The sequence below is a fragment of the Crinia signifera genome, unplaced genomic scaffold, assembly GCF_055691185.1.
Source record: "Crinia signifera unplaced genomic scaffold, ASM5569118v1 HAP2_SCAFFOLD_81, whole genome shotgun sequence".
NCBI classification, from domain to species: Eukaryota; Metazoa; Chordata; class Amphibia; order Anura; family Myobatrachidae; genus Crinia; species Crinia signifera.
The window spans coordinates 630,575-774,753 of NW_028142719.1; the positions used below are offsets into that span (position 1 = coordinate 630,575).

General features: G+C 52.1%; 1 protein-coding gene across 2 annotated transcripts; it reads right to left on the bottom strand.

Annotated features, from left to right (window-relative positions):
• Positions 1-24,652: 24,652 nt before the first annotated feature.
• On the bottom strand, positions 24,653-109,836 carry LOC146056549 (amyloid beta precursor protein binding family B member 1-like). Of its 2 annotated transcripts, XM_083168398.1 has the most exons (14): positions 109,721-109,836; positions 108,006-108,051; positions 89,061-89,722; positions 68,851-69,050; positions 64,850-64,932; positions 59,061-59,115; positions 58,816-58,941; positions 44,596-44,726; positions 43,428-43,542; positions 41,060-41,144; positions 40,860-40,943; positions 34,418-34,530; positions 29,615-29,791; positions 24,653-29,341 (listed from the first exon to the last, which is right to left on the bottom strand). In XM_083168398.1, exons 3-14 carry the CDS (start codon positions 89,707-89,709, stop codon positions 29,180-29,182), a joined length of 1,980 nt encoding a protein of 659 aa, XP_083024524.1. In that variant the 5' UTR covers positions 89,710-89,722; positions 108,006-108,051; positions 109,721-109,836; the 3' UTR covers positions 24,653-29,179. The 2 variants fall into 2 exon arrangements, with proteins under 2 accessions (XP_083024524.1, XP_083024525.1); XM_083168399.1 differs by lacking the exons at positions 44,596-44,726; positions 58,816-58,941; positions 59,061-59,115; ... (3 more) ...; positions 108,006-108,051; positions 109,721-109,836 and adding an exon at positions 43,642-44,126.
• Between the last annotated feature and the right edge of the window lie 34,343 nt (positions 109,837-144,179).

The following is a 144,179-nucleotide window of genomic DNA, read 5'->3' on the forward strand; positions in this document are numbered from 1 at the left end:
CCAGTGTAATATTTTTTGACCAACGCTGTTTAACCCTTGCAGAACACCAGCTACTTATTCAAAATGATGATTCTGGGACCCATGCCCATTTTTATGCCCATTTTCTGACCAAATCATTGTTGGTCAAAAGAAATTGCAAGTGGGTCATATGTTAGTGACCCCCCTGTGCGGGTTTCCAGTGTAATATTTTTTGACAAACGCTGTTTAACCCTTGCAGAACACCAGCTACTTATTCAAAATGATGATTCTGGGACCCATGCCCATTTTTATGCCCATTTTCTGACCAAATCATTGTTGGTCAAAAGAAATTGCAAGTGGGTCATATGTTAGTGACCCCCCTGTGCGGGTTTCCAGTGTAATATTTTTTGACCAACGCTGTTTAACCCTTGCAGAACACCAGCTACTTATTCAAAATGATGACATCTGGGACCTATGCCCACTTTACTGCCCTATTTCTGCCCAAATCCTTGTTGGTCAAAAGAAATGGCAAGTGGGTCATATGTAAGTGACCCCCCTGTGCGGGTTACCAGTGTAATATTTTTTGACCAACGCTGTTTAACCCTTGCAGAACACCAGCTACTTATTCAAAATGATGATTCTGTGACCCATGCCCATTTTTGTGCCCATTTTCTGCCCAAATCATTGTTGGTCAAAAGAAATTGCAAGTGGGTCATATGTAGGCAACCCCCCTGTGTGGATTCCAAGTGTAACATTTTTTGACCAACGCTGTTTAACCCTTGCAGGACACCAGCTACTTATTCAAAATGATGACATCTGGGACCTATGCCCACTTTACTGCCCTATTTCTGCCCAAATCCTTGTTGGTCAAAAGAAATGGCAAGTGGGTCATATGTAAGTGACCCCCTAGTGCGGGTTTTCAGTGTAATATTTGTTGACCAACGCTGTTTAACCCTTGCAGAACACCAGCTACTTATTCAAAATGATGATTCTGGGACCCATGCCCATTTTTGTGCCCATTTTCTGCCCAAATCATTGTTGGTCAAAATAAATTGCAAGTGGGTCATATGTAGGCAACACCCCTGTGCGGGTTTTCAGTGTAATATTTTTTGACCAACGCTGTTTAACCCTTGCAGAACACCAGTTACTTATTCAAAATGATGATTCTGGGACCCATGCCCACTTTACTGCCCTATTTCTGCCCAAATCCTTGTTGGTCAAAAGAAATGGCAAGTGGGTCATATGTAAGTGACCCCCCTGTGCGGGTTACCAGTGTAATATTTTTTGACCAACGCTGTTTAACCCTTGCAGAACACCAGCTACTTATTCAAAATGATGATTCTGTGACCCATGCCCATTTTTGTGCCCATTTTCTGCCCAAATCATTGTTGGTCAAAAGAAATTGCAAGTGGGTCATATGTAGGTGACCCCCCTGTGTGGAATCCAAGTGTAACATTTTTTGACCAACGCTGTTTAACCCTTGCAGGACACCAGCTACTTATTCAAAATGATGACATTTGGGACCTATGCCCACTTACCTGCCCTATTTCTGCCCAAATCCTTGTTGGTCAAAAGAAATGGCAAGTGGGTCATATGTAAGTGACCCCCCTGTGCGGGTTACCAGTGTAATATTTGTTGACCAACGCTGTTTAACCCTTGCAGAACACCAGCTACTTATTCAAAATGATGATTCTGGGACCCATGCCCATTTTTGTGCCCATTTTCTGCCCAAATCATTGTTGGTCAAAATAAATTGCAAGTGGGTCATATGTAGGCAACACCCCTGTGCGGGTTTCCAGTGTAATATTTTTTGACCAACGCTGTTTAACCCTTGCAGAACACCAGCTACTTATTCAAAATGATGATTCTGGGACCCATGCCCACTTTTCTGCCCTATTTCTGCCCAAATCCTTGTTGGTCAAAAGAAATGGCAAGTGGGTCATATGTAAGTGACCCCCCTGTGCGGGTTACCAGTGTAATATTTTTTTGCCAACGCTGTTTAACCCTTGCAGAACACCAGCTACTTATTCAACATGATGATTCTGTGACCCATGCCCATTTTTGTGCCCATTTTCTGCCCAAATCATTGTTGGTCAAAAGAAATTGCAAGTGGGTCATATGTAGGCAACCCCCCTGTGTGGATTCCAAGTGTAACATTTTTTGACCAACGCTGTTTAACCCTTGCAGGACACCAGCTACTTATTCAAAATGATGACATCTGGCACCTATGCCCACTTTACTGCCCTATTTCTGCCCAAATCCTTGTTGGTCAAAAGAAATGGCAAGTGGGTCATATGTAAGTGACCCCCTAGTGCGGGTTTTCAGTGTAATATTTGTTGACCAACGCTGTTTAACCCTTGCAGAACACCAGCTACTTATTCAAAATGATGATTCTGGGACCCATGCCCATTTTTGTGCCCATTTTATGCCCAAATCATTGTTGGTCAAAATAAATTGCAAGTGGGTCATATGTAGGCAACACCCCTGTGCGGGTTTTCAGTGTAATATTTTTTGACCAACGCTGTTTAACCCTTGCAGAACACCAGTTACTTATTCAAAATGATGATTCTGGGACCCATGCCCACTTTACTGCCCTATTTCTGCCCAAATCCTTGTTAGTCAAAAGAAATGGCAAGTGGGTCATTTGTATCTGACCCCCCTGTGTGGATTCCAAGTGTAAGATTTTTTGACCAACGCTGTTTAACCCTTGCAGGACACCAGCTACTTATTCAAAATGATGACATCTGGGACCTATGCCCACTTTACTGCCCTATTTCTGCCCAAATCCTTGTTGGTCAAAAGAAATGGCAAGTGGGTCATATGTAAGTGACCTCCCTGTGCGGGTTACCAGTGTAATATTTTTTGACCAACGCTGTTTAACCCTTGCAGAACACCAGCTACTTATTCAAAATGATGATTCTGGGACCCATGCCCATTTTTATGCCCATTTTCTGACCAAATCATTGTTGGTCAAAAGAAATTGCAAGTGGGTCATATGTTAGTGACCCCCCTGTGCGGGTTTCCAGTGTAATATTTTTTGACCAACGCTGTTTAACCCTTGCAGAACACCAGCTACTTATTCAAAATGATGACATCTGGGACCTATGCCCACTTTACTGCCCTATTTCTGCCCAAATCCTTGTTGGTCAAAAGAAATGGAAAGTGGGTCATATGTAAGTGACCCCCCTGTGCGGGTTACCAGTGTAATATTTTTTGACCAACGCTGTTTAACCCTTGCAGAACACCAGCTACTTATTCAAAATGATGATTCTGTGACCCATGCCCATTTTTGTGCCCATTTTCTGCCCAAATCATTGTTGGTCAAAAGAAATTGCAATTGGGTCATATGTAGGCAACCCCCCTGTGTGGATTCCAAGTGTAACATTTTTTGACCAACGCTGTTTAACCCTTGCAGGACACCAGCTACTTATTCAAAATGATGACATCTGGGACCTATGCCCACTTTACTGCCCTATTTCTGCCCAAATCCTTGTTGGTCAAAAGAAATGGCAAGTGGGTCATATGTAAGTGACCCCCTACTGCGGGTTTTCAGTGTAATATTTGTTGACCAACGCTGTTTAACCCTTGCAGAACACCAGCTACTTATTCAAAATGATGATTCTGGGACCCATGCCCATTTTTGTGCCCATTTTCTGCCCAAATCATTGTTGGTCAAAATAAATTGCAAGTGGGTCATATGTAGGCAACACCCCTGTGCGGGTTTCCAGTGTAATATTTTTTGACCAACGCTGTTTAACCCTTGCAGAACACCAGCTACTTATTCAAAATGATGATTCTGGGACCCATGCCCACTTTACTGCCCTATTTCTGCCCAAATCCTTGTTGGTCAAAAGAAATGGCAAGTGGGTCATATGTATCTGACCCCCCTGTGTGTATTCCAAGTGTAAGATTTTTTGACCAACGCTGTTTAACCCTTGCAGAACACCAGCTACTTATTCAAAATGATGATTCTGGGACCCATGCCCATTTTTATGCCCATTTTCTGCCCAAATCATTGTTGGTCAAAAGAAATTGCAAGTGGGTCATATGTAGGCAACCCCCTGTGTGGATTCCAAGTGTAAGATTTTTTGACCAACGCTGTTTAACCCTTACAGGACACCAGCTACTTATTCAAAATGATGACATCTGGGACCCATACCCACTTTACTGCCCTATTTCTGCCCAAATCCTTATTGGTCAAAAGAAATGGCAAGTGGGTCATATGGGAATGGGATCATTCGTCAGACTGCATTTAGGTCTACAGTCATTAGGTCGACCCCACTAGGTCGACTGGCAGGAAGGTCGACCTGACTTAAGGTCGACATGGGCCAAGGTCGACATGACTTAAGGTCGAATTTGCATAAAGGTCGACATGAGGAAGGTCAACTGGTCATAAGGTCGACATGGGTTTTTCACTGTTTTTTTATCCGAATGTCGACACAGTCGACATGGACACAGTTTGCAATGATAATCGGACCCTCGCATCGCTCGCTTCGCTCGCAATGCTTCGGGCACGGTGCCTCGCTGCGCTCGGCACACTATTTTATTCTCCCACCACGCCCTAGTGGATGGTAGGGCATGAAATACCGCCTGTCGGCACATGTCGGCTCAAAAAACAGTGAAAAACCCATGTCGACCTTATGACCAGTCGACCTTCCTCATGTCGACCTTTATGCAAATTCGACCTTAAGTCATGTCGACCTTGGCCCATGTCGACCTTAAGTCAGGTCGACCTTCCTGCCAGTCGACCTAGTGGGGTCGACCTAATGACTGTAGACCTAAGTTCATTCTAATAGATGACCGCATCCCGTCATATGTATCTGACCCCCCTGTGTGGATTCCAAGTGTAACATTTTTTGACCAACGCTGTTTAACCCTTGCAGGACACCAGCTACTTATTCAAAATGATGACATCTGGGAACTATGCCCACTTTACTGCCCTATTTCTGCCCAAATCCTTGTTGGTCAAAAGAAATGGCAAGTGGGTCATATGTAAGTGACCCCCTAGTGCGGGTTTTCAGTGTAATATTTGTTGACCAACGCTGTTTAACCCTTGCAGAACACCAGCTACTTATTCAAAATGATGATTCTGGGACCCATGCCCATTTTTGTGCCCATTTTCTGCCCAAATCATTGTTGGTCAAAATAAATTGCAAGTGGGTCATATGTAGGCAACACCCCTGTGCGGGTTTTCAGTGTAATATTTTTTGACCAACGCTGTTTAACCCTTGCAGAACACCAGTTACTTATTCAAAATGATGATTCTGGGACCCATGCCCCCTTTACTGCCCTATTTCTGCCCAAATCCTTGTTTGTCAAAAGAAATGGCAAGTGGGTCATTTGTATCTGACCCCCCTGTGTGGATTCCAAGTGTAAGATTTTTTGACCAACGCTGTTTAACCCTTGCAGAACACCAGCTACTTATTCAAAATTATGATTCTGGGACCCATGCCCATTTTTATGCCCATTTTCTGCCCAAATCATTGTTGGTCAAAAGAAATTGCAAGTGGGTCATATGTAAGTTACCCCCCTGTGTGGATTCCAAGTGTAATATTTTTTGACCAACACTGTTTAACCCTTGCAGGACACCAGCTACTTATTCAAAATGATGATTCTGGGACCCATGCCCACTTTACTGCAATATTTCTGCCCAAATCCTTGTTGGTCAAAAGAAATGGCAAGTGGGTCATATATATCTGACCCCCCTGTGTGGATTCCATGTGTAAGATTTTTTGACCAACGCTGTTTAACCCTTGCAGAACACCAGCTACTTATTCAAAATGATGATTCTGGGACCCATGAACATTTTTGTGCCCATTTTCTGCCCAAATCATTGTTGGTCAAAAGAAATTGCAAGTGGGTCATATGTAGGCAACCCCCCTGTGCGGGTTTCCAGTGTAATATTTTTTGACCAACGCTGTTTAACCCTTGCAGGACACCAGCTACTTATTCAAAATGATGACATCTGGGACCTATGCCCACTTTACTGCCCTATTTCTGCCCAAATCCTTGTTGGTCAAAAGAAATGGCAAGTGGGTCATATGTAAGTGACCCCCCTGTGCGGGTTACCAGTGTAATATTTTTTGACCAACGCTGTTTAACCCTTGCAGAACACCAGCTACTTATTCAAAATGATGATTCTGGGACCCATGCCCATTTTTATGCCCATTTTCTGACCAAATCATTGTTGGTCAAAAGAAATTGCAAGTGGGTCATATGTTAGTGACCCCCCTGTGCGGGTTTCCAGTGTAATATTTTTTGACCAACGCTGTTTAACCCTTGCAGAACACCAGCTACTTATTCAAAATGATGATTCTGGGACCCATGCCCATTTTTATGCCCATTTTCTGACCAAATCATTGTTGGTCAAAAGAAATTGCAAGTGGGTCATATGTTAGTGACCCCCCTGTGCGGGTTTCCAGTGTAATATTTTTTGACCAACGCTGTTTAACCCTTGCAGAACACCAGCTACTTATTCAAAATGATGACATCTGGGACCTATGCCCACTTTACTGCCCTATTTCTGCCCAAATCCTTGTTGGTCAAAAGAAATGGAAAGTGGGTCATATGTAAGTGACCCCCCTGTGCGGGTTACCAGTGTAATATTTTTTGACCAACGCTGTTTAACCCTTGCAGAACACCAGCTACTTATTCAAAATGATGATTCTGTGACCCATGCCCATTTTTGTGCCCATTTTCTGCCCAAATCATTGTTGGTCAAAAGAAATTGCAAGTGGGTCATATGTAGGCAACCCCCCTGTGTGGATTCCAAGTGTAACATTTTTTGACCAACGCTGTTTAACCCTTGCAGGACACCAGCTACTTATTCAAAATGATGACATCTGGGACCTATGCCCACTTTACTGCCCTATTTCTGCCCAAATCCTTGTTGGTCAAAAGAAATGGCAAGTGGGTCATATGTAAGTGACCCCCTACTGTGGGTTTTCAGTGTAATATTTGTTGACCAACGCTGTTTAACCCTTGCAGAACACCAGCTACTTATTCAAAATGATGATTCTGGGACCCATGCCCATTTTTGTGCCCATTTTCTGCCCAAATCATTGTTGGTCAAAATAAATTGCAAGTGGGTCATATGTAGGCAACACCCCTGTGCGGGTTTCCAGTGTAATATTTGTTGACCAACGCTGTTTAACCCTTGCAGAACACCAGCTACTTATTCAAAATGATGATTCTGGGACCCATGCCCACTTTACTGCCCTATTTCTGCCCAAATCCTTGTTGGTCAAAAGAAATGGCAAGTGGGTCATATGTATCTGACCCCCCTGTGTGTATTCCAAGTGTAAGATTTTTTGACCAACGCTGTTTAACCCTTGCAGAACACCAGCTACTTATTCAAAATGATGATTCTGGGACCCATGCCCATTTTTATGCCCATTTTCTGCCCAAATCATTGTTGGTCAAAAGAAATTGCAAGTGGGTCATATGTAGGCAACCCCCTGTGTGGATTCCAAGTGTAAGATTTTTTGACCAACGCTGTTTAACCCTTACAGGACACCAGCTACTTATTCAAAATGATGACATCTGGGACCCATACCCACTTTACTGCCCTATTTCTGCCCAAATCCTTATTGGTCAAAAGAAATGGCAAGTGGGTCATATGTATCTGACCCCCCTGTGTGGATTCCAAGTGTAACATTTTTTGACCAACGCTATTTAACCCTTGCAGGACACCAGCTACTTATTCAAAATGATGACATCTGGGAACTATGCCCACTTTACTGCCCTAGTTCTGCCCAAATCCTTGTTGGTCAAAAGAAATGGCAAGTGGTTCATATGTAAGTGACCCCCCTGTGCGGGTTTCCAGTGTAATATTTTTTGACCAACGCTGTTTAACCCTTGCAGGACACCAGCTACTTATTCAAAATGATGATTCTGGGACCCATGCCCACTTTACTGCCCTATTTCTGCCCAAATCCTTGTTGGTCAAAAGAAATGGCAAGTGGGTCATATATAAGTGACCCCCCTGTGCGGGTTTCCAGTGTAACATTTTTTGACCAACGCTGTTTAACCCTTGCAGGACACCAGCTACTTATTCAAAATGATGACATCTGGGACCTATGCCCACTTTACTGCCCTATTTCTGCCCAAATCCTTGTTGGTCAAAAGAAATGGCAAGTGGGTGATAAGTAAATGACCCCCTAGTGCGGGTTTTCAGTGTAATATTTGTTGACCAACGCTGTTTAACCCTTGCAGAACACCAGCTCCTTATTCAAAATGATGATTCTGGGACCCATGCCCATTTTTGTGCCCATGTTCTGCCCAAATCATTGTTGGTCAAAAGAAATTGCAAGTGGGTCATATGTAGGCAACCCCCCTGTGTCGATTCCAAGTGTAACATTTTTTGACCAACGCTGTTTAACCCTTGCAGGACACCAGCTACTTATTCAAAATGATGACATCTGGGACCTATGCCCACTTTACTGCCCTATTTCTGCCCAAATCCTTGTTGGTCAAAAGAAATGGCAAGTGGGTCATATGTAAGTGACCCCCCTGTGCGGGTTTCCAGTGTAATATTTTTTGACCAACGCTGTTTAACCCTTGCAGGACACCGGCTACTTATTCAAAATGATGATTCTGGGACCCATGCCCATTTTTATGCCCATTTTCTGCCCAAATCATTGTTGGTCAAAAGAAATTGCAAGTGGGTCATATGTAAGTGACCCCCCTGTGCGGGTTTCCAGTGTAATATTTTTTGACCAACGCTGTTTAACCCTTGCAGAACACCAGCTACTTATTCAAAATGATGATTCTCGGACCCATGCCCATTTTTGTGCCCATTTTCTGCCCAAATCATTGTTGGTCAAAATAAATTGCAAGTGGGTCATATGTAGGTAACCCCCCTGTGCGGGTTTCCAGTGTAATATTTTTTGACCAACGCTGTTTAACCCTTGCAGAACACCAGCTACTTATTCAAAATGATGATTCTGGGACCCATGCCCACTTTACTGCCCTATTTCTGCCCAAATCCTTGTTGGTCAAAAGAAATGGCAAGTGGGTCATATGTATCTGACCCCCCTGTGTGGATTCCAAGTGTAAGATTTTTTGACCAACGCTGTTTAACCCTTGCAGAACACCAGCTACTTATTCAAAATGATGATTCTGGGTCCCATGCCCATTTTTCTGCCCATTTTCTGCCCAAATCATTGTTGGTCAAAAGAAATTGCAAGTGGGTCATATGTAAGTTACCCCCCTGTGTGGATTCCAAGTGTAATATTTTTTGACCAACACTGTTTAACCCTTGCAGGACACCAGCTACTTATTCAAAATGATGATTCTGGGACCCATGCCCACTTTACTGCCCTAGTTCTGCCCAAATCCTTGTTGGTCAAAAGAAATGGCAAGTGGGTCATATGTATCTGACCCCCCTGTGTGGATTCCAAGTGTAAGATTTTTTGACCAACGCTGTTTAACCCTTGCAGAACACCAGCTACTTATTCAAAATGATGATTCTGGGACCCATGCCCACTTTAGTGCCCTATTTCTGCCCAAATCCTTGTTGGTCAAAAGAAATGGCAAGTGGGTCATATGTAAGTGACCCCCCTGTGCGGGTTTCCAGTGTAATATTTTTTGACCAACGCTGTTTAACCCTTGCAGGACACCAGCTACTTATTCAAAATGATATCTGGGACCCATGCCCATTTTTGTGCCCATTTTCTGCCCAAATCATTGTTGGTCAAAAGAAATTGCAAGTGGGTCATATGTAGGCAACCCCCTTGTGTTGATTTCTGCAGTCAAATTTGTGGTCCAAGATTCATTAACCCTTGTAAAAGTGATTGTCCTGAATAAGAAGCTGGAGCTCGAATAAGAAGCTGGAGCTCGAATAAGAAGCTGGAGCTCGAATAAGAAGCTGGCCGAATAAGAAGCCAACTTCAGCCTCGTTCAGAGCCCTGTGTTACATTCATCACTGTCCCCGTGGCTCCCTGTGTGTTACATTCATCACTGTCCCCTCGGCTCCCTGTGTGTTACATTCATCACTGTCCCCTCAGAGCCCTGTGTTACATTCATCACTGTCCCCGTGGCTCCCTGTGTGTTACATTCATCACTGTCCCCTCACCTCCCTGTGTGTTACATTTATCACTGTCCCCTCGGCTCCCTCTGTGTTACATTCATCACTGTCCCCTCGGCTCCCTGTGTGTTACATTCATCACTGTCCCCTCGGCTCCCTGTGTGTTACATTCATCACTGTCCCCTCGGCTCCCTGTGTGTTACATTCATCACTGTCCCCTCGCCTCCCTGTGTGTTACATTCATCACTGTCCCCTCGCCTCCCTGTGTGTTACATTCATCACTGTCCCCTCATCTCCCTGTGTGTTACATTCATCACTGTCCCCTCGCCTCCCTGTGTGTTACATTCATCACTGTCCCCTCACCTCCCTGTGTGTTACATTCATCACTGTCCCCTCGGCTCCCTGTGTGTTACATTCATCACTGTCCCCTCAGAGCCCTGTGTTACATTCATCACTGTCCCCTCACCTCCCTGTGTGTTACATTCATCACTGTCCCCTCGGCTCCCTGTGTGTTACATTCATCACTGTCCCCTCAGAGCCCTGTGTTACATTCATCACTGTCCCCTCGGCTCCCTGTGTGTTACATTCATCACTGTCCCCTCGCCTCCCTGTGTGTTACATTCATCACTGTCCCCTCATCTCCCTGTGTGTTACATTCATCACTGTCCCCTCGGCTCCCTGTGTGTTACATTCATCACTGTCCCCTCACCTCCCTGTGTGTTACATTCATCACTGTCCCCGTGGCTCCCTGTGTGTTACATTCATCACTGTCCCCTCGCCTCCCTGTGTGTTACATTCATCACTGTCCCCTCGGCTCCCTGTGTGTTACATTCATCACTGTCCCCTCAGCTCCCTCTGTGTGAAGGCATACCTGGGTGGAGACTGGCAGGTGGCTATCCTGTGCTATCAGACCATCCTATGGGCGTATAATGGAAGTGTTTGCAGTCACAAGCGCCATACTCTGCTGTACAATATAAGTTTCGATGTTGCAGCCGATGGTGGCATCTAACGGTCACTTTTCCGTCATGTAACATTGCTTTATCCTCCAGCGGTGCCTCATCGATATACCGCTTGGACTGAGCCACCCACCACGGAGCCCAATATTATTGGCATTATCAGCAGGGTTGGGGCGGAGCTAGAAGCAGCAGGATTACACCAAATGCACCTTATTGTCCTCCTACAAGGGTCAATTGTATTTTAATCTTAATTCATCTGTTTATTAATAAACTAGGTGATTCATTGTGCCCTGTGCGCGCTTGTCATACCGTTGCCCTTTGTATTTGTGAAGCCTTTTTTGTGTGAAATATGGTTTGAATTTTGGCGACTGAGCACTGGAGGCTGGACAGAGCGCCATGCTGGGGGTGTGTGGGCATGAGGGGGACTACACTTGCAGCACTGGAGGCTGGACAGAGCGCCATGCTGGGGGTGTGTGGGCATGAGGGGGACTACACTTGCAGCACTGGAGGCTGGACAGAGCGCCATGCTAGGGGTGTGTGGGCATGAGGGGGACTACACTTGCAGCACTGGAGGCTGGACAGAGCGCCATGCTGGGGGTGTGTGGGCATGAGGGGGACTACACTTGCAGCACTGGAGGCTGGACAGAGCGCCATGCTGGGGGTGTGTGGGCATGAGGGGGACTACACTTGCAGCACTGGAGGCTGGACAGAGCGCCATGCTGGGGGTGTGTGGGCATGAGGGGGACTACACTTGCTGCGCTGGAGGCTGGACAGAGCGCCATGCTGGGGGTGTGTGGGCATGAGGGGGACTACACTTGCAGCACTGGAGGCTGGACAGAGCGCCATGCTAGGGGTGTGTGGGCATGAGGGGGACTACACTTGCAGCACTGGAGGCTGGACAGAGCGCCATGCTAGGGGTGTGTGGGCATGAGGGGGACTACACTTGCAGCACTGGAGGCTGGACAGAGCGCCATGCTAGGGGTGTGTGGGCATGAGGGGGACTACACTTGCAGCACTGGAGGCTGGACAGAGCGCCATGCTGGGGGTGTGTGGGCATAAGGGGGACTACACTTGCAGCACTGGAGGCTGGACAGAGCGCCATGCTGGGGGTGTGTGGGCATGAGGGGGACTACACTTGCAGCACTGGAGGCTGGACAGAGCGCCATGCTGGGGGTGTGTGGGCATGAGGGGGACTACACTTGCAGCACTGGAGGCTGGACAGAGCGCCATGCTGGGGGTGTGTGGGCATGAGGGGGACTACACTTGCTGCGCTGGAGGCTGGACAGAGCGCCATGCTGGGGGTGTGTGGGCATGAGGGGGACTACACTTGCAGCACTGGAGGCTGGACAGAGCGCCATGCTAGGGGTGTGTGGGCATGAGGGGGACTACACTTGCAGCACTGGAGGCTGGACAGAGCGCCATGCTAGGGGTGTGTGGGCATGAGGGGGACTACACTTGCAGCACTGGAGGCTGGACAGAGCGCCATGCTAGGGGTGTGTGGGCATGAGGGGGACTACACTTGCAGCACTGGAGGCTGGACAGAGCGCCATGCTGGGGGTGTGTGGGCATAAGGGGGACTACACTTGCAGCACTGGAGGCTGGACAGAGCGCCATGCTGGGGGTGTGTGGGCATGAGGGGGACTACACTTGCAGCACTGGAGGCTGGACAGAGCGCCATGCTGGGGGTGTGTGGGCATGAGGGGGACTACACTTGCAGCACTGGAGGCTGGACAGAGCGCCATGCTGGGGGTGTGTGGGCATGAGGGGGACTACACTTGCTGCGCTGGAGGCTGGACAGAGCGCCATGCTAGGGGTGTGTGGGCATAAGGGGGACTACACTTGCTGCGCTGGAGGCTGGACAGAGCGCCATGCTAGGGGTGTGTGGGCATGAGGGGGACTACACTTGCAGCACTGGAGGCTGGACAGAGCGCCATGCTGGGGGTGTGTGGGCATAAGGGGGACTACACTTGCAGCACTGGAGGCTGGACAGAGCGCCATGCTGGGGGTGTGTGGGCATGAGGGGGACTACACTTGCAGCACTGGAGGCTGGACAGAGCGCCATGCTGGGGGTGTGTGGGCATGAGGGGGACTACACTTGCAGCACTGGAGGCTGGACAGAGCGCCATGCTGGGGGTGTGTGGGCATGAGGGGGACTACACTTGCTGCGCTGGAGGCTGGACAGAGCGCCATGCTAGGGGTGTGTGGGCATAAGGGGGACTACACTTGCTGCGCTGGAGGCTGGACAGAGCGCCATGCTAGGGGTGTGTGGGCATGAGGGGGACTACACTTGCAGCACTGGAGGCTGGACAGAGCGCCATGCTAGGGGTGTGTGGGCATGAGGGGGACTACACTTGCAGTGCTGGAGGAGAAGAGGGTGGGGGACACTGCCAGTGGGGTGTACAGTAGCAGCGCTGGAAGAAAGGAGAGTGTGTGGCTCCTTACAGTGGGGTAATGACCAGCTTTGCAATTTAGGAGTACATGAGGGAGCCAATCCCAGGCCATTTGTTTAATCCCGGGATTGAAAAATGCCAAATCCCGGAAATACTGGGATTGATAAAAAAATGGCAGGCAGCACCTCCCCGCTTCTCTCCCCTTGTCCCTCAGTCCTTCTCTCAGTCCAGTCTCTCACCCCTATAGGCATCCCCCTCCCCCCCCGCTAGTCTTCCCCCGCTACAGACACCATCCCCCAAGTACCAGCCTCGTTGAGTTCCTCTGCGGGCGTCCACGGGCAGTCTCCGTTGACGACTGTGACTGGGCTACGTATGGTGACGTCAAAGGTCACCATGCACACATCCAAGCAGCATCGTATCCGTCTACTGCTGAGTGCTGCCCGGCGTGTTCACGGGCGGGCATTCCAGGACGGGCTGTGTTGTAAACAGCAAGTGGCTGGGCCACGCAGGGTGACATTTATATATCACGCTACGCACAGCCGAGGGTCGGGGAAGCCAGGCAGCATCTTAGCTGTCTGCTGGTGAGCGCTGGCTGGCATTTACAAAAACAAATCCCAGTGTTTTTAGGGAGATATCCCAGGATCCCGCTGATCCCAGGATTGGCCACCCTACACACAATGCCCCCAGTAGTGGCAATTTGACTCCAAAAGTGACACTTACTCTATGCAGGGTCGGTGCAAGCCCTGTCAGCGCCCCAGGCGACCACCCTCCCCCCGTGGGGGGGGGGGGGGGGCACTGGCTTACCAAGCTGCTGCAGGTTCTGCTGGACCATTGCCACACCACTGGCAGCAGCAGCTTTGTGATGGGGCGGAGCTTATGGCATAAGTCATGAGGCTACATTGTGGGAGGAAAGGATGGGAAGGTGAGCTGCCTAAAGGTCTGCTGTCTGCACCCAGCAGCCAGACAGTGATCAAACAGCCCCTCCCCCTACTCGCGGCCCGCTAAGCCCCACCCCTCATGGTGCCCCTATAAGCCCCGCCCCCTCAAGGAGCCCTGCTGATCTCTATTCAGCGGGACACAACAGTGAGACTGACACACTGACAGCGGAGGTAGGCAGAAGATCCTTCCCGGCTGCCAGACCTGTGCAGCACCGGCCCTAGTGCTGCTGCATAAATGTGGTGCCCTGGTCCAATGTCACTGTGAGTGAGTGTGTGACTCTGCCCAGCGTTATACACACACTGACTGACAGTTCTGGCTAAATATATAAGAGATGGTGCAGTCCCAGCTCAGTGCTGCTCATACAGTTTAAAACTGGGGTAGCCAACCCTAGTCCTCGAGAGCTACCAACAGTGCATGTTTTGCAGGTCTCCTCACAGAATCACAAGTGAGCTAATTAGCTCCATCTGTGGATCTTTTAAAATGTGTCCGTGATTAATGAGTGCAGCTGTGCAGCAGCTAGGTTGTCTGGAAAATGTGAACTGTTGGTAGCTCTCGAGGGCTAGGGTTGGCTACCACTGGTTTAAAACATGTCAAGTGCCCTTGTCAAAATGGATTAAACCCTTCAGTGCCGGGCAGGCATTACACGCATGTGTTGGGCTCTCCGGCCACACTTCTCCCCCCCCCCCCCATTCAAGCGGGAAACCAGAGCACCATGTTCCAACGATGATTTGGCTCCTGGTCCCGCAGGGTCAAAAGGGGGCTACCTGGGGGGGTTTTGGCTCCAGCTTAGACAGTTCCTCCAGACTGCAGTGGGCCATCTCCGGTTGGTGCTGAAAGTCCACACAGTCACCATAGTGTCAAAGTCCAAGGCCCCACCGCAACAGTCTGTTTCCCCCAAGTAGGTTGCAAACCTTCTTCAGGTGGGTGTTCCTTCACCCCAGTGGGGTGCCAGTGGCACCATCTGTGCCAAAGCTGGTCTGCTGCATACACAATTGCCACCCAGTGTGTCCAAATTGTGGCATACCCCACCTCCCACCATAGCAGTATCCTGCTCACACAAGCCACAGGGTGCTCCTGCCCACATGGCTCCTCCTGGCTCAGTACTGCTCCCAGTCCGTGCAGTGACGCAATAGTCCGTACCACAATGTCCTGGTAATAAATATGCGTCATCAGCACTGGAGCTGGTACCAGAGCCTCCTTCAGCAACTGAAATGCCAACTCACAAGCAGGTGTACAGTCCACTGTCTTGGGAAGACCCTTCCTAGCCACTACTGTGAGGGACGTCGCTACCAAACTAGAGTCAGGGACAACTGGTCTGTAGGGCCTTACAGTTTCTAAGGTCAGTACCTGTCTGGGGGTTGTGGGCCGGGGACAGCCTCTGGTCGCCTCTACCTTCACTGGTCTGGGCCTACCCTGGTCTCCTCCCACACTATCCCCCAGGCACTGCACCTCTGTCACTTCTCCTGGGCACCCGTCTGCACTAACTGTCAGACCTGCCCTCCTCAAAGGACCTATGTCTTGGGGAACCCACCCTCCCTGGTGTATCCCCTTCTACCTTCCTGACTACCCTGGGCCGGAACCCTTTCCGCCAGGGCACACTCCCTATCCCCACCACATCAAGGCCGCTGCGAGCTTGGCACCTGATGCCTGCCAGGGATGAGTCAGAGAGTGGAGCCTCCTTAACCCCCTGCCAGTGCCCCTCACTTTCTCATAAAGGGGGACACTCTACAGGGGTATCTAGGTTGGGATTTCTAGGTTGGGGTCAGTCATGAAAAGGTCAGGGTGGTTGCTCATACTCACCGCTGGAGTTGGCAAAACACTAGGAAAAGCATAATTGCTGGGTACCCCCACAGGATACAACAAGCTGGCACACACATCCTCTGCATTGCTAGGGGACGTAGGCACACCAGAGGCAAAAGGCATGATGGGGAGATGCGCTGATCTAACTGCTGTTGTCTCTTCCTCTGGGCTGGTTGATGCTGTGGTTGGCTGTGCTGGCAGTTGTCTGGCCACTGTGGTCTGTTCCTTTGGGCTGGGCTGGGCTGGTGTCGATGGTAAGGACGGTAGTCTGTCAGTTTGACTCCAGGCGATGGCGTTAGCAAACGTGGTAATGATTCCACCCCCAAGATCATTCCCCAGGACTACATCTGTTGGGAGGCCATCCATGATGCCAACGTCTCGCAACTCTTGTCCAGCTCCCCAATCCAGGTAGACTCTTGCCATGGGTACATCACGCTCCGCTCCATGTGCCATTGTAACTTTGGCAGTGCGACCCTGCAATATGGCAGCAGGATCAATCAGTCTGGGGCTCACTACAGTGATTGAGGCCCCAGAGTCTCTCAGGCCTTCTCCCTGCAGGGGCCCCACTTGGACCGGCTGCAGGTGCCGCCACATATTTTGTAGATGCCGCTTGGCCATGCAGGTGACTTTCTCCGCAGAGTCTGTCTGCTTCCCACCCCACTCCATCGGACTGACTGGAGGGGGTACAGTCTCTGTGGGCTTATCTCCATGGGTTAAGCAAGCAAGCCGGGCTCCATCACTCTGGGATGCCTTCAGTGTGGGACAGTTCATCCACAGATGTCCGATTTTCCCACAGCTGTAGCACTTCTTGACCAGTTGGGGCTCCGATTATCCTGATTACTTGCAGGGATGCTGCGGGGCGATTGCTGGCCAAAAGCACCCGGGTTAGAAGGTGCTTGCTTTGGGGGCGCGATGAGCTGAAGAGGGGTGTCCCCCTGGTGGTATAGTCCTTTGTATTGGGCTGCTACGTGGGCGTTTCAGCCCATGACCGAATTGCCACATACTTGTCTGCTAGCTGGGCAGCCATCTTTACCCTCAGTGGCTCCCAATCTAGCACCCACTCCTTCACTTCCTGGGCCACCTGCGGTAAAACTGCTCCCTGAAGATCAGGTCAATCAGGGTGTCCCATGTCACCCACTTTACCAAGTACTGCCGCAAACTGCTCGTGTGTGCTGCCAGGATTCTTAGGCAAGTCCCGGAACTTTTTCCTGTAGGACTCAGGAGTGATAAAGTGTTGGAGGAGGGCCTTGGCGACAACATCATAGTCCCCACAGTCCTCATTGGCCACTCCTCGATAGGCCTCCAAGGCCTCTCCATGCAGGGTGGGCACAAGGTGTCTTACCCACTCCTGTTTGGGCAAATCATGGAGTTTACAAGTCCTCTCAAAAACTTGCAAATGTCCATCAATGTCCCCATCATTGTCGGCAAACTTAATCCGTCCCGCTCGGCGGGTAGCAGCTGAAAATGGCCCTCGGGGTACCATGGCCTGTGGTGCCCGTTCATCGCACCACATCCGAATGATGATCAAGCGCTCTAGTTCCGTTGCCCTTTCCCCTAGTTCCACTAGCTGATCCGCGCCGTCCACCCTGGAATGCGGGGACCCTGGCCCTGCTAGGGAATGTTGGGAAACGTGGCTGCTGCTAGAGGGGGCGGGGCTTGTGAGTCTCATTAGGTCCAGGTGAAGGTCCTCTGTGTGGCGGTCCTCTCTGACACGGTCACCATCATAGTGCTGCACCTCCTCCCGACTCGACTCCTCCAAGCGCATGAGCACCGTCCTCATTATGCTTGCAGTTGCTTTTAAAGCGATCTCCACACCCTTTTCCCGACACATGATCTCCAAGTCAACATTCCGCAGAAGTCCGCCATCTTGCGTGTTTTACTTGCTGCAGTTACTCCTCCCTGAGTAACTCGGCTTCTCCAATCAGGTGATGGGAAAGCCAAATGGGATATCCCACCGCTTGCCACCAGTTTCTGTGACCGGACGCCTGCCCTTACGCTCTGGCTACGCCCTTCGGGTCCACAGATGGCGGTTCCTGGTCTCATGGGACCTGACCAATAGGGGATTTACTGTTAACGCCAGTAACCGCCTGCTACTGACTCCGCCCACTACGGGGATATTGATTCCACAACCAGACTCCTACTACGTGGCACCTGGAACCACGGATACCTCCTCAGGCCCAAACGCTGGCACCTGAGTACTACCTGCTGGAGTGTGTGTGTTGGCCCGCTGCTGACACACCTCCGACTGGCGTTGGTTGGTTCCCCACTGGCCACGGACCAGACCTCTGCTTCAGTAGCTGGCAAAGCGGAACTTGAAGGACGCTGGATCCTTGTACCCAGAACAGCTGGAGAATGGAATTATTGTGGTAATTCTTTTGGTTCCAAGATGGAGACGGTCGTCTTGAGGCAGAAAGGTGTTTATTTGCTTATAGATCTTAAAAGATTTCTTCTCCTATCATAGTAGCAGGTTTTTGCAGGTTAGGCACTCCTAAGTGTTCAAGAAATAACTGAGCTGGTGCAGGGCACATAGGTACATGAACAAAAGCACTTACCCCCTCTGTGTAGAAGGAATTGAAGCCAGCACTCAGCGATGTAAGTGAAAAAACAAAATAGCTTTTATTGCAAACACATCATTGCAAAAAATGACAGCTGTAGAGACCTGACAGCCGTTTCAACTGCTCCCAGGCAGTTTTCATCAGAGGTCTATCATATACATTGTTACAGCATTCAGATCAGGTAGAAGTACAGTTTTACACAGGGCAGCAGCCCTCCTTTTATGCTACTCCAATTCACATTACCACAGGAGATAAGCCCACCCTGTGGTCTCCAACCAATCAGCTTAAGTGCCCGAGACTTGCATGCACTGGGCACAGGCATACTCTGCTTTGCCCTTATGGACAGAGGGGAGTGGTTACTCCTCTGAGACACAGCCCACCTGGGGGGGCAGGTACCACCCAGGTGCTGGTCTGTCTGGCTAGGGGGAAGGTTTCCCTCCAAAACCTACTTCCAGGAGCCTGCCAGGGGACTAGCTGAACACCTCTAGCCCAGGCATGTGCTCCAGAGATGGGCAGCCCTGATCCCCTGCCCGGGTCTCCTGCAGCCGACGGAGAGCCACACGGAGCTCCAGGGAACCACTCAGCTTGTTAGAAAGCTGATGTTCCCTGCTACCTTCCCTGCAGCTCCCAGCTTGGAGGCTGTCTGGGAAAGCATTCTGTTTTGGGGGTAAATGCTGGGGGGAACCCAGCAGCCCAGACAGGACTCTGGATTCCCCCTGGGACATAACAAGTACAGTAAGTGCACTTTTCCTTTAAATACATTTAAAGCACAGATGTGTTACTTTGCACTGCACAGGCTCCAAAAGCCACACAACAATGTTAAATACATTGTAAACTTTATACATGGTCTTACACAGGGTTCATCCCCCTGAAGCACTGCAGCATGGGACATGTAGTCCAAGCTCAGTGCCTGCACATATCATTTACAATATGTGTTTTACTTTGTTATTGTGCCCCAGTGCTGGGCTCCTTACTAACACCTTTACACAGGAACTACAGACACAAAGCCTGCTACCTGCTGTGCAGCGTCATTCCCCAGACATTAGCAAAAGGACTCTTTAGCATCTCATTTCCTCATCACAAAGACTGCTAAATTCCTTCCCCCGGAAATGTACAAAGTGCATTTTAAGTTTAGAATGCATTCCTCAATACAATATACAAAATATATGGTGCAGTCCCAGCTCAGTGCTGCTCATACAGTTTAAAACATATCAAGTGCTCTTGTCCAAAATGGCTTAACCCCTTCAGTGCCATTGCACCAATTCCACACGTGTGCCAGGGTATCCGGCCACAGACCACTTTGCAGAAAAAGCAGTAGATGGGCCAATTTGGACCATACAGATATAGGAGGTCTCCTATGAGAGGTAGAGGCCAGGGCTCGTCTATTATAAGGTCCGTGAGGACTGTGTATCAGGACCGGTGAAGCCAGTTTGGTGCGATCAAGAGAATGTTTACCTGTTCCCTGCGAATTCTCTGTAAAATCCGAGGTAGGGGTGGAATTGGAGGGAAGAGATAGATGAACTGGTAATTCTATGGTGCCGTGAGAGCATTCACTGACAACGCCTGTGGGTCCCTCATCCGAGCACAATACAGAGGCAGTTGATGGTTGTGACAAGATGCCATCATGTCTATCTGTGGGCATCCCCACCAATGTATCAGCCTCTAGAATATCTGAGGGTGAAGATACCACTCCCCATGCTAGACGTCCTGCCGACTGAGATAGTCAGACTTCCAATTGTCCACGCCAGGAATGAAAATGGCGGATATGGCTCCTGCGTGCACCTGTGCCCAAAGAAGTGCTTGTTGATGTACACCACTGTCATGGCATTGTCTGAAGTCCTTGTTCCTGAGAACCTCCGCTTGAAGTAGAGCATCTGAGTTTTAACACGTTGATTGACAGGAGCGACTCCACCAGGGTCCAGAGGCCCTGAAAATGGAGGGCCTGCTGTACAAGGGTTACACAGCAAAGTGCCCTCAGACTGTGGGGTGAACTTAGAGCCGCATTTTTTGAAGGCAATCTTATTGGTGGTACCCCAGCCATATCATACAACCACAGCACACACTCAGTATAAAAGAGAGGAAATACTGGACAGTATTGGGACAGAGTCTGTCACAAGCCAGATATAGTGCCTATAATATATATGCATAAATATATACAGTATATGTGCCTAACTAACACTTTAGGACACAGTCCTATGCTCTCCTGCCCACTCTAGCCCCAACTGTGAGACTCAGATTCAGATGAACGGCCGTAGTCCAGGAGGGAGATTCTGCACCGCTGGAATCTGTATAATGGCCGCCACCTCATGACTCCGCAGCCTCAGAGAGGAGGAAGTAGGATGGAAGCTCACTGACAGGTGGCCACCACCAGCACAATTTTGCGTTAATCTCAGCCCCTAGAAAATGTACACTTTTTTTAAAGTGCCGGTATAGCTACCCTTTTGCTTTACCTGGACCCCTGATAACTGGGGGGCCAGGGTATAATTACCCCTGCCTTGCTGTTGGTGGCAGCGAGGCTGAAGTGGTCCGCGAGGCACGCTGCATGCAGCGGCGACTGGACCTCAAGGACAGTGATTCCAGCAGCCGGGTAACCGGAGGCAAGCTGCATGCAACTGTGACCGGACCCTCCAACAACCCCCTTGATGCAGGCAGGTAGGGACAGGGTGCTACCTGCCTGTCCTCCTGCAGATCTCTAAAAATAAAAAAGCCCAAGAGAAATGCACCCAGCTCCTGGTGGGCACAAACTAAGAATGCCTGGGAGAGGAAGTAGGAAGGGAGGAGTTAGTCACTATCAATGTTTTATAGTGCCCATGCTCCCTGTGGTCATACTTCTATTCTCCACTGTAACTCTCCAGTGTCACCTAGTGGATGAAGGAGACAAATGTTTTTGTCAAATGAAGGTGTGTCACCAATGTTTCAACAAATCATCCAAATATGGGAGCACTCTGACCCCCTGCCGCCTCAAGGACTTTTGTGAAGACTATGGGTACCATGGCCAACCCGAAGAGGAGGGCCCTGAACTGATAGTGGTTCGGCAACATTGCAAACCGCAGGAACTGCTGATGAGACAGAGCGATGGGGACATGTAGAAATGCATCTTGAATGTCCAAAGACACCATGTAGTTCCCTGGTTCCATTGCCAACACAATGGACCTGAGAGTTTCCATGCAGAATTTTGACACCTACACTGACTTGTTAAGTGATTTTCGGCTCAGAATAGGTCTGACTGTCCAGTTTGGTTTAGGAACCAAAAATAGGGTTGAATAATACTCTTGGCCTCATTGAGGTGGAGGCACTGGCACAATTACCCTGGATTGAAGCAAGGAATCTAGAACCTGATGTAAACAGGTTCTTTTTAATGAGTCCTTTGGAAGGTTTGTTGGTATATACTGTTTTGTGGCGTGCCCTTTGAAAGACACGGCGTTGCCATGGGTCACCATTTCTCTTACCCAGGCATCTGATGACATCCCGAGCCATTCCTTTGAGAAAAGAAGTCGGCCCCCCACCCTGGGATCCCCCGGAGGGAGGTCCACCCTGTCAGGTGGTGGGCTTGTCCGTTTCAGGCACAGCCTGTCTGGTTGCCCAGGGCTGTCCCTTGCTTTTTCCCGTGGGACAAAAGGAATCATAGGCCGAGATAAGGAAGAGGCTGAGGGGAGACTTGCTGTCTTGGCAGCTGCCAGTGAGGCCACTATTTTGTTTAATTCCTCCCCAAACAGGACTTTGGTAAAACCTCTAATTCTCTCTTGTACTCAGTGTCCACCTTCCAAGAGCGCAACCAAACTATGCATCTAGCAAGTATAGATTCAGCAGACTTTAGCTGCTAACTGACCCGCATCCATCATGGCTTCTGAAGTACAAGCCGCATCCTAATACACGTGTGATAAACATTCCGCGCATCCTCCTGGAACATTAGGCCTGTTAACCGCTCCTGCCAAAGAAAACATTGATTTCAGGCATCGCTCCAGACGTCCGTCAGTGACATCTTTCAGGGAGGTCGTCGAAATGATCGGTAACACAGAGGGGGGAATGTACGAAGATGGAATAAGACTTCACATGTAGGAAACCAATCAGATCCTGTCTACTATCTTCTAGAGCATGGGTCTTCAACCTGTGGCCCTCCAGATGTTGTGAAACTACATGTTCCAACATGCATTGCCACATTTTTTCCTATAAGAGCATGCCAAAAACCCTCAGGGCATGCTGGGATATGTAGTTCCACAACATCTGGAGGGCCACAGGTTGAAGACCTGTGTTCTAGAGGGTGCTAAATAAATAATAAGTAGATTCTGATTGGTTGCCCATAGCAACATCACATGTAAAGTCTTATTCCCATCTTAGTAAATTTCCCCCAGAGGGTTTTACCAGCCGGGTCACATGGGAGTCCACTGGGGGTGGGTTTTCCCACAATATATAATCGGTATTTAGTAGTCACCCTTTCAGGGATTGGAAATTTCTTGCCTGGAGTTTTCCATATCTCCGTTCTAATTTCCATTAAGTGGTCTGAATGAGGGAACTTAGACATCCACTTTTTGTGACACTGGTGTTGGTTCTACCTCGTCAGACAGGAGAACCACCCTAATGCCGATTAGAAGGTCGGTAACATTGACTGCTGTGTCCGGTACCTCCCCAGTATCAGGCTCACCATCAGATGTGTCTGCATCATTATCAGCAGCGTCCTCACCCGAGGAGTCAGCAGCGTCCTCACCCGAGGAGTCAGCAGCGTCCTCACCCGAGGAGTCAGCAGCGTCCTCACCCGAGGAGTCAGCAGTGTCCGTCACTAGTGTGGACTGTGCCGATGTTGCCGATTGGGCCTTTTAGAGCCCTGTGCCCCAGATGTAGAAGCCTGTTACGCAGGTAATGAGCGAGTCAGAGAAAGCATTGGTTACTGATAAAGACTCCACCCATGGAGGAGCTACCTGTGTAGCAGGAGCGGGAGGTGGGGGTGCAGTGGGTGACAATCCATTAAGGTGCCCTGCATTTGTGTGAAGGCTGCCCAGGGGGGCTGCTGGGCCTGTGGAGAGAGTCCCAGGATTTCGGCAAGTATCACACAGGCCATCCTGTATCTCCTGGTCAGACAGCCCCACTGCGCATGAACACAGTACTGGGGATTCTGCCTGCTGCTGGTGCTCATTAGCCATGTGAGCAGCTACTTATAGCAGGGTCTCTCTCTTCTCTTCCCCCCCCCTGGTCCCGGCTAACTCACCCCTGACCACTACATTTAAATAACCGGATTGGCCGATCTCCAACGAGGGGGCGGGGCTAAAGTGACAGAATCTCATTATTTTAGCCCCGCCCCACGGGGGTGTGGTGTGCTAGCAGCGCTGCCCGCTCAGTGTAAAGATAAGAGAAAAAATTACCTAAGTAAAAATGTACCTAAAAAGCTTGGGATACGCCAATAAGCAACCCCAGGAGAAAGCACCGGTGCACCCGCTTCCTGCAGGCACCAACAAGAAATGGGCTAGCCTAGCATGGAGGCGGGGTTATACCGCAGAGGAGCCAGGCATGATGGGAAGCTCTGAAAGCTTTGGAGAAGTTGGTGCCCGGTCCTCTGGATCCGCCTACGGGATATAGTCATTGGGTCACCACCAAGTAGGTAGACACCACTAGGTCGGCAAGCAGATAGGTTGACATGAGTTTAGGTAGACATGCAGTAAGATCAACAAGACTTTAGGTCGACATGGTTTTTTTTTACTGTTCTTTTGAGCCGACATGTGCCGACTGGCGGTATTTCATGCCCTACCATCCACTAGGACATAAGGGTAAAAAAAAAAATTGAAAAAATTATATAAAAAGAAAACCATGTCAACTTTTTCACTGTTGACCTTACCCATGTCGATGAAATGACCCTGTCGACCTAGACACATGTCGACCTAATGACTGTCTAACAACCTGCTGGTGACCAACAAGTGTAACCGTTTGGTGCCCGATCACCCTAAACCCCCCCACCCTGTGCGAGGTCAGAGATACGGACACATGTGACAGAACATACATGAGTGCTGTAGTAGAGAACACACACACACACGCTGGTTGTCATGTTAGAGTTTTATTGTAGTATGCTGAGTACAGTAGTTCTACGGTGTCCCTGGGGCATTTAGTGTCTACAGTTCCAGTAGTGCACGTACACAGAGCCCTATCATACGCAGGACGTACACACGGCTGTCCTGCGGTAGTCGCGCACATACATGTTTGCACTCTACTTTCTAAACATACACTTGCATTTTCTGAGGATATACACCAGTAGAGTTTTACATATAACATACATACTCATGTGTTCATATTCTTACATACACCAGTTGTACAGTAGCATGTTCTAGAGTTGTCTTTTACATACAACATACATAAAGTAGTGTTCTGAGCACATTCTTACACCAGTTGGACAGTAGCATGTTTTTGTGTATAGTTTTACATAAAATGTACAGTACATACGTGTTCTTACACACACCAGTTGGACAGGGACATGTTCTAAAGTGCCTCTTACATACAGCACTGGTACAGTAGCATGTTCTAGGAGTGTATTTTACATACAACATACCTACACTAGTGTGTTCTGATCACGTATTCCCACATACAGCAGTAGCCTATGGTACACGCATGCCCAGAATGAGCGCTGAGATGCCGCTATGAGGATGTCGGCGTCTAACCACGCACACGGCACGAGCGCTGCTTGGCGTGCAATCTCTCATTACATACGTGTGGTGCAGCCACATAAACAATGTATCACGTTACACACAACTCACATAATAAATAAATATAGAACAGTAGCAAATAAAGTGTCATTAATGTGTTTCCTGGCACCAGGCTTCATACCGGCCTAACAAACATTCCAGTTGAGGTGGTCTGCGTGTGTCATGTGACCTGTACACGGCTGGCATCATACAACATGCCAGGAATCACCTGTGCAATGGCTGATCCCGCTACGCACAACAGCATGGAACACATTAATAAGGATGTCATGCACTGCAGGGACTGAGATGAGGAACTAGTTACGGGCTCAGTGTTATTAGCAGTGTATAGCAGCAGTCACACACAGAGCACCAGGGGACACTGGGACCCTGTGATATCAGTCTCCAAACCAGTGACCGCTCATACTGAGGACTGATCACACACAGAGCACCAGGGGACACTGGGACCCTGTGATATCAGTCTCCAAACCAGTGACCGCTCATACTGGGGACTGATCACATACAGAGCACCAGGGGACACTGGGACCCTGTGATATCAGTCTCCAAACCAGTGACCGCTCATACTGGGGACTGATCACACACAGAGCACCAGGGGACACTGGGACCCTGTGATATCAGTCTCCAAACCAGTGACCGCTCATACTGGGGACTGATCACACACAGAGCACCAGGGGACACTGGGACCCTGTGATATCAATCTCCAAACCAGTGACCGCTCATACTGGGGACTGATCACATACAGAGCACCAGGGGACACTGGAACCCTGTGATATCAGTCTCCAAACCAGTGACCGCTCATACTGAGGACTGATCACACACAGAGCACCAGGGGACACTGGGACCCTGTTATATCAGTCTCCAAACCAGTGACCGCTCATACTGAGGACTGATCACACACAGAGCACCAGGGGACACTGGGACCCTGTGATATCAGTCTCCAAACCAGTGACCGCTCATACTGGGGACTGATCACACACAGAGCACCAGGGGACACTGGGACCCTGTTATATCAGTCTCCAAACCAGTGACCGCTCATACTGAGGACTGATCACACACAGAGCACCAGGGGACACTGGGACCCTGTGATATCAGTCTCCAAACCAGTGACCGCTCATACTGGGGACTGATCACACACAGAGCACCAGGGGACACTGGGACCCTGTTATATCAGTCTCCAAACCAGTGACCGCTCATACTGAGGACTGATCACACACAGAGCACCAGGGGACACTGGGACCCTGTGATATCAGTCTCCAAACCAGTGACCACTCATACTGAGGACTGATCACACACAGAGCACCAGGGGACACTGGGACCCTGTGATATCAGTCTCCAAACCAGTGACCGCTCATACTGAGGACTGATCACACACAGAGCACCAGGGGACACTGGGACCCTGTGATATCAGTCTCCAAACCAGTGACCGCTCATACTGGGGACTGATCACACAGAGCACCAGGGGACACTGGGACCCTGTGATATCAGTCTCCAAACCAGTGACCGCTCATACTGAGGACTGATCACACACAGAGCACCAGGGGACACTGGGACCCTGTGATATCAGTCTCCAAACCAGTGACCGCTCATACTGGGGACTGATCACATACAGAGCACCAGGGGACACTGGGACCCTGTGATATCAGTCTCCAAACCAGTGACCGCTCATACTGGGGACTGATCACACACAGAGCACCAGGGGACACTGGGACCCTGTGATATCAGTCTCCAAACCAGTGACCGCTCATACTGAGGACTGATCACACACAGAGCACCAGGGGACACTGGGACCCTGTGATATCAGTCTCCAAACCAGTGACCGCTCATACTGAGGACTGATTACACACAGAGCACCAGGGGACACTGGGACCCTGTGATATCAGTCTCCAAACCAGTGACCGCTAATACTGGGGACTGATCACACACAGAGCACCAGGGGACACTGGGACCCTGTGATATCAATCTCCAAACCAGTGACCGCTCATACTGGGGACTGATCACACACAGAGCACCAGGGGACACTGGGACCCTGTGATATCAATCTCCAAACCAGTGACCGCTCATACTGGGGACTGATCACACACAGAGCACCAGGGGACACTGGGACCCTGTGATATCAGTCTCCAAACCAGTGACCGCTCATACTGGGGACTGATCACATACAGAGCACCAGGGGACACTGTGACCCTGTGATATCAATCTCCAAACCAGTGACCGCTCATACTGGGGACTGATCACACACAGAGCACCAGGGGACACTGGGACCCTGTGATATCAATCTCCAAACCAGTGACCGCTCATACTGAGGACTGATCACACACAGAGCACCAGGGGACACTGGGACCCTGTGATATCAGTCTCCAAACCAGTGAACGCTAATACTGGGGACTGATCACACACAGAGCACCAGGGGACACTGGGACCCTGTGATATCAGTCTCCAAACCAGTGACCGCTAATACTGGGGACTGATCACACACAGAGCACCAGGGGACACTGGGACCCTGTGATATCAGTCTCCAAACCAGTGACAGCTCATACTGGGGACTGATCACACACAGAGCACCAGGGGACACTGGGACCCTGTGATATCAGTCTCCAAACCAGTGACCGCTCATACTGAGGACTGATCACACACAGAGCACCAGGGGACACTGGGACCCTGTGATATCAATCTCCAAACCAGTGACCGCTCATACTGGGGACTGATCACACACAGAGCACCAGGGGACACTGGGACCCTGTGATATCAGTCTCCAAACCAGTGAACGCTAATACTGGGGACTGATCACACACAGAGCACCAGGGGACACTGGGACCCTGTGATATCAGTCTCCAAACCAGTGACCGCTCATACTGGGGACTGATCACATACAGATCTGCAGATGTGTATGGTGACGGAGCGCAGCAGAACATCTAGGTTCCGTGTGACTGAGGACTGATCACATACAGATCTGCAGGTGTGTATGGTGACTGAGCGCAGCGGTGCAGAACATCTAGGGTCCGTGTGTCTGAGGACTGATCACATACATATCTGCAGGTGTGTATGGTGACTGAGCGCAGTGGTGCAGAACATCTAGGGTCCGTGTGTCTGAGGACTGATCACACACAGATCTGCAGGTGTGTATGATGACTGAGCACAGCGGAACATCTAGGGTCTGTGTGACTGAGGACTGATCACACACAGATCTGCAGGTGTGTATGGTGACTGAGCGCAGCGGTGCAGAACATCTAGGGTCCGTGTGTCTGAGGACTGATCACATACAGATCTGCAGGTGTGTATGGTGACTGAGCGCAGCGGTGCAGAACATCTAGGGTCCGTGTGTCTGAGGACTGATCACATACAGATCTGCAGGTGTGTATGGTGACTGAGCGCAGCGGTGCAGAACATCTAGGGTCCGTGTGTCTGAGGACTGATCACATACAGATCTGCAGGTGTGTATGGTGACTGAGCGCAGCGGTGCAGAACATCTAGGGTCTGTGTGACTGAGGACTGATCACACACAGATCTGCAGGTGTGTATGATGACTGAGCACAGCACTGCAGAACATCTGAGGTCAGTGCAGAGTTACAGCCTGCGCAGCACACTAGAGAATGGCTATAATGTGTTAGACGTCACACCACACACTCACATTAGCTACACAACCACAACAACAGCCGACCAATCCCCTGCCAGCTTCCCAATGCCTTATTGCTACTCATAAGGCCTCAGTAGGGATTTCAGTATTGTAGAGGTAACCCAACTCCTGGAGTGTCTTCTGCCCTGACTATGGGAAACGAGACTCATTACACATGGGCTGCACCATGGGCCTGCAGTATTAATAAGGAAAGACAGGCAGAGAGCGCAGGAAAGGGACAAGGTCTTGGGCTAGGTGTCATGGCGTCTGCCCCCCAGGCCGCTTGTTTTTGAAGGATCCGAGAAGTGACTGTACCCCTCTGCGGACACTGGAACCGACCCTGCGGGCAACAGAATCAGGGGGTGCTGGGAGGCAGGAGATGCTCGGTGGCCGAGCGTCCAAACACTTCTGATAGCGGAGCTGTAGGAGATAAAGGTTCTGGTTACCACGGGTTACTCAGGACACGGTACAGGACATACAGGGGATGGACACTAGTAACCATGGATGCCGTAATATATTACACTGGGAGAGGCCCGAGGTACCGGTACAGCGGAGGCAGCGAGGGGCCAGAGGTACCGGTACAGAGGTGGCAGGCCCCACGCTGCCACCTCTGTGTAAGTGACCGGCGCTGCTGGGGAATCCTGCTGAGCCGGATGTGGGGGGGGTACCAGGTGTAGCAGATGAGGCACTTACCATACAGGCGGCTTGCACGGCCTCAGACAGGTGCGCGGCGTTGGGCTCGCACCAGAACATGTGACAGATGAAAATCTCCGGAGCCTCCGCCATGATGAACGCAAATGTGTGAACGTCACATCCAACCCCCATAAAGGAAAGGAACCGGACTCTGCATTCACTGAGGGTCTCCTCGCTCTGGAGGGGAAAGGTGAGAGGTCACACTGATCCCAGCCCCCCCACGTCATGTCCCACAGCAATCTCCCCATGTTCTATGTGCAATCACATTATCTTCAGGAGACCTGTAATGAGCAGGGGGGGGGGGGGGTATAATTCCCTCAGCGTTATACAATGGGAGAACTGTAATAAGCAGGGGGGGGGGTATAATTCCCTCAGTGTTATATAATGGGAGACCTGTAATGAGCAGGGGGGGGGGGGTGTATAATTCCCTCAGTGTTATATAACAGGAGACCTGTAATAAGCAGGAGGGGGGGGGGGGGGGTATAATTCCCTCAGTGTTATATAACGGGAGACCTGTAATAAGCAGGGGGGGGGGGGGGATAATTCCCTCGGGGTTATATAATGGGAGACCTGTAATAAGCAGGAGGGGGGGGGGTATAATTCCCTCGGGGTTATATAATGGGAGACCTGTAATAAGCAGGAGGGGGGGGGGGGGGGGGTATAATTCCCTCAGTGTTATATAACGGGAGACCTGTAATAAGCAGGGGGGGGGGGGATAATTCCCTCGGGGTTATATAATGGGAAACCTGTAATAAGCAGGGGGGGGGGGGGGGGGGGGGGTGTATAATTCACCCAGGGTTATATAATGGGAGACCTGTAATAAGCAGGAGGGGGAGGTATAATTCACCCAGGGTTATATAATGGGAGACCTGTAATAAGCAGGAGGGGGGGGGGGGGGGGGATATAATTCACCCAGGGTTATATAATGGGAGACCTGTAATAAGCAGGAGGGGGGGGGGGGGGGAGATATAATTCACAGGTTATATAATGGGAGACCTGTAATAAGCAGGAGGGGGGGGGGGGGGGGTATAATTCACCCAGGGTTATATAATGGGAGACCTGTAATAAGCAGGGGGGGGGGGGGTATAATTCACCCAGGGTTATATAATGGGAGACCTGTTATAAGCAGGAGGGGGGGGGGGGGGGGGTATAATTCACCCAGGGTTATATAATGGGAGACCTGTAATAAGCAAGAGGGGGGGGGGGGGGGGTATAATTTACCCAGGGTTATATAATGGGTGAACTGTAATAAGCAGGAGGGGGAGGTATAATTCACCCAGGGTTATATAATGGGAGACCTGTAATAAGCAAGAGGGGGGGGGGGGGGGGTATAATTTACCCAGGGTTATATAATGGGTGAACTGTAATAAGCAGGAGGGGGAGGTATAATTCACCCAGGGTTATATAATGGGAGACCTGTAATAAGCAGGAGGGGGAGGGGGTATAATTCACCCAGGGTTATATAATGGGAGACCTGTAATAAGCAGGAGGAGGGGGGGGGGGGGGGGGGGTATAATTCACCCAGGGTTATATAATGGGAGACCTGTAATAAGCAGGAGGGGGGGGGGGGGTATAATTCACCCAGGGTTATATAATGGGAGACCTGTAATAAGCAGGAGGGGGGGGGGGATATAATTCACCCAGGGTTATATAATGGGAGACCTGTAATAAGCAGGAGGGGGGGGGGATATAATTCACCCAGGGTTATATAATGGGAGACCTGTAATACGCAGGGGGGGGGGGGTATAATTCACCCAGGGTTATATAATGGGTGAACTGTAATAAGCAGGAGGGGGGGGGGGGTATAATTCACCCAGGGTTATATAATGGGAGACCTGTAATACGCAGGAGGTGGGGGGGGGGTATAATTCACCCAGGGTTATATAATGGGAGACCTGTAATACGCAGGAGGGGGGGGAGGTATAATTCACCCAGGGTTATATAATGGGAGACCTGTAATACGCAGGAGGGGGGGGGGGGGGGGGGTATAATTCACCCAGGGTTATATAATGGGAGACCTGTAATACGCAGGGGGGGGGGGGGGGGGTATAATTCACCCAGGGTTATATAATGGGAGACCTGTAATACGCAGGGGGGGGGGGGGGGTATAATTCACCCAGGGTTATATAATGGGTGAACTGTAATAAGCAGGAGGGGGGGGGGATATAATTCACCCAGGGTTATATAATGGGAGACCTGTAATAAGCAGGAGGGGGGGGGGGGAGATATAATTCACCCAGGGTTATATAATGGGAGACCTGTAATAAGCAGGAGGGGGGGGGGGGGTATAATTCACCCAGGGTTATATAATAGGAGACCTGTAATAAGCAGGAGGGGGAGGGGGGGGTATAATTCACCCAGGGTTATATAATGGGAGACCTGTAATACGCAGGAGGGGGGGGGGGGGGTATAATTCACCCAGGGTTATATAATGGGAGACCTGTAATACGCAGGGGGGGGGGGTATAATTCACCCAGGGTTATATAATGGGAGACCTGTAATACGCAGGAGGGGGGGGGGGGGGGGTATAATTCACCCAGGGTTATATAATGGGAGACCTGTAATACGCAGGAGGGGGGGGGGGTATAATTCACCCAGGGTTATATAATGGGAGACCTGTAATAAGCAGGAGGGGGGGGGGGGTATAATTCACCCAGGGTTATATAATGGGAGACCTGTAATACGCAGGGGGGGGGGGGGGGGTATAATTCACCCAGGGTTATATAATGGGAGACCTGTAATACGCAGGAGGGGGGGGGGTATAATTCACCCAGGGTTATATAATGGGAGACCTGCAATAAGCAGGAGGGGGGGGGGGTATAATTCACCCAGGGTTATATAATGGGAGACCTGTAATACGCAGGGGGGGGGGGGGGGGGGTATAATTCACCCAGGGTTATATAATGGGAGACCTGTAATCTGCAGGGGGGGGGTATAATTCACCCAGGGTTATATAATAGGAGACCTGTAATAAGCAGGAGGGGGGGGGGGGGTATAATTCACCCAGGGTTATATAATAGGAGACCTGTAATAAGCAGGAGGGGGGGGGGGGGGGGTATAATTCACCCAGGGTTATATAATGGGAGACCTGTAATAAGCAGGAGGGGGGGGGGGGTATAATTCACCCAGGGTTATATAATAGGAGACCTGTAATAAGCAGGAGGGGGGGGGGGGTATAATTCACCCAGGGTTATATAATGGGAGACCTGTAATAAGCAGGAGGGGGGGGGGGGGTATAATTCACCCAGGGTTAGATAATGGGAGACCTGTAATACGCAGGGGGGGGGGGGGTATAATTCACCCAGGGTTATATAATGGGTGAACTGTAATAAGCAGGAGGGGGGGGGATATAATTCACCCAGGGTTATATAATGGGAGACCTGTAATACGCAGGAGGGGGGGGGGGTATAATTCACCCAGGGTTATATAATGGGAGACCTGTAATACGCAGGAGGGGGGGGGTATAATTCACCCAGGGTTATATAATGGGAGACCTGTAATAAGCAGGAGGGGGGGGGGGGTATAATTCACCCAGGGTTATATAATGGGTGAACAGTAATAAGCAGGGGGGGGGTATAATTCACCCAGGGTTATATAATGGGAGACCTGTAATACGCAGGAGGGGGGGGGGGGGTATAATTCACCCAGGGTTATATAATGGGAGACCTGTAATACGCAGGGGGGGGGGGGGGGGTATAATTCACCCAGGGTTATATAATGGGTGAACTGTAATAAGCAGGGGGGGGGGGGGGTATAATTCACCCAGGGTTATATAATGGGAGACCTGTAATACGCAGGGGGGGGGGGGGTATAATTCACCCAGGGTTATATAATAGGAGACCTGTAATAAGCAGGAGGGGGGGGGGGGGGGGGGGTATAATTCACCCAGGGTTATATAATAGGAGACCTGTAATAAGCAGGAGGGGGGGGGGGGTATAATTCACCCAGGGTTATATAATGGGAGACCTGTAATACGCAGGGGGGGGGGGGGGGTATAATTCACCCAGGGTTATATAATAGGAGACCTGTAATAAGCAGGAGGGGGGGGGGGGGTATAATTCACCCAGGGTTATATAATGGGAGACCTGTAATAAGCAGGGGGGGGGGGGGGGGTATAATTCACCCAGGGTTATATAATGGGAGACCTGTAATAAGCAGGAGGGGGGGGGGGGGGGGTGTAATTCACCCAGGGTTATATAATGGGAGACCTGTAATACGCAGGAGGGGGGGGGGGGGGGTATAATTCACCCAGGGTTATATAATAGGAGACCTGTAATAAGCAGGGGGGGGGGGGGGGGGGTATAATTCACCCAGGGTTATATAATGGGAGACCTGTAATAAGCAGGAGGGGGGGGGGGGGGGGTATAATTCACCCAGGGTTATATAATAGGAGACCTGTAATAAGCAGGAGGGGGGGGAGAGGGGGGGTGTAATTCACCCAGGGTTATATAATGGGAGACCTGTAATAAGCAGGAGGGGGGTATAATTCACCCAGGGTTATATAATGGGAGACCTGTAATACGCAGGAGGGGGGGGGGGGGGTATAATTCCCTGAAGGTTATATAACAGGAGGCCCGCGTATGTCACTTCTGTTGACGCTTCAGGGGGTTGTGGACCCATGTAACCCACTGTATGGGGTGATGTAGTAACCCCATTCAGCACACACAGGTGCTCAGTGGCCCTCTGTCGCCTCTAGTGCCAGCTGCTGGTACTGCATGCACCGGATTCAGGCACCACCAAGAGCATTTCCCGTATCCTGTGAAAGCCGCTGTGTGACTGAGGTGACCGGGTATTATCCGTTACCTGCTGGTTCAAGACCGTCACAGTCGCTGACGCCACATTAACCGTGACAGGAGTCCAGGAGGCTTTATCGGTGCTCAGAGCAGTCTGCAGTGTGCGATTGATGACATCCATTCCTACAGGACCGAGATAACAGCCTATCAGAGAGCGTCGTCGCATACACCGCGCACCCTCCCACCGCGCTAATCCCTCATTCTGTATTATTGTCAGTTACACATCAGACCGATTGGTGTAGTGCTCACCATTGTTCCATTCTCAGAGACCGGTGTGGGGTCTGACTGTGACACCTGTATACTGTGTGTGACTGGGGCTGTATACGGAGCAGACTGCGCTGAGTGATGTGATATGTGACACCTGTATACTGTGTGTGACTGGGGCTGTATACGGAGCAGAGTGCCCTGAGTGATGTGATATGTGACACCTGTATACCGCATGTGACTGAGGCTGTATACGGAGCAGACTGCGCTGAGTGATGTGATATGTGACATCTGTATACTGTGTGTGACCGAGGCTGTATACGGAGCAGACTGCGCTGAGTGATGGGATATGTGACACCTGTATACTGTGTGTGACTGTGGCTGTATACGGAGCAGACTGCGCTGAGTGATGTGATATGTGACACCTGTATACTGCATGTGACTGAGGCTGTATACGGAGCAGACTGCGCTGAGTGATGTGATATGTGACACCTGTATACTGCGTGTGACTGAGGCTGTATACAGAGCTGACTGCGCTGAGTGATGTGATATGTGACACCTGTATACTGCGTGTGACTGAGGCTGTATACGGAGCAGACTGCGCTGAGTGATGTGATATGTGACACCTGTATACTGCGTGTGACTGAGGCTGTATACAGAGCTGACTGCGCTGAGTGATGTGATATGTGACACCTGTATACTGCGTGTGACTGAGGCTGTATAGGGAGCAGACTGCGCTGAGTGATGTGATATGTGACACCTGTATACCGCGTGTGACTGAGGCTGGATACGGAGCAGACTGCGCTGAGTGATGGGATATGTGACACCTGTATACTGCGTGTGACTGAGGCTGTATACGGAGCAGACTGCGCTGAGTGATGTGATATGTGACACCTGTATACCGCGTGTGACTGAGGCTGTATACGGAGCAGACTGTGCTGAGTGATGTGACACCTGTATACTGCGCGTGACTGAGGCTGTATACGGAGCAGACTGTGCTGAGTGATGTGATATGTGACACCTGTATACTGCGTGTGACTGAGGCTGTATACAGAGCTGACTGCGCTGAGTGATGTGATATGTGACACCTGTATACCGTGTGTGACTTCGGCTGTATACGGAGCAGACTGCGCTGAGTGATGTGATATGTGACACCTGTATACTGCATGTGACTGAGGCTGTATACGGAGCAGACTGCGCTGAGTGATGTGATATGTGACACCTGTATACTGCGTGTGACTGAGGCTGTATACGGAGCAGACTACGCTGAGTGATGTGATATGTGACACCTGTATACCGCGTGTGACTGAGGCTGTATACGGAGCAGACTGTGCTGAGTGATGTGGTATGTGACACCTGTATACTGCGTGTGACTGAGGCTGTATACGGAGCAGACTGCGCTGAGTGATGTGATATGTGACACCTGTATACTGCGTGTGACTGAGGCTGTATACGGAGCAGACTACGCTGAGTGATGTGATATGTGACACCTGTATACCGCGTGTGACTGAGGCTGTATACGGAGAAGACTACGCTGAGTGATGTGATATGTGACCCCTGTATACAGAGCAGACTGTGCTGAGTGATGTGATATGTGACCCCTGTATACTGTGTGTGACTGAGGCTGTATACAGAGCAGACTGCGCTGAGTGATGTGATATGTGACACCTGTATACCGGATGTGACTGAGGCTGTATACGGAGCAGACTGCGCTGAGTGATGTGATATGTGACACCTGTATACCGTGTGTGACTGAGGCTGTATACGAAGCAGACTGTGCTGAGTGATGTGATATGTGACACCTGTATACCGTGTGTGACTGAGGCTGTATACGGAGCAGACTGTGCTGAGTGATGCGATATGTGACACCAGTATACCACGTGTGACTGAGGCTGGATACGGAGCAGACTGTGCTGAGTGATGGGATATGTGACACCTGTATACTGTGTGTGACTGAGGCTGTATACTGAGCAGACTGCGCTGAGTGATGGGATGTGACACCTGTATACCACGTGTGACTGAGGCTGTATACGGAGCAGACTACACTGAGTGATGTGATATGTGACACCTGTATACCGTGTGTGACTGAGGCTGTATACGGAGCAGACTACGCTGAGTGATGTGATATGTGACACCTGTATACCGCGTGTGACTGAGGCTGTATACGGAGCAGACTGCACTGAGTGATGTGATATGTGACACCTGTATACTGTGTGTGACTGAGGCTGTATACGGAGCAGACTGCGCTGAGTGATGCGATACCTGTATACTGTGTGTGACTGAGGCTGTATACGGAGCAGACTGCGCTGAGTGATGTGATATGTGACAACTGTATACTGTGTGTGACTGAGGCTGTATACGGAGCAGACTGCGCTGAGTGATGGGATATGTGACACCTGTATACCGCGTGTGACTGAGGCTGTATACGGAGCAGACTGCGCTGAGTGATGTGATATGTGACACCTGTTATACCGCGTGTGACTGAGGCTGTATACGGAGCAGACTGCACTGAGTGATGTGATATGTGACACCTGTATACCGCGTGTGACTGAGGCTGTATACGGAGCAGACTGCGCTGAGTGATGTGATATGTGACACCTGTATACCGCGTGTGACTGAGGCTGTATACGGAGCAGACTGCGCTGAGTGATGTGGTATGTGACACCTGTATACTGCGTGTGACTGAGGCTGTATACGGAGCAGACTGCGCTGAGTGATGTGATATGTGACACCTGTATACTGTGTGTGTGACTGAGGCTGTATACGGAGCAGACTGTGCTGAGTGATGGGATGTGACACCTGTATACTGTGTGTGACTGAGGCTGTATACGGAGCAGACTGTGCTGAGTGATGTGATATGTGACACCTGTATACTGCGTGTGACTGAGGCTGTATACGGAGCAGGCTGCGCTGAGTGATGTGACACCTGTATAATGCGTGTGACTGAGGCTGTATACGGAGCAGACTGCGCTGAGTGATGGGATATGTGACACCTGTATACCGCGTGTCACTGAGGCTGTATACGGAGCAGACTGCGCTGAGTGATGTGATATGTGACACCTGTATACTGTGAGTGACTGAGGCTGTATACGGAGCAGACTGCGCTGAGTGATGTGATATGTGACACCTGTATACTGCGTGTGACTGAGGCTGTATACGGAGCAGACTGCGCTGAGTGATGTGATATGTGACACCTGTATACTGCGTGTGACTGAGGCTGTATACGGAGCAGACTGTGCTGAGTGATGCGATATGTGACACCTGTATACTGCGTGTGACTGAGGCTGTATACGGAGCAGGCTGCGCTGAGTGATGTGACACCTGTATACCGCGTGTGACTGAGGCTGTATACGGAGCAGGCTGCGCTGAGTGATGGGATATGTGACACCTGTATACCGCGTGTCACTGAGGCTGTATACGGAGCAGACTGCGCTGAGTGATGTGATATGTGACACCTGTATACTGTGAGTGACTGAGGCTGTATACGGAGCAGACTGCGCTGAGTGATGTGATATGTGACACCTGTATAATGCGTGTGACTGAGGCTGCATACGGAGCAGACTGCGCTGAGTGATGGGATATGTGACACCTGTATACCGCGTGTCACTGAGGCTGTATACGGAGCAGACTGCGCTGAGTGATGTGATATGTGACACCTGTATACTGCGTGTGACTGAGGCTGTATACGGAGCAGACTGCGCTGAGTGATGTGATATGTGACACCTGTATACTGCGTGTGACTGAGGCTGTATACGGAGCAGACTGCGCTGAGTGATGTGACACCTGTATACTGCGCGTGACTGAGGCTGTATACGGAGCAGACTGCGCTGAGTGATGTGATATGTGACACCTGTATACTGCGTGTGGCTGAGGCTGTATACGGAGCAGACTGCGCTGAGTGATGTGACACCTGTATACTGCGTGTGACTGAGGCTGTATACGGAGCAGACTGCGCTGAGTGATGTGATATGTGACACCTGTATACTGTGTGTGACTGAGGCTGTATACGGAGCAGACTGCGCTGAGTGATGTGATATGTGACACCTGTATACTGCGTGTGACTGAGGCTGTATACGGAGCAGACTGCGCTGAGTGATGTGATATGTGACACCTGTATACCGCGTGTGACTGAGGCTGTATACGGAGAAGACTACGCTGAGTGATGTGATATGTGACCCCTGTATACAAAGCAGACTGTGCTGAGTGATGTGATATGTGACCCCTGTATACTGTGTGTGACTGAGGCTGTATACTGAGCAGACTGCGCTGAGTGATGGGATGTGACACCTGTATACCACGTGTGACTGAGGCTGTATACGGAGCAGACTACACTGAGTGATGTGATATGTGACACCTGTATACCGTGTGTGACTGAGGCTGTATACGAAGCAGACTGTGCTGAGTGATGTGATATGTGACACCTGTATACCGTGTGACTGAGGCTGTATACGGAGCAGACTGTGCTGAGTGATGCGATATGTGACACCAGTATACCACGTGTGACTGAGGCTGGATACGGAGCAGACTGTGCTGAGTGATGGGATATGTGACACCTGTATACTGTGTGTGACTGAGGCTGTATACTGAGCAGACTGCGCTGAGTGATGGGATGTGACACCTGTATACCACGTGTGACTGAGGCTGTATACGGAGCAGACTACACTGAGTGATGTGATATGTGACACCTGTATACCGTGTGTGACTGAGGCTGTATACGGAGCAGACTACGCTGAGTGATGTGATATGTGACACCTGTATACCGCGTGTGACTGAGGCTGTATACGGAGCAGACTGCGCTGAGTGATGTGATATGTGACACCTGTATACTGTGTGTGACTGAGGCTGTATACGGAGCAGACTGCGCTGAGTGATGTGATATGTGACAACTGTATACTGTGTGTGACTGAGGCTGTATACGGAGCAGACTGCGCTGAGTGATGGGATATGTGACAACTGTATACCGTGTGTGACTGAGGCTGTATACGGAGCAGACTGCGCTGAGTGATGTGATATGTGACACCTGTATACTGCGTGTGACTGAGGCTGTATACGGAGCAGACTGCGCTGAGTGATGGGATATGTGACACCTGTATACTGCGTGTGACTGAGGCTGTATACGGAGCAGGCTGCGCTGAGTGATGGGATATGTGACACCTGTATACTGCGTGTGACTGAGGCTGTATACGGAGCAGGCTGCGCTGAGTGATGGGATATGTGACACCTGTATACTGCGTGTGACTGAGGCTGTATACGGAGCTGAGTGATGTGATATGTGACACCTGTATACTGCGTGTGACCGAGGCGGTATACGGAGCAGCCTGCGTATATGACACCTGTATACTGCGTGTGACTGAGGCTGTATACGGACACCTGTATACCGTGTGTGACTGAGGCCGTATACGGAGCAGACTGCGCTGAGTGATGTGATATGTGACCCCTGTATACTGCGTGTGACTGAGGCTGTATACGGAGCTGAGTGATGTGATATGTGACACCTGTATACTGTGTGTGACTGAGGCTGTATATGGAGTAGACTGCGCTGAGTGATGTGATATGTGACACCTGTATACTGTGTGTGACTGAGGCTGTATATGGAGTAGACTGCGCTGAGTAATGTGATATGTGACACCTGTATACTGCGTGTGACTGAGGCTGTATATGGAGTAGACTGCGCTGAGTGATGTGATATGTGACACCTGTATACTGCGTGTGACTGAGGCTGTATACGGAGCAGACTGCGCTGAGTGATGGGATATGTGACACCTGTATACTGTGTGTGACTGAGGCTGTATACGGAGCAGACTGCGCTGAGTGATGGGATATGATACACCTGTATACTGTGTGTGACTGAGGCTGTATACGGAGCAGACTGCGCTGAGTGATGTGATATGTGACACCTGTATACTGTGTGTGACTGAGGCTGTATACAGAGCAGACTGCGCTGAGTGATGTGACACCTGTATACTGCGCGTGACTGAGGCTGTATACGGAGCAGACTGCGCTGAGTGATGTGATATGTGACACCTGTATACCGCGTGTGACTGAGGCGGTATACGGAGCAGCCTGCGTATATGACACCTGTATACTGCGTGTGACTGAGGCTGTATACGGACACCTGTATACCGCGTGTGACTGAGGCTGTATACTGACACCTGTGTGCTGCATGTACATGATGTATGAGGACACATCTGTACACATTACTGGACTGGTGATACAGGGGGACCACACTGATTATTAGGAGCACCTACCCACGGGTTTGCTGACCGGGACGTTCCCCAGATAGTAGACCTGGAAGCGCTGAACGAGTTCATTCTTTGGGGCTGGAAACTCGACTGGAAGAGAAGGGAAATGCGTCTAGGGTAAGATGGGAGGGGCGGGGCCAGTATCCAGGTGGGGCGGGGCCAGTATCCAGGTGGGGAGGGGTCAGCAGTGTGCAGAGCTCTCTTACCTTGGAAAGGAATATCCACCAGTCTGGACTGATCCAGGAAGAGACCGTCCATGAGGGAGCGCGTGCTCCGTCTCTCAGCCATTATCTGTGGGAAATACACAGCAACATCAGGTGGGGAGACAGGCGCGGAGTGGTGGGGAGACAGGTGAGGAGGGGCGCAAGGGGGGTTGGGGGTGGGGAGACAGGCGAGGAGGGGGGCAAGGGGGGTGGTAAAATGAGGTGAGGAGGGGGGCAACAGGGGGGTAAGATGAGGAGGGGAGACAGGCGAGGAGTGGGGCAAAGGGGTGTGGTGGGGAGACAGGCGAGGAGGGGGGCAAAGGGGTGTGGTGGGGAGACAGGCGAGGAGGGGGGCAAGGGGGGTGGTAAAATGAGGCGAGGAGGGGGGCAAGGGGGGTGGTAAGATGAGGTGGGGAGACAGACGAGGAGGGGGGTAAGATGAGATGAGGAGGGAAGTGAGGAGGGGGGCAAGGGGGGGGTAAGATGAGGTGGAGGAGGGAGGTGAGGAGGGGGGCAACAGGGGGGTAAGATGAGGTGAGGAGGGGGGCAAAGGGGGTGGTAAGAGGAGGAGGGGAGAAAAACGAGGAGTGGGGCAAGAGGGGGGTAAGATGAGGAGAAAGGCGAGGAGTGGGGGGCAAAGGGGGTGGTGAGATGAGGTGAGGAGACAGGAGAGGAGTGGGGCAACAGGGGGGTAAGATGAGGTGGGGAGACAGGCGAGGAGTGGGGCAACAGGGGGGTAAGATGAGGTGGGGAGACAGGCGAGGAGTGGGGCAACAGGGGGGTAAGATGAGGTGGGGAGACAGGCGAGGAGAGGGGGGCAAAGGGGGTGGTAAGATGAGGTGGGGAGACAGGCGAGGAGTGGGGCAACAGGGGGGTAAGATGAGGTGGGGAGACAGGCGAGGAGTGGGGCAACAGGGGGGTAAGATGAGGTGGGGAGACAGGCGAGGAGAGGGGGGCAAAGGGGGTGGTAAGATGAGGTGGGGAGACAGGCGAGGAGTGGGGCAAGAGGAGGTGAGGGGACAGGGTGAGGCAAACAAGTCAGCAAAAGACAGAAAGTAAGGGGCAGAAAGCAGGCAGGGGAGGCAGCAGGCAGGGGATGCAGTATACAGCAGGCAGGGGATGCAGTATACAGCAGGCAGGGGATGCAGTATACAGCAGGCAGGGGATGCAGTATACAGCAGGCAGGGGATGCAGTATACAGCAGGCAGGGGATGCAGTATACAGCAGGCAGGGGATGCAGTATACAGCAGGCAGGGGATGCAGTATACAGCAGGCAGGGGATGCAGCAGACAGGGATGGCAGCAGGCAGGGGAGGCAGTATACAGCAGGAAGGGGAGCCAGCAGAAAGCAGGTAGGGGAGGAGGAAGACAGAAGGTAGTGGAGTGGAGGTGGGGAAGGGGGCAGACAGCAGGAAGGGGATTGGAAACAGCAAAACACATAAGATAAGGGGCAGACAGTAGGTAGGGAAGGCAGCAAAAGAAAGCGGGTAGGAGAGGGGGTAGACAGCAGGTAGGGGAGCGGAGGCAGCTTACAGCAGGTAGCGGAACAGAGAAGGTAGGTAGGAGCAGACAAAATGTAGTGGAGCAGATGCAGCAGGCAGGGGAGGCAGCAGGTAGGTGATGCAGGAAGGGAGGCAGCAGAAAGCAGGTAGTGGAGCGGTGGTAGGAGGTAGGGAAGAGGGCAGACAGCATGAAGGGGATTGGAAACAGCAAAATACAGAAGATAAGGGGCAGACAGCAGCGAGGGGAGGCGGCAAACGACAGCAGCGAGGGGAGGCGGCAAACGACAGCAGCGAGGGGAGGCGGCAAACGACAGCAGCGAGGGGAGGCGGCAAACGACAGCAGCAAGGGGAGGTAGCAAACGACAGCAGCGAGGGGAGGTGGCAAACGACAGCAGCGAGGGGAGGCGGCAAACGACAGCAGCGAGGGGAGGCGGCAAACGACAGCAGCGAGGGGAGGCGGCTGGTAGTGGAGCAGAGGTGGCAGCCAGGTAGGATAGTGGAGGTGGCAGGTATGGGAGGGGACTGGTAGGTGATGCAGCATACAGCAGGGAGGGGGCAGACACAACAGGTAGAGGATTTGTGTTGGCAGCTAGGGTTTTGGAGGTGGCAGGTAAGGGAGGGAGCAGAAAGCAAGTAGGAGAGGCGGCAGGCACGGGAGAGGGTAGACTGCAGGTAGGGGATTGGAGGTAGCAGGGAGGGGAGGCAGCAGACGGCAGGGAGGAGGCTGGCAGAAGGGAGGGGGTAGACCGCAGGTAGGGGATTGGAGGTGGCAGGCAGGGGAGGTGGCAGGTAGGGGAGGCGGCAGACAGCAGGGAGGAGAGGCGGTAGACAGCAGGGAGGGGAGGCGGAGGACGATTGCGCAGGACGCACCCTGGAGCAGACCCCGTGCAGACCAGTCGCTATAGCCTTGGCTGGCATCTCACAGCGGAACACGTGACATTTCAGCAGCTGCGTCAGCTTGTCCCTGGCTACATAGGCGAAGTCCCTGGAGAGAGGAAGAGCACAGGAAGAAGGGGGATAAGCAGATAGGAGATGGCAACGGATCCGGAGCACAGAGACATTAGTACATAGCCATACACTATACCTCTCTCTGCATCCATCAGCAGCACAGGAGAGAGAGGAGAGAGGGTTAGAGGATGGGTGATTCACAGGTGACAAGTAATATGCAGAATATACTTCTTGGGGGAACAGCATCTAGCTGGAAGCGACTATTTGATTTCATGTGGAAACCCCCCACGGCAGGATTTGTTCTTGGGTGTAAGATACCGTTCTGTAATTTTTGAATTCCCTTTTATTTCTGAATTGCATTTATCTTGTGTGTACTTTTAAAATCATTGTAATATCATGTAACTATTTTTATCACTTAAAGCTCCGTAGTATTTCTAGGAATAAATAATACATATTCCCAGTTCTGATTTTGTGTTCTTAGGACCTTGTAAGCCAAAGAAGAGAACGCTACAACGTTACCATTTTTATATTGCATTGTGTGGTCAGGTGCGAGCCAAGCCGCTCCTTGCGCAGTTTCAAAGCGCTAAAATCAGGCTTTGGCTGGTGGCAGTGTACCTCAAAGCGGGGACCCAAGTGTCCAAAGTCAACCCCAGTCACGGCCGGAGCTGCTCAGATTGACGTATCTGAACAGGCGACCGGTGGGTCCGGTCACCTGTTCGGATACTTCAATCTGAGCAGCTCCGGCCGTGACTGGGGTTCACTTTGGACACTCGGGCAGTAGAACAATTTAAACATGCTTGGGATAGGCATATGAATATCCTTACAAAGAAATAAGGATTAAAAGGGTTGAGATTACCTGAAGGGTAAAAAAGGGGCAGACTAGATGGGCCAAATGCTTCTCATCTACCGTCACATTCTATGTTTAATATACACGTCTACATAGATCACATACACATATGTATCGTGAGGGACTCTCCAACATCAGCACCTGCCTATATCAGATACATCATGGGACTGTGCAATAACCCCCCCTCTCCTTACCGGTCCATGCCCCACATACTGCTATGTACACAGTACTCAGGTGTCTCACCTTCCATCATCTCTCCCCACACCCCACACTCGAATGCTCACAATGGGCTGAGAGTGCAGCAGCGTTTGCCCCATAGCGTCATACAGCTTCAGCGAGTCCTCGTCCAATATCAGCAGCATCTGCTTCTCCTCCTGCGAGACAGAGGACAGCACGTTATACTGTGTATGTCACATGTATGACTCAGATGTGTGCTGATCAGGAGCGGCTCTAGTGACAACATCACTCTTCATGTTCACAACTGATGCTGAACATGTCGCACCATTACAGCCCAGCTCTGCCTCTCCCCAGCACATGACGCCGAGGGTGAGGAGGATAACGGGATATTGAACTTACCGTTAAATCCTTTTCTCCGAGTCCATAGGTGTCACTGGAGAGTTACAGTGGGGAATAGAAGGGCGACTGCAGGGAGCATGGGCACTTTACATTAATAGACAGTGTGGCCAACTCCTCCCCTTCTACTTCCCCTCCCAGGCAGTCATAAGGATTGTGCCCGGAGGGAGCTGGAGGAGAAACACACTTCCGAAAAGGAGGTAAATCAATCATCATACAACATAACTAAAGAACGGAGGAGTAAAGTAATGAAACAACACTGAGTAACTATCAACCACACATACAACATAAGAGGGTTCCATCAAACAACACCGGAACCAGCTCTAGCAGGCAGAACCAAACTGCAAATAGCGGAGGTCTGGAAACACAAGGTGACAGCGTCGAGGTGGGCGTCCAGTGACACCGGTGGACTCGGAGAAAATGATTTACGGCAAGAACAAAATCCCTGTTTTCTCCTTCAACCACTAGGTGTCCCTGGAGTTACAGTGGGGATGTCCCAGAGCTTCCAATACGGGCAGGACAGTGCTGAGAACCCGTTAGAACTGAGCGGCAGAAGCCACAAAGTCATCAAACCGGTAAAACCTGACATGGGTCCTCCGGCCCAACCAAGTGGCAGCCCGACAGAGCTGGTGAATGGCGACCCCACGGCAGCCCCCCAGGATGGTCCGACAGAAAGCATGGAATGCGCAGAGATAGATGAAGGAGGAGTGCGTGCATCAGCTATGTATGCCTGCCTAACCCATCTGGTCAGAGATTTAAGGCCGGCCACCCGCGCTTTGCAGAATCGTAAATTACAAACAAGGCATCAGATTTTATGACGGAAGCTGCCCTGACCACATCGAGAAACCTGGCGTCAAGAGTGTCCTCTGAAAACGCCAGAACCACGATATAGAAGGCTGTCACCAGCATAGGCAGGAAGGACATACTAGTACGGAGTTTGACCAAAGAGAGCAAGAACCCCAAAACCGAGTCCCACGGAGCCATAGGCGGACGGAAAGGAGGCTGAAGGTGCGAAACCCCCTGGAAAAAAGTTTGTATCTCCGGCAACAGTGCCAACCTTCTCTGGAAGAAGATGGATAGGGCGGAGACCTGAACCCTTCCGGGTCCCAGCTCGTGCCCCGATACAAGACCAGCTTGTAAAAACAGAAGAAGCCGTGCCTTTTTGAAAAGGTTAGATGAAACACCGTGACCCTCACACCAGGAGACCTAGTGCACTGATGCGGGTTCTTTCCTGGCACACATCGTAGGGATGACTGCAGAAGGGTTGCCCGCACGCTCCAGGATGGAATTCAGTAGCCACACCTTCAAATGAAGACACCCTAAGTCTGGATAGACTAAAGGAGCACGACTGAGGTCTTCCTGGAAGGATGGGTTGCAGTCCAGCCAAAGTTCAAGAGAGTATGCACGAAGTGAGGCGCATGCTCTCTTGAACTTTGGCTGGACTGCAACCCATCCTTCCTGGACCATTAGGAGACCTGGGATACCGGTGCCTGGAGCTTCCAAATCACCACCTGGTTCTAAGGCTGGACGCGAAAAGAAAGTGCAGGAGCTTTGCCTAAGGATTTGTAACTATATGCTTTTTTAATCCATTCAAATTGTGAGTTCCCTGTATATAATAAAAACTTCTGTAATACTTGGGTACTGCACCATGATCTTTTCATATTGATATACCCTTATGTTCAATCAATCCCACTAATGTGGGCGAAAGGGTATATCATTTGTGTTTCAGGTATCCGAAAAATCTGAATCTTATCTAGGTCTTTATTCTATTGAAAGATATGTAAAACATTTATTCTCTTTTTATCACTAAGTTAGTCATCTGGAACCTGTCACAACCTTAGGGAGGAAGGACAGACTGGTGCGAAGATCCACTCGGTCCTCATGAAATACCAGGTAAGGAGGACGACAAGATAAGGCACTGAGATCGGGCGGACAGCAAAGCGAGCAGTAAAACGGTCTTCCACGTGAGATATGTTAAGTCCACAAGTTCCAGAGATTTAAACAGCCCAGACTGGAGGAAAATGAGAACCAGATCCATCAACACCCCCTGGAAGAAGGTTACATGGGGTAACAAAGCCAGTCTCTGTTGGAAGAAAACAGAAAGGGCAGATCCCTGCACCTTAGAGACCCAAGGCATAAACCCGCGGAGAACCTTCTGCAAGAAATGGAAGAGACGAGCTACCATACAGATGGATGGAGAGACCCGACTACTCTCATACCCTCCATATATGATAGTAATGGGTGGACGTCACCTGCTTCCTGGCGCTCATCATGGTAGGGACCACCGCACCGGGAATACCAGCATTCCTTAAGATGGACCTCTCAACAACCACGCTGTCAAATGAAGATGCCCTAAGTCTGGATAAACGAAGGGGCCTTGAGCCAGCAGGTTGTCCTGCAACGGTAGAGGTCATGGCTTGTCTATCAGAAGAGACGGGAGGTTAGTGTATCAAGTCTGGCATGGCAAATCTGGCGCTATGAGCAGAAAGGCCACCCTAGCCCTGTGTATGCGCTGGAGAATCCAAGGCAACAGCAGGAATGGAGGAATAAGATAGATGAACTGTAACACCAAGGGGATGTTAGGGCAACCACCCCCACAGCCCCTGGATATCTTGTGCAAGCACAATAAAGAGGCAATTGAGGATTGTGGCGAAATGCCTCACCAGCCTCTGAAACAGCTGAGGATGAAGACACCACTCTCCCTGGTGGACGTCCTGCCCACTGAGGTAGTCGGCCTCAGAGTTCTCTACGCCTGGTATGAAGACCGCCAAAATCAGATAAAAATTTTTTGATAACTGAAATTTTTTCATCCAGGTGCCAATCATCCAGTAAGTGAAGGTCTAGTTCCTCAGAGACAGGAGAGGCCGCCGCCTGTTTGTGTCTCTTGCCAAACATAGTAGGACGAGATGGGGTCTGAACTTACAGGAGAGGCCGCTGCACATGTGTCACAGAGCAGGGCTCCCTCAGCATGAGGAGTGAACTTACAGGAAGGGCCTGATGCACATGTGTCACAGAGCAGGGCTCCCTGAGATTGAGGAGTGAACTTACAGGAGGGGCCGCTGCACATGTGTCACAGAGCAGGGCTCCCTCAGCATGAGGAGTGAACTTACAGGAGGGGCAGCTGCACATGTGTCACAGAGCAGGGCTCCCTCAGCATGAGGAGTGAACTTACAGGAGGTGCCGCTGCACATGTGTCACAGAGCAGGGCTCCCTCTGCATGAGGAGTGAACTTACAGGAGGTGCCGCTGCACATGTGTCACAGAGCAGGGCTCCCTCAGAATGAGGAGGGAACTTACAGGAGAGGCCGCTGCACATGTGTCACAGAGCAGGGCTCCCTCAGCACGAGGAGGGAACTTACAGGAGTTGCTGCTGCACATATATCCCAGAGCAGGGCTCCCTCAGCATGAGGAGTGGAACTTACAGGAGGTGCCGCTGCACATGTGTCACAGAGCAGGGCTCCCTCAGCATGAGGAGTGAACTTACAGGAGGGGCCGCTGCACATGTGTCACAGAGCAGGGCTCCCTCAGCATGAGGAGTGAACTAACAGGAGGGGCAGCTGCACATGTGTCACAGAGCAGGGCTCCCTCAGAATGAGGAGGGAACTTACAGGAGAGGCCGCTGCACATGTGTCACAGAGCAGGGCTCCCTCAGCACGAGGAGGGAACTTACAGGAGTTGCTGCTGCACATATATCCCAGAGCAGGGCTCCCTCAGCATGAGGAGTGGAACTTACAGGAGGTGCCGCTGCACATGTGTCACAGAGCAGGGCTCCCTCAGCATGAGGAGTGAACTTACAGGAGGGGCAGCTGCACATGTGTCACAGAGCAGGGCTCCCTCAGCATGAGGAGTGAACTAACAGGAGGGGCAGCTGCACATGTGTCACAGAGCAGGGCTCCCTCTGCATGAGGAGTGAACTTACAGGAGGTGCCGCTGCACATGTGTCACAGAGCAGGGCTCCCTCAGAATGAGGAGGGAACTTACAGGAGAGGCCGCTGCACATGTGTCACAGAGCAGGGCTCCCTCAGCACGAGGAGGGAACTTACAGGAGTTGCTGCTGCACATATATCCCAGAGCAGGGCTCCCTCAGCATGAGGAGTGGAACTTACAGGAGGTGCCGCTGCACATGTGTCACAGAGCAGGGCTCCCTCAGCATGAGGAGTGAACTTACAGGAGGGGCCGCTGCACATGTGTCACAGAGCAGGGCTCCCTCAGCATGAGGAGTGAGGTTTGAGGAGGGGCCGCTGCATGTGTGTCACAGAGCAGGGCTCGCTCAGTATGAGAAGTGAACTTACAGGAGGGGCCTGCCGCACATGTGTCACAGAGCAGGGCTCCCTCAGCATGAGGAGTGAGGTTTGAGGAGGGGCCGCTGCATGTGTGTCACAGAGCAGGGCTCGCTCAGTATGAGAAGTGAACTTACAGGAGGGGCCTGCCGCACATGTGTCACAGAGCAGGGCTCCCTCAGCATGAGGAGTGAACTTACAGGAGGGGCTGCTGCACATGTGTCACAGAGCAGGGCTCCCTCAGCATGAGGAGTGAACTTACAGGAGGGGCATGCTGCACATGTGTCACAGAGCAGGGCTCCCTCAGCATGAGGAGTGAGGTTTGAGGAGGGGCCGCTGCATGTGTGTCACAGAGCAGGGCTCCCTCAACATGAGAAATGGAACTTACAGGAGAGGCCGCTGCACATGTGTCACAGAGCAGGGCTCCCTCAGCACGAGGAGTGAACTTACAGGAGGGACCGCTGGACATGTGTCACAGAGCAGGGCTTCCTCAGAATGAGAGGTGAACTTACAGGAGGTGCCGCAGCACATGTGTCACAGAGCAGGGCTCCCTCAGCATGAGGAGTGAACTTACAGGAGGGGCCGCTGCACATGTGTCACAGAGCAGGGCTCCCTCAGAATGAGGAGTGAGGTTTGAGGAGGGGCCGCTGCATGTGTGTCACAGAGCAGGGCTCCCTCAACATGAGGAGTGGAACTTACAGGAGGTGCCGCTGCACATGTGTCATAGAGCAGGGCTCCCTCAGCACGAGGAGTGAACTTACAGGAGGGACCGCTGGACATGTGTCACAGAGCAGGGCTCCCTTAGCATGAGGAGTGAACTTACAGGAGGGGCCTGCTGCACATGCGTCACAGAGCAGGGCTCCCTGAGAATGAGAAGTGAATTTACAGGAGGGGCCGCTGCACGTGTCACAGAGCAGGGCTCCCTCAGCATGAGAAGTGAATTTACAGGAGTTGCTGCTGCACATGTGTCACAGAGCAGGGCTCCCTCAGCATGAGGAGTGAACTTACAGGAGAGGCAGCTGCACATGTGTTACAGAGCAGGGCTCCCTCAGCATGAGAAGTGAACTTACAGGAGAGGCAGCTGCACATGTGTCACAGAGCAGGGCTCCCTCAGAATAAGGAGTGAACTTACAGGAGTTGCTGCTGCACATATATCCCAGAGCAGGGCTCCCTCAGCATGAGGAGTGGAACTTACAGGAGGTGCCGCTGCACATGTGTCACAGAGCAGGGCTCCCTCAGCATGAGGAGGGAACTTACAGGAGAGGCCTGCTGCACATGTGTCACAGAGCAGGGCTCCCTCAGCATGAGGAGTGAGGTTTGAGGAGGGGCCGCTGCATGTGTCACAGAGCAGGGCTCCCTCAGCATGAGGAGTGAACTTACAGGAGGGACCGCTGGACATGTGTCACAGAGCAGGGCTCCCTCAGCATGAGGAGTGAACTTACAGGAGGGGCCGCTGCACATGTGTCACAGAGCAGGGCTCCCTCAGCATGAGAAGTGAACTTACAGGAGAGGCAGCTGCACATGTGTCACAAAGCAGGGCTCCCTCAGAATGAGAGGTGAACTTACAGGAGGGGCTGCTGCACATGTGTCACAGAGCAGGGCTCCCTCAGCATGAGGAGGGTACTTACAGGAGGGGCCGCTGCACGTGTGTCACAGAGCAGGGCTCCCTCAGTATGAGGAGGGAACTTACAGGAGGGGCCGCTGCACATGTGTCACAGAGCAGGGCTCCCTCAGCATGAGGAGTGAACTTACAGGAGGGGCCGCTGCACATGTGTCACAGAGCAGGGCTCCCTCAGCATGAGGAGGGAACTTACAGGAGAGGCAGCTGCACATGTGTCACAGAGCAGGGCTCCCTCAGCATGAGGAGGGAACTTACAGGAGGGACCGCTGCACATGTGTCACAGAGCAGGGCTCCCTCAGCATGAGGAGTGGAACTTACAGGAGGGGCAGCTGCACATGTGTCACAGAGCAGGGCTCCCTCAGCATGAGGAGTGAACTTACAGGAGGGGCAGCTGCACGTGTCATAGAGCAGGGCTCCCTCAGCATGAGGAGGGAACTTACAGGAGGGGCCTGCTGCACATGTGTCACAGAGCAGGGCTCCCTCAGCATGAGGAGTGAACTTACAGGAGAGGCAGCTGCACATGTGTCACAGAGCAGGGCTCCCTCAGCACGAGGAGTGAACTTACAGGAGGGGATGCTGCACATGTGTCACAGAGCAGGGCTCCCTCAGCATGAGGAGGGAACTTACAGGAGGGGCCGCTGCACGTGTGTCACAGAGCAGGGCTCCCTCAGCATCAGGAGGGAACTTACAGGAGGGGCCGCTGCACGTGTGTCACAGAGCAGGGCTCCCTCAGAATGAGAGGTGAACTTATGCAGTGTACACACCACGACGACCCGCTCACGATGCACATCGTGAGCGGGTCGTCAGAGTCTCGTCCGACCCGCTCACGGTGACGCGGGGGGGCACGACCCGCTCACGATGTGCACCGTGAGCAGGTCCGATCCGATGGCGACCCGCACCCGGCTGTATGGTCGTCATTCAGATCCTACCTGCAGCAGGTAGGATCACAATAACGACCGACCCGCGGGACCGCGCATCGGATCGGTATCGGTCCACACCAGGACAGAAAGAGGGTTTTTGTACTTACCGTAAATCCTTTTCTCAGAGTCCACAGGTGTCACTGGAGTTACACTGGGGAAAAGAAGGCGACCACAGGGAGCATAGGCACTTTTAATAAAAAGATTAGAGTGGCTAACTCCTCCCCTTCTACTTCCCCTCCAGGTCAGTCAGAAAGGTTGTGCCCGGAAGGGAGCAGGAAGATAAAACACACTTCCGAAGAGGAGGTTAATACCACATACAACATACAATACAAGAAGTAAAGAAGAAGAAAGACAGTGAGAAAACACTGAAAATTCAAACATACAAAGTCAACAGACAATGTAACCTAGTAACATAACCAACGTAACCCTAGCAGGGAAACTCCAAGGTAATGGTCCTTGTAGGATATAAGCCCAAAGGCAACTTAAGGAGAACAGTGCTGTGGTGGGCGTCCAGTGACACCTGTGGACTCTGAGAAAAGGATTTACGGTAAGTACAAAATCCCTCTTTCTCCTTCATCCACTAGGTGTCACTGGAGTTACACTGGGGGTGTCCCAGAGCCTTCAATCCCGGGTGGGTGAGCGCTGAGAACCCCTTAATACCCTGCGGCCAAACACTGAAGCAGGAGCCGCAAAGGGATCAAACCTGTAGAACCTAACAAAGGTTCTGCAGCCAGACTTGGTAGCCTCTCGGCAGAGCTGCTGTAGAGAAACCCCTCGGGCAGCCGCCCAAGAGGACCCCACCGACCTGGTTGAATGCGCTGTAATACAACTAGGAGGAGTCCTCGAAGAGGTGACATAGGCCTGACGCATGGTCAACCGAATCCACCTGGACAGCGTCTGTTTTGAGGCTGGCCATCCACGACGCACAGGGTCGTAGGTCACAAACAGCGAAGCAGACTTCCTGATAGAGGCTGTACGGACTACATAAATCCTTAGAGCCCTAACCACATCCAAGGATCTCGCCTCCGGGGAGTCCTCTGGGAAGGCAGGAACCACAATGGGCTGGTTTAAATGAAAAGCCGATACCACCTTTGGGAGGAAGGCCAGGCTGGTACGGAGCTCCGCTCTGTCAGGATTAAATTGAAGAAACGGGGAGCGGCAAGAAAGAGCCCCCAGTTCCGATACAAGTCTGGCAGATGCCAGAGCCAGCAATAGTACGACCTTCCACGTGAGGTAGCGAAGGTCCACCTCCTCCAAGGGCTCAAAAACCGAGGACTGAAGGTACTCCAGCACCAAGTCCAGGTCCCAGGGAGCCGTTGGAGGACGAATGGGAGGCTGCAAACGAAGCACCCCCTGAAAGAAGGTTTGAACCTCTGGAAGAAAAGCTAACTTCTGAAAAAAGATAGAGAGAGCTGAGACCTGAACTTTTAAAGTATTCAGCCTCAGCCCTGCAGACAAACCTTCCTGCAGAAAAAGGAGAAGTCTCGCCTTCTTGAACAGGCATGTGGAGACTCCACGCCTCTCGCACCAAGCCACATAAGAGCGCCATACCTGTGGTAGTGCGCTGAGGTGACCTCTTTCCTAGCACGAAGCATGGTGGGTATAACCGCACTAGGTATACCTGCCCTCCTCAGGATAGACTTCTCAGCAGCCACGCCGTCAAATGAAGACGACCTAAATCTGGGTAGATGAAGGGTCCCTGGCTGAGAAGGTCGTCCTGAAGAGGCAGGGGCCACGGCTCGTCGATCAGCAGAGCTGTCAGACTGGTGTACCAAGACCGACGAGGCCAGTCTGGTGCCACCAACAGAGCCGTGACCCCCTCTCTCCGGATCCGTTGAAGTACCCGGGGTATCAACGGGAATGGTGGGAAGAGGTACACATACTGGAAGGGCCACGGAGCCACCAGCGCGTCGACCCCTTCTGCCTGAGGATCTCGTGTTCTTGCGAAGAACCGGGGAAGTTGGAAGTTGTGGCGGGACGCCATCAGGTCCACTTGGGGACAGCCCCAGCGATGTATCAGCTTCTGAAAGACTTGAGGGTGCAATCACCACTCTCCTTGATGTACGTCCCGCCGACTGAGAAAGTCGGCCTCCCAGTTCTCCACTCTGGGGATGAACACGGATGCGCCCAAACCAGGATCCTGCTGACCTCCTTCATGGCTGCGCAACTGCGGGTGCCTCCCTGCTTGTTGATGTATGCAACTGTCGTGGAGTTGTCGGACTGGACATGAACAGCTTTGACCTGGAGAAGAGGTCTGTCCTGGAGAAGAGCATAGTAGACAGCTCGTAGCTCCAGAACGTTGATGGAAAGCAGGCTCTCCTGTTGTGTCCATAACCCCTGGTACTGACGGTCCAGGGTGACCGCACCCCAACCTCTGAGGCTGGTGTCCGTGGTGATTAGGGTCCAATCCCAAATCGCAATCCTCCTTCCCTGTTGTAGGTTGGCGGTGTTCAGCCACCAGAGCAGGGACAGACGAGCCCGCGGTGACAGGGTCACCTTCTGCTGCAGATGCAGGTGAGAGCCCGACCATTGATGGAGGAGCGACAGCTGGAAGGGGCGAGAATGAAACCGGGCGTATTGTATCGCCTCGAAGGTGGATACCATCCTCCCCAGCAGTCTGGTGCACAGGTGCACAGACACCTGTCTCCGGCTCAGGACAAGCCTGGCCAAGGCCTGTAAGGACTGAATCTTGTCCGCTGGTAGGAACACCCGCATCTGACTGGTGTCCAGGATCATCCCTAGAAACAAGAGTAGCTGAGTGGGGTGAAGCTGGGACTTGGCGAAGTTGAGAATCCACCCGTGTGATGTGAGGATCTTCTGTGTGAGAAGAATGTGCTCCAACAGGGTGTCCCTTGAACGACTCTTCAGCAGAAGGTTGTCCAAATAGGGGATAGTAACCCCCTGCATGCGGAGAACCTCCATCATGACCGCCATCACCTTGGTGAAGACTCGAGGTGCGGACGAGAGGCCGAACGGGAGGGCCTGAAATTGCCAATGCCGCTCCTGCACCGCGAACCGCAGATATGCTTGGTGCGGGGCCCAAATGGGAATGTGTAAGTAGGCGTCCTTGATATCTATGGATACCAAGAACTCTCCTTCTTCCAAACCCTGTATCACGGACTGTAGGGACTCCATCTTGAATCTGGCCATGTGCAAGTATGGGTTCAGATCCTTCAGGTTGAGAATAGGGCGTACCGAGCCATCCGGCTTTGGTACGAGGAACAGGCTGGATTAGTAGCTGTTCTGTGGGGACCGGAACCACTACTCCCATGTCCTGCAGCTTGGCGATGGCGGCCAAAAGCTGTTGTCCTTTCTCTGGAGGAAGAGGAAGACCGGTCTTGAAAAACCTGTCTGGGGGAGACATGCTGAAGCGAATCTTGTAACCAAGGGTCACAAGCTCTCTTACCCAGGCGTCCTGACAGGACTGGAGCCACACGGAGCCGAAGTTCCGTAAACAAGCTCCCACCCTGGGATCCCCCAAGTGGGACGGAGGACCGTCATGCAGTAGGCTTGGTGGCTTTGGGGTCCAGAGCGGTAGTGGAAGCGCCTCTTCCACGACCTCTGGTTCCTCTCTGTGAAGGGGCACCTCCCCTGGATATACCTCTGAACCTACTAGAGGGACGAAAGGCACGAAAGGAAGGCATGTGGGAGGTTCTGCGAGACGGGGGTGGAGCCGCCGACGGAAGGAAGTGTGACTTCCCGCCTGTGGCCTGGGATATCCATCTGTCCAGCTCTGGACCGAACAGGAGCTCGCCATTAAAGGCCATGGATTCCACCGGCCTTTTAGATTCCGCATCAGCCTGCCACTGGCGCAGCCAGAGGCCTCTGCGGGCTGAAATGGATAAGGCAGAAATTCTAGCCGCCACCACACATATATCTGAGGATGCCTCTATTAGGAAGGCCGAAGCATCCTGGATCTGTTCAGACAACTGCATAATAGTAGCTGGGTCTGATCCGTCACTCACCTCAGCCGAGATTTGTGACGCCCATACACCTATTGCCTTGTTCACCCAACAACCAATCTGCGCCGGACGCTGTAACACGCCAGCAGCTGAAAAGATGCTTTTCAAGGTCATCTCCAACCTACGGTCAGAGACGTCTTTAAGGGTGGTAGCCCCAGGGACTGGAAGGACAGTCTTTTTGGACAGTCGGGAAACAGATGAATCTACCCCCGGTGGAATTTCCACTTTTTTACGGCCTTCCGGCAGCAGTGGATAGTTCTGAAAGAACCTTTTAGGGGCTTGAAACAGTTTGTCTGGGCTTTTCCAGGCCTCGGTAACATGCTCATCCAGTTCCTCAGCTACTGGGAAATTGGAGGACATCTTTTGCTTTTTCCCAAAAAGGTAAGGACGGGAAGGGGTGTCAACTCCCTCTGTCACATTACAGGCCACTTTGACCATTTGAATAAGGTCCTCAATACCGAGAGGGTTGAGCAGGGTCCTGTGTGTCATATACTAACACATCCTGTGCATCCTGCACATCGTCCCCAGGGGGCGCAAATGCTCCCTCCCCTAGGTCTGGCATCTCGTCAGAGTCAGGAGAGTGGTGTAATGGTGAAGCCCATCTCCTCTGCAAAGGTGGGGGCTGCCTTGAGGAGGAAGGGCGAGGCTCAGCCTGCCCTGGAGCTAGGGCTCTAGTGAGGCTCTGAACTGCAGAGGCTAAGTCACTCTGCTGGTTCCTAGAGGTCTCTCTATCTCTCTGAGACTGTGTTAACTCAGAGGATAAACGGGACATAACCTCAGTTAGTTGTGAGGCCCAGAAAGGTGGGTCCACTGGGGTTTGTGACACAGAGGGAATAAAAGTGCAATTTTCACAGTTAAGATCCCCAGGGGCTGAATGGGTAAACTTAGCATTGCAAGTCTTACAGGCAATTCTCTTGGAGCTTCCCCCTGCCATTGTACAAATATGTCACAGAATCCACACACTACCACACACCCAAGGGAGAGTAGGTATAGATTAGTCCAGGTAGAAGGACTGGATAGGAGAGATAGTGAAGGAAAGGAGCTGCCACAGGGTTTGAACAGCGCTATGGTCTGTAACCAGTGAGTGCTATAGCCCTATCTTTAACACAGCTCAACTATCTCTCTCTAATCGCTCAACCCCCCACTGTAACTCACAGTACCGGGAGAGCTTATAGCAGGACGGTCACCAGGATCAGCGATGTACTTGAAGCCTTTGGTGGGGCTGCAGCGGTACAGGAGCTTCCCACAGTCGTATCGCAGCGGCGCCAGAAAAAAGATGGCCGCCGCGCGTGTCTCAGAGAGCGCTGGGGATAGCCGGGGCTGCTGGGAGTACCACGCGGTAGCTCCGCCCCCCCGCTCTCGCTTCTCCGGCGCCAGGCTTGAAAACCCTCTGCTGCCGCCATTTTCCTAATACACCCTGACCACCGCCGCTAGCAGCGGTGGCAGGGAATACTTACAACTCGCCTGCCGTCGGCGGTAAGGCTGGGGGAGGACCGCGGCGTGCTTTGGTGGGCAGCGCCCGTTGCCTCCCGAGACGGTGGTCTCTGCAGCCAGGGATCCGGGCGCGTCCACCATGGAGGCAGCCGGCTCCCTCCGGCAGGCTCCCACGTAGCAGGCAGATAGTGTATCACTATCTGCCTGTCCTCTGCGCAGTGTAAAAACCATGCTGATTAAAAAATCTCTTATGTGCTCTGAGAGCACCTAGTGTGTGTCCGCTCCCTTTCGGGCACAAACTAAGACTGACCTGGAGGGGAAGTAGAGGGGGAGGAGTTAGCCACTCTAATCTTTTTATAAAAAGTGCCTATGCTCCCTGTGGTCGCCTTCTATTCCCCAGTGTAACTCCAGTGACACCTAGTGGATGAAGGAGAAAAGGGCCCAAACACCACACAATCTACATCCAATTGGTCGGAATTGGATCTAGATTGAGGGGATCGGGCCCTAGTCGTCCTGGTGTGTACCCAGCATTACAGGAGGGGCCGCTGCACGTGTCACAGAGCAGGGCTCCCTCAGCATGAGGAGTGAACTTACAGGAGGGGCCGCTGCACATGTTATCCTGGGGTAGAGGCAGTGGGACACCTCAGCTTTCATCTCCCTTTAGCAGCATGCCTTATAAGATTGCCACCACAGGAGGAAACACTGGGGCAGCTGGGAGCCAGAGCGCGTCCTTACTAAGCCTGTATTTGAAATGCCCGCTTTTAAATGTCGCCTTATGGTTTTAACCTGGACTCCAGGGTATAGTCACCACTGCCCAGTTGCCAGTGGTGGACATGCAAGCAGAGGACCACTGCGCTGCGTAGGCAGCGGCATCCAGTCCTTGCTGTAACAGAGGTTACAGCAGCGGGTACTCTGGCGTGAACCGCACTCAGTGGCGATAGAGACCCTAGGCAGCGCCCACATCGCGGCCAGGTGGTACCTGCCTGTTCTCTTAGCCCAAGGGAGGCAAAAAAATGTGACCAGCTCCCCGCGGGCACAATGTAAGACTGCCTTGGGGGGAAATAGAAGGGGAGGAGCTGGCCACAATGTTTAATAAGTGCCCATGCTCCTTGTGGTTGCATTATTTTCCCCCACTGTAACTCCAGTGCCACCTAGTGGATGAAGGTGATAGGCTGGGGATAGATAGAGATATATATATATATATATATATATATATATAATATTTGAGGGTGACCCTGTCTGTACCAAGGCTATACCTGCGTCGCTGACTATGTGATACCTATCAGAAAAACGCTCCTTGATAAAGGTCCATGTTGGGACCGAAACGTCGGGGCTTATATACTTCTGATCTCCTTACAACTGTGTTGACCCAGGTGGATTAAAAACTTATTTTCTTTTATCACAAGGCTGTTTTGTGATTACGGAGAGTGCTCCGCATCTACACCTCTGTGTGTGGATTCTTTGGAGTATTATTAGGGGCATGCTATTGCATGTACCTTTGCTGGGCACCCCGCTGCTGTCTTTTCCTTGGGTGAGAGTGCGGTCTTTCTATGTTATATATATATATATATACACACACACACACAGCGGTGCCGGCAGGCGATTGGCCGCGGGGATGATGTGGATACATACACGTAGCGGTGACGGCAGGCGATTGGCTGGGGGTGTGGTTACCTGACTCAGATTCTGGTTGTGAAGTGACAGCTGTCGGATGCAGCTGTTTACGGCAACGCTGCTTCTTCCTGGGGCCAAATCTTCCTCTGTGACTTCAACCCAACCGAGAGAGTACACCGGGAACCTCTGCAAGAGACAGCCAGACGTCACATACAACACTGCGCCCTCAGGCAGGTGTCTGGTGGTGCTGAAGGCCTTAATGTTACAGTGACACTAATGAATATAGTAAAGATGCACAGACATACCTGTAGCCCCTGGTCAGATATCGGGCCCCTCTCTTCATCCGAGGGCTGAATGGAGCTGCAATGTAACAACATTCATATATAAAATACACTTCACACAATAACCAGGTCAGCGAAGAGAGGAGATCGTACAACAGTGACCCCAGCTCAGCACACAGACCAGTACAGGAGTGCGGGGAAGGAACAGGCGACGGGCAGACAAGTAATGACAAGGCCAGAGGTCTGGGGGCACGCAATGACCCCAGCTCAGCACACAGACCAGTACAGGAGTGCGGGGAAGGAACAGGGCGACGGGCAGACAAGTAATGACAAGGCCAGAGGTCTGGGGGCACGCAATGACCCCAGCTCAGCACACAGACCAGTACGGGAGTGCGGGGAGAGAAAAGGGCGACGGGCAGACAAGTAATGACAAAGGCCAGAGGTCTGGGGGCTCGCAATGACCCCAGCTCAGCACACAGACCAGTACGGGAGTGCGGGGAGGGAACAGGCGACGGGCAGACAAGTAATGACAAGGCCAGAGGTCTGGGGGAACGCAATGACCCCAGCTCAGCACACAGACCAGTACGGGAGTGCGGGGAGGGAACAGGGCGACGGGCAGACAAGTAATGACAAGGCCAGAGGTCTGGGGGCACGCAATGACCCCAGCTCAGCACACAGACCAGTACAGGAGTGCGGGGAAGGAACAGGGCAACGGGCAGACAAGTAATGACAAGGCCAGAGGTCTGGGGGCATGCAATGACCCCAGCTCAGCACACAGACCAGTACGGGAGTGCGGGGAGAGAAAAGGGCGACGGGCAGACAAGTAATGACAAAGGCCAGAGGTCTGGGGGCATGCAATGACCCCAGCTCAGCACACAGACCAGTACGGGAGTGCGGGGAGAGAAAAGGGCGACGGGCAGACAAGTAATGACAAGGCCAGAGGTCTGGGGGCACGCAATGACCCCAGCTCAGCACACAGACCAGTACGGGAGTGCGGGGAGGGAACAGGCGACGGGCAGACAAGTAATGACAAGGCCAGAGGTCTGGGGGCACGCAATGACCCCAGCTCAGCACACAGACCAGTACAGGAGTGCGGGGAAGGAACAGGGCGACGGGCAGACAAGTAATGACAAGGCCAGAGGTCTGGGGGCACGCAATGACCCCAGCTCAGCACACAGACCAGTACGGGAGTGCGGGGAGAGAAAAGGGCGACGGGCAGACAAGTAATGACAAAGGCCAGAGGTCTGGGGGCACGCAATGACCCCAGCTCAGCACACAGACCAGTACCGGAGTGCGGGGAGGGAACAGGCGACGGGCAGACAAGTAATGACAAGGCCAGAGGTCTGGGGGCACGCAATGACCCCAGCTCAGCACACAGACCAGTACAGGAGTGCGGGGAGGGAACAGGGCGATGGGCAGACAAGTAATGACAAGGCCAGAGGTCTGGGGGCACGCAATGACTCCAGCTCAGCACACAGACCAGTACGGGAGTGCGGGGAGAGAAAAGGGCGACGGGCAGACAGGTAATGACAAGGCCAGAGGTCTGGGGGCACGCAATGACCCCAGCTCAGCACACAGACCAGTACCGGAGTGCGGGGAGGGAACAGGCGACGGGCAGACAAGTAATGACAAGGCCAGAGGTGTGGGGGCACGCAATGACCCCAGCTCAGCACACAGACCAGTACCGGAGTGTGGGGAGGGAACAGGCGACGGGCAGACAAGTAATGACAAGGCCAGAGGTCTGGGGGCACGCAATGACCCCAGCTCAGCACACAGACCAGTACGGGAGTGCGGGGAGGGAACAGGGCGACGGGCAGACAAGTAATGACAAGGCCAGAGGTCTGGGGGCACGCAATGACCCCAGCTCAGCACACAGACCAGTACAGGAGTGCGGGGAGGGAACAGGCGACGGGCAGACAAGTAATGACAAGGCCAGAGGTCTGGGGGCACGCAATGACCCCAGCTCAGCACACAGACCAGTACGGGAGTGCGGGGAGGGAACAGGCGACGGGCAGACAAGTAATGACAAGGCCAGAGGTCTGGGGGCACGCAATGACCCCAGCTCAGCACACAGACCAGTACGGGAGTGCGGGGAGGGAACAGGGCGACGGGCAGACAAGTAATGACAAGGCCAGAGGTCTGGGGGCACGCAATGACCCCAGCTCAGCACACAGACCAGTACAGGAGTGCGGGGAGGGAACAGGCGACGGGCAGACAAGTAATGACATGGCCAGAGGTCTGGGGGCACGCAATGACCCCAGCTCAGCACACAGACCAGTACGGGAGTGCGGGGAGGGAACAGGCGACGGGCAGACAAGTAATGACAAGGCCAGAGGTGTGGGGGCACGCAATGACCCCAGCTCAGCACACAGACCAGTACCGGAGTGCGGGGAGGGAACAGGCGACGGGCAGACAAGTAATGACAAGGCCAGAGGTCTGGGGGCACACAATGACCCCAGCTCAGCACACAGACCAGTACAGGAGTGCGGGGAGGGAACAGGGCGATGGGCAGACAAGTAATGACAAGGCCAGAGGTCTGGGGGCACACAATGATCCCAGCTCAGCACACAGACCAGTACAGGAGTGCGGGGAGGGAACAGGGCGATGGGCAGACAAGTAATGACAAGGCCAGAGGTCTGGGGGCACGCAATGACCCCAGCTCAGCACACAGACCAGTACAGGAGTGCGGGGAGGGAACAGGCGACGGGCAGACAGGTAATGACAAGGCCAGAGGTCTGGGGGAACGCAATGACCCCAGCTCAGCACACAGACCAGTACAGGAGTGCATGGAAGGAACAGGGCGATGGGCAGACAAGTAATGACAAGGCCAGAGGTCTAGGGGCACGCAATGACCCCAGCTCAGCACACAGACCAGTACAGGAGTGCGGGGAGGGAACAGGCGACGGGCAGACAAGTAATGACAAGGCCAGAGGTCTGGGGGCACGCAATGACCCCAGCTCAGCACACAGACCAGTACGGGAGTGCATGGAAGGAACAGGGCGATGGGCAGACAAGTAATGACGAGGCCAGAGGTCTGGGGGCACGCAATGACCCCAGCTCAGCACACAGACCAGTAGAGGAGTGCGGGGAGGGAACAGGCGACGGGCAGACAAGTAATGACAAGGCCAGAGGTCTGGGGGCACGCAATGACCCCAGCTCAGCACACAGACCAGTACGGGAGTGCGGGGAGGGAACAGGGCGACGGGCAGACAAGTAATGACAAGGCCAGAGGTCTGGGGGCACACAATGACCCCAGCTCAGCACACAGACCAGTACAGGAGTGCGGGGAGGGAACAGGCGACGGGCAGACAAGTAATGACAAGGCCAGAGGTCTAGGGGCACGCAATGACCCCAGCTCAGCACACAGACCAGTACAGGAGTGCGGGGAGGGAACAGGCGACGGGCAGACAAGTAATGACGAGGCCAGAGGTCTGGGGGCACGCAATGACCCCAGCTCAGCACACAGACCAGTACGGGAGTGCGGGGAGGGAACAGGCGACGGGCAGACAAGTAATGACAAGGCCAGAGGTCTGGGGGCACGCAATGACCCCAGCTCAGCACACAGACCAGTACAGGAGTGCGGGGAGGGAACAGGCGACGGGCAGACAAGTAATGACAAGGCCAGAGGTCTGGGGGCACGCAATGACCCCAGCTCAGCACACAGACCAGTACAGGAGTGCGGGGAGGGAACAGGCGACGGGCAGACAAGTAATGACAAGGCCAGAGGTCTGGGGGCACGCAATGACCCCAGCTCAGCACACAGACCAGTACAGGAGTGCGGGGAGGGAACAGGCGACGGGCAGACAAGTAACGACAAGGCCAGAGGTCTGGGGGCACGCAATGACCCCAGCTCAGCACACAGACCAGTACAGGAGTGCGGGGAAGGAACAGGAGACGGGCAGACAAGTAATGACAAGGCCAGAGGTCTGGGGGCACGCAATGACCCCAGCTCAGCACACAGACCAGTACAGGAGTGCGGGGAGGGAACAGGGCGACGGGCAGACAAGTAATGACAAGGCCAGAGGTCTGGGGGCACGCAATGACCCCAGCTCAGCACACAGACCAGTACGGCAGTGCGGGGAAGGAACAGGGCGACGGGCAGACAAGTAATGACAAGGCCAGAGGTTTGGGGGCACGCAATGACCCCAGCTCAGCACACAGACCAGTACGGCAGTGCGGGGAAGGAACAGGGCGACGGGCAGACAAGTAATGACAAGGCCAGAGGTCTGGGGGCACGCAATGACCCCAGCTCAGCACACAGACCAGTACGGCAGTGCGGGGAAGGAACAGGGCGACGGGCAGACAAGTAATGACAAGGCCAGAGGTCTGGGGGCACGCAATGACCCCAGCTCAGCACACAGACCAGTACAGGAGTGCGGGGAGGGAACAGGCGACGGGCAGACAAGTAATGACAAGGCCAGAGGTCTGGGGGAACGCAATGACCCCAGCTCAGCACACAGACCAGTACAGGAGTGCGGGGAAGGAACAGGGCGATGGGCAGACAAGTAATGACAAGGCCAGAGGTCTAGGGGCACGCAATGACCCCAGCTCAGCACACAGACCAGTACAGGAGTGCGGGGAAGGAACAGGGCGACGGGCAGACAAGTAATGACAAGGCCAGAGGTCTGGGGGCACGCAATGACCCCAGCTCAGCACACAGACCAGTACAGGAGTGCGGGGAGGGAACAGGGCGACGGGCAGACAAGTAATGACATGGCCAGAGGTCTGGGGGCACGTGAGCTGGACCATGGGGTGTAGATCATTAGAGCCACAGTCAAACGTCTACCACAGGCAGAGAGTCGACACAAGCAAAAGGGTGACATGGAAATGGTACCTCCGGCCACCCGGGACTACAGGGAGAGGAGTGTCCTTCAACCACCTGGGCCTACAGGGAGAGGGGTGACCACCAACCAACCGGGACTATGGGGAGAGGCCTACAGGAAGAGGGGTCCCCCCCCCAACCACCCGGGACTACAGGGAGAGGGGTGTCCTACCACCTGGGCCTACAGGGAGAGGGGTGGGGCCTACAGGGAGAGGGGTGTCCTTCTACCACCTGGGCCTAAAGGGAGAGGGATGGAGCCTACATGTAGATGCGTGTCCCCCAACCACTCGGGACTATGGGGAGAGGCCTACAGGAAGAGGGGTCCCCCCCCCCAACCACCCGGGACTACAGGGAGAGGGGTGTCCTACCACCTGGGCCTACAGGGAGAGGCCTACAGGAAGAGGGGTGTCCTTCTACCACCTGGGCCTAAAGGGAGAGGGATGGAGCCTACATGTAGATGCGTGTCCCCCAACCACTCGGGACTATGGGGAGAGGCCTACAGGAAGAGGGGGTGTCCCCCCCCAACCACCCAGGCCTACAGGGAGAGGGGTGTCCTTCAACCACCCGGGCCTACAGGGAGAGGGGTGTCCTTCAACCACCCGGGCCTACAGGGAGAGGGGTGTCCTTCAACCACCCGGGCCTACAAGAGGAGGAGTGTCCTCTGGCTACCCGGGACTACTGGGAGAGTGGTGTTCAGGCCTACAGGAGAGCCATAGGTTCTCCATCCCTGGTTTTGAGAAACACTTTAACACGCTGACGATAATATCAGCCCTTGGTGGATTGTGAATGAGCTTCAGTCTGAGGGACAGATGTATCAAGCTTCACAAAGTGATAAAGTGGGGAGTGATAAACAGCCAGCCAATTAGCGCCTACCTGTCATTACACCCAGTCTGTAACACAGCAGTGAGGAGCTGATTGGTTGGCTGTTTACCACATTGTGACGCTTAATACATCTGGCCCATGGCTGGAGACATAGGGAAGGTGTCCTCACCTCAGGCTTAGGTTATTGATATGGAAGGTCACATCGTCTGTCTCATGGTGACTAAAATCGGACATCTCCTCCTGTGATATTTCCTAAACAGAGAGGAAAAGTGTGAGGAACGTCATGGTGAAATAAGCAACTACAATCCGGGGCCTGGATCAATGTGCTGCTCCGTATCGGGGATTGCGGGATATTGAGGATCCCGGGCTGTGACACCAGCGCACGTTGCGTCCAATACCCTGAATACATATATTATGAGCATCGAATGACTTGGTGGGAGCTGAAGACGCAGAAACATACCTGGGAAGCGCAGAATACCGGGACGGCTGCTGAGAATACTGTTCTATAGAATGTACAATGCAGAGCGTGTTCTGGTTACCCAATGTGGCGGGCACAACCCCAGCTGGTCGGCCCCAGCAGTGGAGGACTGGGAGGTTCTGCACGTGCGGCTGATCCTGCTACTACGGTAGTACTCTACGTCTCCAGGATATCTATTATACTGGGGCGAGGGTCTGTACAGCGGTGACCTACACGGGGCGCCCAGACAATCTCAGAGCTCCAGGGTAAGTGCTGGCCACAACCACTATTAAACAGCGCCTGGAACATGGACCTTCCTACTAATTAGCATTGTCCTAGTAGTCCGCCAGATGGTCGCCTATAATCCTACTGGTGACACTCCATTATACCTTCCAAATGCCCTATGGGGAGATGAAGACCACCAAAGGACAGCGATCCTTTCTTCTTCCTGTCCACAGCCTCTCTCCTATATACCCTTTCACACTAAGCACTGAGTAGAGCGGAGAAAACGATGCAATCAGCCTTTTTCTAGAATATACTTTAGAAACCCTACCTTAAAGCTGGTTGCTACGTGCAACTTCACTGGTGTTGAACACATCAACCCCTAAGTCATTGCAAACAAAACAGGAGTTTCAGACTTTGTAGACCAATCTTCAATCTACCATAATCAGATATGACGGATCACAGAGCCACCTCAGATTAACGAAAAGTCCCCTTATGAGGTTCTCAACCAATTTAAGGAGGTGGTGCGGCATCAATTGGTTGGAATTCAACATCTGAAGTCTCACACGGACGACTTAGATAACCGTGGTCGGTGAAATATTTGCAACCGGGAAATCCGATTGCCCAGTCTACTTCCAGTCTTTGGACCTTTTCATTTGTCTACCTTTGTCATGTTGACATTTTGGGGTAGGCCTATTGACTGTCTAACTAATAACCCACAGCCCTAGTACCAGGCCCACACAAGCCCCCTAGGGGGGTCTCTGCTAGCATGGAGTATCATTGATTCCTCATCAGCCTGCAATAAGGTATAACAATAATGCTGCAAGTGGTAACGTTCAGCGTTTCCTACATTGCTGCCAGGAACTGGTTCTCAGGAATACATCATTTACTGTAGTGCTGCCCAGAACTATCCCTTCCCCATTACTGGCCTACCCTTCCCCATTACTGACCTACCCTTTCCCATTACTGGCCTACCCTTCCCCATTACTGACCTACCCTTCCCCATTACTGGCCTATCCTTCCCCATTACTGGCCTATCCTTCCCCATTACTGTCCTATCCTTCCCCATTACTGGCCTACCCTTCCCCATTACTGGCCTACCCTTCCCCTTCCCCATTACTGACCTACCCTTCCCCTTCCCCATTACTGACCTACCCCTCCTCATTACTGCCCTATCCTTCCCCATTACTGCCCTATCCTTCCCCATTACTGCCCTATCCTTCCCCTTCCCCATTACTGACCTACCCCTCCTCATTACTGGCCTACCCTTCCCCATTACTGGCCTACCCTTCCCCATTACTGGCCTACCCTTCCCCATTACTGGCCTACCCTTCCCCATTACTGGCCTACCCTTCCCCATTACTGGCCTACCCTTCCCCATTACTGGCCTACCCTTCCCCATTACTGGCCTACCCTTCCCCATTACTGGCCTACCCTTCCCCATTACTGGCCTACCCTTCCCCATTACTGACCTACCCTTCCCCATTACTGACCTACCCTTCCCCATTACTGGCCTACCCTTCCCCATTACTGGCCTACCCTTCCCCATTACTGGCTTACCCTTCCTCATTACTGGCCTACCCTTCCCCTTCCCCATTACTGGCCTACCCTTCCCCATTACGGACCTACCCTTCCCCATTACGGACCTACCCTTCCCCATTACGGACCTACCCTTCCCCTTCCCCATTACTGGCCTACCCTTCCCCATTACGGACCTACCCTTCCCCATTACGGACCTACCCTTCCCCATTACGGACCTACCCTTCCCCTTCCCCATTACTGGCCTACCCTTCCCCTTCCACATTACTGGCCTACCCTTCCCCATTACTGGCCTACCCTTCCCCTTCCCCATTACTGGCCTACCCTTCCCCATTACTGCCCTATCCTTCCCCATTACTGCCCTATCCTTCCCCTTCCCCATTACTGGCCCACCCTTCCCCATTACTGGCCCACCCTTCCCCATTACTGCCCTATCCTACCCCTTCCCCATGACTGGCCCACCCTTCCCCATGACTGCCCTATCTTACCCCTTCCCCATTACTGGCCTACGCTTACCCATTACTGCCCTATCCTACCCCTTTTCCATTACTGCCCTATCCTACCCCTTCTCCATTACTGCCCTATCCTACCCCTTCCGCATTACTGCCCTACCCTTCTCCATTACTGACCTATCCTACCCCTTCCCCATTACTGGCCTACCCTTCCCCTTCCCCATTACTGGCCTACCCTTCCCCTTCCCCATTACTGGCCTACCCTTCCCCTTCCCCATTACTGCCCTATCCTTCCCCTTCCCCATTACTGGCCTACCCCTCCTCATTAATGCCCTATCCTTCCCCATTACTGGCCTACCCTTCCCCATTACTGGCCTACCCTTCCCCTTCCCCATTACTGGCCTACCCTACCCTACCCCTTCCCCATTACTGGCCTACCCTACCCCTTCCCCATTACTGGCCTACCCTTCTCCATTACTGTCCTATCCTACCCCTTCCCCATTACTGGACCACCCTTCCCCATTACTGGCCCACCCTTCCCCATTACTGCCCTATCCTACCCCTTCCCCATGACTGGCCCACCCTTCCCCATGACTGCCCTATCTTACCCCTTCCCCATTACTGCCCTATCCTACCCCTTCCCCATTACTGCCCTATACTACCCCTTCCCCATTACTGCCCTACCCTTCTCCATTACTGACCTACTCTTCTCCATTACTGCCCTATCCTACCCCTTCCCCATGACTGGCCCACCCTTCCCCATGACTGGCCCACCCTTCCTCTATGGCTCTTTCCTACTCCGGCTGAATGTATCCTGTAACACACAGTTTCCAGCCTGGTAAATTAATAAAGTGGTAATAATGCACCAGACAATCAGCTGTATGATTAAAAAAAGGGGCAGACTAGATGGGCCAAGTGGTTCTTATCTGCCGTCAAATTCTATGTTTCTATGCTAAAGGTGGCCATACACACGCAGATTTATCTTCAGATCTGGCTGGTTGGAACAAAAACATGGTTATGGATGAGAGCAAATGACAAACTGTCTCTCATCCATAACCATGTTTTTGTTCCAACCAGCCAGATCTGAAGATAAATCTTACTAGTGTATGGGCACCTTAACTGCCATTTTTCAAACACATCTGATTGGCTGGTGCATTATCAACTTCCACTTTATATGCACTTGATTACTTTATCAGGATTAATAAATCGCCTCTTGTTCTCTCTTTTATCCACAATGTATTATATACACAGCAGCACATGCGGGAAATGACACTTATTGTGTCCCCATATCATTCTATAGAACGTATGCTATGGCGCAGTATGCATGGTTTCCCGGGAAACCCGTCACCCTCCTCTCACAGACTGGCAGTGGCATCTCTCTATGGAAGCAGATTACGAGAGTCAGCTGCGGCAGGCGGCTCTGTGTTACTGATACTCTGCACTGTGCAATCACACAGGTCCTTACATCTATGTGCATGCACAGAGCAGGGGCACGTGTACCTCAGCTTCCTCTGTTGGGGTGCGCTCAGTGGAGGGAGAGTACATTCTCAGTTCCCCGGTGTACACATCAGACGGTGGCTCCCACTGAGTGGTGCCAGTGGGTATGTGCCAATAGTACGTTCCCGAGGTGTCCTGTACCCGCATCCAGCCTGACGGCAGATCAGAGTCGGTCTCCAGAGTGTTCCGTGGCCAGAAGCAATCTGCAAAACGAGAACATCTCACATTACCACAGACAGGACATATACAGTGTAACTATGATCCCACAGATCCCCCACAGATGGGACACGTACACTATGATCCCACAGATGGGACACGCACACTATGATCCCACAGATCCCTCCCACAGATGGGACACGTACACTATGATCCCACAGATGGGACACGCACACTATGATCCCACAGATCGCTCCCACAGATGGGACACGCACACTATGATCCTATAGATCCCTCCCACAGATGGGACACGCACACCATTATCCCACAGATGGGACACGTACACTATGATCCCACAGATGGGACACGCACACCATGATCCCATAGATCCCTCCCACAGATGGGACACGTACACTATGATCCCACAGATGGGACACGCACACTATGATCCCACAGATCGCTCCCACAGATGGGACACGCACACTATGATCCTATAGATCCCTCCCACAGATGGGACACCCACACCATTATCCCACAGATGGGACACGTACACTATGATCCCACAGATGGGACACGCACACTATGATCCCACAGATCCCCCACAGATGGGACACGTACACTATGATCCCACAGATGGGACACGCACACCATTATCCCACAGATGGGACACGTACACTATGATCCCACCCACAGATGGGACACGTACACTATGATCCCACAGATCCCTCCCACAGATGGGACACGTACACTATGATCCCACAGATCGCTCCCACAGATGGGACACGTACACCATGATCCCACAGATGGGACACGTACACCATGATCCCACAGATGGGACACGTACACCATGATCCCACAGATGGGACACGTACACCATGATCCCACAGATGGGACACGTACACCATGATCCCACAGATGGGACACGTACACCATGATCCCACAGATGGGACACGCACACTATGATCCCATAGATCCCTCCCACAGATGGGACACGTACACTATGATCCCACAGATGGGACACGCACACTATGATCCCACAGATCGCTCCCACAGATGGGACACGCGCACTATGATCCCACAGATGGGACACATACACTATGATCCCATAGATCCCTCCCACAGATGGGACACGTACACTATGATCCCACAGATGGGACACGCACACTATGATCCCACAGATCGCTCCCACAGATGGGACACGCACACTATGATCCCACAGATCGCTCCCACAGATGGGACACGTACACTATGATCCCACAGATCCCTCCCACAGATGGGACACGTGCACTATGATCCCACATATGGGACACGTACACTGTGATCCCACAGATCGCTCCCACAGATGGGACACGCGCACTATGATCCCACAGATGGGACACGCGCACTATGATCCCACAGATCGCTCCCACAGATGGGACACATACACCATGATCCCACAGATCCCTCCCACAGATGGGACACGTACACTATGATCCCACAGATGAGACACGTACACTGTGATCCCACAGATCCCTCCCACAGATGGGACACGCGCACTATGATCCCACAGATGGGACACGCGCACTATGATCCCACATATGGGACACGTACACTGTGATCCCACAGATCCCTCCCACAGATGGGACACGTACGCTATGATCCCACAGATGGGACACGTACACTGTGATCCCACAGATCGCTCCCACAGATGGGACACGTACACTATGATCCCACAGATCCCTCCCACAGATGGGACACGTGCACTATGATCCCACATATGGGACACGTACACTGTGATCCCACAGATCGCTCCCACAGATGGGACACGCGCACTATGATCCCACAGATGGGACACGCGCACTATGATCCCACAGATCGCTCCCACAGATGGGACACATACACCATGATCCCACAGATCCCTCCCACAGATGGGACACGTACACTATGATCCCACAGATGAGACACGTACACTGTGATCCCACAGATCCCTCCCACAGATGGGACACGCGCACTATGATCCCACAGATGGGACACGCGCACTATGATCCCACATATGGGACACGTACACTGTGATCCCACAGATCCCTCCCACAGATGGGACACGTACGCTATGATCCCACAGATGGGACACGTACACTGTGATCCCACAGATCCCTCCCACAGATGGGACACGTACACTATGATCCCACAGATCCCTCCCACAGATGGGACACGCACACTATGATCCCACAGATGGGACACGCGCACTATGATCCCACAGATGGGACACGCGCACTATGATCCCACAGATGGGACACGCGCACTATGATCCCACAGATGGGACACGCGCACTATGATCCCACAGATCCCTCCCACAGATGGGACACGCGCACTATGATCCCAAAGATGGGACACGTACACTGTGATCCCACAGATCCCTCCCACAGATGGGACACGCGCACTATGATCCCACAGATCCCTCCCACAGATGGGACACGTACACTATGATCCCACAGATCCCTCCCACAGATGGGACACGTACACTATGATCCCACAGATCCCTCCCACAGATAAAACACGTACACTATGAACCCACAGATCCCTCCCACAGATGGGACACGTACACTGTGATCCCACAGATCTCTCCCACAGATGGGACACGCGCACTATGATCCCACAGATCCCTCCCACAGATGGGAAACGTACACTATAATCCCACAGATCCCTCCCACAGATGGGACACGTACACTATGATCCCACAGATCCCTCCCACAGATAAGACACGTACACTATGAACCCACAGATCCCTCCCACAGATGGGACACGCGCACTATGATCCCACAGATCCCTTCCATAGATGGGACACGTACACTATGATCCCACAGATGGGACACGTTCACTATGATCCCACAGATGGGACACGCACACTATGATCCCACAGATTGGACACGTACACTATGATCCCACAGATCCCTCCCACAGATGGGACACGTACACTATGATCCCACAGATCCCTCCCACAGATGGGACACGCACACTATGATCCCACAGATTGGACACGCGCACTATGATCCCACAGATGGGACACGCGCACTATGATCCCACAGATGGGACACGCGCACTATGATCCCACAGATGGGACACGCGCACTATGATCCCACAGATGGGACACGCGCACTATGATCCCACAGATCCCTCCCACAGATGGGACACGCGCACTATGATCCCACAGATCCCTCCCACAGATGGGACACGTACACTATGATCCCACAGATCCCTCCCACAGATAAGACACGTACACTATGATCCCACAGATGGGACACGTACACTATGATCCCACAGACGGGACACGTACACTATGATCCCACAGATGGGACACGTACACTATGATCCCACAGATGGGACACGTACACTATGATCCCACAGATGGGACACGTACACTATGATCCCACAGATCCCTCCCACAGATAAGACACGTACACTATGAACCCACAGATCCCTCCCACAGATGGGACACGTACACTATGATCCCACAGATCCCTCCCACAGATAAGACACGTACACTATGATCCCACAGATGGGACACGTACACTATGATCCCACAGACGGGACACGTACACTATGATCCCACAGATGGGACACGTACACTATGAACCCACAGATGGGACACGTACACTATGATCCCACAGATGGGACACGTACACTATGATCCCACAGATGGGATACGTACACTATGATCCCACAGATCCCTCCCACAGATAAGACACGTACACTATGAACCCACAGATCCCTCCCACAGATGGGGCACGTACACTATGATCCCACAGATGGGACACGTACACTATGATCCCACAGATCCCTCCCACAGATAAGACACGTACACTATGAACCCACAGATCCCTCCCACAGATAAGACACGTACACTATGATCCCACAGATGGGGCACGTACACTGTGATCCCACAGATTCCTCCCACAGATGGGACACGTACACTATTATCCCACAGATGGGACACGCACACTATGATCAAACAGATCCATCCCACAGATGGGACACGTACACTATGATCCCACAGATCCCTCCCACAGATGGGACACGTACACTATGATCCCACAGATCCCTCCCACAGATGGGACACGTACACTATGATCCCACAGATCCCTCCCACAGATGGGACACGTACACTATGATCCCACAGATGGGACACGTACACTATGATCCCACAGATGGGACACGTACACTATGATCCCACAGATCCCTCCCACAGATAAGACACGTACACTATGAACCCACAGATCCCTCCCACAGATGGGACACGCACACTATGATCAAACAGATCCATCCCACAGATGGGACACGTACACTATGATCCCACAGATACCTCCCACAGATGGGACACGTACACTATGATCCCACAGATCCCTCCCACAGATGGGACACGTACACTATGATCCCACAGATCCCTCCCACAGATGGGACACGTACACTATGATCCCACAGATCCCTCCCACAGATGGGACACGTACACTATGATCCCACATATCCCTCCCACAGATTGGACACGTACACTATGATCCCACAGATCCCTCCCACAGATGGGACACGTACACTATGATCCCACAGATCCCTCCCACAGATGGGACACGCACACTATGATCCCAGAGATCCCTCCCACAGATGGGACACGTACACTATGATCCCACAGATCCCTCCCACAGATGGGACACGTACACTATGATCCCACAGATCCCTCCCACAGATGGGACACGTACACTATGATCCCACAGATCCCTCCCACAGATGGGACACGTACACTATGATCCCACAGATCCCTCCCACAGATGGGACACATACACTATGATCCCACAGATCCCTCCCACAGATGGGACACATACACTATGATCCCACAGATCCCCCACAGATGGGACACGTACACTATGATCCCACAGATCCCTCCCACAGATGGGACACGTACACTATGATCCCACAGATCCCTCCCACAGATAAGACACGTACACTATGATCCCACAGATGGGACACGTACACTATGATCCCACAGATGGGACACGTACACTATGATCCCACAGATGGGACACGTACACTATGATCCCACAGATGGGACACGTACACTATGATCCCACAGATGGGACACGTACACTATGATCCCACAGATCCCTCCCACAGATAAGACACGTACACTATGAACCCACAGATCCCTCCCACAGATAGGGCACGTACACTATGATCCCACAGATGGGACACGTACACTATGATCCCACAGATCCCTCCCACAGATAAGACACGTACACTATGAACCCACAGATCCCTCCCACAGATGGGGCACGTACACTATGATCCCACAGATGGGGCACGTACACTGTGATCCCACAGATTCCTCCCACAGATGGGACACGTACACTATTATCCCACAGATGGGACACGCACACTATGATCAAACAGATCCATCCCACAGATGGGACACGTACACTATGATCCCACAGATCCCTCCCACAGATGGGACACGTACACTATGATCCCACAGATCCCTCCCACAGATGGGACACGTACACTATGATCCCACAGATCCCTCCCACAGATGGGACACGTACACTATGATCCCACAGATGGGACACGTACACTATGATCCCACAGATGGGACACGTACACTATGATCCCACAGATCCCTCCCACAGATAAGACACGTACACTATGAACCCACAGATCCCTCCCACAGATGGGACACGCACACTATGATCAAACAGATCCATCCCACAGATTGGACACGTACACTATGATCCCACAGATCCCTCCCACAGATGGGACACGTACACTATGATCCCACAGATCCCTCCCACAGATGGGACACGTACACTATGATCCCACAGATCCCTCCCACAGATGGGACACGTACACTATGATCCCACAGATCCCTCCCACAGATGGGACACGTACACTATGATCCCACATATCCCTCCCACAGATGGGACACGTACACTATGATCCCACAGATCCCTCCCACAGATGGGACACGTACACTATGATCCCACAGATCCCTCCCACAGATGGGACACGCACACTATGATCCCAGAGATCCCTCCCACAGATGGGACACGTACACTATGATCCCACAGATCCCTCCCACAGATGGGACACGTACACTATGATCCCACAGATCCCTCCCACAGATGGGACACGTACACTATGATCCCACAGATCCCTCCCACAGATGGGACACGTACACTATGATCCCACAGATCCCTCCCACAGATGGGACACATACACTATGATCCCACAGATCCCTCCCACAGATGGGACACATACACTATGATCCCACAGATCCCCCACAGATGGGACACGTACACTATGATCCCACAGATCCCTCCCACAGATGGGACACGTACACTATGATCCCACAGATCCCTCCCACAGATAAGACACGTACACTATGATCCCACAGATGGGACACGTACACTATGATCCCACAGATGGGACACGTACACTATGATCCCACAGATGGGACACGTACACTATGATCCCACAGATCCCTCCCACAGATAAGACACGTACACTATGATCCCACAGATGGGACACGTACACTATGATACCACAGATGGGGCACGTACACTGTGATCCCACAGATTCCTCCCACAGATAAGACACGTACACTATGATCCCACAGATCCCTCCCACAGATGGGACACATACACTATGATCCCACAGATCCCCCACAGATGGGACACGTACACTATGATCCCACAGATCCCCCACAGATGGGACACGTACACTATGATCCCACAGATCCCTCCCACAGATGGGACACGTACACTATGATCCCACAGATCCCTCCCACAGATAAGACACGTACACTATGATCCCACAGATCCCCCACAGATGGGACACGTACACTATGATCCCACAGATCCCTCCCACAGATGGGACACGTACACTATGATCCCACAGATCCCTCCCACAGATGGGGCACGTACACTATGATACCACAGATGGGGCACGTACACTGTGATCCCACAGATTCCTCCCACAGATAAGACACGTACACTATGAACCCACAGATCCCTCCCACAGATGGGGCACGTACACTGTGATCCCACAGATTCCTCCCACAGATGGGACACGTACACTATGAACCCACAGATCCCTCCCACAGATAAGACACGTACACTATGATCCCACAGATGGGACACGTACACTATGATCCCACAGATGGGACACGTACACTATGATCCCACAGATGGGACACGTACACTATGATCCCACAGATGGGACACGTACACTATGATCCCACAGATCCCTCCCACAGATAAGACACGTACACTATGATCCCACAGATTCCTCCCACAGATGGGACACGTACACTATTATCCCACAGATGGGACACGCACACTATGATCAAACAGATCCATCCCACAGATGGGACACGTACACTATGATCCCACAGATCCCTCCCACAGATGGGACACGTACACTATGATCCCACAGATCCCTCCCACAGATGGGACACGTACACTATGATCCCACAGATCCCTCCCACAGATGGGACACGTACACTATGATCCCACAGATCCCTCCCACAGATGGGACACGTACACTATGATCCCACAGATCCCTCCCACAGATGGGACACGTACACTATGATCCCACAGATCCCTCCCACAGATGGGACACGTACACTGTGATCCCACAGATCCCTCCCACAGATGGAACACGTACACTGTGATCCCACAGATCTCTCCCACAGATGGGACACGTACACTGTGATCCCACAGATCTCTCCCACAGATGGGACACGTACACTATGATCCCACAGATCCCCCACAGATGGGACACGTACACTATGATCCCACAGATCCCTCCCACAGATGGGACACGTACACTATGATCCCACAGATCCCTCCCACAGATGGGACACATACACTATGATCCCACAGATCCCTCCCACAGATGGGACACATACACTATGATCCCACAGATCCCCCACAGATGGGACACGCGCACTGTGATCCCACAGATCTCTCCCACAGATAAGACACGTACACTATGATCCCACAGATCCCTCCCACAGATAAGACACGTACACTATGATCCCACAGATGGGACACGTACACTATGATCCCACAGACGGGACACGTACACTATGATCCCACAGATGGGACACGTACACTATGATCCCACAGATGGGACACGTACACTATGATCCCACAGATGGGACACGTACACTATGATCCCACAGATCCCTCCCACAGATAAGACACGTACACTATGAACCCACAGATCCCTCCCACAGATGGGACACGTACACTATGATCCCACAGATCCCTCCCACAGATAAGACACGTACACTATGATCCCACAGATGGGACACGTACACTATGATCCCACAGACGGGACACGTACACTATGATCCCACAGATGGGACACGTACACTATGAACCCACAGATGGGACACGTACACTATGATCCCACAGATGGGACACGTACACTATGATCCCACAGATGGGATACGTACACTATGATCCCACAGATCCCTCCCACAGATAAGACACGTACACTATGAACCCACAGATCCCTCCCACAGATGGGGCACGTACACTATGATCCCACAGATGGGACACGTACACTATGATCCCACAGATCCCTCCCACAGATAAGACACGTACACTATGAACCCACAGATCCCTCCCACAGATAAGACACGTACACTATGATCCCACAGATGGGGCACGTACACTGTGATCCCACAGATTCCTCCCACAGATGGGACACGTACACTATTATCCCACAGATGGGACACGCACACTATGATCAAACAGATCCATCCCACAGATGGGACACGTACACTATGATCCCACAGATCCCTCCCACAGATGGGACACGTACACTATGATCCCACAGATCCCTCCCACAGATGGGACACGTACACTATGATCCCACAGATCCCTCCCACAGATGGGACACGTACACTATGATCCCACAGATGGGACACGTACACTATGATCCCACAGATGGGACACGTACACTATGATCCCACAGATCCCTCCCACAGATAAGACACGTACACTATGAACCCACAGATCCCTCCCACAGATGGGACACGCACACTATGATCAAACAGATCCATCCCACAGATGGGACACGTACACTATGATCCCACAGATACCTCCCACAGATGGGACACGTACACTATGATCCCACAGATCCCTCCCACAGATGGGACACGTACACTATGATCCCACAGATCCCTCCCACAGATGGGACACGTACACTATGATCCCACAGATCCCTCCCACAGATGGGACACGTACACTATGATCCCACATATCCCTCCCACAGATTGGACACGTACACTATGATCCCACAGATCCCTCCCACAGATGGGACACGTACACTATGATCCCACAGATCCCTCCCACAGATGGGACACGCACACTATGATCCCAGAGATCCCTCCCACAGATGGGACACGTACACTATGATCCCACAGATCCCTCCCACAGATGGGACACGTACACTATGATCCCACAGATCCCTCCCACAGATGGGACACGTACACTATGATCCCACAGATCCCTCCCACAGATGGGACACGTACACTATGATCCCACAGATCCCTCCCACAGATGGGACACATACACTATGATCCCACAGATCCCTCCCACAGATGGGACACATACACTATGATCCCACAGATCCCTCCCACAGATGGGACACATACACTATGATCCCACAGATCCCTCCCACAGATGGGACACGTACACTATGATCCCACAGATCCCTCCCACAGATAAGACACGTACACTATGATCCCACAGATGGGACACGTACACTATGATCCCACAGATGGGACACGTACACTATGATCCCACAGATGGGACACGTACACTATGATCCCACAGATGGGACACGTACACTATGATCCCACAGATGGGACACGTACACTATGATCCCACAGATCCCTCCCACAGATAAGACACGTACACTATGAACCCACAGATCCCTCCCACAGATGGGGCACGTACACTATGATCCCACAGATGGGACACGTACACTATGATCCCACAGATCCCTCCCACAGATAAGACACGTACACTATGAACCCACAGATCCCTCCCACAGATGGGGCACGTACACTATGATCCCACAGATGGGGCACGTACACTGTGATCCCACAGATTCCTCCCACAGATGGGACACGTACACTATTATCCCACAGATGGGACACGCACACTATGATCAAACAGATCCATCCCACAGATGGGACACGTACACTATGATCCCACAGATCCCTCCCACAGATGGGACACGTACACTATGATCCCACAGATCCCTCCCACAGATGGGACACGTACACTATGATCCCACAGATCCCTCCCACAGATGGGACACGTACACTATGATCCCACAGATGGGACACGTACACTATGATCCCACAGATGGGACACGTACACTATGATCCCACAGATCCCTCCCACAGATAAGACACGTACACTATGAACCCACAGATCCCTCCCACAGATGGGACACGCACACTATGATCAAACAGATCCATCCCACAGATGGGACACGTACACTATGATCCCACAGATCCCTCCCACAGATGGGACACGTACACTATGATCCCACAGATCCCTCCCACAGATGGGACACGTACACTATGATCCCACAGATCCCTCCCACAGATGGGACACGTACACTATGATCCCACAGATCCCTCCCACAGATGGGACACGTACACTATGATCCCACATATCCCTCCCACAGATGGGACACGTACACTATGATCCCACAGATCCCTCCCACAGATGGGACACGTACACTATGATCCCACAGATCCCTCCCACAGATGGGACACGCACACTATGATCCCAGAGATCCCTCCCACAGATGGGACACGTACACTATGATCCCACAGATCCCTCCCACAGATGGGACACGTACACTATGATCCCACAGATCCCTCCCACAGATGGGACACGTACACTATGATCCCACAGATCCCTCCCACAGATGGGACACGTACACTATGATCCCACAGATCCCTCCCACAGATGGGACACATACACTATGATCCCACAGATCCCTCCCACAGATGGGACACATACACTATGATCCCACAGATCCCCCACAGATGGGACACGTACACTATGATCCCACAGATCCCTCCCACAGATGGGACACGTACACTATGATCCCACAGATCCCTCCCACAGATAAGACACGTACACTATGATCCCACAGATGGGACACGTACACTATGATCCCACAGATGGGACACGTACACTATGATCCCACAGATGGGACACGTACACTATGATCCCACAGATCCCTCCCACAGATAAGACACGTACACTATGATCCCACAGATGGGACACGTACACTATGATACCACAGATGGGGCACGTACACTGTGATCCCACAGATTCCTCCCACAGATAAGACACGTACACTATGATCCCACAGATCCCTCCCACAGATGGGACACATACACTATGATCCCACAGATCCCCCACAGATGGGACACGTACACTATGATCCCACAGATCCCCCACAGATGGGACACGTACACTATGATCCCACAGATCCCTCCCACAGATGGGACACGTACACTATGATCCCACAGATCCCTCCCACAGATAAGACACGTACACTATGATCCCACAGATCCCCCACAGATGGGACACGTACACTATGATCCCACAGATCCCTCCCACAGATGGGACACGTACACTATGATCCCACAGATCCCTCCCACAGATGGGGCACGTACACTATGATACCACAGATGGGGCACGTACACTGTGATCCCACAGATTCCTCCCACAGATAAGACACGTACACTATGAACCCACAGATCCCTCCCACAGATGGGGCACGTACACTGTGATCCCACAGATTCCTCCCACAGATGGGACACGTACACTATGAACCCACAGATCCCTCCCACAGATAAGACACGTACACTATGATCCCACAGATGGGACACGTACACTATGATCCCACAGATGGGACACGTACACTATGATCCCACAGATGGGACACGTACACTATGATCCCACAGATCCCTCCCACAGATAAGACACGTACACTATGATCCCACAGATTCCTCCCACAGATGGGACACGTACACTATTATCCCACAGATGGGACACGCACACTATGATCAAACAGATCCATCCCACAGATGGGACACGTACACTATGATCCCACAGATCCCTCCCACAGATGGGACACGTACACTATGATCCCACAGATCCCTCCCACAGATGGGACACGTACACTATGATCCCACAGATCCCTCCCACAGATGGGACACGTACACTATGATCCCACAGATCCCTCCCACAGATGGGACACGTACACTATGATCCCACAGATCCCTCCCACAGATGGGACACGTACACTATGATCCCACAGATCCCTCCCACAGATGGGACACGTACACTGTGATCCCACAGATCCCTCCCACAGATGGAACACGTACACTGTGATCCCACAGATCTCTCCCACAGATGGGACACGTACACTGTGATCCCACAGATCTCTCCCACAGATGGGACACGTACACTATGATCCCACAGATCCCCCACAGATGGGACACGTACACTATGATCCCACAGATCCCTCCCACAGATGGGACACGTACACTATGATCCCACAGATCCCTCCCACAGATGGGACACATACACTATGATCCCACAGATCCCTCCCACAGATGGGACACATACACTATGATCCCACAGATCCCCCACAGATGGGACACGCGCACTGTGATCCCACAGATCTCTCCCACAGATGGGACACGTACACTATGATCCCACAGATCTCTCCCACAGATGGGACACGTACACTATTATCCCACAGATGGGACACGTACACTATGATCCCACAGATCCCTCCCACAGATGGGACACGTACACTATTATCCCACAGATCCATCCCACAGATGGGACACGTACACTATGATCCCACAGATCCCTCCCACAGATGGGACACGTACACTATGATCCCACAGATCCCTCCCACAGATGGGACACGTACACTATGATCCCACAGATCCCTCCCACAGATGGGACACGTACACTATGATCCCACAGATCCCTCCCACAGATGGGACACGTACACTGTGATCCCACAGATCCCTCCCACAGATGGGACACGTACACTATGATCCCACAGATCCCTCCCACAGATGGGACACGTTCACTATGATCCCACAGATCCCTCCCATAGATGGGACACGTACACTGTGATCCCACAGATCCCTCCCACAGATGGGACACGTACACTGTGATCCCACAGATCCCTCCCACAGATGGGACACGTACACTATGATCCCACAGATCCCTCCCACAGATGGGACACGTACACTATGATCCCACAGATCCCTCCCACAGATGGGACACGTACACTGTGATCCCACAGATCCCTCCCACAGATAGGACACGTACACTATGATCCCACAGATCCCTCCCACAGATGGGACACGTACACTGTGATCCCACAGATCCCTCCCACAGATAGGACACGTACACTATGATCCCACAGATCCCTCCCACAGATGGGACACGTACACTATGATCCCACAGATCCCTCCCACAGATGGGACACGTACACTGTGATCCCACAGATCTCTCCCACAGATGGGACACGTACACTATGATCCCACAGATCTCTCCCATAGATGGGACACGTTCACTATGATCCCACAGATCCCTCCCACAGATGGGACACGTACACTATGATCCCACAGATCCCTCCCACAGATGGGACACGTACACTATGATCCCACAGATCCCTCCCACAGATGGGACACGTACACTATGATCCCACCCACAGATGGGACACGTACACTATGATCCCACAGATCCCTCCCACAGATGGGACACGTACACTATGATCCCACAGATCCCTCCCACAGATGGGACACGTACACTATGATCCCACAGATCCCTCCCACAGATGGGACACGTACACTGTGATCCCACAGATCTCTCCCATAGATGGGACACGTACACTATGATCCCACAGATCCCTCCCACAGATGGGACACGTACACTATGATCCCACAGATCCCTCCCACAGATGGGACACGTACACTATGATCCCACAGATCCCTCCCACAGATGGGACACTTACACTGTGATCCCACAGATCTCTCCCATAGATGGGACACGTACACTATGATCCCACAGATGGGACACTTACACTGTGATCCCACAGATCCCTCCCACAGATGGGACACTTACACTATGATCCCACAGATCCCTCCCACAGATGGGACACGTACACTGTGATCCCACAGATCCCTCCCACAGATAGGACACGTACACTATGATCCCACAGATCCCTCCCACAGATGGGACACGTACACTATGATCCCACAGATCTCTCCCACAGATGGGACACGTACACTGTGATCCCACAGATCCCTCCCACAGATAGGACACGTACACTATGATCCCACAGATCCCTCCCACAGATGGGACACGTACACTATGATCCCACAGATCCCTCCCACAGATGGGACACGTACACTATGATCCCACAGATCCCTCCCACAGATGGGACACGTACACTATGATCCCACAGATCCCTCCCACAGATGGGACACGTACACTATGATCCCACAGATGGGACACTTACACTGTGATCCCACAGATCCCTCCCACAGATGGGACACGTACACTATGATCCCACAGATCCCTCCCACAGATGGGACACGTACACTATGATCCCACAGATCCCTCCCACAGATGGGACACGTACACTATGATCCCACAGATCTCTCCCATAGATGGGACACGTACACTATGATCCCACAGATGGGACACTTACACTGTGATCCCACAGATCCCTCCCACAGATGGGACACGTACACTATGATCCCACAGATCCCTCCCACAGATGGGACACGTACACTGTGATCCCACAGATCCCTCCCACAGATGGGACACGTACACTATGATCCCACAGATCCCTCCCACAGATGGGACACGTACACTATGATCCCACAGATCCCTCCCACAGATGGGACACGTACACTATGATCCCACAGATCCCTCCCACAGATGGGACACTTACACTGTGATCCCACAGATCTCTCCCATAGATGGGACACGTACACTATGATCCCACAGATGGGACATTTACACTGTGATCCCACAGATCCCTCCCACAGATGGGACACGTACACTATGATCCCACAGATCTCTCCCACAGATGGGACACGTACACTGTGATCCCACAGATCCCTCCCACAGATAGGACACGTACACTATGATCCCACAGATCCCTCCCACAGATGGGACACGCACACTGTGATCCCACAGATCCCTCCCACAGATGGGACACGTACACTATGATCCCACAGATCCCTCCCACAGATGGGACACGTACACTATGATCCCACAGATCCCTCCCACAGATGGGACACGTACACTATGATCCCACAGATCCCTCCCACAGATGGGACACTTACACTGTGATCCCACAGATCTCTCCCATAGATGGGACACGTACACTATGATCCCACAGATGGGACATTTACACTGTGATCCCACAGATCCCTCCCACAGATGGGACACGTACACTATGATCCCACAGATCTCTCCCACAGATGGGACACGTACACTGTGATCCCACAGATCCCTCCCACAGATAGGACACGTACACTATGATCCCACAGATCCCTCCCACAGATGGGACACGCACACTGTGATCCCACAGATCCCTCCCACAGATGGGACACGTACACTATGATCCCACAGATCCCTCCCACAGATGGGACACGTACACTATGATCCCACAGATCCCTCCCACAGATGGGACACTTACACTGTGATCCCACAGATCCCTCCCACAGATGGGACACGTACACTATGATCCCACAGATCTCTCCCACAGATGGGACACGTACACTGTGATCCCACAGATCCCTCCCACAGATAGGACACGTACACTATGATCCCACAGATCCCTCCCATAGATGGGACACGTACACTATGATCCCACAGATCCCTCCCATAGATGGGACACGTACACTATGATCCCACAGATCCCTCCCACAGATGGGACACGTACACTATGATCCCACAGATCCCTCCCATAGATGGGACACGTACACTATGATCCCACAGATCTCTCCCACAGATGGGACACGTACACTATGATCCCACAGATCCCTCCCATAGATGGGACACGTACACTATGATCCCACAGATCCCTCCCACAGATGGGACACGTACACTATGATCCCACAGATCCCTCCCACAGATGGGACACGTACACTGTGATCCCACAGATCTCTCCCACAGATGGGACACGTACACTGTGATCCCACAGATCCCTCCCATAGATGGGACACGTACACTGTGATCCCACAGATCTCTCCCACAGATGGGACACGTACACTGTGATCCCACAGATCCCTCCCATAGATGGGACACGTACACTATGATCCCACAGATCCCTCCCACAGATGGGACACGTACACTATGATCCCACAGATCCCTCCCACAGATGGGACACGTACACTATGATCCCACAGATCCCTCCCACAGATGGGACACGTACACTATGATCCCACAGATCCCTCCCACAGATGGGACACTTACACTGTGATCCCACAGATCTCTCCCATAGATGGGACACGTACACTATGATCCCACAGATGGGACACTTACACTGTGATCCCACAGATCCCTCCCACAGATGGGACACGTACACTATGATCCCACAGATCCCTCCCACAGATGGGACACGTACACTGTGATCCCACAGATCCCTCCCACAGATGGGACACGTACACTATGATCCCACAGATCCCTCCCACAGATGGGACACGTACACTATGATCCCACAGATCCCTCCCACAGATGGGACACGTACACTATGATCCCACAGATCCCTCCCACAGATGGGACACTTACACTGTGATCCCACAGATCTCTCCCATAGATGGGACACGTACACTATGATCCCACAGATGGGACATTTACACTGTGATCCCACAGATCCCTCCCACAGATGGGACACGTACACTATGATCCCACAGATCTCTCCCACAGATGGGACACGTACACTGTGATCCCACAGATCCCTCCCACAGATAGGACACGTACACTATGATCCCACAGATCCCTCCCACAGATGGGACACGCACACTGTGATCCCACAGATCCCTCCCACAGATGGGACACGTACACTATGATCCCACAGATCCCTCCCACAGATGGGACACGTACACTATGATCCCACAGATCCCTCCCACAGATGGGACACGTACACTATGATCCCACAGATCCCTCCCACAGATGGGACACTTACACTGTGATCCCACAGATCTCTCCCATAGATGGGACACGTACACTATGATCCCACAGATGGGACACTTACACTGTGATCCCACAGATCCCTCCCACAGATGGGACACGTACACTGTGATCCCACAGATCCCTCCCATAGATGGGACACGTACACTGTGATCCCACAGATCTCTCCCACAGATGGGACACGTACACTGTGATCCCACAGATCCCTCCCATAGATGGGACACGTACACTATGATCCCACAGATCCCTCCCACAGATGGGACACGTACACTATGATCCCACAGATCCCTCCCACAGATGGGACACGTACACTATGATCCCACAGATCCCTCCCACAGATGGGACACGTACACTATGATCCCACAGATGGGACACTTACACTGTGATCCCACAGATCCCTCCCACAGATGGGACACGTACACTATGATCCCACAGATCCCTCCCACAGATGGGACACGTACACTGTGATCCCACAGATCCCTCCCACAGATGGGACACGTACACTGTGATCCCACAGATCCCTCCCACAGATGGGACACGTACACTATGATCCCACAGATCCCTCCCACAGATGGGACACGTACACTATGATCCCACAGATCCCTCCCACAGATGGGACACGTACACTATGATCCCACAGATCCCTCCCACAGATGGGACACTTACACTGTGATCCCACAGATCTCTCCCATAGATGGGACACGTACACTATGATCCCACAGATGGGACATTTACACTGTGATCCCACAGATCCCTCCCACAGATGGGACACGTACACTATGATCCCACAGATCTCTCCCACAGATGGGACACGTACACTGTGATCCCACAGATCCCTCCCACAGATAGGACACGTACACTATGATCCCACAGATCCCTCCCACAGATGGGACACGCACACTGTGATCCCACAGATCCCTCCCACAGATGGGACACGTACACTATGATCCCACAGATCCCTCCCACAGATGGGACACGTACACTATGATCCCACAGATCCCTCCCACAGATGGGACACGTACACTATGATCCCACAGATCCCTCCCACAGATGGGACACTTACACTGTGATCCCACAGATCTCTCCCATAGATGGGACACGTACACTATGATCCCACAGATGGGACACTTACACTGTGATCCCACAGATCCCTCCCACAGATGGGACACGTACACTATGATCCCACAGATCTCTCCCACAGATGGGACACGTACACTGTGATCCCACAGATCCCTCCCACAGATAGGACACGTACACTATGATCCCACAGATCCCTCCCATAGATGGGACACGTACACTATGATCCCACAGATCCCTCCCATAGATGGGACACGTACACTATGATCCCACAGATCCCTCCCACAGATGGGACACGTACACTATGATCCCACAGATCCCTCCCATAGATGGGACACGTACACTATGATCCCACAGATCTCTCCCACAGATGGGACACGTACACTATGATCCCACAGATCCCTCCCACAGATGGGACACGTACACTATGATCCCACAGATCCCTCCCACAGATGGGACACGTACACTATGATCCCACAGATCCCTCCCACAGATGGGACACGTACACTGTGATCCCACAGATCTCTCCCACAGATGGGACACGTACACTGTGATCCCACAGATCCCTCCCATAGATGGGACACGTACACTGTGATCCCACAGATCTCTCCCACAGATGGGACACGTACACTATGATCCCACAGATCCCTCCCACAGATGGGACACGTACACTATGATCCCACAGATCCCTCCCATAGATGGGACACGTACACTATGATCCCACAGATCCCTCCCACAGATGGGACACGTACACTATGATCCCACAGATCCCTCCCACAGATGGGACACGTACACTGTGATCCCACAGATCTCTCCCACAGATGGGACACGTACACTGTGATCCCACAGATCCCTCCCACAGATGGGACACGTACACTATGATCCCACAGATCCCTCCCACAGATGGGACACGTACACTATGATCCCACAGATCCCTCCCACAGATGGGACACGTACACTGTGATCCCACAGATCCCTCCCATAGATGGGACACGTACACTATGATCCCACAGATCCCTCCCACAGATGGGACACGTACACTATGATCCCACAGATCCCTCCCACAGATGGGACACGTACACTATGATCCCACAGATCCCTCCCACAGATGGGACACGTACACTATGATCCCACAGATCCCTCCCACAGATGGGACACGTACACTATGATCCCACAGATCCCTCCCACAGATGGGACACGTACACTGTGATCCCACAGATCCCTCCCACAGATGGGACACGTACACTATGATCCCACAGATCCCTCCCACAGATGGGACACGTACACTATGATCCCACAGATCCCTCCCACAGATGGGACACGTACACTGTGATCCCACAGATCCCTCCCACAGATGGGACACGTACACTATGATCCCACAGATCCCTCCCACAGATGGGACACGTACACTATGATCCCACAGATCCCTCCCACAGATGGGACACGTACACTGTGATCCCACAGATCCCTCCCATAGATGGGACACGTACACTATGATCCCACAGATCCCTCCCACAGATGGGACACGTACACTATGATCCCACAGATCCCTCCCACAGATGGGACACGTACACTATGATCCCACAGATCCCTCCCATAGATCGGACACGTACACTGTGATCCCACAGATCCCTCCCATAGATGGGACGCGCACACACAGGACCCCGTATAACCCACCTGCGTCGTCGGGGGAGCCATAGGACGGACTACCCTGAGACAGCGTGGCCCAGCTAGAGTCCTCATCACTTCCAGCCGTGTTCCTCATCCCAAACAGAAGGCTGGCGCTGCGCCCGGCCTCTCTGGGAGCCTCATCCTTCCTGTTGTCTGGTACAATCTCAGAGCTGAGCTCCGAGGTCTCCGTAGTAATGGGGTCAGTGACCTCACTCTGGGCCGGGGTCAGGTCATCGTCTTCCTCTTCGCAGTCCTCTGCCTCTTGCGCGTGGATGAAGAGAGGAGTGGTGATCATGCTGCTCAGGTTCACACAGTTGAGGGCAGACACTTCCAGCTCGCTCCGCTTCTCCTTCTCCTGGTTTCGGTTGGTCCAGTCTTTGTTGCCGCCTTCTGGGTCAGGGTTGCAGTTCTGATCCTCCTTCTCATGTTCTGCCGCTTTGCGCAGTTGGTTCTGCCCCTCTTTTAGCCACTTTGGGTTGGTGCGGTCAGATGTAGCACTGCCAGTCAGCTCTGCACTGACCAGCCCCATGGCACTCTGCAGATCCGTGTGGGCATAGATCTGCCGGCTCTTGGGCGAAAGGAGGTCGTTGTGAGACGTGAGGAGGCTGAGGGTGAGGGCAGACACTGGGCTCTTCTCAGTCAGAGGTCCTGACATAGTAACTGTAAGGCTGAGGAAGAAGAAGGGACAACAGTCATCGTGTTCTGTCCTATGTTCTGTTCTGTACACAGCCACACGCAGCATACATGTTCTGTACACAGCCACACGCAGCATACATGTTCTGTACACAGCCACACGCAGCATACAAGTTCTGTACACAGCCACATGCAGCATACAAGTTCTGTTCTGTACACAGCCACACGCAGCATACAAGTTCTGTTCTGTACACAGCCACAAGCAGCATACAAGTTCTGTTCTGTACACAGCCACACACAGCATACAAGTTCTGTTCTGTACACAGCCACACACAGCATACAAGTTCTGTACTGTACACAGCCACACACAGCATACAAGTTCTGTACTGTACACAGCCACACGCAGCATACAAGTTCTGTTCTGTACACAGCCACACGCAGCATACAAGTTCTGTTCTGTACACAGCCACACGCAGCATACAAGTTCTGCTCTGTACACAGCCACACGCAGCATACAAGTTGTGTTCTGTACACAGCCACACGCAGCATACAAGTTCTGCTCTGTACACAGCCACACGCAGCATACAAGTTCTGTTCTGTATACAGCTCCAGTCACACGCAGCATACAAGTTGTGTTCTGTACACAGCCACACGCAGCATATAAGTTCTGTTCTGTACACAGCCACACGCAGCATACAAGTTCTGTTCTGTACACAGCCACACGCAGCATACAAGTTCTGTTCTGTACACAGCCACAAGCAGCATACAAGTTCTGTTCTGTACACAGCCACACACAGCATACAAGTTCTGTACTGTACACAGCCACACACAGCATACAAGTTCTGTACTGTACACAGCCACACGCAGCATACAAGTTGTGTTCTGTACACAGCCACACGCAGCATACAAGTTCTATTCTGTACACAGCCACACGCAGCATACAAGTTCTGCTCTGTACACAGCCACACGCAGCATACAAGTTCTGTTCTGTATACAGCTCCAGTCACACGCAGCATACAAGTTCTGTACTGTACACAGCCACACGCAGCATACAAGTTCTGTTCTGTACACAGCCACACGCAGCATACAAGTTCTGTTCTGTACACAGCCACACGCAGCATACAAGTTCTGTTCTGTACACAGCCACACGCAGCATACAAGTTCTGTTCTGTACACAGCCACAGTCACACGCAGCATACAAGTTCTATTCTGTACACAGCCACACGCAGCATACAAGTTCTGCTCTGTACACAGCCACACGCAGCATACAAGTTCTGTTCTGTATACAGCCCCAGTCACACGCGGCATACAAGTTCTGTACTGTACACAGCCACACGCAGCATACAAGTTCTGTTCTGTACACAGCCACACGCAGCATACAAGTTCTGTTCTGTACACAGCCACACGCAGCATACAAGTTCTGTTCTGTACACAGCCACACGCAGCATACAAGTTCTGTTCTGTACACAGCCACAGTCACACGCAGCATACAAGTTCTATTCTGTACACAGCCACACGCAGCATACAAGTTCTGTTCTGTACACAGCATACAAGTTCTGCTCTGTACACAGCCACACGCAGCATACAAGTTCTGTTCTGTACACAGCCACACGCAGCATACAAGTTCTGTTCTGTACACAGCCACACGCAGCATACAAGTTCTGTTCTGTACACAGCCACACGCAGCATACAATTTCTGTTCTGTACACAGCCACACGCAGCATACAAGTTCTGTTCTGTACACAGCCACACGCAGCATACAAGTTCTGCTCTGTACACAGCCACACGCAGCATACAAGTTCTGCTCTGTACACAGCCACACGCAGCATACAAGTTATGTTCAGTACACAGCCACACGCAGCATACAAGTTCTGTTCTGTACACAGCCACAGTCACACGCAGCATACAAGTTCTGCTCTGTACACAGCCACACGCAGCATACAAGTTCTGTTCTGTACACAGCCACACGCAGCATACAAGTTTTATTCTGAACACAGCCACACGCAGCATACAAGTTCTGCTCCGTACGCAGCATACAAGTTCTGCTCTGTACACAGCCACACTCAGCATACAAGTTCTGTTCTGTACACAGCCACACGCAGCATACAAGTTCTGTTCTGTACACAGCCACACGCAGCATACAAGTTCTGTACACAGCCTCAGTCACACGCAGCATACAAGTTCTGTTCTGTACACAGCCACACGCAGCATACAAGTTCTGTACACAGCCACAGCCACATGCAGCATACAAGTTCTGTTCTGTACACAGCCACACGCAGCATACAAGTTCTGTTCTGTACACAGCCACACGCAGCATACAAGTTCTGTTCTGTACACAGCCACAGCCACACGCAGCATACGAGTTCTGTTCTGTACACAGCCACACGCAGCATACAAGTTCTGTTCTGTACACAGCCACACGCAGCATACAAGTTCTGTTCTGTACACAGCCACAGCCACACGCAGCATACAAGTTCTGTTCTGTACACAGCCACAGCCACACGCAGCATACGAGTTCTGTTCTGTACACAGCCACACGCAGCATACAAGTTCTGCTCTGTACACAGCCACACGCAGCATACAAGTTCTGATCCGTACGCAGCATACAAGTTCTGCTCCGTACACAGCCACACGCAGCATACAAGTTCTGCTCTGTACACAGCCACACGCAGCATACAAGTTCTGTTCTGTACACAGCCTCAGCCACACGCAGCATACAAGTTCTGTCCTGTACACAGCCACAGGCAGTATACAAGTTCTGCTCTGTACACAGCCACACGCAGCATACAAGTTCTGTTCTGTACACAGCCTCAGCCACACGCAGCATACAAGTTCTGCTCCGTACACAGCCACACGCAGCATACAAGTTCTGCTCTGTACACAGCCTCAGCCACACGCAGCATACAAGTTCTGCTCCGTACACAGCCTCAGCCACACGCAGCATACAAGTTCTGCTCCGTACACAGCCTCAGCCACACGCAGCATACAAGTTCTGTCCTGTACACAGCCACAGGCAGTATACAAGTTCTGCTCTGTACACAGCCTCAGCCACACGCAGCATACAAGTTCTGTTCTGTACACAGCCACACGCAGCATACAAGTTCTGTTCTGTACACAGCCTCAGCAACACGCAGCATACAAGTTCTGTTCTGTACACAGCCTCAGCCACACGCAGCATACAAGTTCTGCTCTGTACACAGTCACACGCAGCATACAAGTTCTGTTCTGTACACAGCCTCAGCAACACGCAGCATACAAGTTCTGCTCTGTACACAGCCTCAGCCACACGCAGCATACAAGTTCTGCTCTGTACACAGCCTCAGCCACACGCAGCATACAAGATCTGTTCTGTACACAGCCACACGCAGCATACAAGATCTGTTCTGTACACAGCCACACGCAGCATACATGTTCTGCTCTGTACACAGCCACACGCAGCATACAAGTTCTGTCCTGTACACAGCCACACGCAGCATACAAGTTCTGCTCTGTACACAGCCACACGCAGCATACAAGTTCTGCTCTGTACACAGCCTCAGCCACACGCAGCATACAAGTTCTGTTCTGTACACAGCCACACGCAGCATACAAGTTCTGTTCTGTACACAGCCACACGCAGCATACAAGTTCTGTTCTGTACACAGCCACACGCAGCATACAAGTTCTGTTCTGTACACAGCCTCAGCCACACGCAGCATACAAGTTCTGTTCTGTACACAGCCACACGCAGCATACAAGTTCTGCTCTGTACACAGCCACACGCAGCATACAAGTTCTGTTCTGTACACAGCCACACGCAGCATACAAGTTCTGTTCTGTACACAGCCACAGCCACACGCAGCATACAAGTTCTGCTCTGTACACAGTAACCAGCCCCCCTCTCACTGAGCAGGTAACGGTGGTGAGATGGTTAATGATCTCCTTCCACGACTACCACAGTAGTTTCCTCACTTGCCTTTCACTCACCAGCCTCTCTTGTTACAAGGCACCATGAATGCTGTGGCCTATCATACCAGTCCACACCCCTGTATTCATGTCTCCCCATCTTCTACTGAAACTGAAGGTGCCCATACACTGCAGTGACTTTTCCCATCTGAGAAGTCCTGGGTGGCAGTATTGCATTTGATATATCGCATGTGATCTCAGCCAAGCCTGAACGGCTCAGAAGCAATCCAAGAGAGCCTCGCATGCAATGCGCAGGGGCTGCTGTCATTCACCTGCAATATGGGCTCTTTCCTGCGATTAATCAAGGCAATAACAGGAAAAGATCCCAAATTGCAGGTAAATCGCTGAGTGTATGGGGACCTTTACTGCTCACCCCCATCTTACATCATGACCTGTCCAGTACGGTGTAATCTACCCCATAAATTACTCCTTCACCTCTTCCATGCTGTCCATGTCAGTACGTCTTATCTCGCCCCACACTCCACCTGTACTACAGCCTTCCAGCGCTCCCCTATAACAGCATGGGAGTACAACTGCTGTGGCCACAGCACATTCTATTACAGCCTTCCAGCGCTCCCCTATATATCACCACATTAGTGAGGCACAATGACCTGTGTACTACAGAACGGCACGGGAGTACCACTGCTGTGACCACAGCACATTCTATTACAGCCTTCCAGCGCTCCCCTATATATCACCACATTAGTGAGGCACAATGACCTGTGTACTACAGAACGGCACGGGAGTACCACTGCTGTGACCACAGCACATTCTATTACAGCCTCCCAGCGCTCCCCTATATATCACCACATTAGTGAGGCACAATGACCTCTGTACTACAGAACGGCACGGGAGTACCACTGCTGTGGCCACAGCACATTCTATTACAGCCTCCCAGTGCTCCCCTATATATCACCACATTAGTGAGGGACAGTGACCTCTGTACTACAGAACGGCACGGGAGTACCACTGCTGTGACCACAGCACATTCTATTACAGCCTTCCAGCGCTCCCCTATATATCACCACATTAGTGAGGCACAATGACCTCTGTACTACAGAACGGCACGGGAGTACCACTGCTGTGACCACAGCACATTCTATTACAGCCTTCCAGCGCTCCCCTATATATCACCACATTAGTGAGGCACAATGACCTGTGTACTACAGAACGGCATGGGAGTACAACTGCTGTGGCCACAGCACATTCTATTACAGCCTTCCAGCGCTCCCCTATATATCACCACATTAGTGAGGCACAATAACCTGTGTACTATAGAATGGCACGGGAGTACCACTGCTGTGACCACAGCACATTCTATTACAGCCTCCCAGCGCTCCCCTATATTATCACCACATTAGTGAGGCACAATGACCTGTGTACTAAAGAACGGCACGGGAGTACCACTGCTGTGACCACAGCACATTCTATTACAGCCTTCCAGCGCTCCCCTATATATCACCACATTAGTGAGGCACAATGACCTGTGTACTACAGAACGGCACGGGAGTACCACTGCTGTGACCACAGCACATTCTATTACAGCCTTCCAGTGCTCCCCAATATATCACCACATTAGTGAGGCACAATGACCTGTGTACTACAGAACGGCACGGGAGTACCACTGCTGTGACCACAGCACATTCTATTACAGCCTTCCAGCGCTCCCCAATATATCACCACATTAGTGAGGCACAATGACCTGTGTACTATAGAACGGCACGGGAGTACCACTGCTGTGACCACAGCACATTCTATTACAGCCTCCCAGCGCTCCCCTATATATCACCACATTAGTGAGGCACAATGACCTGTGTACTACAGAACGGCACGGGAGTACCACTGCTGTGACCACAGCACATTCTATTACAGCCTCCCAGCGCTCCCCTATATATCACCACATTAGTGAGGCACAATGACCTGTGTACTACAGAACGGCACGGGAGTACCACTGCTGTGACCACAGCACATTCTATTACAGCCTCCCAGCGCTCCCCTATATATCACCACATTAGTGAGGCACAATGACCTGTGTACTAAAGAACGGCATGGGAGTACCACTGCTGTGACCACAGCACATTCTATTACAGCCTTCCAGCGCTCCCCTATATATCACCACATTAGTGAGGCACAATGACCTGTGTACTACAGAACGGCACGGGAGTACCACTGCTGTGACCACAGCACATTCTATTACAGCCTTCCAGCGCTCCCCTATATATCACCACATTAGTGAGGCACAATGACCTGTGTACTACAGAACGGCACGGGAGTACCACTGCTGTGACCACAGCACATTCTATTACAGCCTTCCAGCGCTCCCCTATATATCACCACATTAGTGAGGCACAATGACCTCTGTACTACAGAACGGCACGGGAGTACCACTGCTGTGACCACAGCACATTCTATTACAGCCTTCCAGCGCTCCCCTATATATCACCACATTAGTGAGGCACAATGACCTGTGTACTACAGAACGGCATGGGAGTACCACTGCTGTGACCACAGCACATTCTATTACAGCCTCCCAGCGCTCCCCTATATATCACCACATTAGTGAGGCACAATGACCTGTGTACTAAAGAACGGCACGGGAGTACCACTGCTGTGACCACAGCACATTCTATTACAGCCTTCCAGCGCTCCCCTATATATCACCACATTAGTGAGGCACAATGACCTGTGTACTACAGAACGGCATGGGAGTACCACTGCTGTGACCACAGCACATTCTATTACAGCCTTCCAGCGCTCCCCTATATATCACCACATTAGTGAGGCACAATGACCTGTGTACTACAGAACGGCACGGGAGTACCACTGCTGTGACCACAGCACATTCTATTACAGCCTCCCAGCGTTTCCCTATATATCACCACATTAGTGAGGCACAGTGACCTCTGTACTACAGAAGGCACGGGAGTACCACTGCTGTGACCACAGCACAGTCTATTACAGCCTTCCAGCGCTCCTCTATATATCACCACATTAGTGAGACACAATGACCTGTGTACTACAGAACGGCACGGGAGTACCACTGCTGTGACCACAGCACATTCTATTACAGCCTTCAAGCGCTCCCCTATATATCACCACATTAGTGAGGCACAATGACCTCTGTACTACAGAACGGCACGGGAGTACCACTGCTGTGACCACAGCACATTCTATTACAGCCTTCCAGCGCTCCCCTATATATCACCACATTAGTGAGGCACAATGACCTGTGTACTACAGAACGGCACGGGAGTACCACTGCTGTGACCACAGCACATTCTATTACAGCCTCCCAGCGTTTCCCTATATATCACCACATTAGTGAGGCACAATGACCTGTGTACTACAGAACAGCACGGGAGTACCACTGCTGTGACCACAGCACATTCTATTACAGCCTTCCAGCGCTCCCCTATATATCACCACATTAGTGAGACAATGACCTGTGTACTACAGAACGGCACGGGAGTACCACTGCTGTGGCCACAGCACATTCTATTACAGCCTTCCAGCGCTCCCCTATATATCACCACATTAGTGAGACACAGTGACCTGTGTACTACAGAACGGCATGGGAGTACCACTGCTGTGACCACAGCAAATTCTATTACAGCCTCCCAGCGCTCCCCTATATATCACCACATTAGTGAGGCACAATGACCTGTGTACTACAGAACGGCACGGGAGTACCACTGCTGTGACCACAGCACATTCTATTACAGCCTCCCAGCGCTCCCCTATATATCACCACATTAGTGAGGCACAATGACCTGTGTACTATAGAACGGCACGGGAGTACCACTGCTGTGACCACAGCACATTCTATTACAGCCTCCCAGCGCTCCCCTATATATCACCACATTAGTGAGGCACAGTGACCTGTGTACTACAGAACAGCACGGGAGTACCACTGCTGTGACCACAGCACATTCTATTACAGCCTCCCAGCGTTTCCCTATATATCACCACATTAGTGAGGCACAGTGACCTGTGTACTAAAGAACGGCACGGGAGTACCACTGCTGTGACCACAGCACATTCTATTACAGCCTCCCAGCGTTTCCCTATATATCACCACATTAGTGAGGCACATTGACCTCTGTACTACAGAACGGCACAGGAGTACCACTGCTGTGACCACAGCACATTCTATTACAGCCTTCCAGCACTCCCCTATATATCACCACATTAGTGAGGCACAATAACCTGTGTACTACAGAACGGCACGGGAGTACCACTGCTGTGACCACAGCACATTCTATTACAGCCTTCCAGCACTCCCCTATATATCACCACATTAGTGAGGCACAATGACCTGTGTACTACAGAACGGCACGGGAGTACCACTGCTGTGACCACAGCACATTCTATTACAGCCTCCCAGCGCTCCCCTATATATCACCACATTAGTGAGGCACAATGACCTGTGTACTACAGAACGGCACGGGAGTACCACTGCTGTGACCACAGCACATTCTATTACAGCCTTCCAGCACTCCCCTATATATCACCACATTAGTGAGGCACAATAACCTGTGTACTACAGAACGGCACGGGAGTACCACTGCTGTGGCCACAGCACATTCTATTACAGCCTTCCAGCGCTCCCCTATATATCACCACATTAGTGAGGCACAATGACCTGTGTACTACAGAACGGCACGGGAGTACCACTGCTGTGACCACAGCACATTCTATTACAGCCTTCCAGCACTCCCCTATATATCACCACATTAGTGAGGCACAATGACCTCTGTACTACAGAACGGCACGGGAGTACCACTGCTGTGACCACAGCACATTCTATTACAGCCTTCCAGCACTCCCCTATATATCACCACATTAGTGAGGCACAATGACCTGTGTACTACAGAACGGCACGGGAGTACCACTGCTGTGACCACAGCACATTCTATTACAGCCTTCCAGTGCTCCCCTATATATCACCACATTAGTGAGGCACAATAACCTGTGTACTACAGAACGGCACGGGAGTACCACTGCTGTGACCACAGCACATTCTATTACAGCCTTCCAGCACTCCCCTATATATCACCACATTAGTGAGACACAATGACCTGTGTACTACAGAACGGCACGGGAGTACCACTGCTGTGACCACAGCACATTCTATTACAGCCTCCCAGCGCTCCCCTATATATCACCACATTAGTGAGGCACAATAACCTGTGTACTACGGAACGGCACGGGAGTACCACTGCTGTGACCACAGCACATTCTATTACAGCCTCCCAGCGCTCCCCTATATATCACCACATTAGTGAGGCACAATGACCTCTGTACTACAGAACGGCACGGGAGTACCACTGCTGTGACCACAGCACATTCTATTACAGCCTCCCAGCGCTCCCCTATATATCACCACATTAGTGAGGCACAATGACCTGTGTACTACAGAACGGCACGGGAGTACCACTGCTGTGACCACAGCACATTCTATTACAGCCTTCCAGTGCTCCCCTATATATCACCACATTAGTGAGGCACAATGACCTGTGTACTACAAGAAGGCACGGGAGTACCACTGCTGTGACTACAGCACATTCTATTACAGCCTTCCAGTGCTCCCCTATATATGACCACATTAGTGAGACACAATGACCTCTGTACTACAGAACGGCACGGGAGTACCACTGCTGTGACCACAGCACATTCTATTACAGCCTTCCAGCGCTCCCCTATATATCACCACATTAGTGAGGCACAATGACCTCTGTACTACAGAACGGCACGGGAGTACCACTGCTGTGACCACAGCACATTCTATTACAGCCTTCCAGCGCTCCCCTATATATCACCACATTAGTGAGGCACAATGACCTCTGTACTACAGAACGGCACGGGAGTACCACTGCTGTGACCACAGCACATTCCATTACAGCCTCCCAGCGATCCCCTATATATCACCACATTAGTGAGGCACAATGACCTGTGTACTACAGAACGGCACGGGAGTACCACTGCTGTGACCACAGCACATTCTATTACAGCCTCCCAGCGTTTCCCTATATATCACCACATTAGTGAGGCACAATGACCTGTGTACTACAGAACAGCACGGGAGTACCACTGCTGTGGCCACAGCACATTCTATTACAGCCTTCCAGCGCTCCCCTATATATCACCACATTAGTGAGGCACAATGACCTGTGTACTACAGAACAGCACGGGAGTACCACTGCTGTGACCACAGAACATTCTATTACAGCCTTCCAGCGCTCCCCTATATATCACCACATTAGTGAGGCAATGACCTCTGTACTACAGAACGGCACGGGAGTACCACTGCTGTGACCACAGCACATTCTATTACAGCCTCCCAGCGCTCCCCAATATATCACCACATTAGTGAGGCAATGACCTCTGTACTACAGAACGGCACGGGAGTACCACTGCTGTGACCACAGCACATTCTATTACAGCCTTCCAGCGCTCCCCTATATATCACCACATTAGTGAGGCACAATGACCTCTGTACTACAGAACGGCACGGGAGTACCACTGCTGTGACCACAGCACATTCTATTACAGCCTTCCAGCGCTCCCCTATATATCACCACATTAGTGAGGCACAATGACCTCTGTACTACAGAACGGCACGGGAGTACCACTGCTGTGACCACAGCACATTCTATTACAGCCTTCCAGCGCTCCCCTATATATCACCACATTAGTGAGGCACAATGACCTGTGTACTACAGAACGGCACGGGAGTACCACTGCTGTGACCACAGCACATTCTATTACAGCCTTCCAGCGCTCCCCTATATATCACCACATTAGTGAGGCACAATGACCTCTGTACTACAGAACGGCACGGGAGTACCACAGCTGTGGCCACAGCACATTCTATTACAGCCTTCCAGTGCTCCCCTATATACCACCACATTAGTGAGGCACAATGACCTCTGTACTACAGAACGGCACGGGAGTACCACTGCTGTGACCACAGCACATTCTATTACAGCCTTTCAGCGCTCCCCTATATATCACCACATTAGTGAGGCACAATGACCTGTGTACTACAGAACGGCACGGGAGTACCACTGCTGTGACCACAGCACATTCTATTACAGCCTTCCAGCGCTCCCCTATATATCACCACATTAGTGAGGCACAATGACCTCTGTACTACAGAACGGCACGGGAGTACCACTGCTGTGACCACAGCACATTCTATTACAGCCTCCCAGTGCTCCCCTATATATCACCACATTAGTGAGGCAATGACCTCTGTACTACAGAACGGCACGGGAGTACCACTGCTGTGGCCACAGCACATTCTATTACAGCCTTCCAGCGCTCCCCTATATATCACCACATTAGTGAGGCACAATGACCTCTGTACTACAGAACGTCATGGGAGTACCACTGCTGTGGCCACAGCACATTCTATTACAGCCTTCCAGCGGTCCCCTATATATCACCACATTAGTGAGGCACAATAACCTGTGTACTACAGAACAGCACGGGAGTACCACTGCTGTGACCACAGCACATTCTATTACAGCCTTCCAGCGCACCCCTATATATCACCACATTAGTGAGGCACAATGACCTGTGTACTACAGAACGGCACGGGAGTACCACTGCTGTGACCACAGCACAGTCTATTACAGCCTTCCAGCGCTCCCCTATATATCACCACATTAGTGAGGCACAATGACCTGTGTACCACAGAACGGCACGGGAGTACCACTGCTGTGACCACAGCACATTCTATTACAGCCTCCCAGTACTCCCCAATATATCACCACATTAGTGAGACACAATAACCTGTGTACTACAGAACGGCACGGGAGTACCACTGCTGTGACCACAGCACATTCTATTACAGCCTTCCAGCGCTCCCCTATATATCACCACATTAGTGAGGCAATGACCTCTGTACTACAGAACGGCACGGGAGTACCACTGCTGTGACCACAGCACATTCTATTACAGCCTTCCAGCGCTCCCCTATATATCACCACATTAGTGAGGCACAATGACCTGTGTACTACAGAACGGCACAGGAGTACCACTGCTGTGACCACAGCACATTCTATTACAGCCTCCCAGCGCTCCCCTATATATCACCACATTAGTGAGGCACAATAACCTGTGTACTACGGAACGGCACGGGAGTACCACTGCTGTGACCACAGCACATTCTATTACAGCCTCCCAGCGCTCCCCTATATATCACCACATTAGTGAGGCACAATGACCTGTGTACTACGGAACGGCACGGGAGTACCACTGCTGTGACCACAGCACATTATATTACAGCCTTCCAGCGCTCCCCTATATATCACCACATTAGTGAGGCACAGTGACCTCTGTACTACAGAACGGCATGGGAGTACCACTGCTGTGACCACAGCACATTCTATTACAGCCTTCCAGCGCTCCCCTATATATCACCACATTAGTGAGGCACAATGACCTCTGTACTACAGAACGGCATGGGAGTACCACTGCTGTGACCACAGCACATTCTATTACAGCCTTCCAGCGCTCCCCTATATATCACCACATTAGTAAGGCACAATGACCTCTGTACTACAGAACGGCACGGGAGTACCACTGCTGTGACCACAGCACATTCTATTACAGCCTTCCAGTGCTCCCCAATATATCACCACATTAGTGAGGCACAATGACCTGTGTACTACGGAACGGCACGGGAGTACCACTGCTGTGACCACAGCACATTCTATTACAGCCTTCCAGCGCTCCCCTATATATCACCACATTAGTGAGGCACAATGACCTGTGTACTACAGAACGGCACGGGAGTACCACTGCTGTGACCACAGCACATTCTATTACAGCCTTCCAGCGCTCCCCTATATATCACATTAGTGAGGCACAATGACCTGTGTACTACAGAACGGCACGGGAGTACCACTGCTGTGACCACAGCACATTCTATTACAGCCTCCCAGTGCTCCCCTATATATCACCACATTAGTGAGGCACAATGACCTGTGTACTATAGAACGGCACGGGAGTACCACTGCTGTGACCACAGCACATTCTATTACAGCCTTCCAGCGCTCCCCTATATATCACATTAGTGAGGCACAATGACCTGTGTACTACAGAACGGCACGGGAGTACCACTGCTGTGACCACAGCACATTCTATTACAGCCTTCCAGCGCTCCCCTATATATCACCACATTAGTGAGGCACAATGACCTCTGTACTACAGAACGGCATGGGAGTACCACTGCTGTGACCACAGCACATTCTATTACAGCCTTCCAGCGCTCCCCTATATATCACCACATTAGTGAGGCACAGTGACCTCTGTACTACAGAACAGCACGGGAGTACCACTGCTGTGACAACAGCACATTCTATTACAGCCTCCCAGCGCTCCCCTATATATCACCACATTAGTGAGGCACAGTGACCTGTGTACTACAGAACGGCACGGGAGTACCACTGCTGTGACCACAGCACATTCTATTACAGCCTTCCAGCGCTCCCCTATATATCACCACATTAGTGAGGCACAATGACCTGTGTACTACAGAACGGCACGGGAGTACCACTGCTGTGACCACAGCACATTCTATTACAGCCTCCCAGCGCTCCCCTATATATCACCACATTAGTGAGGCACAATAACCTGTGTACTACAGAACGGCACAGGAGTACCACTGCTGTGACCACAGCACATTCTATTACAGCCTTCCAGCGCTCCCCTATATATCACCACATTAGTGAGGCACAATGACCTGTGTACTACAGAACGGCACGGGAGTACCACTGCTGTGACCACAGCACATTCTATTACAGCCTCCCAGCGCTCCCCTATATATCACCACATTAGTGAGGCACAATAACCTGTGTACTACGGAACGGGAGTACCACTGCTGTGACCACAGCACATTCTATTACAGCCTCCCAGCGCTCCCCTATATATCACCACATTAGTGAGGCACAATGACCTGTGTACTACAGAACGGCATGGGAGTACCACTGCTGTGACCACAGCACATTCTATTACAGCCTTCCAGCGCTCCCCTATATATCACCACATTAGTGAGGCACAATAACCTGTGTACTACGGAACGGGAGTACCACTGCTGTGACCACAGCACATTCTTTTACAGCCTCCCAGCGCTCCCCTATATATCACCACATTAGTGAGGCACAATGACCTGTGTACTACAGAACGGCACGGGAGTACCACTGCTGTGACCACAGCACATTCTATTACAGCCTCCCAGCGCTCCCCTATATATCACCACATTAGTGAGGCACAATGACCTGTGTACTACAGAACGGCATGGGAGTACCACTGCTGTGACCACAGCACATTCTATTACAGCCTTCCAGCGCTCCCCCATATATCACCACATTAGTGAGGTACAATGACCTCTGTACTACAGAACGGCACGGGAGTACCACTGCTGTGACCACAGCACATTCTATTACAGCCTCCCAGCGCTCCCCTATATATCACCACATTAGTGAGGCACAATGACCTGTGTACTACAGAACGGCACGGGAGTACCACTGCTGTGACCACAGCACATTCTATTACAGCCTTCCAGCGCTCCCCTATATATCACCACATTAGTGAGGCACAGTGACCTCTGTACTACAGAATGGCACGGGAGTACCACTGCTGTGACCACAGCACATTCTATTACAGCCTTCCAGCGCTCCCCTATATATCACCACATTAGTGAGGCACAATGACCTGTGTACTACAGAACGGCACGGGAGTACCACTGCTGTGACCACAGCACATTCTATTACAGCCTTCCAGCGCTCCCCTATATATCACCACATTAGTGAGGCACAATGACCTGTGTACTACAGAACGGCACGGGAGTACCACTGCTGTGGCCACAGCACATTCTATTACAGCCTCCCAGCGCTCCCCAATATATCACCACATTAGTGAGGCACAGTGACCTCTGTACTACAGAAGGCACGGGAGTACCACTGCTGTGACCACAGCACATTCTATTACACCTTCCAGCGCTCCCCTATATATCACCACATTAGTGAGGCACAATGACCTGTGTACTACAGAACGGCACGGGAGTACCACTGCTGTGACCACAGCACATTCTATTACAGCCTTCCAGCGCTCCCCTATATATCACCACATTAGTGAGGCACAATGACCTGTGTACTACAGAACGGCACGGGAGTACCACTGCTGTGGCCACAGCACATTCTATTACAGCCTCCCAGCGCTCCCCTATATATCACACCATTAGTGAGGCACAATGACCTGTGTACTACAGAACGGCACGGGAGTACCACTGCTGTGACCACAGCACATTCTATTACAGCCTTCCAGCGCTCCCCTATATATCACCACATTAGTGAGGCACAATGACCTCTGTACTACAGAACGGCACGGGAGTACCACTGCTGTGACCACAGCACATTCTATTACAGCCTTCCAGCGCTCCCCTATATATCACCACATTAGTGAGGCACAATGACCTGTGTACTATAGAACGGCATGGGAGTACCACTGCTGTGACCACAGCACATTCTATTACAGCCTCCCAGCGCTCCCCTATATATCACCACATTAGTGAGGCACAGTGACCTCTGTACTACAGAACGGCACGGGAGTACCACTGCTGTGACCACAGCACATTCTATTACAGCCTCCCAGCGCTCCCCTATATATCACCACATTAGTGAGGCACAGTGACCTCTGTACTATAGAACGGCACGGGAGTACCACTGCTGTGACCACAGCACATTCTATTACAGCCTTCCAGCGCTCCCCTATATATCACCACATTAGTGAGGCACAATGACCTGTGTACTACAGAACGGCACGGGAGTACCACTGCTGTGGCCACAGCACATTCTATTACAGCCTCCCAGCGCTCCCCTATATATCACACCATTAGTGAGGCACAATGACCTGTGTACTACAGAACGGCACGGGAGTACCACTGCTGTGACCACAGCACATTCTATTACAGCCTTCCAGCGCTCCCCTATATATCACCACATTAGTGAGGCACAATGACCTGTGTACTACAGAACGTCACGGGAGTACCACTGCTGTGACCACAGCACATTCTATTACAGCCTCCCAGCGCTCCCCTATATATCACCACATTAGTGAGGCACAATGACCTCTGTACTACAGAACAGCACGGGAGTACCACTGCTGTGACCACAGCACATTCTATTACAGCCTTCCAGCGCTCCCCTATATATCACCACATTAGTGAGGCACAATGACCTCTGTACTACAGAACGGCACGGGAGTACCACTGCTGTGACCACAGCACATTCTATTACAGCCTTCCAGCGCTCCCCTATATATCACCACATTAGTGAGGCACAATGACCTGTGTACTACAGAACGGCACGGGAGTACCACTGCTGTGACCACAGCACATTCTATTACAGCCTCCCAGCGCTCCCCTATATATCACCACATTAGTGAGGCACAATAACCTGTGTACTACAGAACGGCACGGGAGTACCACTGCTGTGACCACAGCACATTCTATTACAGCCTTCCAGCGCTCCCCTATATATCACCACATTAGTGAGGCACAATAACCTGTGTACTACGGAACGGCACGGGAGTACCACTGCTGTGACCACAGCACATTCTATTACAGCCTCCCAGCGCTCCCCTATATATCCCCACATTAGTGAGACACAATAACCTGTGTACTACAGAACGGCACGGGAGTACCACTGCTGTGGCCACAGCACATTCTATTACAGCCTTCCAGCGCTCCCCTATATATCACCACATTAGTGAGGCACAATGACCAGTGTACTATAGAACGGCACGGGAGTACCACTGCTGTGACCACAGCACATTCTATTACAGCCTTCCAGTGCTCCCCTATATATCACCACATTAGTGAGGCACAATGACCTGTGTACTACAGAACGGCATGGGAGTACCACTGCTGTGACCACAGCACATTCTATTACAGCCTTCCAGCGCTCCCCTATATATCACCACATTAGTGAGGCAATGACCTCTGTACTACAGAACGGCACGGGAGTACCACTGCTGTGACCACAGCACATTCTATTACAGCCTCCCAGCGCTCCCCTATATATCACCACATTAGTGAGGCACAATGACCTCTGTACTACAGAACGGCACGGGAGTACCACTGCTGTGACCACAGCACATTCTATTACAGCCTCCCAGCGCTCCCCTATATATCACCACATTAGTGAGGCACAATAACCTGTGTACTATAGAACGGCACGGGAGTACCACTGCTGTGACCACAGCACATTCTATTACAGCCTTCCAGCGCTCCCCTATATATCACCACATTAGTGAGGCACAATGACCTGTGTACTACAGAACGGCATGGGAGTACCACTGCTGTGACCACAGCACATTCTATTACAGCCTTCCAGCGCTCCCCTATATATCACCACATTAGTGAGGCACAATGACCTCTGTACTACAGAACGGCACGGGAGTACCACTGCTGTGACCACAGCACATTCTATTACAGCCTCCCAGCGCTCCCCTATATATCACCACATTAGTGAGGCACAATAACCTGTGTACTATAGAACGGCACGGGAGTACCACTGCTGTGACCACAGCACATTCTATTACAGCCTTCCAGCGCTCCCCTATATATCACCACATTAGTGAGGCACAATGACCTCTGTACTACAGAACGGCACGGGAGTACCACTGCTGTGACCACAGCACATTCTATTACAGCCTCCCAGCGCTCCCCTATATATCACCACATTAGTGAGGCACAATGACCTCTGTACTACAGAACGGCACGGGAGTACCACTGCTGTGACCACAGCACATTCTATTACAGCCTTCCAGCGCTCCCCTATATATCACCACATTAGTGGTGATATATAGGGGTGCCCTTCTGCTCCACGGGAGGTTTCTGTCCTCCCTGAGCTCGCCTTAGGACACCTGCGTTACGGTTTGACAGGTGTACCGCCCCAGTCAAACTCCCCACAGAACGGCACGGGAGTACCACTGCTGTGACCACAGCACATTCTATTACAGCCTTCCAGCGTTTCCCTATATATCACCACATAAGTGAGGCACAATGACCTGTGTACTACAGAACGGCACGGGAGTACCACTGCTGTGACCACAGCACATTCTATTACAGCCTCCCAGTGCTCCCCTATATATCACCACATTAGTGAGGCACAATAATCTGTGTACTACAGAACGGCATGGGAGTACCACTGCTGTGACCACAGCACATTCTATTACAGCCCCAAACTGGCTAAATGGAGATAAGTGTTTCAATAACCAAGAACCTTGAATAGTTAACAGCCCCCCAACATCTCTCCATGATCCCCAATTGCAGTTCTGCTGCAGTAAGACGCATTACTGTACCTGGGATATTTGAAGGAAGCCAACCATTCTCCACCAAGGCAGAATCCTGCAACAGAAAAGAAGCTCTGTTAATGTAGAGAACATTATACAACCACACAACACGGGAAACCCTTCCACCAATGACCTCATGTCCTGAGGACCCAAGTTGGGATGGTGACAGTCTGTCAGTCACACCCTGCCTGCTCAGTACTATTACATCCCCAAGCATGGAAGCCTGCGGCAGGGAGGACTATACAGCCGGACACCACTACAGAAGGGAGACTATAGTGACACCCCACAGCATACTTGCCTACTTTTGAAAACTAGTTTCAGGGAGATTATGGTTGGTAGTATAATTTTGCACATTGAGGGGGCGTGTCATGCTCCACCCAAAGGGTGTGTCTAGTTCCATATATGGAGAGATTGTGAAAAGATATTGTGAATGTGGCACCTAGAAGCGTGGGTGTGTACTGCTGCATCTGAAAGGAATCTTGTAAAATGATTTGTATCCAAATGTAGATGAGCAACAAAGCAGTTAGTAAGAGATACTATACTTGGTAAAGTGCCGGGAAATGGTGCTAATGATTTAAATGTATCTATCTCTCATTCCCTTTTTCCCAAAAATGTAAGTGTAATGTGGGCTAGGTGAAATGAGGGAGATTGCTGCTATTTCAGGGAGTCTCCTGCAGAATGCAGGAGGGTAGGCAGCTATGCCCCACAGTGCATACAAGGATTGCAGGGACAGTATGGGTTATAGTCACCATTCCCTCAGATCTAAAGGGGGGACTATGTAAAAACCGGACCGAACTAGACTCCGGACCGCCGGACAGGACATCAAAATATGCAGTCCGGAGCTTATAGGGTCCGGTCCGGGGGTGTCCTGTTCGGGGGTGTCTTGTGGGGGTGTCCCTGTGATAGCTATCATCAGGGACATGGGGAAGGGGAGATTACAGCCTCCCCCTGTGGTCCGGACCGTCCGGTTTTTGCTACATGCCCGGACCATACAGGGAGGCTTTATTCTACCCCTCCTCCACTACCTGATGACAGGTGTGACAGACAGCCCCCCGGACAGGACACCCCCCCGGACCGGACGCTACAAGTTCCAAAATGCAGAGTTTGATGTCTGGTCCGGCGGTTTTGTCCTGGTCCGGTTTTTACCCATACCCTCTAAAGCAGGCATGTCCAACGTTAGCCCTCCAGATGTTGTGAAACTACACATCCCAGCATGCTTTGCCACAGTTTTGCTATTAGAGAATGCTAAAACTATTGCAAAGCATACTGGGATGTATAGTTTCAAAACATCTGGAGGGCCAACGTTGGACATGCCTGCTCTAAAGGGCCATATAATGGATCGGTCACACCTGGAACGCAGGATTGGGGACTATTCATTCTGAGATGTGGTAACAGAATAAGAGGCTTCCTGCAGGGTATACTCTCCCAAGTATTCAGATATATCAGTCACCCACACACAGGAGGACCCCAGCCCGGGTGTCACACACACACACAGGAGGACCCCAGCCCGGGTGTCACCCACACACACACAGGAGGACCCCAGCCCGGGTGTCACCCACACACACACAGGAGGACCCCAGCCCGGGTGTCACCCACACACACACAGGAGGACCCCAGCCCGGGTGTCACCCACACACACACACACACAGGAGGACCCCAGCCCGGGTGTCACCCACACACACACAGGAGGACCCCAGCCCGGGTGTCAGTGAGTCTCTCATCACCTGAGCACTTCCGCTGTCTCCGGTGGTCCCGTTATCTCTACGGTGCAAATCTGGAATAACGTTTCTGCACTTCCGGTTACTGATGACGCATTTCCTGTAAACAAAACATGCCGCCATATTGGGAAGGTCATTTTGTTTCACACCTATCCCAGTCTCCCCCCCCCCCCCATTACCCCTCATGTCACCTGTATCACCCCCTCACACCTGTCCCTCTGTCCTCCCCATTACCCCTCATGTCACCTGTATCACCCCTCACACCTGTACCTCTCCCCCCATTACCCCTCATGTCACCTGTATCACCCCCCTCACACCTGTCCCCCTGTCCTCCCCATTACCCCTCATGTCACCTGTATCACCCCCTCACACCTGTCCCTCTGTGCTCCCCATTACCCCTCATGTCACCTGTATCACCCCCTCACACCTGTCCATCTGTCCTCCCTATTACCCCTCATGTCACCTGTATCACCCCTCTCCCCCCCCCATTACCCCTCATGTCACCTGTATCACCCCCCTCACACCTGTCCCTCTGTCCTCCCCATTACCCCTCATGTCACCTGTATCACTCCCCTCACACCTGTCCCTCTGTCCTCCCCATTACCTCTCATGTCACCTGTATCACCCCCTCACACCTGTCCCTCTGTCCTCCCCATTACCCCTCATGTCACCTGTATCACCCCCCTCACACCTGTCTCTCTGTCCTCCCCATTACCCCTCATGTCACCTGTATCACCCTCCCACACCTGTCCCTCTGTCTTCCCCATTACCCCTCATGTTACCTGTATCACCCCCCTCACACCTGTCCCCCCCCATTACCCCTCATGTCACTGTATCACCCCCTCACACCTGTCCCTCTGTCCTCCCCATTACCCCTCATGTCACCTGTACCACCCCCCTCACACCTGTCCCTCTGTCCTTCCCATTACCCCTCATGTCACTTTATCACCCTCTCACACCTGTCCCTCTCCCCCCCATTACCCCTCATGTCACCTGTATCACCCCCTCACACCTGTCCCTCTGTCCTCCCCTTTACCCCTCATGTCACCTGTATCACCCCCCTTACACCTTTCCCTCTGTCCTCCCCATTATTCCTCATGTCACCTGTATCACCCCCCTCACACCTGTCCCTCTGTTCTCCCTATTACCCCTCATGTCACTGTATCACCCCCCTACACCTGTCCCTCTCCCCCCCATTACCCCTCATGTAACCTGTATCACCCCCTCTCACCTGTCCCTCTGTCCTCCTCATTACCCCTCATGTCACCTGTATCACCCCCCTCACACCTGTCCCTCTGTCCTCCCCATTACCCCTCATGTCACCTGTATCACTCCCCCCCATTACACCTCATGTCACCTGTATCACCCCCCTTACACCTGTCCCTCTGTCCTCCCCATTACCCCTCATGTCACCTGTATCACCCCCCTCACACCTGTCCCTCTGTCCTCCCCATTACCCCTCATGTCACCTGTATCACCCCCTCACATCTGTCCCTCTGTCCTCCCCATTACCTCTCATGTCACCTGTATCACCCCCTCACACCTGTCCCTCTGTCCTCCCCATTACACCTCATGTCACCTGTATCACCCCCTCACACCTGTCCCTCTGTCCTCCCCATTACCCCTCATGTCACCTGTATCACCCCCTCACACCTGTCCCTCTGTCCTCCCCATTACCCCTCATGTCACCTGTATCACCCCCTCACACCTGTCCCTCTGTCCTCCCTATTACCCCTCATGTCACCTGTATCACCCCTCTCCCCCCCCATTACCCCTCATGTCACCTGTATCACCCCCCTCACACCTGTCCCTCTGTCCTCCCCATTACCCCTCATGTCACCTGTATCACCCCCTCACACCTGTCCCTCTGTCCTCCCTATTACCCCTCATGTCACCTGCATCACCCCTCTCCCCCCCTCATTACCCCTCATGTCACCTGTATCACCCCCCTCACACCTGTCCCTCTGTCCTCCCCATTACCTCTCATGTCACCTGTATCACCCCCCTCACACCTGTCCCTCTGTCCTCCCCATTACCCCTCATGTCACCTGTATCACCCCCTCACACCTGTCCCTCTGTCCTCCCCATTACACCTCATGTCACCTGTCTCTCCCCCCCCCCCATTACCCCTCATGTCACCTGTATCACCCCCTCACACCTGTCCCTCTGTCCTCCCTATTACCCCTCATGTCACCTGTATCACCCCTCTCCCCCCCCATTACCCCTCATGTCACCTGTATCACCCCCCTCACACCTGTCCCTCTGTCCTCCCCATTACCCCTCATGTCACCTGTATCACTCCCCTCACACCTGTCCCTCTGTCCTCCCCATTACCTCTCATGTCACCTGTATCAACCCCCTCACACCTGTCCCTCTGTCCTCCCCATTACCCCTCATGTCACCTGTATCACCCCCTCACACCTGTCCCTCTGTCCTCCCCATTACACCTCATGTCACCTGTATCACCCCCCCTCACACCTGTCCTCCCCATTACACCTCATGTCACCTGTATCACCCCTCACACCTGTCCCTCTGTCCTCCCCATTACACCTCATGTCACCTGTATCACCCCCTCACATCTGTCCCTCTGTCCTCCCCATTACCTCTCATGTCACCTGTATCACCCCCTCACACCTGTACCTCTGTCCTCCCCATTACCCCTCATGTCACCTGTATCACCCCCTCACACCTGTCCCTCTGTCCTCCCCATTACCTCTCATGTCACCTGTATCATCCCCTCACACCTGTCCCTCTCCCCCCCCATTACCGCTCATGTCACCTGTATCACCCCCTCACATCTGTCCCTCTGTCCTCCCCATTACCTCTCATGTCACCTGTATCACCCCCTCACACCTGTCGCTCTGTCCTCCCCATTACCTCTCATGTCACCTGTATTACCCCCTCACACCTGTCCCTCTCCCCCCCCATTACTCCTCATGTCACTGTATCACCCCCCTCACACCTGTCCCTCTGTCCTCCCCATTACCCCTCATGTCACCTGTATCACCCCCCTCACACCTGTCCCTCTCTCCCCCATTACCCCTCATGTAACCTGTATCACCCCCTTACACCTGTCCCTCTGTCCTCCTCATTACCCCTCATGTCACCTGTATCACCCCCCTCACACCTGTCCCTCTGTCCTCCCCATTACCCCTCATGTCACCTGTATCACTCCCCCCCATTACACCTCATGTCACCTGTATCACCCCCTCACACCTGTCCCTCTGTCCTCCCCATTACCCCTCATGTCACCTGTATCACCCCCCTCAAACCTGTCCCTCTGTCCTCCCCATTACCCCTCATGTCACCTGTATCACCCCCTCACACCTGTCCCTCTGTCCTCCCCATTACCCCTCATGTCACCTGTATCACCCCCCTCACACCTGTCTCTCTGTCCTCCCCATTACCCCTCATGTCACCTGTATCACCCTCCCACACCTGTCCCTCTGTCTTCCCCATTACCGCTCATGTTACCTGTATCACCCCCCCTCACACCTGTCCCCCCCATTACCCCTCTTGTCACCTGTATCACCCCCTCTCTGTCCTCCCTATTACCCCTCATGTCACCTGTATCACCCCCCTCACACCTGTCCCTCTGTCCTCCCCATTACCCCTCATGTCACCTGTATCACTCCCCTCACACCTGTCCCTCTGTCCTCCCCATTACCTCTCATGTCACCTGTATCACCCCCTCACACCTGTCCCTCTGTCCTCCCCATTACCCCTCATGTCACCTGTATCACCCCCCTCACACCTGTCTCTCTGTCCTCCCCATTACCCCTCATGTCACCTGTATCACCCTCCCACACCTGTCCCTCTGTCTTCCCCATTACCCCTCATGTTACCTGTATCACCCCCCTCACACCTGTCCCCCCCCATTACCCCTCATGTCACTGTATCACCCCCTCACACCTGTCCCTCTGTCCTCCCCATTACCCCTCATGTCACCTGTACCACCCCCCTCACACCTGTCCCTCTGTCCTTCCCATTACCCCTCATGTCACTTTATCACCCTCTCACACCTGTCCCTCTCCCCCCCATTACCCCTCATGTCACCTGTATCACCCCCTCACACCTGTCCCTCTGTCCTCCCCTTTACCCCTCATGTCACCTGTATCACCCCCCTCACACCTTTCCCTCTATCCTCCCCATTATTCCTCATGTCACCTGTATCACCCCCCTCACACCTGTCCCTCTTTTCTCCCTATTACCCCTCATGTCACTGTATCACCCCCCTACACCTGTCCCTCTCCCCCCCATTACCCCTCATGTAACCTGTATCACCCCCTCTCACCTGTCCCTCTGTCCTCCTCATTACCCCTCATGTCACCTGTATCACCCCCCTAACACCTGTCCCTCTGTCCTCCCCATTACCCCTCATGTCACCTGTATCACTCCCCCCCATTACACCTCATGTCACCTGTATCACCCCCCTTACACCTGTCCCTCTGTCCTCCCCATTACCCCTCATGTCACCTGTATCACCCCCCTCACACCTGTCCCTCTGTCCTCCCCATTACCCCTCATGTCACCTGTATCACCCCCTCACATCTGTCCCTCTGTCCTCCCCATTACCTCTCATGTCACCTGTATCACCCCCTCACACCTGTCCCTCTGTCCTCCCCATTACACCTCATGTCACCTGTATCACCCCCTCACACCTGTCCCTCTGTCCTCCCCATTACCCCTCATGTCACCTGTATCACCCCCTCACACCTGTCCCTCTGTCCTCCCCATTACCCCTCATGTCACCTGTATCACCCCCTCACACCTGTCCCTCTGTCCTCCCTATTACCCCTCATGTCACCTGTATCACCCCTCTCCCCCCCCATTACCCCTCATGTCACCTGTATCACCCCCCTCACACCTGTCCCTCTGTCCTCCCCATTACCCCTCATGTCACCTGTATCACCCCCTCACACCTGTCCCTCTGTCCTCCCTATTACCCCTCATGTCACCTGCATCACCCCTCTCCCCCCCTCATTACCCCTCATGTCACCTGTATCACCCCCCTCACACCTGTCCCTCTGTCCTCCCCATTACCTCTCATGTCACCTGTATCACCCCCCTCACACCTGTCCCTCTGTCCTCCCCATTACCCCTCATGTCACCTGTATCACCCCCTCACACCTGTCCCTCTGTCCTCCCCATTACACCTCATGTCACCTGTCTCTCCCCCCCCCATTACCCCTCATGTCACCTGTATCACCCCCTCACACCTGTCCCTCTGTCCTCCCTATTACCCCTCATGTCACCTGTATCACCCCTCTCCCCCCCCATTACCCCTCATGTCACCTGTATCACCCCCCTCACACCTGTCCCTCTGTCCTCCCCATTACCCCTCATGTCACCTGTATCACTCCCCTCACACCTGTCCCTCTGTCCTCCCCATTACCTCTCATGTCACCTGTATCAACCCCCTCACACCTGTCCCTCTGTCCTCCCCATTACCCCTCATGTCACCTGTATCACCCCCTCACACCTGTCCCTCTGTCCTCCCCATTACACCTCATGTCACCTGTATCACCCCCCCTCACACCTGTCCTCCCCATTACACCTCATGTCACCTGTATCACCCCTCACACCTGTCCCTCTGTCCTCCCCATTACACCTCATGTCACCTGTATCACCCCCTCACATCTGTCCCTCTGTCCTCCCCATTACCTCTCATGTCACCTGTATCACCCCCTCACACCTGTACCTCTGTCCTCCCCATTACCCCTCATGTCACCTGTATCACCCCCTCACACCTGTCCCTCTGTCCTCCCCATTACCTCTCATGTCACCTGTATCATCCCCTCACACCTGTCCCTCTCCCCCCCCATTACCGCTCATGTCACCTGTATCACCCCCTCACATCTGTCCCTCTGTCCTCCCCATTACCTCTCATGTCACCTGTATCACCCCCTCACACCTGTCGCTCTGTCCTCCCCATTACCTCTCATGTCACCTGTATTACCCCCTCACACCTGTCCCTCTCCCCCCCCATTACTCCTCATGTCACTGTATCACCCCCCTCACACCTGTCCCTCTGTCCTCCCCATTACCCCTCATGTCACCTGTATCACCCCCCTCACACCTGTCCCTCTCTCCCCCATTACCCCTCATGTAACCTGTATCACCCCCTCACACCTGTCCCTCTGTCCTCCTCATTACCCCTCATGTCACCTGTATCACCCCCCTCACACCTGTCCCTCTGTCCTCCCCATTACCCCTCATGTCACCTGTATCACTCCCCCCCATTACACCTCATGTCACCTGTATCACCCCCTCACACCTGTCCCTCTGTCCTCCCCATTACCCCTCATGTCACCTGTATCACCCCCCTCAAACCTGTCCCTCTGTCCTCCCCATTACCCCTCATGTCACCTGTATCACCCCCTCACACCTGTCCCTCTGTCCTCCCCATTACCCCTCATGTCACCTGTATCACCCCCCTCACACCTGTCTCTCTGTCCTCCCCATTACCCCTCATGTCACCTGTATCACCCTCCCACACCTGTCCCTCTGTCTTCCCCATTACCGCTCATGTTACCTGTATCACCCCCCTCACACCTGTCCCCCCCATTACCCCTCTTGTCACCTGTATCACCCCCTCTCTGTCCTCCCTATTACCCCTCATGTCACCTGTATCACCCTCCCACACCTGTCCCTCTGTCCTCCCCATTACCCCTCATGTCACCTGTATCACCCCCCTCACACCTGTCCCTCTGTCCTCCCCATTACCCCTCATGTCACCTGTATCACCCACTCACACCTGTCCCTCTGTCCTCCCCATTACACCTCATGTCACCTGTATCACCCCCTCACACCTGTCCCTCTGTCCTCCCATTACCCCTCATGTCATCTGTATCACCCCCTCACACCTGTCTCTCTCCCCCCCATTTCCCCTCATGTCACTGTATCACCCCCTCAAACCTGTCCCTCTCCCCCCCCATTACCCATCATGTCACCTGTATCACCCCCTCACACCTGTCCTCCTGTCCTTCCCATTACCCCTCATGTCACTTTATCACCCTCTCACACCTGTCCCTCTCCCCCCATTACCCCTCATGTCACCTGTATCACCCCCCTCACACCTGTCGCTCTGTCCTCCCCATTACCCCTCATGTCACCTGTATCACCCCCTCACACCTGTCCCTCTGTCCTCCCCATTACTCCTCATGTCACCTGTATACCCCCTCACACCTGTCCCTCTGTCCTCCCTATTACCCCTCATGTCACCTGTATCACCCCTCTCCCCCCCATTACCCCTCATGTCACCTGTATCACCCCCTCACACCTGTCCCTTTGTCCTCCCCATTACCCCTCATGTCACCTGTATCACCCCTCACACCTGTCCCTCTCTCCCCCCATTACCCCTCATGTCACCTGTATCACCCTCCCACACCTGTCCCTCTGTCCTCCCCATTACTACTCATGTCACCTGTAACCTACTCACACCTGTCCTTCTGTCCTCCCCATTACCCCTCATGTCACCTGCATCACCCCCCTCACACCTGTCCCTCTGTTCTCCCCATTACCCCTCATGTCACCTGTGTCACACCCCTCACACCTGTCCCTCTGTCCTCCCCATTACCCCTCATGTCACCTGTATCACCCCCTCACACCTGTCCCTCTGTCCTCCCCATTACCCCTCATGTCACCTGTATCACCCCTCACACCTGTCCCTCTGTCCTCCCCATTACCCCTCATGTCACCTGTATCACCCCCCTCACTCCTGTCCCTCTGTCCTCCCAATTACCCCTCATGTCACCTGTATCACCCCCTCACACCTGTCCCTCTGTCCTCCCCATTACCCCTCATGACACCTGTATCACCCCTCACACCTGTCCCTCTGTCCTCCCCATTACCCCTCATGTCACCTGTATCACCCCCCTCACTCCTGTCCGTCTGTCCTCCCAATTACCCCTCATGTCACCTGTATCACCCCTCACACCTGTCCCTCCCCCCCCCATTACACCTCATGTCACCTGTATCACCCCTCACACCTGTCCCTCCCCCCCCCATTACACCTCATGTCACCTGTATCACCCTCCCACACCTGTCCCTCTGTCCTCCCCATTACCCCTCATGTCACCTGTATCACCACCCTCACACCTGTCCCTCTGTCCTCCCCATTACCCCTCATGTCACCTGTATCACCCACTCACACCTGTCCCTCTGTCCTCCCCATTACACCTCATGTCACCTGTATCACCCCCTCACACCTGTCCCTCTGTCCTCCCATTACCCCTCATGTCATCTGTATCACCCCCTCACACCTGTCTCTCTCCCCCCCATTTCCCCTCATGTCACTGTATCACCCCCTCAAACCTGTCCCTCTCCCCCCCCATTACCCATCATGTCACCTGTATCACCCCCTCACACCTGTCCTCCTGTCCTTCCCATTACCCCTCATGTCACTTTATCACCCTCTCACACCTGTCCCTCTCCCCCCATTACCCCTCATGTCACCTGTATCACCCCCCTCACACCTGTCGCTCTGTCCTCCCCATTACCCCTCATGTCACCTGTATCACCCCCTCACACCTGTCCCTCTGTCCTCCCCATTACTCCTCATGTCACCTGTATACCCCCTCACACCTGTCCCTCTGTCCTCCCTATTACCCCTCATGTCACCTGTATCACCCCTCTCCCCCCCATTACCCCTCATGTCACCTGTATCACCCCCTCACACCTGTCCCTTTGTCCTCCCCATTACCCCTCATGTCACCTGTATCACCCCTCACACCTGTCCCTCTCTCCCCCCATTACCCCTCATGTCACCTGTATCACCCTCCCACACCTGTCCCTCTGTCCTCCCCATTACTACTCATGTCACCTGTAACCCCCTCACACCTGTCCTTCTGTCCTCCCCATTACCCCTCATGTCACCTGCATCACCCCCCTCACACCTGTCCCTCTGTTCTCCCCATTACCCCTCATGTCACCTGTGTCACACCCCTCACACCTGTCCCTCTGTCCTCCCCATTACCCCTCATGTCACCTGTATCACCCCCTCACACCTGTCCCTCTGTCCTCCCCATTACCCCTCATGTCACCTGTATCACCCCTCACACCTGTCCCTCTGTCCTCCCCATTACCCCTCATGTCACCTGTATCACCCCCCTCACTCCTGTCCCTCTGTCCTCCCAATTACCCCTCATGTCACCTGTATCACCCCCTCATACCTGTCCCTCTGTCCTCCCCATTACCCCTCATGACACCTGTATCACCCCTCACACCTGTCCCTCTGTCCTCCCCATTACCCCTCATGTCACCTGTATCACCCCCCTCACTCCTGTCCGTCTGTCCTCCCAATTACCCCTCATGTCACCTGTATCACCCCTCACACCTGTCCCTCCCCCCCCCATTACACCTCATGTCACCTGTATCACCCCTCTCACACCTGTCCCTCTGTCCTCCCCATTACCCCTCATGTCACCTGTATCACCCCCTCACACCTGTCCCTCTGTCCTCCCCATTACCCCTCATGTCATCTGTATCACCCACCCACACCTGTCCCTCTGTCCTCCCCATTACCCCTCATATCACCTGTATCACCCCCCTCACACCTGTCCCTCTGTCCTCCCCATTACCCCTCATGTCATCTGTATCACCCACTCACACCTGTCCCTCTGTCCTCCCCATTACATCTCATGTCACCTGTATCACCCACTCACACCTGTCCCTCTGTCCTCCCCATTACACCTCATGTCACCTGTATCACCCCCTCACACCTGTCCCTCTCCCCCCCCATTACCCCTCATGTCACTGTATCACTCCCCTCACACCTGTCCCTCTGTCCTCCCCATTACACCTCATGTCACCTGTATCACCCTCTCACACCTGTCCGTCTCCCCCCCATTACCCCCCATGTTACTGTATCACTCCCCTCACACCTGTCCCTCTGTCCTCCCCATTACCTCTCATGTCACCTGTATCACCCCCTCACACCTGTCCCTCTGTCCTCCCCATTACCCCTCATGTCACCTGTATCACCCCCTCACACCTGTCCCCCTGTCCTCCCCATTACCCCTCATGTCATCTGTATCGCCCCCTCACACCTGTCCCTCTCTCCCCCCATTACCCCTCATGTCACCTGTATCACCCCCTCACACCTGTCCCTCTGTCCTTCCTATTACCCCTCATGTCACCTGTATCACCCCCTCACACCTGTCCCTCTCTCCCCCTATTACCCCTCATGTCACCTGTATCACCCCCTCACACCTGTCCCTCTGTCCTCCCCATTACCCCTCATGTCACCTGTATCACCCCCTCACACCTGTCCCTCTGTCCTCCCCATTACACCTCATGTCACCTGTATCGCCCCCCTCACACCTGTCCCTCTATCCCCCCATTACCCCTCATGTCACCTGTATCACCCCCTCACACCTGTCCCTCTATCCCCCCATTACCCCTCATCTCACCTGTATCACCCCCTCACACCTGTCCCTCTGTCCTCCCCATTACCCCTCATGTCACTGTATCACCCTCTCACACCTGTCCCTCTGTCCTCCCCATTACCCCTCATGTCACCTGTATCACCCCCCTCACACCTGTCCCTCTGTCCTCCCCATTACCCCTCATGTCACCTGTATCACCCCCTCACACCTGTCCCTCTGTCCTCCCCATTACCCCTCATGTCACCTGTATCACCCCATCACACCTGTCCCCCTGTCCTCCCCATTACCCCTCATGTCACCTGTATCACCCTCTCACACCTGTCCCTCTCCCCCCCATTACCCCTCATGTCACCTGTATCACCCCCTCACACCTGTCCTCCCCATTACCCCTCATGTCACCTGTATCACCCCCTCACACTTGTCCCTCTGTCCTCCCCATTACCCCTCATGTCACCTGTATCACCCCTCACACCTGTCCCTCTCCCCCCCCCCATTACCCCTCATGTCACCTGTATCACCCCCTCACACCTGTCCCTCTGTGCTCCCCATTACCCCTCATGTCACCTGTATCACCCCCTCACACCTGTCCCTCTCCCCCCCATTACCCCTCATGTCACCTGTATCACCCCCTCACATCTGTCCTCCCCATTACCCCTCATGTCACCTGTATCACCCCCTCACACCTGTCCCTCTGTCCTCCCTATTACCCCTCATGTCACCTGTATCACCCCCTCACACCTATCCCTCTGTCCTCCCTATTACCCCTCATGTCACCTGTATCACCCCTCTCCCCCCCATTACCCCTCATGTCACCTGTATCACCCCCCTCACACCTGTCCCTCTGTCCTCCCCATTACCTCTTATGTCACCTGTATCACCCCCCTCACACCTGTCCCTCTGTCCTCCCCATTACCCCTCATGTCACCTGTATCACCCCTCTCCCCCCCCATTACCCCTCATGTCACCTGTATCACCCCCCTCACACCTGTCCCTCTGTCCTCCCCATTACCCCTCATGTCACCTGTATCACCCCCTCACACCTATCCCTCTGTCCTCCCTATTACCCCTCATGTCACCTGTATCACCCCTCTCCCCCCCCATTACCCCTCATGTCACCTGTATCACCCCCCTCACACCTGTCCCTCTGTCCTCCCCATTACCTCTCATGTCACCTGTATCACCCCCCTCACACCTGTCCCTCTGTCCTCCCCATTACCCCTCATGTCACCTGTATCACCCTCTCACACCTGTCCCTCTGTCCTCCCCATTACACCTCATGTCACCTGTATCACCCCCTCACACCTGTCTCTCCCCCCCCATTACCCCTCATGTCACCTGTATCACCCCCTCACACCTGTCCCTCTGTCCTCCCTATTACCCCTCATGTCACCTGTATCACCCCTCTCCCCCCCCATTACCCCTCATGTCACCTGTATCACCCCCCTCACACCTGTCCCTCTGTTCTCCCCATTACCCCTCATGTCACCTGTATCACTCCCCTCATACCTGTCCCTCTGTCCTCCCCATTACCTCTCATGTCACCTGTATCACCCCCCTCACACCTGTCCCTCTGTCCTCCCCATTACCCCTCATGTCACCTGTCTCACCCCCTCACACCTGTCCCTCTGTCCTCCCCATTACACCTCATGTCACCTGTATCACCCCCCCTCACACCTGTCCTCCCCATTACACCTCATGTCACCTGTATCACCCCTCACACCTGTCCCTCTGTCCTCCCCATTACACCTCATGTCACCTGTATCATCCCCTCACATCTGTCCCTCTGTCCTCCCCATTACCTCTCATGTCACCTGTATCACCCCCTCACACCTGTCCCTCTGTCCTCCCCATTACACCTCATGTCACCTGTATCACCCCCTCACACCTGTCCCTCTGTCCTCCCCATTACCCCTCATGTCACCTGTATCACCCCCTCACACCTGTCCCTCTGTCCTCCCCATTACCCCTCATGTCACCTGTATCACCCCCTCACACCTGTCCCTCTGTCCTCCCTATTACCCCTCATGTCACCTGTATCACCCCTCTCCCCCCCCATTACCCCTCATGTCACCTGTATCACCCCCCTCACACCTGTCCCTCTGTCCTCCCCATTACCCCTCATGTCACCTGTATCACCCCCTCACACCTGTCCCTCTGTCCTCCCTATTACCCCTCATGTCACCTGTATCACCCCTCTCCCCCCTCATTACCCCTCATGTCACCTGTATCACCCCCCTCACACCTGTCCCTCTGTCCTCCCCATTACCTCTCATGTCACCTGTATCACCCCCCTCACACCTGTCCCTCTGTCCGCCCCATTACCCCTCATGTCACCTGTATCACCCCCTCACACCTGTCCCTCTGTCCTCCCCATTACACCTCATGTCACCTGTATCACCCCCTCACACCTGTCTCTCCCCCCCCCCATTACCCCTCATGTCACCTGTATCACCCCCTCACACCTGTCCCTCTGTCCTCCCTATTACCCCTCATGTCACCTGTATCACCCCTCTCCCCCCCATTACCCCTCATGTCACCTGTATCACCCCCCTCACACCTGTCCCTCTGTCTTCCCCATTACCCCTCATGTCACCTGTATCACTCCCCTCACACCTGTCCCTCTATCCTCCCCATTACCTCTCATGTCACCTGTATCACCCCCCTCACACCTGTCCCTCTGTCCTCCCCATTACCCCTCATGTCACCTGTATCACCCCCTCACACCTGTCCCTCTGTCCTCCCCATTACACCTCATGTCACCTGTATCACCCCCCCTCACACCTGTCCTCCCCATTACACCTCATGTCACCTGTATCACCCCTCACACCTGTCCCTCTGTCCTCCCCATTACCTCTCATGTCACCTGTATCACCCCCTCACACCTGTACCTCTGTCCTCCCCATTACCCCTCATGTCACCTGTATCACCCCCTCACACCTGTCCCTCTGTCCTCCCCATTACCTCTCATGTCACCTGTATCATCCCCTCACACCTGTCCCTCTCCCCCCCATTACCGCTCATGTCACCTGTATCACCCCCTCACATCTGTCCCTCTGTCCTCCCCATTACCTCTCATGTCACCTGTATCACCCCCTCACACCTGTCGCTCTGTCTTTCCCATTACCTCTCATGTCACCTGTATTACTCCCTCACACCTGTCCCTCTCCCCCCCATTACTCCTCATGTCACTGTATCACCCCCCTCACACCTGTCCCTCTGTCCTCCCCATTACCCCTCATGTCACCTGTATCACCCCCTCACACCTGTCCCTCTCCCCCCCCATTACCCCTCATGTCACTGTATCACCCCCCTCACACCTGTCCCTCTCCCCCCATTAACCCTCATGTAACCTGTATCACCCCCTCACACCTGTCCCTCTGTCCTTCCCATTACCCCTCATGTCGCCTGTATCACTCCCCTCACACCTGTCCCTCTGTCCTCCCCATTACCCCTCATGTCACCTGTATCACTCCCCCCCATTACACCTCATGTCACCTGTATCACCCCCTCACACCTGTCCCTCTGTCCTCCCCATTACCCCTCATGTCACCTGTATCACCCCCCTCAAACCTGTCCCTCTGTCCTCCCCATTACCCCTCATGTCACCGGTATCACCCCCCTCACACCTGTCTCTCTGTCCTCCCCATTACCCCTCATGTCACCTGTATCACCCTCCCACACCTGTCCCTCTGTCTTCCCCATTACCCCTCATGTTACCTGTATCACCCCCCTCACACCTGTCCCCCCCATTACCCCTCATGTCACTGTATCACCCCCTCACACCTGTCCCTCTGTCCTCCCCATTACCCCTCATGTCACCTGTACCACCCCCCTCACACCTGTCCCTCTGTCCTTCCCATTACCCCTCATGTCACCTGTATCACCCCCCTCACACCTTTCCCTCTGTCCTCCCCATTACCCCTCATGTCACCTGTATCACCCCCCTCACACCTGTCCCTCTCCCCCCCATTACCCCTCATGTAACCTGTATCACCCCCTCACAACTGTCCCTCTGTCCTCCTCATTACCCCTCATGTCACCTGTATCACCCCCCTCACACCTGTCCCTCTGTCCTCCCCATTACCCCTCATGTCACTGTATCACCCCCCTCACACCTGTCCCTCTCCCCCCATTACCCCTCATGTAAACTGTATCACCCCCTCACAACTGTCCCTCTGTCCTCCTCATTACCCCTCATGTCACCTGTATCACCCCCCTCACACCTGTCCCTCTGTCCTCCCCATTACCCCTCATGTCACCTGTATCACTCCCCCCCATTACACCTCATGTCACCTGTATCACCCCCCTCACACCTGTCCCTCTGTCCTCCCCATTACCCCTCATGTCACCTGTATCACCCCCCTCACACCTGTCCCTCTGTCCTCCCCATTACCCCTCATGTCACCTGTATCACCCCTCACACCTGTCCCTCTCTCCCCCCATTACCCCTCATGTCACCTGTATAACCCCTCACACCTGTCCCTCTGTCCTCCCCATTACCCCTCTTGTCACTTGTATCACCCCCTCTCTGTCCTCCCTTTTACCCCTCATGTCACCTGTATCACCCTCCCACACCTGTCCCTCTGTCCTCCCCATTACCCCTCATGTCACCTGTATCACCCCCCTCACACCTGTCCCTCTGTCCTCCCCATTACCCCTCATGTCACCTGTATCACCCCCCTCACACCTGTCCCTCTGTCCTCCCCATTACCCCTCATGTCACCTGTATCACCCACTCACACCTGTCCCTCTGTCCTCCCCATTACACCTCATGTCACCTGTATCACCCCCTCACACCTGTCCCTCTGTCCTCCCATTACCCCTCATGTCACCTGTATCACCCACTCACACCTGTCCCTCTGTCCTCCCCATTACACCTCATGTCACCTGTATCACCCCCTCACACCTGTCTCTCTCCCCCCATTTCCCCTTATGGAAGTCGAGTTACACACACGCCATTTTAGGATAGTATGGCCGCCATTTTGGTTCGCAGAGTTGCGCAAATAAAGTTTCCATACCCGAGTATGCGTGGCAAAGTGGACCAGAAGAGTAGCCATACTATCACACATAAATTCATAAATACATACTGACCCTAAGTAAAATATAGTTAAAGGTTTAGAACGCCACACATAGCTTAGTTAGCCCTGCATACATCTATCTGTATCGTGTTTAGTACCGTTCCGTTCAGCTCATTATGCGAAGTATTCCGGTCATTGCGAATATTTCACAATGTACACTGCCCGATAGTTATGGACATAATCCATAACTCAGAGACAGTTTCTGTTGAAAGTAGTTAACAAAGGAAACTAGATGAAACCAGTTCTTATCCCTGCTGACGCCGAAACCACCAAACAAAGGACTCTTAAAGTTCACTCCCCTGCACCTGGTCAGACCAGGTACAGCGTCTAACCTCCAATCACAGTGGACCGGACATATGATCTCTGACCAATGAGAATGGCCTTTGACCTCCCCTTTCTGACCCTATAAGATAGGCGACCCAGAGCAGCCAAAGTCTCTTCGGCACATCTACCTTTCCCTGACCTGACCACCGGACTATAGTTCATCCCTGAACGATAGTGAGCTCTGACCGGACTACACTTCGCATATTTGATGAGAACGGTAACGGTTGCATTAACGGTAGTTATCCTTATTGTATTGATTGGCTGATTGTGTCTTGTATCTGTTTTCTCTCCCCTTAGTAGAGTCTGTTTAGTATTCATTGTTAGTATATTGTATTACTTGTTATACCTGTTTATTCTTATTTCTGTAACCCCCTTTTGTCCATTAGGGACTCAAATACAATCTTTTTACGGAGCTCTTATCTCCATATTTCTATACAGTGGTCGTTGTCTGTTTATTCGCATAATAGCGATAAGGTATATTGCGGACACAGTCCGATAAGGTATATTCGCAGATTAGAGACAAAGTACTGCGAAGGAATCTCTGATTAAGGTATTGGTTCTTGGTATACATAATACAATAAAAGGTACGCTACGCTGCGCTACGCTTTGTTCGCACGTAGCTAGGTATAAAGGGTACGTTGGTTGCGGACTTATTACGTAACCAACGCTTTTCACTTATCGTCACTCTGGTTATATTTTAATCACCATTAACAATTGGGGGCATCGTCCGTCCGCTCCACATTCCGGAACTCAGTACCAGGCGTGCGACCCGACCTATACCAGCAAAAGGGTGGAAGTATTTATTTGTTTCCATTGCTGGATAGGCCGAGTCCGCGGCGGTGCGGGGTTCGGGAAGTGCTAGCGCTGAACCCGGAGTACAATAAGTGAAAGCCACGTGTTTTAAAACATATATTAAGTGTTTAGTAAACTGTACTTCTGCCTGCCACAAGTAGTTTAACGGGGTATAGTGTCTTGAGTTGCTTGTTCATTACAGTATATGTACCACGTGCGATAAGGTTCGCACACGTGGAATCTGTGTTTATTATAGTACATAGAGGATCCCCTCTGTGCAAAACTATAATTGTTTATTGTTAGTTACCGCAAAAACAGGGACTCCGCCACGTGGCGACAAGTCCTGGGCCTTTTGCAGTAACGTAAAGCGTCTATTGTGTATTAAGCAAGGTGCGCGCGCATGTGCCCATATCGGGAAATTTTCGCATCTTTGTACGTGATTTACGGATTAAGTGCGGGATTTATTTCGCATCTTGATACGTAACTTTCGGACGGAGTTAAGGGATTTATTCCACATTTAGGCGCAATTACTGCGTATAGCGAAACCCGAGTGTAACCTTGCAAATACACTATAGAACACGTGGGTGGCCGATTCATCGGCGGCCTGTGAACAGCGCATGTACACACGTGACTGTTCATTGGTACTGCACATGCAGCACACATAGGAACTCAAAGGTGAACAGTATTGAACCACTAGCTTTATTTAAACAGTATAGCAATATACTGTGGATAAGGTGGTGATTAAATAAAGAGAAAATAAGTTTTTTTTCTTTTTGTTCATTTTCTCATAAGCAAGCAACTCAAGCATTATTTTAATAGATTCCTATAGCGTATTATAAGGGATTTATACCTGCATAAGTATCTAGTGAAAAGCTACCGGCCTGGGAAAACTTTCTGTACAGAAATATTTCAAATATATGCATAAGACCAAGGTGTAACCAGCGCCCAGTGTGAAAAATAACTGAGGCGAACGGGTGTGTGACGACACGACTCAAGCGCAGTGTAGGACAGTCCAGGTAGGACAAGGTTAGGGTTCACGTGACGACGTGCCCATAGGAACTGCCCCTTCAGTGGAATTGATTCCGCTAGGAGGGTACAAGAAGATACATCGGAACGCACTTGTTTCCGATTAGCTACTTTAGAAATCCAATTTTTGGGGGTATAGGAAAACAAGTTTGTTATACCCTGGAAAAATTGTGCCGCGCCAAGCAAGTTGGCTAGAAGTTCGCTGCTAGTTGAAAGACTTGGTGATTGAGTATCGTACCTCGTATCCTTCGCACCTGCTTGACTGTGGGATGTTCTAGGAAGCTGTAGAAGTGAGTGTTTGGGGAGCTCTCAGATAAGTAATAACCCACCGATATCTATTAAGCTGTGAACGTTTATTCCTGTAACTATGGGTAATAACGGGTCACGCTGTGATAACGTGCATGTTAGGGAGGAAGAGAGCCGGCCAAAAGGATCGGCTGCTTTTATTATGTGCAGGAAGCACGGTGAACTCGCAGTTGTTTACCAAAATAAATGGAGAAAAATGACACAAGGCAGCAAGTTAGAATTTCCCAGTGTTGGTAGCTTCGATCCGGAAATCTTATCGGCAGTAAAAGATGAAATATGCCTACTCTCCAGTCGTAAGGAGAGAGTGAAGCATATAGATATTCTTAAATTGTGGCAGAAGGAAGGACAGGAACAATGGGGAAGCAGAGGTCTGGCAATACCTGACGCAATCAGCCACAATATAAATGCAACCGCTGCCACAATAGAATCAGCTCCCCCACCCCCATATGTGCCGAAGGGGATAATGACTCATAAGAAAAGTATAAGTAATAATGTATCCGTTGCTAACCTGTACCCTGTTTTATCCCCTTACAAGGAAGCCCGAGAGGAAAACGAGCAGCTGTTGGCACTGGCCGTCTCTCATGCAATTAATATGATTGAGGGAAAAGCTCAACCCGCTGTTGAGGCCCCAGCACAGGAGGAGGAGACGGCTGATGCCAACAGCATAGTATTGGACTCAGGTAATGATGCACCACACAGCACAGACACAATTGACTCCCAAGCAGGTCCCAGTAATGCGAATGTGGTACAAACATACCCTGTACGCACACTGGAGGTTCCCTATGGTAAGGCAGACAGAGAGGGTGTGATACCTACCAGAAAGATGACCATGCTAAACCCATGGACACGGTTAGAGCTGCGGTCCATCATTACAGATTTCCCTGACCCAAGGAAAGATCTGGCATTGTGCCGGAAATTTGTAAGGGATCTGGGAAACTCTGATGAGCCCACCAACAAGGATTGGAGAATCATGTTGAGGGCCTGTCTCCCCACTCACATTGACATCCCGAAATTCATTCAGGATAGTGGATTGAAAGTGGACAAGGAGATAAATGATGAGATCAACCAGGAGAATATACGCCTGATTAACTTACAGTTGGGAGTATATTTTCCTGCGGCAGTAGAATATAGCAAGATTTTCACCATCAAACAGAAAGATGGCGAAACTGCTGCTGATTATTTTACAAAGGCCTTACTGGAGGTATCAAAGTACACTGGTGTCTCCGAGCCTAAGGACGACCCCCACCTGAGGGAGATGATTGTCTCTGTGCTGGTGGAAGGGCTTAGGGAAAACCTGAGAGCCAGAGTCCAAACTTCTTTTCCAAATTGGCGTGGAATGACAGTGGATGCCCTACGGGAATCGGCTGTGGACCACGACCGCAACATTAAGAAGCACAGGGAACTGCAAACTGACAAACTGATGATGGTTAGCATCCAAGCCCTTACTAATGCCCCAAACAAAGCTGCATACCAACGAAACACCAGGGACACAGGTAGAAAGCCAATTATCTGTTACAACTGCAATAAGGAGGGACACATTGCAGCTCATTGTAGGTTAGGAAACCACAGGAGTTACCAAACACATAAGCGAGAATGGGAATCTCACAGAGGTGAGACACGGAGATACCCAGCCCCTAGACAATGGGAGGAGACAGACAGGTCACGCAACATGCCTCCTCCCCATCTGATGGCTGACACTGTGCTAAGGGCAACCCAGGTCAGACCATAGGAAACAGGTCATACCTGTATCCTACAGCCAGTTAGACTAACACAACACCTTGGAGAGGAACCTCAGGTGAAGGTTGATATAGCTGGAGTAAGGCAAACCTTTTTGGTTGATACAGGGGCGGCCAGATCTGTTCTCAACACTCCTCTTCACTTGGGTTTCACTAACCAATCAGTAGCGGCAATTGGGGTAACAGGAAAAATACAACATTACCCACTGACGAAACCAGCGGAGGTTACAATCGGGCCTCTGCATACCAAACACTCTTTTCTGTTGGCTGCAGCGGCCCCGACTAACCTCCTGGGTAGAGATTTACTATGTAAAATGGGATGTGTCATCTATTGTACTCCCGATGGGGTATTCCTAGATACTCCTAAAAATCTTACACAAGAAGTGCAAGATATGCTGGACAGTCCTCAGAGGCTAATGTTGTATTCCACTGTTGTAGAATCAAATCCATCTAGGGTAGCTGAAATTACAGCAAAAATACAGAGTTCCCTTTGGACTAAAGATGGACAGGACGCTGGGCTAATGGCAAATGTAGCTCCAGTAGAAATCCGCTTAAAAGAAGGCAGGATAGCCCCAAAAATACCGCAATACCCTTTAAAACCTGAAGTTGAGCTAGGAATATTTCCAGTGATCCAACGATTGCTCCAACAGGAAATCCTAGTTAGAACTTCCAGCACGGCCAATAGTCCCATCTTTCCTGTGAAAAAGAGCGGGGGGAGGGGCTACAGACTAGTGCAGGATTTAAGAGGGGTAAACAAGGTAGTTGAGAGCCAATTCCCCGTAGTGCCAAACCCAGCTGTCATCCTAATGCAAATCCCATCTCATTGTACTCATTTCACAGTCATTGATTTGTGTTCAGCATTCTTCTCCGTCCCTTTGCATCCTGACAGCCAGTATCTGTTCGCCTTTACTTACAGAGGAGTACAGTATACCTGGACACGACTCCCCCAAGGATTCATAGACAGCCCCAGCATCTTCTCCCAGGCCTTGCATGATTGTTTACAATCCTTTCAACCCATGAGTGGTTCTATACTGATACAATATGTTGATGACTTATTGTTGTGTTCTGAGTCACTGGAGTCATCAGTGGATGACACTAGACAGCTGCTGATGCATCTCTCAGAGACAGGACATAAAGTATCTAAGGATAAGCTGCAATTATGCCAGACCAGGGTTAAGTATCTGGGCCACTGCCTTACCCAAGGGCTGAGACACCTCACCGACGACAGAATCCAAGCGATTCAGAATATGGTACTGCCACAGACCCAGCATCAGATCCGTACGTTCCTAGGCATGTGTGGATACTGTCGCAATTGGATCCCAGGTTTCTCTATTCTGGCATTACCACTACAAGAGATGGTTTCCTCAACTAAGCCAGATCGGGTCTCTCATACTGAGGAATCTGAACTGGCTTTCGAGGAACTAAAGGTGAGCCTAACAAAGGCCCCAGCACTGGGAATGCCAGATTATGGGAAACCCTTCGAACTGTACGGAACTGAATCAGGTGGGTGTGCGGCAGGAGTGCTTGTACAAAAACATGGTGATGCCAACCGACCAATAGCGTACTACAGTGGCCAGCTGGACACAGTAGCACGCTCACTCCCAACTTGCTTACGAAGTGTGGCTGCAATAGCACAACTAGTAAGTAAGAGTGAGGACGTAGTGTTGGGACACGATTTAACTGTTCATGCTCCCCATGCTGTCTCTGCCCTCCTAAATTCTGCCCAAACACGTCATGTGTCCTCAGCACGGTTCACTAAGTGGGAACTGGCGCTGATGGCCCCAGTAAATATTACCATCAAAAGATGCAACACACTAAACCCAGCCACATTCCTTCCTCATGTGCCTTCCAAGGCACAAAGGGTGGAGGGTGATGGGAATGTTGCTGAATATGGTAAAGCAGAGTTTAGTGAGAGTGAGGACAAACATGATTGCATGTCCTACCTGAATCAGACCTTCACAGCACGTCCTGACATAAGCGACAGCCCATTAAGTGAGGTAGACATAACCTTATTCACAGATGGTAGCTGTCATAGACAGACGGACACGGGAGAGCTGTGCACAGGTTACGCAGTAGTAGATGGAGAAGGTATTGTGGAAGCTGAACCCTTGGGACCACCTCACTCAGCACAAGTAGCGGAACTGGTGGCACTGACCAGAGCATGTGAACTGGCCCAAGGAAAATCAGTCAACATATATACCGACTCCAGATATGCTTTCGGAGTAGTCCATGATTTTGGAGCCCTATGGCGCCTCCGAAATTTCATGACGGCGGCTGGCACACCAGTGGCGCATGCGACATATATTAGGAGACTTCTGGGAGCTATTCAGCTTCCAGACAGAGTGGCTGTTATCAAGTGCAAAGCTCACACATCAGAGAAGGACCCGGTGTCACTTGGTAACAGCCGCGCTGATGAGGCAGCGAAAAGGGCCGCATGCCCTGTAAATATTTTCACCCATCCTACCAACCTCTGTACACTGAACATAGTATCCACATCCAAACTGATAGACATGCAGAATTTGTGTTCCCCACAGGAAAGAGCAGTATGGAAGTCGAAGGGATGTGGCCAAGAGTCTACCGGACTTTGGAGAGATGGACACGGGAAACCAGTGGCCCCCAGAGCATACCTTCCTAGTCTAGCCGAGGCGGCCCATGGGCTGACACATCTTGGGAAGGAAGGTATGTGCAAGCTGGTAAAGGCCTACTGGTGTGCACCAGGGTTCGCTTCTCAAGCAGGTAGAGTGGCAATGTCATGCCTCACCTGTTTGAGGAAGAACGTTGGAAAAGCCATCCCAACAGAGCCATCCCACATCCCTCCTACAGAAGGCCCTTTCCAGGTAATACAAATCGACTTCATACAGTTACCACCCTGTAGGAATTTGAAATATGTATTAGTTTGTGTTGACATGTTTTCTAGCTGGGTGGAGGCTTTCCCCGTTGCCTCCAACACTGCTACTTTTACAGCAAAGAAAATATGTCAGGAGTTTGTCTGTAGGTATGGTATCCCAAAGGTCATTGAGAGTGACAGAGGCACTCATTTCACAGGAGAGGTCTTCCAAATCATGTGTAAACTCCTGGGGATTAATAGTAAACTTCATACTCCATATCGTCCCCAGGCGAGCGCCAAAGTTGAGAGAATGAATGGTACTATTAAGAACAAATTGGGTAAAGTGATGGCTGAAACAGGGTTGTTATGGCCAGAGGCACTGCCTATTGTGTTGTATAGCATTAGGACCACTCCCAGGACTCCGCTCAACTTGTCCCCCTTCGAGATATTGTTTGGTCGGCAGCCACACATCATGATAGACCCACAGGATGATCTCAAATGTAACAATGAGCTAACTGTACAGTATCTCCTAAAGCTAAACAAACAGCTAAGGGAGCAACAAAAGCAGCTGAAATTACTGAACCCTGATATGCCTACAGAGAATTGTCATAATCTTAAACCAGGAGACTTTGTTATGATCCGAAATTTTTTACGCTCAGGTTGTTTGATAGACCGTTGGGAAGGACCGTACCAAGTTTTGTTGACCAGCACTACATCAATTAAAGTCGCAGAGAGAGAGACTTGGATACATTCGTCCCACTGCAAGAAAGCCAGTAACCCAGAGTCCCAGTGTGCAGAGAGCGAGAGAGAAGAAGTGTCGCTAGAAGCATTGTTTCGGGAACACTGAGAAGCAGCCAAGGTCGAGCAACCTGAGCGAACAAAGGTCTAAGAGCAGAGCAAAATAAAAGTCCCCTGGTAGAGATGATGGAAGGACTCCAAGCAAAAGGTTCACAGCTATGCATCTATTTCTTTGTTTTCTTTCTGTGTTCTTTTATTCACCCAAAGATACTCGGTGGCTGCCACATCCTAGAGCGATCGGAGCGGAGTTCTGACAGTGTAATAATGGAAAAATGGGGAAAGGGGGAGGGGATGGGGGCCAGGTGCACAGGACTAATTTGCTAGCAGGTAAGAAGGTTAAACTCCAGTCAACATGTGAGTGAGTAAATTATGTTATAATCTCGTTGTGGAGGTGCTCCCGGGGAGTATGGTAAGTACAATTGGAAACGGGTTGATATTCAAGGGAGAATATCAGGAAAGAAACTCCCGGGTGGGGCACTGCCTTCTATAATATAAACGTATCAGTCTAAAATATCAACTTTATTAATACTAAAATTGATCCTGTTAATGGATCAAGAGACGAACATGCGACGAGGACATACAGATAACATGAATAAAAAAAATTGAGAAAAGATCGTGAAAATATGATATCTGGGTCTGAAAATGGGCTAAATGCCTCTGTTCAATATGGCTGTAATATCAGCGTATTCCTGTAAAGGATTATTTCAGACTAAGCACGTCTTCAATTAACCATATTGGTTATCATAGGCACATATCTAATAAATGCGTAACAAATGGCACACTGTCTGGCAGTACAACTTATTGTTATCTTAATTACTTTCTAATGGTCGAAAACTGTGTATAATCTCACTCTAATTGGACTGCAAGATCCAAGAGAAATTGAGAATTGTGGTGAAGTACCTGGGTTGAAAATGCTCGCCTAGTGGCTGCTGCCTGTGCATATGATGGCAACCGGACAACTGCACAGTTGAGCGGACTCTGCGAGCGTCACAGGTACAGGAGTTAAGACAAAAAGGAGGTTTCTGCTGTCTCCAGGGGTGACCAACCTGGCCCTGTTATACAGTGACAGCGCAGAGTCAGGTAATGGGTCCCCTGGGGATGAGAGAACCCCGACTATGGGAGATGCCAGAAAAGAAGAGCAATTTCACTTTAATCCCAGGTATACGCTACTGTCCAGTGTGTACGCATGTAGACGTAGTGAACAATGGTTGAGCGGTATATCTGGGTAGTGAATTGCAGAAGGAAGCACAGGGTGCACTCTGGTATTGTTCCTAGTGGGTCGCTGCTATACCGTGCAAAGGTAGTAAAAAAGGAGGAGATTTCAGAAAATGCACAATCTGTGCTTCACATAGGACTGAATATCTTGCTCTAATTGGCCGCAAGCCCAAGAAAGAAATGGGCTAACAAAAATTGATACAACTCCCAGTCAGATGGATATCTATGATAGAATATACACAATGGTTTAGAATGCAGTCCTGGTCTGTAGTCTTGTGTCGGCACACACTATGTGTCGACCTTACCAAAAGTGTAATAATGGACCCAGATATGGGTGAGGTAGAATCCCTAAACCAGCTTGACACTTTGCCCATGACAGGAGAAGGTAAAAGGTATGAGGGAAACGTAGTTCAAGGGTTATGTGATGAGTTATTGTCTGGTGAGTACTGTGTCTGTAGATATTGTCAACCTAAAATGGAAGAAGAATGCATCCAGCGATGTCAGTCGACAAGTAAGGCAACTACCGGCCGACATCCCTTGAGTGATTACCACTCACTAGTGGGTAAGGTTTTAAACCAAACAGAATGCTGGGTGTGTTCACAAGTGCTACATAAAAGGAGTAGTGTAGGCCTAGTCCCATACCCGCTTAATATTTCAGAGATAAGCGTATTAAATAAGGGGAGGCCATTGGATAAGAGATACCTGTATACCAGGTCCCCTAGTCTTAGATTACACCCATACCAAGTGGATAAATCCCTGGTATGTATGAACTTCTCAAGTTCCAGAGCGATTGGTACTTGGGAAGTGACATGGCATAACCAGACAATAACTTACTCCCAGCGTCCAGATGGAGAGCCTATTGATAAAGAATTGTTGTTAAAAATCCGAACCAGTGGGAGACACTATAAATATGTCTACACGGTGAAGAGAAGTAAAATGATGGCCGGCAGAGTATCGGCCGGCTACTGTAATGTAACCCTACAGCCAGAAATCTGTGAGGAACAAGTCAGGGAACAGGGGACGGGGATGTTCTTATGGATAATGTGTGACAAGATCATGAAATACTCTGTCCCCTATTTTCTCCCTGACGATGTTTATTATATTTGTGGTAGGAGGGCGTACAAATGGCTCTCCATGAACTACGTTGGTATTTGTTATCTAGGCAGAGTGTTACCGGAAGTGATGACCCTCACACATGATGAGATGATGAACATACACAGAGGTATTTCTCCTCCTTACACTCATACCCATTATGACCAAATCCATAAAAGGGATTTAACCATCAGGAAAGAACCCCTAGCTTCTGAAATGATACACGAGTCGTTCGGTATCCAACTCCTCATTGCTTTAGACATCACCCATACCGCCAGAGGAGTCATAAATTTTAAATATATACAAGCATTAGCCAGCTTGGTAGATAACATCACTGAGATTTATGATGACACCTTTAGATACACTGGGAAGGAGTTGCAAGCGTATAAAAGAGAGCTAGTCCAACATCGAATGGTGTTGAACTATCTGACAGCTATGACAGGAGGATATTGTGTCACCCTCTCTACACAGTTTGGGGTGAAGTGTTGTACATATATCACCAACAATACTGAAGACCCAGAAGAAATCATCGATCATCGGATGGATGAGATTCTTCAGCTTAAATGGGAATTTAGAAGGGAACATAATATCAGCCTGGCAGAAATAGGTAACAAAGTTAGTGAATGGACCTCCTGGTTGAATCCAATGCACTGGTTCTCTGGTTTAGGAGAATGGGCGCAAGGGATCATAGCTAGCATAGGAAAACTCCTTCTCTGTATCGGTGGTGCCATCATAGTCTTTGTGCTATTGTTCAAATGTATAAAGGTGGTGACCCGGGGAAAGACAAAACGTACCGAAATCATGAGTGTAAGAACGAGAGATACAGAGGAAGACCAGGGTTTGGTATATGACCCTAAAATCGAAACCACCTCCCTTTAAGGAAACCATATTTGTGAACGTGTATATGTTGTAACCACCCCTGTTTTTATTTTTATCCCAAAATTGTACATTATCCTTCGTGACCCTGAGTAGGTTGTTCGATAAATGCGGCCCATCGTTTATCCATGATCCTGGATCGGCCGAGAGCAGATGGTTTACTCCCCTTATATGTTTAATTCATGTATCCCAATTTCTCTGTTAGGATTATGAATTTCTGTATTGTCGTGTGAAATGTTTTGTATTGTAACAGTTTTATAATTACTGTTAAAGGGTGGACTATGGAAGTCGAGTTACACACACGCCATTTTAGGATAGTATGGCCGCCATTTTGGTTCGCAGAGTTGCGCAAATAAAGTTTCCATACCCGAGTATGCGTGGCAAAGTGGACCAGAAGAGTAGCCATACTATCACACATAAATTCATAAATACATACTGACCCTAAGTAAAATATAGTTAAAGGTTTAGAACGCCACACATAGCTTAGTTAGCCCTGCATACATCTATCTGTATCGTGTTTAGTACCGTTCCGTTCAGCTCATTATGCGAAGTATTCCGGTCATTGCGAATATTTCACAATGTACACTGCCCGATAGTTATGGACATAATCCATAACTCAGAGACAGTTTCTGTTGAAAGTAGTTAACAAAGGAAACTAGATGAAACCAGTTCTTATCCCTGCTGACGCCGAAACCACCAAACAAAGGACTCTTAAAGTTCACTCCCCTGCACCTGGTCAGACCAGGTACAGCGTCTAACCTCCAATCACAGTGGACCGGACATATGATCTCTGACCAATGAGAATGGCCTTTGACCTCCCCTTTCTGACCCTATAAGATAGGCGACCCAGAGCAGCCAAAGTCTCTTCGGCACATCTACCTTTCCCTGACCTGACCACCGGACTATAGGTCATCCCTGAACGATAGTGAGCTCTGACCGGACTACACTTCGCATATTTGATGAGAACGGTAACGGTTGCATTAACGGTAGTTATCCTTATTGTATTGATTGGCTGATTGTGTCTTGTATCTGTTTTCTCTCCCCTTAGTAGAGTCTGTTTAGTATTCATTGTTAGTATATTGTATTACTTGTTATACCTGTTTATTCTTATTTCTGTAACCCCCTTTTGTCCATTAGGGACTCAAATACAATCTTTTTACGGAGCTCTTATCTCCATATTTCTATACAGTGGTCGTTGTCTGTTTATTCGCATAATAGCGATAAGGTATATTGCGGACACAGTCCGATAAGGTATATTCGCAGATTAGAGACAAAGTACTGCGAAGGAATCTCTGATTAAGGTATTGGTTCTTGGTATACATAATACAATAAAAGGTACGCTACGCTGCGCTACGCTTTGTTCGCACGTAGCTAGGTATAAAGGGTACGTTGGTTGCGGACTTATTACGTAACCAACGCTTTTCACTTATCGTCACTCTGGTTATATTTTAATCACCATTAACACCCTCATGTCACTGTATCACCCCCTCACACCTGTCCCTCTCCCCCCCCATTACCCATCATGTCACCTGTATCACCCCCTCACACCTGTCCTCCTGTCCTTCCCATTACCCCTCATGTCACTTTATCACCCTCTCACACCTGTCCCTCTCCCCCCCATTACCCCTCATGTCACCTGTATCACCCCCCTCACACCTGTCGCTCTGTCCTCCCCATTACCCCTCATGTCACCTGTATCACCCCCTCACACCTGTCCCTCTGTCCTCCCCATTACCCCTCATGTCACCTGTATCACCCCCTCACACCTGTCCCTCTGTCCTCCCCATTACTCCTCATGTCACCTGTATACCCCCTCACAGCTGTCCCTCTGTCCTCCCTATTACCCCTCATGTCACCTGTATCACCCCTCTCCCCCCCCATTACCCCTTATGTCACCTGTATCACCCCCTCACACCTGTCCCTTTGTCCTCCCCATTACCCCTCATGTCACCTGTATCACCCCTCACACCTGTCCCTCTCTCCCCCCATTACCCCTCATGTCACCTGTATCACCCCCTCACACCTGTCCTTCTGTCCTCCCCATTACCCCTCATGTCACCTGCATCACCCCCTCACACCTGTCCCTCTGTTCTCCCCATTACCCCTCATGTCACCTGTGTCACACCCCTCACACCTGTCCCTCTGTCCTCCCCATTACCCCTCATGTCACCTGTATCACCCCCTCACACCTGTCCCTCTGTCCTCCCCATTACCCCTCATGTCACCTGTATCACCCCTCACACCTGTCCCTCTGTCCTCCCCATTACCCCTCATGTCACCTGTATCACCCCCCTCACTCCTGTCCCTCTGTCCTCCCAATTACCCCTCATGTCACCTGTATCACCCCCTCACACCTGTCCCTCTGTCCTCCCCATTACCCCTCATGTCACCTGTATCACCCCTCACACCTGTCCCTCTGTCCTCCCCATTACCCCTCATGTCACCTGTATCACCCCTCACACCTGTCCCTCCCCCCCCCCATTACACCTCATGTCACCTGTATCACCCTCTCACACCTGTCCCTCTGTCCTCCCCATTACCCCTCATGTCACCTGTATCACCCCCTCACACCTGTCCCTCTGTCCTCCCCATTACCCCTCATGTCACCTGTGTCACCCCTCACACCTTTCCCTCTGTCCTCCCTATTACCCCCTCATGTCACCTGTATCACCCTCCCACACCTGTCCCTCTGTCCTCCCCATTACCCCTCATATCACCTGTATCACCCCCCTCACACCTGTCCCTCTGTCCTCCCCATTACCCCTCATGTCATCTGTATCACCCACTCACACCTGTCCCTCTGTCCTCCCCATTACATCTCATGTCACCTGTATCACCCACTCACACCTGTCCCTCTGTCCTCCCCATTACACCTCATGTCACCTGTATCACCCCCTCACACCTGTCCCTCTCCCCCCCATTACCCCTCATGTCACTGTATCACCCTCTCACACCTGTCCGTCTCCCCCCCATTACCCCTCATGTTACTGTATCTCTCCCCTCACACCTGTCCCTCTGTCCTCCCCATTACCTCTCATGTCACCTGTATCACCCCCTCACACCTGTCCCTCTGTCCTCCCCATTACCCCTCATGTCACCTGTATCACCCCCTCACACCTGTCCCTCTGTCCTCCCCATTACCCCTCATGTCACCTGTATCACCCCCTCACACCTGTCCCTCTATCCCCCCATTACCCCTCATCTCACCTGTATCACCCCCTCACACCTGTCCCTCTGTCCTCCCCATTACCCCTCATGTCACTGTATCACCCTCTCACACCTGTCCCTCTGTCCTCCCCATTACCCCTCATGTCACCTGTATCACCCCCTCACACCTGTCCCTCTGTCCTCCCTATTACCCCTCATGTCACCTGTATCACCCCTCTCCCCCCCCCATTACCCCTCATGTCACCTGTATCACCCCCCTCACACCTGTCCCTCAGTCCTCCCCATTACCCCTCATGTCACCTGTATCACTCCCCTCACACCTGTCCCTCTGTCCTCCCCATTACCTCTCATGTCACCTGTATCACCCCCCTCACACCTGTCCCTCTGTCCTCCCCATTACCCCTCATGTCACCTGTATCACCCCCTCACACCTGTCCCTCTGTCCTCCCCATTACACCTCATGTCACCTGTATCACCCCCCTCACACCTGTCCTCCCCATTACACCTCATGTCACCTGTATCACCCCTCACACCTGTCCCTCTGTCCTCCCCATTACACCTCATATCACCTGTATCACCCCCTCACATCTGTCCCTCTGTCCTCCCCATTACCTCTCATGTCACCTGTATCACCCCCTCACACCTGTCCCTCTGTCCTCCCCATTACACCTCATGTCACCTGTATCACCCCCTCACACCTGTCCCTCTGTCCTCCCCATTACCCCTCATGTCACCTGTATCACCCCCTCACACCTGTCCCTCTGTCCTCCCCATTACCCCTCATGTCACCTGTATCACCCCCTCACACCTGTCCCTCTGTCCTCCCTATTACCCCTCATGTCACCTGTATCACCCCTCTCCCCCCCCCATTACCCCTCATGTCACCTGTATCACCCCCCTCACACCTGTCCCTCTGTCCTCCCCATTACCCCTCATGTCACCTGTATCACCCCCTCACACCTGTCCCTCTGTCCTCCCTATTACCCCTCATGTCACCTGTATCACCCCTCTCCCCCCCCCCATTACCCCTCATGTCACCTGTATCACCCCCCTCACACCTGTCCCTCTGTCCGCCCCATTACCCCTCATGTCACCTGTATCACCCCCTCACACCTGTCCCTCTGTCCTCCCCATTACACCTCATGTCACCTGTATCACCCCCTCACACCTGTCTCTCTCCCCCCCCCATTACCCCTCATGTCACCTGTATCACCCCCTCACACCTGTCCCTCTGTCCTCCCTATTACCCCTCATGTCACCTGTATCACTCCCCTCACACCTGTCCCTCTGTCCTCCCCATTACCTCTCATGTCACCTGTATCACCCCCCTCACACCTGTCCCTCTGTCCTCCCCATTACCCCTCCTGTCACCTGTATCACCCCCTCACACCTGTCCCTCTGTCCTCCCCATTACACCTCATGTCACCTGTATCACCCCCCCTCACACCTGTCCTCCCCATTACACCTCATGTCACCTGTATCACCCCTCACACCTGTCCCTCTGTCCTCCCCATTACACCTCATGTCACCTGTATCACCCCTTCACATCTGTCCCTCTGTCCTCCCCATTACCTCTCATGTCACCTGTATCACCCCCTCACACCTGTACCTCTGTCCTCCCCATTACCCCTCATGTCACCTGTATCACCCCCTCACACCTGTCCCTCTGTCCTCCCCATTACCTCTCATGTCACCTGTATCATCCCCTCACACCTGTCCCTCTCCCCCCCATTACCGCTCATGTCACCTGTATCACCCCCTCACATCTGTCCCTCTGTCCTCCCCATTACCTCTCATGTCACCTGTATCACCCCCTCACACCTGTCGCTCTGTCTTTCCCATTACCTCTCATGTCACCTGTATTACCCCCTCACACCTGTCCCTCTCCCCCCCATTACTCCTCATGTCACTGTATCACCCCCCTCACACCTGTCCCTCTGTCCTCCCCATTACCCCTCATGTCACCTGTATCACCCCCTCACACCTGTCCCTCTCCCCCCCCATTACCCCTCATGTCACTGTATCACCCCCCTCACACCTGTCCCTCTCCCCCCCATTACCCCTCATGTAACCTGTATCACCCCCTCACACCTGTCCCTCTGTCCTCCTCATTACCCCTCATGTCACCTGTATCACCCCCCTCACACCTGTCCCTCTGTCCTCCCCATTACCCCTCATGTCACCTGTATCACTCCCCCCCATTACACCTCATGCCACCTGTATCACCCCCTCACACCTGTCCCTCTGTCCACCCCATTACCCCTCATGTCACCTGTATCACCCCCCTCAAACCTGTCCCTCTGTCCTCCCCATTACCCCTCGTGTCACCTGTATCACCCCCTCACACCTGTCCCTCTGTCCTCCCCATTACCCCTCATGTCACCTGTATCACCCCCCTCACACCTGTCTCTCTGTCCTCCCCATTACCCCTCATGTCACCTGTATCACCCTCCCACACCTGTCCCTCTGTCCTCCCCATTACCCCTCATGTCACCTGTACCACCCCCCTCACACCTGTCCCTCTGTCCTTCCCATTACCCCTCATGTCACCTGTATCACCCCCCTCACACCTTTCCCTCTGTCCTCCCCATTACCCCTCATGTCACCTGTATCACCCCCCTCACACCTGTCCCTCTGTTCTCCCTATTACCCTCATGTCACTGTATCACCCCCCTCACACCTGTCCCTCTCCCCCCATTACCCCTCATGTAACCTGTATCACCCCCTCACACCTGTCCCTCTGTCCTCCTCATTACCCCTCATGTCACTTGTATCACCCCCCTCACACCTGTCCCTCTGTCCTCCCCATTACCCCTCATGTCACCTGTAATCACTCCCCCCCATTACACCTCATGTCACCTGTATCACCCCCCTCACACCTGTCCCTCTGTCCTCCCCATTACCCCTCATGTCACCTGTATCACCCCCCTCACACCTGTCCCTCTGTCCTCCCCATTACCCCTCATGTCACCTGTATCACCCCTCACACCTGTCCCTCTCTCCCCCCATTACCCCTCATGTCACCTGTATAACCCCTCACACCTGTCCCTCTGTCCTCCCCATTACCCCTCTTGTCACTTGTATCACCCCCTCTCTGTCCTCCCTTTTACCCCTCATGTCACCTGTATCACCCTCCCACACCTGTCCCTCTGTCCTGCCCATTACCCCTCATGTCACCTGTATCACCCCCCTCACACCTGTCCCTCTGTCCTCCCCATTACCCCTCATGTCACCTGTATCACCCCCTCACACCTGTCCCTCTGTCCTCCCATTACCCCTCATGTCACCTGTATCACCCACTCACACCTGTCCCTCTGTTCTCCCCATTACACCTCATGTCACCTGTATCACCCCCTCACACCTGTCTCTCTCCCCCCATTTCCCCTCATGTCACTGTATCACCCCCTCACACCTGTCCCTCTCCCCCCCATTACCCATCATGTCACCTGTATCACCCCCTCACACCTGTCCTCCTGTCCTTCCCATTACCCCTCATGTCACTTTATCACCCTCTCACACCTGTCCCTCTCCCCCCCATTACCCCTCATGTCACCTGTATCACCCCCCTCACACCTGTCGCTCTGTCCTCCCCATTACCCCTCATGTCACCTGTATCACCCCCTCACACCTGTCCCTCTGTCCTCCCCATTACCCCTCATGTCACCTGTATCACCCCCTCACACCTGTCCCTCTGTCCTCCCCATTACTCCTCATGTCACCTGTATACCCCCTCACACCTGTCCCTCTGTCCTCCCTATTACCCCTCATGTCACCTGTATCACCCCTCTCCCCCCCATTACCCCTTATGTCACCTGTATCACCCCCTCACACCTGTCCCTTTGTCCTCCCCATTACCCCTCATGTCACCTGTATCACCCCTCACACCTGTCCCTCTCTCCCCCCATTACCCCTCATGTCACCTGTATCACCCCCTCACACCTGTCCTTCTGTCCTCCCCATTACCCCTCATGTCACCTGCATCACCCCCCTCACACCTGTCCCTCTGTTCTCCCCATTACCCCTCATGTCACCTGTGTCACACCCCTCACACCTGTCCCTCTGTCCTCCCCATTACCCCTCATGTCACCTGTATCACCCCCTCACACCTGTCCCTCTGTCCTCCCCATTACCCCTCATGTCACCTGTATCACCCCTCACACCTGTCCCTCTGTCCTACCCATTACCCCTCATGTCACCTGTATCACCCCCCTCACTCCTGTCCCTCTGTCCTCCCAATTACCCCTCATGTCACCTGTATCACCCCCTCACACCTGTCCCTCTGTCCTCCCCATTACCCCTCATGTCACCTGTATCACCCCTCACACCTGTCCCTCTGTCCTCCCCATTACCCCTCATGTCACCTGTATCACCCCCCTCACTCCTGTCCCTCCCCCCCCCATTACAACTTATGTCACCTGTATCACCCTCTCACACCTGTCCCTCTGTCCTTCCCATTACCCCTCATGTCACCTCTATCACCCCCTCACACCTGTCCCTCTGTCCTCCCCATTACCCCTCATGTCACCTGTGTCACCCCTCACACCTTTCCCTCTGTCCTCCCTATTACCCCACATGTCACCTGTATCACCCTCCCACACCTGTCCCTCTGTCCTCCCCATTACCCCTCATATCACCTGTATCACCCCCCTCACACCTGTCCCTCTGTCCTCCCCATTACCCCTCATGTCATCTGTATCACCCACTCACACCTGTCCCTCTGTCCTCCCCATTACATCTCATGTCACCTGTATCACCCACTCACACCTGTCCCTCTGTCCTCCCCATTACACCTCATGTCACCTGTATCACCCCCTCACACCTGTCCGTCTCCCCCCCCAT

Excerpts from the sequence above, each read along its gene's own strand:
- LOC146056549 (XM_083168398.1), bottom strand. The coding sequence starts at position 89,709 with ATGTCAGGACCTCTGACTGAGAAGAGCCCAGTGTCTGCCCTCACCCTC. Across the intron at positions 69,051-89,060 it reads TGGCTCCCCCGACGACGCAG|ATTGCTTCTGGCCACGGAAC; the intron begins GTGGGTTATACG and ends CTCGTTTTGCAG. Across the intron at positions 64,933-68,850 it reads CCCCAACAGAGGAAGCTGAG|GAAATATCACAGGAGGAGAT; the intron begins GTACACGTGCCC and ends CTCTCTGTTTAG.